General features: G+C 35.6%; 1 protein-coding gene across 1 annotated transcript; it reads left to right on the forward strand.

The window, feature by feature from the left end:
• Positions 1-31388: 31388 nt before the first annotated feature.
• LOC308650594 (cytochrome b5 reductase 4-like) lies at positions 31389-105577 on the forward strand. Its single transcript, XM_081296716.1, has 15 exons — positions 31389-31525; positions 43461-43561; positions 47040-47121; positions 58883-58912; positions 63771-63831; positions 65416-65473; positions 67140-67233; positions 69363-69395; positions 70691-70813; positions 89306-89446; positions 90887-91039; positions 93469-93619; positions 93935-94021; positions 103533-103697; positions 105371-105577. Exons 2-15 carry the CDS (start codon positions 43487-43489, stop codon positions 105507-105509), a joined length of 1392 nt encoding a protein of 463 aa, XP_081152842.1. The 5' UTR covers positions 31389-31525; positions 43461-43486; the 3' UTR covers positions 105510-105577.
• The last annotated feature ends 38602 nt before the right edge of the window (positions 105578-144179 follow it).

Raw genomic sequence — 144179 nt, forward strand, 5'->3', positions numbered from 1 at the left:
AACATTTACAGAGCAGAGCACACAGGTATACAGAAACACATATAGGATGTTTTGCATAAATTAGATTGCTTGCTTTTTCACTTAAAATATCATAGACTTATTTGTCAGTTCATAGCTAATTTTCATTCATTTTTAAAATTATAGTATTCTGAAGCTTGGACAGAGCATAATTTATTTCACCATTTATTTATGTACATCCTGGTACACATACTGTGAATAAAACTTTTGATTATTTCTACTCATCTAATGGAATGTAAAGTCTGGACTTAATTTTTCATTTAGTTTTTTTCTGAGGGAAGGAGCTTCTGTGTTGCAGACTGAGAACACAGTGCTCACTGGAAAACTAGAAGAGCCAAAGGCTTTTAGTAGGCCCCATTCTTTGTACTCAGAAGTGACAGTACAGTTCCTGGAAAAGCTGCAGAATATGTGTGACAGACTTCTCTCATTCCATCCCATTCTAATGTGAGACTAGGTTGCCACCATGCCTGTGTAGAGCAGAGGGCTGAGTCACCATTTTGTAGCTTGTCCTCTGCTGAACTGGTGGCTTACTGAGTGTAGCTATTGAGCAGATTGCCAATGGCCACATCTGCAGGCCAGCATGGGCCTGTTCTCAGTTTAGGAAGCACCAACGTTCAGTGCAGCTAGGCGGCCTCTTGATTTCTGCTTCCAAGAAATAGTTCCAGACAAAACAACAATGACGACAACAACAACAACAACAACAACACCTCAAGGCCAGAGCAGGGAGAAGCTGCCAAGCTCAGCCCCATTTCATCACCTGCTTCATTGTTAGCCTGGCCTCTCAGCAGAAGTGTGACCCGCCTGCCATCCTGCTTTGGATGAGGGAAGGATGCTCTGCTATGCAGACTCATCACCCATTACTCTTGAAGATCCTGGGAGGGGGTTCTACAAAATCCATTCATGCACTCATTCATTAATCATACATTTATTAAATGTCTCCAAAATGTCTATGGTTTCAAACATCTTGCTGGGTAGCAGGGACACACCAATGAAGGAAACATTCATCTTTATCCTTGGGCAGCCTGCTGTCTATTGTAACGAGACAGATGTGAACAAATGATTATAACAACATGATTAGTACCAGGCTGGAAGTGTGCAAGGGGTAGGGGAGGCTCAAAAGAAGATATGAATTATTCCTACTTGGGGAATGAGGAGAGTAGGAAAGGAGGAGTAGGAAAAAAGGAGGGGCTATTGGAGCCAAGTCTGTTGGTCTTTCCAAGCACTGACTTTCTGTATGTTCATTGATGTCCTGTGTGTCCCTTAAGTTATGTTTGACTCCAGAGCCAGGTCCTAATGAGCCATTATCTGCTAGATGAGCATGGCCACACCAGTGTCCAGCTTATATTGAAAGCTTCTTAGACCAGAGAAAATGGGTCCCAGCCTAGAACAGAGCATCTGCATACCAAAGACCCAATCCTCAGAGAGGATGTGGATTTCAACCTAGTGGGGTTTCTTTGGTCTTTTTCTTCATTTGGGTTTCTCCATAAGCAGACACTGAGATAAAGGTAAATCTTTAGTAAAGGCAGAGTGAAAAGCAGATTTGTTGTTGATAATTTTGTGTTACCATTATCTCTGCTACTCCCAGGGCACGATGGAATTTATCAAAGATAACACTTTCCTATTTCACTTCATGAGAATTTAAGTAAGCTGGATCCTCACTGATAATGCTAATTCTATTTTTGAAATTAAACTTCAATCAATAAATTAAATTCAAATAATTAAATCTAATATTATGGAATGGACAAGCCTATAGAGCAGACTCTTGAGTCCATCATTTCTTACAAAATGAGCATTAATGCCCATCACCTGTTTATCTTGGGACAGGCATCTCCAATGGTGAAGTTAATAGTGGGGACAGAGAGACATTTAGGAGCGTCCTAGAGTCCTTAGACCTTTTGGCCCTGAGCTGTGTGTACTTTCTTTGGATACAAATGACTCAGATGTGTGAAATTACACAAAATTCTAATGTTGGGTCATGGTTTTTAAATATAAATTTTACATAAATTGACTAAACATCCAACCCAAGACAGTCCACACATTTATGTTTTGTCATTAATATATTGCTATGAATAGAGATGGGGCCTTTTTATAAAATATCAATTAATTTGGTATATTCTGAAAATTGCTATCTAGTAATCACTTGAACAATAGAGTCTCAAGCCTTTGATTATTTATTGCTACAATCAGCAAGGATGATGTGACGTTATTGCATTTCTCCCCCTAAAATTAGGAATACCAGTTTTTATTATTTTTAGACCATTGTGGGGAATTATTAGCTAAGAGTGGTTACATAATGATTGTGACTCCTTCTTTCTGGCTTGTAGGCCTGAAGATTAGAGCTGGGGTTGGGAGTACAATGGAGTAGAGTGCAACAGAGGGATTTTCAGTGCTGTGCTGGTAAACAGGCTCTTTGAGGAAAAAAAGAAAGAAAAAAAAAGAGACCTAATTAGTAGAATTTATTAATTCTCAGTATAAACACTCCCACTATGTTAAATTTCAATCCACCAAATATTTTAACAACCAGCTATCCAAACTCTTGGAAAGTTAACCATTCATTCTTGAGCTAGAGAGAGTTTGCTACAGTCCCTCACTGCATTTTCATATAGAAATGGTCAAAATTCTCATGCCACCAAGGGGATGTGTGTTAGTGGAAAATTAATCAGTTTAGCATTAAAATCCATCCCTTTTTCCCCTTTTTACCTGCATCATAGGTGACAGCATCTACATTATGAAGTGTATGCAGAAGTATTTTGAGCATTTAAAAGAAAGGACCATTTTTAACCAGAGTAGTCAGCAACTGTCAATATAACAAATACAGAAAATAATCAACTTATAAAGAAAGAAGTCTTATTTGGCTCATAGTTTATAGGTGTCAAACCATGATTTCATCCCCATTGCTTTGAGTCTGCAGTGGCACACATGGGAGAGCAAAACTCCCTTCATGATTGGGAGATGGGGGCAGGGATGAGGAGAGGGCTGGAGTCCTGCTCTTTCCTTCAAGGGCATATAATGGGGAATAAGCTTTTAACACATAGACCTTAGGGGGATATTAAGAGACCAGCATTGCACTAAGCATAGAAAATTTTAGTAATCTCTAACACAAAACCAGATCATGATTAATTTTTTAGACTGATTGGAATCCATGTCCTTATAACTAAAAATTCCCTAGTTCTCATTTAAGTCACATATTTTTGTAAGAATGGGAAAGAACAAAAATTAATGCACATATACCCATCACTCGTTTTCCAAATATATATTTAAAATTAAGTAAACTTGTTACCTTTCTTTTATTTCCTACTCCACCCTAATATTATCCTAACTTAATCTTCATCATTAACAGAGTTATGAGTTTCTTTTATCAAAATAACTTGGCATTAAAGTTATCAGTAAAACACATGACTAACTTCTGTCTTTAAGATTGTAAGATTGTATGGATTTTAGATTACGTGGTGTTTATTGCTGTTCCTGTAAATTCTAAAAGGGTCTGAATTCTGTAGAAGCAAGTTACTAAGTTGCCTTTCTTGTTCAATGAAGAGAAGAAATAATGCTTGGAAGGTTCCATTCATTCTTCTGAGTTGTATTTTCATAAATTTTTTAATTTTAATTTTATAAGTCATAATCTTGAAAAATCTTCCCCCAAGATGAGTTCCTTAGCATCTGTCTAGATATCACCTGATGAGGAACTTGTATCTATGAGCATATATCTATGCATAATGCATATACAAAAATTTATCTTCCAACTAGATTTGACATATGAAAATCTGAGAAGGGTTTTAATTGCTTCAAGTGTTCACTCAAAGAAATTATTTAGCTTCATTACATAAAATGTTGCTATGATTATTATATTGTCCTGAAGTCCTTGTAGATTTTCAAATATAAAAGTAGTGTTGTAAATGTCTTAGAAATAACTATGATTATTACCCATTACCAAAAAGTTCACTTACAAATCTAACCCAGATTCATTAAATGATTGAATCACATCATTATCGTTATTTCTGATCCTATGTCAACACATGTGTGAGGGGTAGTATAGGTGAGAAGATTGACTAACATTGCATAGGACTGGAATCCTATTTTATGAGGAAGTCTGTCCTCAGATAAATAGATGTTTTTTCACACCTAAGGCATTTCACATGAGCCAATATGAAAACTAATTTCCCTCACCTATTTTTTAAACACCTATTCTAGTTTAGATACTAATTTTAAAACTAGAAAATACTTAAATGATATTTTCTATAGAGGAGTTCATGCTGTGGTGTGGCAAGGGAGAAAATCCTAAGTAAGAGATTAGATACATTCACAGTGGTAAGGAAATAGGGAGGGAAGAAAAAGGACTGGGGATGTCCTGAACAAAAGGGATTTTGAGTTGATCATTAGAGCCAGAGTAGGGTTATAGTAAATAATTAGGTGGATAATAATAAGAGCTGGGGAATAACAAAGAGAATTTCAAAATATTTGAAAAATAATGGTTTTTTTTCAATGTGGTTGAAGGAAATAAGAGATTGGGGTGACATAAAAGTAGCCTGGGGCCAGGATGGAAAGATCCTTGGATACCATGTTAGTTTTCTGTTGCTTCTCTAACAAATTACAATAAATGTACTGCCTCAAAATAACACAAATTTATTCTCTTATAATTCTGAGGTCAGGGATGAAAACTAAATTTCTGAGGCTAACATTCAGATGTCAGCAGGGCTGCTTCCTTCTGGAGGCTAGAGGGGAGAATCCTTCCTGTCCTTCCTCTAGAATTTGGAGGCTGCCTGAATCGCATATCTCAAGTTTCCTCATATCACACAACATCTTTCTTCTGCTATCACATCTTCTACTCCTAACTTTTGTCTTTCTGCCTTCTTCTCATAAAAGCTCACGATTGCATTGGGCCCATCCTGATAATCCAGGATAATCTCCCATATCAAGGTCCTTAATCACATCTACAAAGTTCTTTTCACAATGGATGTTAACACAGTCACAGATTCTGGGAATTAGGATTTGGACATCTTTAGTAGGACATTAATTTCACACTTATGGATATCATAAGTGTAAACCTATCTTTAGGACTATTGGGAATTATCTAGGTTTCTAAACTATGCAGTGCCTTCATAAGATTTTCATTTTAGAAGATGACAGTGTTACCTCCTTTGGAAGGAAAGAATCAGGACAAGCCCAGGTGGGAGATGGTGAGGACCTGGATTGCAAGAGAACAACATTATAGGGAAAGAAGGACATCAACAGTCATATAAGAATATGATATTCCTTCATTTTTACTGTAACAGGTGTTTTATTCTTTATTTCTCTTTGAATTTGCTGAATTAGAAGAATAGACCATAATTATTTCCTCTCACTCCATGGGCGGTTTCAAAGACTGAACCCTTTGTGCCTTTGAAGAAAGAGAATTGACTATTCCTTCAGCCTTTCATCTAGGGTCTATATTTAATGAGTCACTGGAGTCTGTTGTGAGATGGCATGGGACATGGAGCACGATGAAGAGGTTGTGGGGTCAGGGAAGACTGAGGAAAGAAAGGGCCTAAGATGGGCAAAACCACATGGACTCCCAGAAGCTGGGGAATTGATCTGGGGTAAGTGACCCAAGTAAGGGAAAAACCCAGTGCCAAGAAAGTGGGACTTGAGTCTTCTTCTGTGATGGCCCAGCTCTCACTGAGTAAGAACCTCTCATGAGACACAGCTGCAATATCTTTGGGCTCACCACATCATTTGCTTTTCCTCCTAGGCACATAGGAGTCCCCAGTCCCAAGGATCTTAGTAGTACAGTGTGACTGGTTCTGGCCATGGTATATGGGGGATATAATGAGGGCCATTTCCAGACCTAGAACATAAGAAATCGTCTATGCCTGATCTTGTGTTCTCTTTCATTGCACCCTGCCCCAGGGATTATAAATGTGAAGATGTTTAGTCTATATCATCTGGTGTTGGAAAGAGCTTTGAGGAGACCTGCTTTGGAAAGCTGCTTGATGAGCATCTGTGTTGGACTTTACCCAAATAAAAAAGAAACCTTTATTATGTTAAGCTGCTGAGTTTGAGGGTCTATTTGTTGATGCAGCGTAGCTTGTCCTGTCATGACTATCACCCAGTAGCCTGTTAAGGCTGTAAACAGTGCTGAGAAGGAGAGATTGTAAGGGAGGGTCCTGCAGGTGTCTGACACTAGCCCTCTTCTTGATGGTACTCTGATGTCTTTTGGGGGGATTCTTGTGAATTGAAATTCTTGGCTCTGATCCCACATTTCCCTGAAGCCCAAGGTTATAGATCTATCTTCTGTGTTACCTGAGTGTACCTTATTGGTGAGTAGGTGATTCTGGGAGGCAGGTTGTTCATAGCCAGTAGGACAAGTCTAGTTTCCCACACTAGGGCACAACTTGATAACATGCTCTTGTAGTGGCTTAGTTTGGGTAAAGAACACCTCCAGATATTGAATCCTGAGAGAGTATAGCAAGGATGAGAGCAATCTATCAAACTTACATAGTGGTGGCCTTAGCAACTACTTTCTAACCAGGCTATGCCTTTGGGGTGACAGTCTTTTTTTTTTTTTTTCACTTCCTGCATCAGTCTGAGTTTTCTTGTTTTTCTCATTTCCTAGCTTAAATTCCAGCCTCTCTGTGAGTCTATAAGGTCCTGATATTATCCTAAAAGGCTCCCTTTTCATTAAAGTAGACATAGTTGTACTCTGATGGACAATTAGAAACAAAGTTGAGGTGGGCCAGGGAACAAGAAATAATATCATCATCCTTTTGAACCAGATTTGAGCTCATTATATGGACCTTTAATAATCTGTGTAAGAACCACTGGATTCAACCGCCACAAGGCATTATGCATATTATGTGTAATGCCTTGTGTGTGTTATGATGCCTTTTTAAGTAGAACTAATTGTGCACAGAAACCAGCTCTGGCACTCTCTGGGTAGAAATAGCATTGATTAAGAAAAAAATCTCTCTACTATCTGCCTCAACAATTTATCAGTAATATTCTGATTAGAATAAGAGAATATACTCTGATTTTTTGCTGCCCTCTAGATTTTCTTTATTTTGCTTCAAATCAATTTAACATTAGTGATATAATTAAGGAGAGATCTAGAATTGTGGATTGAACACATATTTGTCTCATTTCCTTCTTAAATCTTACTCAAGTGCTGATAAAGGAACAAAACAAAAAAGTCTGACATGTGCTCAAGGACAAAGCCAAGAGGAGGGGATGGAGAACCCGTAACTGACTCATCAGTCTGAAGAAAGCTGACACCTAAACCAGCAGTGGGAGAAGGCAACAGCCAGAAACAAGCTGATTCATGCTGCAGAAATGTGGTAAGGCTCAAGAATTAGAGGTACCAGTTACCTTGAAGATGAGAATATGGGAACAGGCTGAAAACAGAATTAGCTGAAAGTCTTCATTTTCAGCAGTTAGACTCCCCTTCCCCAGCACACAAACTAGGAAAATACCCTTCCTCCACCCTGCTGAAGTCTGAAAAGTTCAACTCACTATTCTGGATTTGAGCACCAGAAGCACAGCTGCGGTGTAGGTGAGGTACTGTGCTGAAGTAACAGGAACTCTAAATATACCTATTATAAGGAAACCTCTTACACTCTAGGTGTACTCTGAATAATCAATTGCCATGCAAATTCCAGAATTTTCAACATCTGTTTTGGGTCTTGAATGGTCTCCAAAAGCCCACATGTTGAAGGCTTGGTGCTGGCCCCTGACACCATTGGACAGTGGTGAAATCCTTAGAAGGTGGGGCCTAGTGGGAGGAAGTTAGGTTACTGGGGTGTGTGCCCTTGAAGGGAATATAGGAAATGCCTGACCATGAACCCCAGTGTAGGAAAAGGACCCTGCTCTCCAAGACCAGTCATCCAGATATTGTGCATTCAAGTGAGTGCTTCCTATGCTCCACTCTGGCTATTGATTATATCTAACACAGCAGTTATAGAGCAGAATTCCTAAAATCAAGGTGCTTAGGTTCAGATTTTAACTCTTCCAGTTACCTTACTAAGCAATCTTGGACAAGATACTTAAATTCCCTATGCCTTAGCTTCTTTACCTAAAATAAATATTAATATTCTTCCAAATACTGGGTAGTATAATATGCTTAGACTTTACCTCAATTACTTATAAAAACACTCATCAAGATTGCATTGTTCTCAAAGGCATAATTCTAGGATATTCATTCATAAATATCATGGATTACTTTATTATTCTCCATGGTCACAGAAGTTTGTGATTCAGAAAACACTGATACAAAATAGAATCACTGAATTAAAGAAAATCTAAATACTAAGGTCTAGAATGTCAACTAGTGAATCATTTTTAAAAATCCGTATAGTAATAAAGTTAGTAATATTATATAAACAAATTTACATAAAATTCAAGTATCTCCTTATAACTTTACAGTGAAGGAATTGGGCAGACACTACGTCAAGCAAGTGACTAAGGTTAATAATACATTAATGGGTCAAACCCCATCATGTGACACTATTGGAATGATTGATGGCATTTGAATATTGACTGGAGATTAGATAAATTGTCATCCTATCAAGGTATCAATTTTGTAATTATGCTGTGGTTATGAAAGATACTGTCTTTGATTTTAGGATATATGAACTAACTAGGGGTAAAAAGATCTGCAACTTACTCTCAAATTGTTGAGAAAAAATGTGTATAGATACAACAATAAAGCAAGGAGGGCAAAATGTATAACACTTAGTGACCCTGGGTAAAGGGTATATAGGAATTCTTGTGACCTTTTCATATGTTTGTTTGAAATCGTACAATATTAATAATTAAAAAATATATACAAGGACTAAAAGATTGCCTCTTTGGTAAAATCTTCTCCAGGTGGTATGAGATGATGGAATGATCACAGGAGATCAATTTACTCTGTCATTTCGTATTTCTAAACTTAGAGAAACCTTGCTTTCAAACCTTTCCCAGTGCTTTAAATAAAGGCAAGAAAGGTATTCCAGACTCCCAGATCCTGCTGAATCTGTGTATGAAGGCAGGGAATCAACTACTTTATGAATTATTCTTCTGATTAACATTTTACAGAAAGTTTTGAGTAGTGTCAACTACAGAATAGAATCTGTGAGTTGCTACCCTAATATGCATTCTTTCATTTATCCTTGGTAACATACTACCATTTTTTAGATAGGCATAAAGTTGCTCATAATAAGGGCTATATTTTTCAGTTTCTTTGTAGTTAGGTATGACAACATTGCTAAATTGTACCCAAAAAGAGCAAATGGAAAAGTTTCTAAGACATCTTAAAGACATTAGGCATAGGTCTTCTTACTTTAATTTTTGTGGTTTCTCCTATCATACTGCTACTTGGAGTATTGTTATAATGCCTGGATCTGTAGCAGTTATCTTGAACAGTGAAGGAAAGGTCCATAACCTTGTACGGAAGAACAGAGAAACAGAAGAATCTGATGAAAAAGGGATGTCATACCAACTCTGGAATGTTGAACGTGAATTACATGAGAAAAAATAAACTTCTGTTTTGTTTAAGACACTGCTAATTTGAGTTCTGTTATTTATCACCAAACAAGTAGTATTTAAAGAAAAAACGGTAAGTACTAAAGTCTGACTTAGACTTCCTAAGATTTTTTGAGGGCATTTGTTTCATTCCACGAGGGTAGATCCCATCTTGTATCCCTCCAGAGCCAAGCAGTTTTTCACATAGTTTTAGTTGATGAATATTTTTAGAATTAATGATTGTTTTAATAAAAACAACTTCAAAATGTTGACTACAACAGCTAAAGAAATTTGTCTCAATTTTGCTACTGTTCATTCTGATAAGCAAAGGTCACATTAAATATATTGCCTTCTCTATAGACCTTTTTAACAATCCTTATCTGGTTTGTTAAAATTATAGAAATATATGTTTTATTACATTGTTTGCTTCTATGGTGTCCTTCATTGATGGATCAGAAAGTAAGGTGAATCAGGTATGCAGGCTGAGTTTTGCCAGAACAAAGAACTCTTTATCTCAATGGTTTAGAACAACAAAAGTTGATTTCAAGTCAGTAGAGGCCTGCTTCCAAATCATCTTTATTTAGGCTGCTGACTTCTCCATCCAGACAGGAAGGGAGCACAATATATTGCCAAGCGGTTCTTAAGACTTTCATTCAGGAAAGCAACACATCAGTTCAGCTCATATTTCACTGATGTAACATGGACGCATACCTCACCTGAAGGGGCAAGAAGTACAACCCCACTTTATACACAAGGGAAGCATCTTAGAATCAATGGAGACACCATTAACTACCAGACACAGCATTGCATAATCAATGTTGAGCTCATATCTTCTCACTTTAGCCTTCTGAATCTGCTTTTAGCAATTTCTAAAGATAAAGATTAGTTTGTTTAATAGGATGAGCCAGCTACATTGATTATGAGTATGGAAAGGGAGATATTTCTGAGGAGGTAAGAGAATTGTATATAACTCTCTTAATCTGCCAATATCTACTTTGACTAACTGGTGATAAAAGAAAAACAAGTCAACCTGACTTTTCAAAGTCTTGTCATAATAGTATGACTATGCTATCTTAAATTAGCAATTGGAGGCATGTGCAGGACTCCTCGGGAATCTCCAGAATGCAGGTAAGAAGTCTATGAAATCTTTCCTTTTCTAAACATATCTGTTTGAGAGCAGGTTTTCTCCATGTCCTTCAATTAAGACAATATATTGAAATAGATTGAATACAGAGCAGACATGAGAATCCAGTCATCTTATATTAAGCCAAAAATTAAAAAGATTATCAAAGGAAATTAGTTCTGGAAAATTGTTTACCATTAATATAAACACATATTTCATGCAATGAATAATTGATAACTTTAAAGGAATTAGTAAATATAAAATTTAAGCTTTTCCTGTCTTAATTTTAATATAGTAAACACCAATAGATATAATCAACATAAATATAACATAAACCTTGGGGCTTGGGGTCCTCAGTAATTTTTGTTTTAACTCTGAAATAATATTCTCAATAATTTTGAGAGCTTCAAGGATTCTTAAGACCAAAATATCTGAGAACTACTGTCTTAAATAACACTTTACTTAGGAAATTTCAACTTTTCAAAGGGGAAAACTATTAGGTAACATTGTCTTTTTGAAGATTATCAGGATCAAGGAGATAATGGTAAGAATTTGTATTTATGTAGAAAAGGAACATTGTGTAAACTCATTCCACTGCTAAGAAAGGTCATTTGACCAGTCTATGTTGAAACAACAAGTGTATTGCATTTTTTGATTATATGAAGCCATTTGAGTTAGTCTATTTAATAATACCTGAGTATAACTAGTTAGTGAATGAAAATATATGCAAATAACTAAAACTCATCTAAAATACTAAAATTTAAATTAGCAAATTTGAATTCTGATATAATATGAAGTCTAGATTTGGAGGATTTCCACAGATGGCTATTCCATAGGCTTAACAGCATAAAAATTTCACCAAAATATTTATATCCTTCAGCTAGTTTCAGCATCTTGTGTCTCATCTTGTGTCCTTCTCATGAGCCCCAAATCCTGACATCAAAAGTAGATATGAAATTGGGAGGCAGCACATTAAAGAGTGGAATGTTTCCTTCCATGCTTCCTTTTAGGGAATAAGAAGTACTTTTCCCAGAAGCATGCTACTTGATATCTATACAAAATTGAGATTCTTTAGCAAGAATGAGGGTAGAGGTGGGGAACAGTTATAGGATTGGTAACCAGTGAAATCTTATACAGTCACTACAACTGGATGGATCATTGTTGTAACAAATACTACCATGAGATACTGGGAAAAATTTAGAGAGCTTTTATGAAAATCATACCTCCTGTTTTTAACTGTCAGTTAATCAGTAGTCATTGAGAGCTAATAAATGTCTATTACAAATGTGTAATTTTGTTTTCTAAAATCTTCATGGATAACCCAATTGTCGGTTTGTAATTTTCCATAAATCCTCATTTATATTTCATTCAATAATAACAAAAAGTAGTTCTATTCAATCTCTTAGTACATTTTTGCTTCCTTACTTAAATTATCATGCACTGGTATTGTTAACATATTACAGCATCCCATCTTTTGAACTTGCTACTTGAGTTAAAACTTGTCTCTCCCATTTAAAGTGGGAGTCATTTACACTTAAAGAAAATAAATTTTATCCTATAATTCAACTAATTCTCTAATATAGGTAATAAACAAAAGTCAGAAACAAACACAGAAATATATTATCTTATACAGCCTTCTTTTTCTGGAATAGTCTACACATAAGCTCTCTGGACTCCTACTGCTAATATAAACGAGCCAGAGGAGGGAGATATTTTCTGCTACAATTTAGCTACATCAGCAGTAATAGAAGATTTAGGGATTTAGGAAAGGTCCATGATCCTTTTCCTTCAGACTTTGGCTCAAGTCCCTTTGGAGGCCTTCCCTGATTACCCTGCCTAGAAGAGGCCTCTTCTGATCCCTTTCTATTACATCACTCTCTAACTCTGTCTATAGATCTCTTGCAAATCTATAGTTGTCTCCTTCATGTATTTTTTTAATCTATTCTCTAGGAGAATTTAGGCACTGAGAGAATAGAAAAATATGTTGCTCTTCTTCTCTATTCTATATTGTATACTCAAATATTGTTCAGTGCCTCACTCATAATTCATAACAATTAATATTTGTTAATTGAATATACTTTCTTTTCCCAATCATATCTCATTGAGACATTTTATGTTCTATTATAAAAGCAAAATTTAAATAAAATTTAAAATAAATAAGTCTTGGTGTTTACCATAATTTGGCAAAAGATATTTAATAATACAAGAATATTAAATTTGTATAGTTAATGAATACTTAATAGAAAGTGTCTGATGTAGTAAAACATGATAAAATATAGTTTTATAATGGAAAAGATTGATTGTTTTAAGGTCAGATTTATATACTGTATTCTTATTTTATATACTTTTTTAGGTATGAGGAATTAACTTACTTGATGCTACCTCAGAAATTGAAAAATGTCTAGAAGTGAAGCTATCCTGAACCCACAAAGATTTATTTATCCAAAGCTGAACTTCTGAAAATATTTTGTATCTTCATTAGACTTTGAATTGGAAACACCTCCCATGAACTCTCTCCTTTTATAATATACATTCAATTGCAACTATAATGTGAAACACGAAATATTTCAGACCATTAAATCTTCTACTTTATTGTAATTATTAACCAAGTAAGAAAACCACATGAGGAGCACAATGAAGTGTGGCTGTTTTCAGTGGAGATATTCCCATGTATGAGTGTGATTAGCACAGACTTGCTAAATCTCGCTCTGAGCCATCTGTGAGCACATTCTTGGTTTAAAACAACACACGCCAGCTCTGCTCAGTTCTAAGTCAGTTTTTGCCACAACTGTTAGCTTCATCTTAAACCTGAGAACATTTTCCAATGCTGAAGCTTGGAAATGCCACCTTTGATTAAGAATCTGATTCTTGATCTGAAATAGATTTCTATTAAATCAACTATTTCAAATGAAATTTTATTGGCATAAAATACTGATCACAGAACTTCCAAATCATTTGTAGAGAAAAGATTAGAGGATTTTGGTTTACTAGTGAGTTTTGAACATATTCTTGTATTGAACCATCTAATAATTTAACATAAAATGGTTAGTCCCTTGAGCTCATTTGCTTGCTCTTTAGTTCAACATCAAAGAAGAGTGATGAGAAATGTTCCTTTTATAGCAGCTTCTGTGTGTGGTCCTGGGTTTTGGCAAATCAGCAATAGTGAGGATGTACTAACACAAACCTGATGGTAAATATGCACCATAGCTTGGTGGCTGAGGTCTTTACTGTAAGCCCAATACAATCATTTCTGAAGGACTTCTGATCATGATGAATCAGAGCATTCATCTAGAGTCTCTGAAGACTGCACTGCAGCAAAACTATCTAGAACTGCCCAGAGACCAGCATAAACACAGCATATATTTGAAACAAATTACAAAGTTGTAGAAGGCATTGAAATCATGTTCTCTATTACAGATGTGTTTTTGAAAACCTGCAAAGCACTTAAAATAGGCTCATAGTATTTAGTTTTTCAAGCCCAGCCAAAGAACAAAGAAGAATCAATCAACAATAATCAATGTTACAGTGAAGATTTTTATACTCAACTATACTTTAAATACAATGAAATTCATCCATGTTAACTGTATGAGTTAATGACATTTAGTAAATTTACAGGACAGTGCAACCATCACAGCAATCTATTACCTCCAAAAGGTCCCTCATAAACATTATATTTACAGTTTTACATTCAATTTTTCACAATTTTTCTGTGAAAACATAGTTATGTCATTGAAATAGAATGCCAAAAATGTTAATATATCCGACTCTGTTGGCATTCAGACACAAATGAAAAATTTGTCTGAAAAGGAACAGGTTTTATGTGTACAACTTTTTTTTCCCTTTTAACCAAGGAGTCTAGCTAATTAGTCAGTTATTACAGTCTTCCTTAAATAATATTCATGAAATCATGAAAAGGCGATGTGTATGAACTTTGCTCTTGTTACAAGCAAAACTGCTATCATCAAGAGGCACACAGAGGCAACAGCAGCTGTGAGTCATAATATTCCCTATATTCCTTCACACTTCTGTTTTTCACCTCAGTTTCTAAGTAGGGAATAAGTCATACCCTAGCTGAGGTCATCCTGCTTATCAGAAAATGTTGGGCAACAAGAGGTCACATTCAAAATGTGAGCCTATTTCAAGCTCCAATTTTTCTTTTTGTTATTGTTTTCTTCATAATATGCATGCTCATATCTAGTTCTTAAAACGTGCTCTTGATTTCTTCCTTGCTTCCTTCTCAAGGACCATCACATAGCCCTAACACTTTTCCTCTAGGTTATATTTCCTTTTAATGATCTTATGGCCTTGCAAAGTTCTAAGATTAAAAAAATTAAAAAGAAAGAAAAGCATGTTAGACACATATGCGCCTTGTATACAGTGAATTTATAATGCTCTTTATTAGTAAAACATAAAGTTTAATGGCTTAAAGGTCTGTTAGAATATAGCTCCATGAAATTATGGGATTATGTCTGTGTTGTTCACTGATATACCCCAAGCTCCTAGAACAAGATCTGGCACATAGTAGGTGTTCATGAAATATTTGTTGAGTAAGTGAAGTTTTTTATATTCCAATCCTAATGGATTATGTAGGTTGGTCTAACTAGCTGGTACATTATGAAATTATTTTGATTTGTTATATAAAACACCTTCTTTAAATGCACTAGTAGAATTCAGTATAAAATTCTGAATAAATCTAAGCTGTAACATGTTAAAGACTTTATATTCTTGTACTTCATCAAGCTTGCTGAAGAATTATGTGTATAAATAATAATACAAAATAATACCTGTAAAGTTCTAAAATAATAACCTGTAAAGTTCCTGAAAATTACATTGTTTGCTCCTGTCTTCTGGCACTTCTTTTATTTAATTAAAAAATTAACTAATTGGGGGAGTACAAGGAACTTACAGTCACTTTGCCACTGATAATCTCCCCAGTCATTTTTCAAACTTTTTATTTTGAGACAGAGTCGGCTAAGTTGTTGAATCTGGCCTCCAACTTGTGATCCTCTTGCCTTAGCCTCCCAAGTTTCGAGAATTATAGATGTGCACTACTGCACCTGGCTGGCACTTCTTAAAATTAATATTTCCCTTCATGATTTAGCTAAGAGGTCCCACCTTGATATAAAAAAGATAAAATACACAAAAAATATTCCACAAACAAAAAGAAAAATAGCATTTTGATCCTGACCTCATTGGAAATTAAATTCAAAATCTGCAATAAATAGGTGGCAGCAGGTAAATGGATGGCATTGGAGAAGACAATACTAAGTGAAGTTAGCCAATCCCCAAAACAAATGCCAAATGTTTTCTCTGATATAAGGAGGCTGATTCATAGTGGGGTAGGGAGGGGGAGCATGGGAGGAATAGAGGAACTCTAGATAAGGAAGAGGGGTAGAAGGGAGAGGGAGAGGGCAGTGGGTTAGCAATGATGGTGGAATGTGATGGACCTCATTATCCAAAGTACATGTATGAAGACACAAATTGGTGTTAACATACTTTATACACAACCAGAGATATGAAAAATCATGCTGTATATGTGCAATAAGAATTGTAATGCATTCTACTGTCATTTATTTTTTTAAAAAAATCAATTAAAAACTTTTAAAAAATTAAATCAATTTATGAACGGAAGGTTTGAGGTTTCTAGCTCTAATTATCCATATTTCTACTGCTTTTTATCATTAATTTGATCAAGAATGAATCTTGTTTTGCTTTAATTAATTGGTTCTTTCATTTTTTCTTCCAGTAATGTTCTCTTTTTTCACAATTTTGGAAACAATGTTGCTATTTCAGATTTATGTGTCATCAATTATACCAAAACTCTCCTTCCTCATGCCAGATCTGGTCACATTGATTACATTTATTTCTTGTATGTTTGCAGTCCTGCATTACTAGCATCACCAATTCAGGCACTCCAATCTCATGGTGTTATGGAGCCTGGGCCTTCTGAGAAACTGAGGCTGCGTTATTGCAATCAAGTCAGAAAGGTTTCATACATGTTGCTCAGTGTAACAGGAATGAGTTTATTGGAAGAATAGGAAAAGGGAAAGGGGACACTCTTAAAGGAAAGAGTGGGTCCTCTCAGAGAGGAAAGGGACAATGTGCCTCTCCTGCACTCCAGTTTTATTGGGAATCCCAGAGAAGTTTCCAGAGAGTTCTGCCCAAGTCCACCTCCTGACTTTTAACTGACAGCCAGGTGACATCAGACTTTCAAGTCCCCATTCTAGATCATCTTGGCCCATTCTGACCATTCTAATTGGATCCTTTACCATACATTCTTACAGATTTTATGGTTAGGAGGAACCATAAAATCTGTAACCATCCTCATCTCCCCAGGATCTGGTCACAAAAGTCTCCTCCTTTAGGGTAACTTAGGTTCCTCTTACCAACATTATTTTGGGCCTGCATTAGTCCTGCAGTGAACTGCAATTTGCTGAGGAATGTGACATATCCTGTCCATTGAAGCCAGGCAGGTCTGCAAGTAAATTTTTCTTGGAAAAGAAAGCATGTGGGGGTCAGCACAAAGGGCACATTTAATAGAATTATTTTCTTAACGTCACGTTCCCATCATTCACCTGTCTGTTCCCTAACAATGGGAATTCTCTGTGGGGTTAAGGATTTCAGTTCTTCCTTTCTCCTTGGGGACCATGAGCCATCACCCAATCCTCTGTCTCCAGAGGCCTCTCCTCTCCTGACTTCTCTCTTTAACTTATAAACATACTTTTACCTCTTCTACCCTAAAAATAAGTCCTTCTAATGACCCAGAGTCCACTTCTCTCCCTTTCTCTTTTTCCTTCTCAAGGTGGTAAGCACTAGTGGAACTTAGTATAAAATTATAAAATAATGAGTGGTCATATAAATATGTTCTACCTTTAATTATATTATGCTTCTGTATTTCTTTATATTTATGGGCTTATAATTCTTTATAACTCCAACTCATTATTTTTATTACTTCATGTCAAACTTCTGTTCCCATACACTCAAGTGATGTTTTTCTAAAGTCACTCAAGACCCTTTAATTGCCAAATCCAATTAACACTTGCCCTTATCTTATTTGGCCTCTTGGTAGCACTTACTGCCTTGAACCTCTTCTTGTTGAAATTCTTTCACCCCATGTTTTCACCACACCTGCTCTACAGATTCACCTACTACCTATCACTATTCGTTTTCAGTGAGTTGGTTTTTTTTTTTTTTTTTGCATATTCTTTCACCTTACAATCAAATGTTGATCTCCAGAGATCTGTCCTGGGTCCTTTCCTCAAACTACAAAATTCCCTCAGGAAAATGGATTGATTCCTATTGTTTTAATTACTATTTTCTTGCCTATGACTTCCATGTTTAAATATTTAGTCCTAAATTTTCTACTGAGCTCCAGATCTCATATCTCTGGATTTTTCCTGTGATGTCTTCTCCATGTATGTGTTACTAAGTCTAATCAAACCTATTAGATCTCTTCTGGGTTCTTTTTTGGGGGTAATTGTATTTTATATGCTGGAAGGAAAGTAAATTGAATATTTAGCAGTCAGCAAGGCAGACTTGGTACTCTTATATGCTGTTTATTTCTGGTTTTTCTTTTTGGGGGAATAGAGTGGAAATACACTTCCCTGGTCCTTGGAAATTAGGTGTGTCACATGACTTATTTTGGCCAATGAAATTTATTTGAGGTGATATTGTCACTTTAGGCAGAAACCTTTGAAAACTGGCACATAATTTTATTGCCTTGTCCCTGTAAACTGGTGATATTTTAGAGAAAAGAGGATCCATCAGCTTGCATTCTAGTGAAGATGATTTATAGCCGATCTCCCACAGACTTACAATGGACATATATAGCACGAGTGAGAAATAAGTCTTCGCTATTTTAAGCTGGTGAGATTTTGGACTTCCTTCTTACTGCTGCATCACCCAGCCTGTCCTGACTGATTGAAGATCCAAAATCAAGTTTGGTATTTTTTCCTCCTGTGGACCATGAAAAGAATAAAACAAAATAAACGAATAAAGGTATACTCTTTCTCCTATATTCCCTTTCTTCTTTGTCTTTGTATGAGCCATCTTCATCCACATGCTTACCCAGTCTAGAAACATGGAAGCATATTTAGACTCTATTCTCAAGTCTACCAGCATTTAGTTCTGTGAATTCCATTTCCTAAATATCCTTCAAGTCTATCCTTTCACCTGCACTCTTAGTATATATCTTCTTCTGTATTGTCTACACAATTACAGCAATCTTTTAAATGGTCTCCTTTTCTCCAGTGTCAGCCTTCTCAATCTCCCTCTTGCCAGAGGGTACCAAATTATTTTGCTGTTGTTGGTACTGGGGGATGAACCCAGGGGCACTTTACCACTGAGTTATATCTCCAGTCCTTTTTGTTTTTTATTTTGAGACATAATCTCACTAAATTCCTGAGCGTCTTGCTAAGGCTGTCCTTGAATTTGCAATCCTCCTGCATCAGCCTCCAGAGAAGTTGGCCTTGCAGATATGCACCACTGTGTCTAGCTGCCAAAGTTATTTTTATAAAATGCAATGTTATCATTCCACTTAAAATTCCTTCTTAAAATCTTCCATAAGCACTTAAAATAAAGTCAAAACATCTTAGCATGGCATGTTAGGCTTTGAGAAGTCCAAGGGTTTTACATCTCTTCAGCCACTTCTCTGCTTCTGAAATAACTCATTCCTTCTCCTCCCTCCTCTGAACCAACATACACAGACAATAATATCCTTTGATTGATCCTCTAGAAATATCAATTGAAGTTTCATTTACTCTAAGAAGTTTTTCCTAAACAGACTTTTTAAAGTCCCTCCCTTTTGTCACTTCTCTGCCTAAAATATATTTTTGCTTTTGGATGTGTCCTTTTTAGAAATCTACTTATGTGGCCATTGTAATGGCCATAGATTATGACTACAATCTTCTTGACAATAAGGATTATACTTTATTCACCATTATATATGACGAATGTATTACTTAACATCTTGTAGACACATCAGAGATGTTTATGAAACTGAAATAATGAGCCATTTCATCAGATAGCCCAACATCTCTAAAGAGCTTATATTTCAGACAGCTTTCACATCACTATGACAAAAATGCCTGACAAGGACAATATAGAGAAAGAAAGTTTATTTGAGACTCACAGTTTCAGGAATTTCAGTCCATAGATGGCCAACTCCATTGCCCTGGGCTCAAGGAGAAGCAGCATACCATGGGTGATGGAATGGGGAGGGGGAGAGTGCTGCTCCCCTCTGGGAAGCAAGGAAGGAGAGGGTATGTGTGACAGGGAAGATGCACCCTTCCAAGGCATGCCCCTAGTGACCACCTTCACCAGCCATGCCTCATCTGCCTACATTTACTACCCAGTTAGTCCATTCAAACAAGGATGGACTGAATAGACTACATCTCTCACCTTCTAGTAATATTATTTCTGAATATTACTGCGTTAGCAGTAGCTTTGAGATCCACCTCATATCCAAATCATAATAGCTTATAATCTGTTCAGGATTCACTATGCATCAGGCATGCAACTAGCATTCATTAAGCTTTATTTTATCTAACAATAATTCTAGGTTATTGAGACATGCACTGGGTATCTCTCCTCATTAATTTCATTATCTGAAGGAAACCATTTCTCATTCTCCCAGCAGGTAGATCATTATAGGCCTTTAGGTGCTAATTAAATGGATTATTTTCTTAAAAAGTAATTGAATGAATAGTGGAGACAACACAGCTTGCATTCAAGGTTTTACCTACAACTTTTTTAAAAAATCAGCTTCATTATTTAAAATATTTTGAAAAAAATTATCACATTTATATATCATTTTCCATTTGAAGAATCGCCAAGTTTAATGGACCTCAATAGATAAGTGAAACAGGGCAGAAAGAACCACTACCTTGTTTCATATGGTAATTTAAGATTTCATTATTATTTCACACATATTCCCACCTTCACAAAAGAATTCTCCAGTTATCAATGAGTAACAACATGCCAAGTAATGATCAAAATGTAGAGATGAACCTCAAGACTAATTGCAAGGGGATATTGACCCTCGCTTAAGATTGTGCCTGCCTGTGGCCCAGCCAATGTTGAGGAAGGCGGGTGTATTCTCTAGTGTTGGGCCACCGGGATCTTGCCAGAGCCCGGCTGCTGAGAAGCTGGGAGTGGGGTGGGGGGATCACATTTCCTGCAAGCTTGAGAGACTCTGTGGCGTGCCCATTTCCATTTTTGAGATGGAGGTGGGTGGTAACTGCGAATCATCTCCTTTCGTCCCCAGATACCCAATGGTCCAGGAATGATTCAGGCCTCAGGAAAGTTTTTCCAGTACACACACCCAGTCAGGTAAGTGACAGGCCCTACTGAAGATTTCCTGCTTTTCCATCCCCAAGAAGAGGCTGGAGGCTTCATGCAGCTCCACTCACTAGGCAGCTGATCCTGTAGTTTTTCTTTCTTGGAAAATCTATCTCTAAGGTTACTCTGTTCATCCCACTCGCAGAGGTGGGTTACTCATCTAACTGAAAAATGTAGGAGCGCTCGCCCCCACCTGAAAGAACAGTTAAATCCGTGCATACTCAGTAAATGCTTAAGGAATATGTTAGAAAAAGACAACATGTATTGTATAGGAAAAGTAGAATGGTGACATCTTGTGCCTAAAAATGGTTTTCGCTTTTGTTTTGTTTGTAATCCCAAAGGGTTGGAATGAAATTGACTTCATACCAGACAGAAGTGAGTGGTAGGTTATTCTCTTGCAAACCAGAAGCAAGAATGGAGTTAATGATTGCAATTTCACAGAAAACCAAGCTTGACACTTGAGAGAAAATGAAAATGTAACAAAAAATCCTAAAGATTACTAAGGGTGATCCTAAAAGAGCTTAAAAGTTATTTAACATAACAAGGAGAAACTATTTACTATTTCTTGCCCCTGGAAGTGGGCCTTTTTGTAAGATTCTTTGTAGCTCTTCTTCAGACTAAAGGTTAATAATTATGCCATTTTCCTGAGTCTGAGAGCTGTTAAAAGAAGAGCTGTATGATGTTTGTAAAGGATGTATGTGTTTATAGATAGCACATAATAATTAATACATGCTGATTAATTTTCTACCATGTGCTAGCAGTTGTTGAAGAACATAGGAAAAAATGACAGCACCTTGTAAACGTCCTAATGGAGTTTATTTTGGTCAGTTTTACAGGTGCGAAGAGGGCATGAAGTGCCTAAGTGAGGCTCAGGGAGGTGTGCATCACAGGTTGTGACTGCCTGAAGTCTTGAAGAAGTTAACCAGATGGATGGGGAGGTGGGGGCAGAATGGAATTTGGGTGTGTGAAGCTGTGGTCATTCCAGCAGGGTAGCCAGAGGCCAGAGCTTGTACACCTTGATACAGAGCTTTGTTAAGATCTCATAGGTTTACTCTATAGATGAATTTGCGTATTACTCAAGGGATTTAACCATAGAGTGGTGTGGTCAGATTTATGCTTCCAAAAAAAAAAATCACTAAGGAAATTATATATAATTTAGAATACCAAAAGTAATTGGAAGCTATTGAAATTGTTCAGGTAAGAAATGATGATAAGCTTTTCTAAGACATTGGAAGTGAGGATGGGTCTGGGTGAATTTGGAAAATACTTAGGTGACAAAGTTTGGCTTTAAGATATATTGGATATGATAGGTGAAGCAGTGGTAAAAAGCCAAAATTCCTCCCAAGTTTCTGATGACAAGGTGAGTCTTGCACTAAGAAAAAAAAAAAGAAAGAAAGAAAGAAGAAAGAAATTAGTGCTTAGAACAGATTTGGAGTGCAAGGTAATGCATCCAACTTTCCGTTTGTCATATTTAAATGCTTATGGGGCAATAAAATAGAGATATCAGGTAGAGAGCTACATATATGTTAAAATCTTAAGTACAAGCTTGGGAGTCTATGGTAAATCGAGGGTTGGGGAACTCATGACAGTGAGTACTCAGCTCATCCTGGGTAATCGAGAGGTAGGAACTGATCATTCTCAATGAAGCTTTGGGGGAAGGCCTGTATCTCACCAGTATATAGAGAAAGAGAAGTCCACAAAGGAGTCAGAAGAATCAGAAGAGGGAGTAATTCAATAAAATATGGAGTCTCTGGAAGAAAAATAGTCCACAGTGGGAAATTCTGGACAGAGTATGATGATAACAACTAACCAGCATTTGTTGGGTTTGGCAAATCCAATTAAATATTAGAAAGTAAACTGTTAACTTCATAAGCAATTACTTTCTTTTCTGAACTACTATTACAATTTAATTGTGCTTCTCTTAAGTTTATTTTATTTTTAGTAATTTATATCTTGAGTACTATTTATGTTTTCACTCAATTGCAAATTCCTGAGAGTAGGGGTCATGATTTATTCATCTTTGATATATGAATTATGTTGGCATTTTAAGGAATCACCCCAATATTTATTGAATGAATAACCCATAGTTACATATTTGAGCATCAAAATTATAAACTTTAAAAATGTTTTGCTAGAAACATATATAAACATCATTGTCTTTTTTCCCACAATTTAAAATTGAGAATACTGAATATAATATAATTCTTTGTTTTTTAGAATCACTCAGTTATACACAGGGCTATTCATCGTAAACTAAAATAACTGTGCTCTAGTCAGTAATTCAGCCTTATCTCTTCTCCTTTTATGCTTGGATAAAACACAATAGAAAGCCAAGTGGCAATATTAACACTTGCCAGATATTAAAAATTCTGAGATAATCGTGCTTACAGGCAAATTATTTGTTTGAAACCTATATAATTTCTCAATATCTCAGTATAGTGTTCCAAATTGATTGGGAAATGAGAAGAAATGGTTTCAAGACCGTGCCAAAGGTAGCCTTTCTATGTCTCAAGTTGTGAATGCATAGACCAACTTTTAAAAATATTGGTTTTGGTACTTTCTAAATGTGTATTGGCTACATCTATTACTAATAGTTAAACTGTGAGTTTTAAACAATGCAGTAGGTGATGGACACCTTGCTTAGGGTGCATAATATTTGCATTTTTATAACGTTGATTATCACTGGAATTGGTATTGTAGTGGTAGAATTCATTGTTTCCCCTAAGGAATGTAGAAACTAGGAAGTAAGCTAAATATTGATTTTATGCTTATGCAGGGTTTACATAAATTTGTTTGATCTAATTTATACTTTGGATAGATATTTAAAATAAATAGCCATTAATTATTGGCAAATAGACTCTATGAAAACTGTGATAGTAGCATTTTAAAACTATCTTAAGGCTGTACCTAAATGCATACATCTACTGCAAAGGGTATAGCGCTCTTGAAATCTGGTGTTTTCATAAGTATGAGGATTCTGAATGTGCACAAAATAAAGCATACCATGTTGTCTGCTTCTTTCAGGCTATTTTGGCCAAAATCAAAGTGTTATGATTACTTATATCAAGAAGCAGAAGCTCTTCTGAAAATTTTTCCAATACAAGCCACAATTTCATTTTATGAAGATTCCGATAGTGAAGATGAAATTGAGCAGCTGACCTGTGAAAATTAATCTAATTAGTTACTTCTGATGATATTCAAAGCTCATGGGCTTTGGTGTATAAATGTATCATAATCTTTTAAACTAATTTATTTGTATATAATTTATTAATAAAAGGAAATATTATATAAATAGTATGGTAGTATTGACTTTTTTTATCCCTTCATTAGAATTAAATGTTGAAATTTAAAATAAATGCCATTTACAAATGTCTTGATTATATTATAACTATTTGTGGCTTACAGAGATACTTTCGGTCTTTTCATTAAATTACACATTTACCTGTATATATAATTTTGCAAAGAATGACAATATTTAATCTCTGAATACTAGATGTTGTAACATCTAGTATTTTGTACTGACCTCACTGGGATGTTGTAATTACAGATAACATTCTTTTATTAGATAATGAAGAATATCACTTTATTACCAAGCACACATTTATTATTATGTGTCTGCTAGCAGATAGTGAAAAATACTTTAAAATCATTATTCTATAATTGGAAAGTAAGTCAGTAGTAGGGCTCTGAAACTTTTAGGAATTATAAAGAAATAATGATAATAATTCTCGTCTGCTCTTCTTAAATCTAGTAGTAAAATAGTGTGGGGTATCCAATATTTATTGTACTACATTTCATGTAAATCACTCCCATTTAAACATTAAGGGGAGTGATTTACATGAAACCTAAAAGAGTGGAGACTAAAGAACAGAATGGAAAAATATTGATCCTTTTTTGTCCAAAGGGAAGCTATTTGGTAGAAACATTATTCATATTATCAATTTTCTTAATGAGAGAGAAAACAGGAGAAATTTGCCGGATTAAGGTAATATAGTAATCTGTGATCAAGAAGTCCTTTTTAGTTCATACCCAATCTCACAATAAACAATGTAATTACAAGTAAACATATCTCTGTAATATTCCAGGATGATAGCAGGTAAAGGCGAAGATCAGAGGTAGTTGTGAGATTCTCCTTACTGTACAGCCTGGTGTTTCACAGGAGAGAATTTCAAAGAAATCAGACTGCTGTAATAGTGTTATTTTAGTCCATATTTCAGGTAGTACAATCGTACCGCTTATCAACGAACAGAGAGTGATGTTCTGGGTTAACAAGACTCTACAAGAATATATTCTCCGATTCCATCAGCACCAGGGCTGAGGAACAGCTTCACTCTCTGGTCTTTCCGCGAAATAGCTGTCACCTCCATCCAGTGCTGAAGTTTAGTCGGCCGGACCCACTGAGCATGCGTACTTTCCCCCTGTTGCCGCCCCGCCGGCGCTCGCTCCATTGGCTCCGCCCTCCGCTAACGTTCTGCGTCACGGCGTGCTTCACCCCTGGAGACCCCGGAAGTGGGTCGGGGGCTCGGCCTCTGCCGGCCGCTGAGCCGGAGCGGGAGAATCTGGTCTGAGAGGGGTCCAGCCGAATGAGCGACTCCGGGCAGAGCCCGGGCCAGGGATCCAGGATGCTAAACGTACCCTCTCAGTCTTTCCCGGCCCCCAGCTCTCAGCAGCGCGTCGCCCCAGGGAGGCGTAGCAAGGTAAGCCAGTGACACTTGGTGGCGCCCAGAGCTCGCCTCCCGCCTGCGTTTCGCTCTTCATCTTCAGTATGGTCTGTTTTGCCCTCACCGCCTGTCCGCCTCTGGAGCCTTCGTTCCCTTCAGCCCTTGCTGGTCTTCAGTCCTGGAACTCTCCTTCCCTTCCTCTCACCTGCTAGCCCCTCTTTCCCGCAGTCAGTCCCCTTCCTTTAGGTCCTTTCCCCCGGAATTTCAGCTCTCTGGGACAGGACCGCTCACCATGCTTGCCTTATTTTGGGTACTTAATATTGTCTTCCCTCCCTTCAACCTGTCCTCTCTGGTCTCTTCTTCATTGTCTGAAGGAGTTGTGAGTGTTGTGGCTTCTCTTGCAGAAGGGAAGGACTAAACAGTGGCGACTAGAGACAGTCTGCAGCGGTGGGGATTTTTGGAGCTAGGGAATATTTGAGAAGCTAAGACAAATGTCCACAAACCTCCATTCAGGTTTATGGACACTTCTCTCCGATCATACTTCCTTTCTCTCAGGTATCTGATTGTTTCAACATGACTTTTGTACTGATATCACTTGCTGACTTCGGAGCTAATGTAACTAATGCTAGAGTATTTGTTAAGCATAGTTACGTTTAGCAACAGGTGGGATGCAAATACATTTTATATTTGCAAAATATAGTAAAAAGTGTGACCCTTGTTCACTTAAACCTGAATGCTGCTTGCTTCTCTTATTTGCTAATGCTTTGTTCTGTAGCCACTTCCTCATGTTTTGTTTTTGAGAATTCCAACTATTTAGGCTACTCCTTTTTCTTGTCATTTCTGGACTCTTGGGTCTTAGCATCATTTAGGACTTTCTCCGACTTTCCTTATTTTTCTCTAGTTAGACCAGAAATTCTGATTTTAGACTAAAACATGGGTTCAGGAATCTGTATTTTTCACGTGCTTCTCAGAGGTCTGTATCCTCAATTATAATACCAATACTGAGATTTATTAAATGCTTCATGGCCATATATGTTTTGAGTGTTTTTCCTGTATTACCTTGTTTAATCTTCATAATGACCCTTGAAATGGAAGATTTCAGTATTTCCATTTCACAGAAAGGAAACTGGTTAAGAAATGTTGCCTTGGAGCATATAGTCTTGTGATGTGATTCTGTCTGTGATATTTCATTTATTGCTCTGTACGTCTATTTACAGCCACCCAATCATGTGTCCTTTCCTCCCTTGACCTCTTTCTCTCCTTAAACTAAATACTCACTGGATTATAGTGTAGCCTTTCCAGAATTAGATTATGAGTTGTGGCCCCTCTCCACTAAAATCTCCATCGTTGTTCTCAACATCCATCTAAAGGAAAAGCTTAGAGGCAAAGACAAAAAGTTACACAGATGGTGATGGCAAATGTGAGTCTTTGAATCCATAAAGAAAACAAATAATATTATTGTACAATTAAAAAGAAATTAAGATTCTTTCTTTTCTTTTTTTTTTTTTTTTTTTGTGTGTGTGTGAAACAAGATAATCTTGACCATATTGGAAACTGACTTTGGATGAGACAAATACAGATTGAAGAAAATGAAACCTAGTTGGTGACATTGTATATCATAATTGTTAAAAGCATAGACTTTGAAGTGAGAAAGACACGGATTCTTTTCCCAAATCCATCATTTAAACTCTGAATTTGTTTCCTTGGGTATAACTGAAAATAACCAATTTTATCGGATTATTCATAGGATTAAGTAAGATAATGTTTTTTCTTAGCACAGCTTTGGTAAGCACTCAGTAAAGGATGTTTACCCTAGGGTTTTATTCAAACCTCACAGATTTGAATTTGACATAGAGAATGCATTCAATATGTGATGGCTATTATTATTTCTACTAATAACTCATAAACCAGTATTTATATACTACTTAGTAGAGGTGTGATCTCTAATTTCAAGTAGTCTCATAGGTAGCAAAGATTAATAAACAGTCATATAAAATACCATAAATACTACAGTAGTGTGTTATGACCAAAAAGTAGTCTGAATCAGAGAAGCCTTCCAGAGGCTTCTGGGGGGTGGGGCAAATCTAGGAAGAAAAAGCAACACTTGAGAGCAAGTACTTGATAGTAATCAAGGAATTAATTCCCATTTGGCTAAAGCATATAATGGAAAGAAATGAAAGTTTAATCATGGATCTTTTGAAACAAATTATGACCATATTATGAAGGATCTGGTAAAGCACTAGGGAATTTGGAGACATTATTATAAGGTAACATGAGGAGCCGCTGAAGGAGGGAGGGTACATAATTTGACTTGCATTTCTAGAAATTAACTACCCTGGGGATTATGGAATGGAGGTTTGGAGGTTTGGGATAGGAAAAAATAATTTCAAATGAATAAATTATAAGATTGGGATCAAGAAACTTGGAGAGTTTCACTGACAGAATGGGACAATATAGATTTAAAATTTTGGGTGAAATGTGAAATTGGAAATGTACCACAGATCTATTAATTTGTTTATTTTGGGGGTAAATTGATACACGAAATAAGTATGATTCAGTAAAGAGAGGTGTAAAAACTTGAAGGTGCCTGCTTTTGCATTAAACATTTTTTTTGGTACTATATTACATACTAAATATAAATAGTAGCCATGTTACAGAAAAATTTTCACTAGGTTGTCTTAACTGATTGAAATATTAATAACACTTCTGTATATTACTCAATACTCAAACCTGGATAATTGGTAAAGAACAGGGATTGATTTGTTGCAGTTTTGGAGACTGAAAAGTGTAAGGTCAGGGGCCTGCATCTAGAAAGGGCCTTTGGTGGAACATGGTGGAAATCATAGAGATCAAGAGAGCAGCCTTAAGCCATCCTTTTTTTTTTTTTTGATAGAGTTTATTTTGACATATTTATACAAACATGGAGTATGTCTTATTCTAGTTAGGATCCCAGTTTTGTGGATGTAATGATGTGGAGATTCACTGTGATGTATTCATATATGTACATAGGAAAAACATGTTAGATTCATTCCACTGTCTTTCCTTTCCCCACTCCCTTCCCTTCAGAGCCCTTTGTCTAATCCCCTGAACTTCTATTCTTTCCCTCTCCTCCTTGTTGTGTATTATCATCCACATATCAGAGAGAACATTCAACCTTTGATTTTTTGGGATTGACTTATTTCATGTAGCCTGATTGTCTCCAGATCTATACATTTACCAGCAAATGTCATAAAGTCATTCTTTTTTATGGCTGAGTATTATTTCATTGTGTACATATACCACATTTTCTTTATCCATTCATCTGTTGAAGGGCATCTAGTTTGGTTCCATAGTTTAGCTATTGTGAATTGAACTGCTATAAACATTGATGTAACTGTGTCACCATATATTGGTCATTTGTATTTCTTCTGTGAAGTGTCTGTTCAGTTCCTTTTCCCATTTATTGATTGGGTTAATTGTTTTCTTGGTGGTGTTTTTGAGTTCTTTATATATCCTAGAGATTAATGCTCTGAGGTGCAGATGGCAAAGATTTTCTCCCATTCTGTAGGCTCTCTGTTTATTCTATTGATTGTTTCCTTTACTGTGAAGAAGGTTTTTAGTTTGATACTATCCCATTTATTGATTCTTGATTTTACTTCTTGCGCTTTGAGAGTCTTGTTGAGCCTGTTCATTCCTAAGCCAACATGATCGAGTGTTGGGCCTACATTTGCTTCTAGTAGACACAGAGTTTCTCTTCTAATACCTAGATCCTTGAATTTTGTTCAGAGTAAGAGACAGAAGTTAAGATTTTCTTCTGCTACATATGGATTTCCAATTTTCCCAGCACATTTGTTGAAGAGGCTATCTTTTCTCCAATATATGTTTATGACACCTTTGTCTAGTATAACTATATTTATGTGGGTTTGTTTCTGTATCTTCTATTTGTTCCATTGGTTTTTGTGTCTGTTTTGCTGCCAGTACCATGCTATTTTTGTTACTATAGCGCTGTCGTATAATTTAAGCTCTGGTATTGTTATGCCTCCTACTTAAGCCCTTTTATAATCAGCATTAATGCATTTATGAGGTGAAGCCCCTATGAACTTTATAAAACCATTCAAAGGCCACAACTTCCTATCCAGTTGCCTTGGGGACTAATTTTACACATGTGCTTTTTGGGGAACACATTCAGACCATAGCAGCTTTTCATCTAAAAGACTTTAAAGTGTAATTTTTAAAACCAAACCAAACCCCAGAACATCCTGTTAGTAAATCCTGTAATCAGGTGTTGGCAGATGTTTTCTTCAAAGGACCTAATGGTAAGTATAGTAGTCTACTCTTATTCATGGTTTTGTGTTCTGTGGTTTCAGTCATTCACAGTCAACTCTAGTCTGAAAATAATTAAATGGAAAATGGCAGAAATAAACAATTCTTAAATTTTAGATTTTATGCTGTTTTTAGTATTATGAGGAAATCTTGTGCAGTCCCTTTCCATCCTGCCTAGCATATGAAACATTCTTTGTCTAGCAAGTCTAAACCATATGGGCAACACACCTGTCAATCATTTAGAAGCCATTTCTTAGTTATCAGAATGACTATTGCATATTGTAATTCTTATCTTCAAGTAACATTATTTTACTTAATACTGACCCCAAAGTGCAAGAGTAGTGATGCTAACAATTTGGGTATGCCAGAGAAACCATAAAGTGCTTCCATTAAGTGAAGAGATTAAAGTTTTTCATCTTAAGGATTGAAAAACAAATTGTATGCTTAGGTTGCTGAGATCTGTAGCAAGAATGAGCTCCTGTCTGTGAAACTGTAAAGAAGGAAAAAGAAATTTATATATAGGAAAAAGCTAGCATATAGCATATATAAGGTTTGCTGCTATCCATGGTTTCAGGTGTTCACTGAGGATCTTGGAACACATCTCCCATGAGTATCAAGAAACTAGAATATTTTAGGCTTTGAGAGCCTCATAAGTTTTCAGTCATTTCACTATCACCACCATGTGTGAAAACTAGTCTTAGCTCAGGGCTATGTAGAAATCTGTCAGGGTTGGCCAGGGGTTGGCCAACCCCTTCTGTACAGTGTGATTATTTTACATTGTTTGATAAACTTTCTCAGTGGATTCTTTGTTTTTTTTTTTTCTTGTTCCTCGGGAACTTTTATTTATTTTTGTATGCACTTTTTTTTTAATTATTTTTTTTATTTTAATTATTTTTTTTATTTTATTTTAATTATTTTTTATTTTATTTTAATTATTTTTTATTTTATTTTAATTATTTTTTATTTTAATTATTTCTCAGTGGATTCTTAAAAAGCATTTTGAATGCAAAGTTATTCCAGTTTTTCTGTTTGTAGTGATAATTCAAAGAAAGTCAGTGATAGTCAATCATTTGTGTATCTTTTCTTTCCTCAAATCTCTGTATATTTAGGGGAAGAAATTTTGGTTGAGAGTGGCTGTTCTAACAGTGACAGAGCCAGGACAAGGACATGTTTCTGACTTTGGATTGAATATTTTTCCTGTTATGTTGTGATACCATTATGATGAAAATTCATAGCCCAGATATTTTACGTAATTTTCTATTTATAATTCTTATGTAGCACAAATAATGATGATGCCTCCTAAAGCTATGAGGATTTGTAGAATTGTTAGATTTTCATTTTTATCTTTTTTTAAATGAGAATAAAAGTAATGCAGTATTCTGAAGACAAGTCTCAGGACAAAGGGAAAGCAATTAACTTGAAGATTCCAAATTTAATTCAACTTTTTTCCTTTTCTAGGTACCTTTAAAGCAAGGCAGAAGTCTTATGGATTGGATTCGACTGTCCAAAAGTGGAAAGGACCTAACAGGATGAAAAGGCAGGTTAATTGACGTAACTGAAGAAGAACTTAAGAAACACAACAAAAAAGAAGATTGTTGGATATGCATAAGAGGTAGGTGGTAGTTATTAAATAACTTAAAAAATGTGCTGGATTTTCCTTTTGTTATAACATATCATACATAGTCTTATTATTTGGTGATCAGATTCAGAATTAGAAAACAAAAATATGCCCATACTGGGCAATAAATAATATTGTTCTGGCCTTGGACAGTGTTCTTTCTTTATGTAACTGTTTACATTTTGATGCAGAAAGTTTCTGAAATGAAACTCCCCCCCCCACATCCCCATGTTGTGTTCCCTTTGAAAGGAAACAAGTGTTGGCCAGGCAGTTTAATGCCAAAGGTAAAATTATTCAGTAGCACACAGTTTATACAGTCTCAGAGACTCTAAAGGAAATCAGAAGGCCTACATTAAAGCCAAATATTTAGTTCTCATTTACAGCAAATTTTATTACTTATGTATGTGGCAATATTAGTTTCCTGTTTTTTCTAGCTCATAGTAACTTAGAAGCTCCAAAATAGTTGAAGAAATGAGCTGAGAGGTGTAGCTGATGAAAACAGAACTCATGGTAACCAACAATCTGGCGTCTTGGAGAGACAAAAGTATAGTAATAGATACAGTGAACCTGTACATCCAGTCTCCACAGTGATGTTCTTGAGACAATCAGACATACTAAACATCTACTGTTTTATTCAGATTTTTCGCTGTTGTGACTAAAGGATTGGACCAGAATAATTTTAGGAGAGGAAAAGTTTATTTGAGGGCTCATGGTTTCAGAGGTCCTAGTCCATAGAAGGCTGGCTCCATTCCTAGGAATTTGAGGTAAGGCTGAGCATCACAGTGGAAGAGTGTGGCAGAGGGAAGCAGCTTACATCATGATCCACTGAGTGATGTGGACCATGAGTGGTAACTGAAGGCTGGTAGGGTATGGCTGGAGGAGGTGAGAATTAGGGAGTGGCTTTGGGGTATGTTACCCCAAAGGGTCTCTTAACCCAGTCATTTCCCCTCTGAACCTTCTTGCATTGTCTTATGTGAACTTTAGGGGGACACTTTACGTCCAAACCATAACACTACTAATACCCTCTGTTTAAAGGGGAAGGATTACCAGTAATTTCTAATGTAATCCCAAATGAAGGTAAAAGAAAATATGTGACTAAATGTAATTGTCCTTTTCTTCATACCTGTTATAATTTTTTAAAATTGTGGGGGTTCTGTTGAGCAAGTTGCCTTTTTCATGAATTCCCTTACCATTTACCATAGGTTTTTATTTTCACCTTTTTTTTCATTCTGTGAAAATGAAGTATGTTATCACTTATCCATTTAACTCTATGGCTTCCAAAACTTCATTGCTGTCATTTCATTTTCTGACTTCTGTGTCTCTGCGGATTTACATCTTATTTATCCCTAACATTTATTTTAGAAAGTTTTCAGGAGTATGGAAAATAAATGAATGCTTTTAAATCCAGAAGTCCTAAGATACTCTACCACCCAGTAACTTTCACAAATCTACCTTTTAGTTATTTTTCTTTAAAATTACTTTAAATTCTTGAGAAATCCATTTATTTTTCATTAGTTTCTTTTCCATATGTTTCCATTGAAATTGGCAAAAGTTATACTGTTTTTCTAAAATAACATGCAGAGTTATATTTAGTGATAGCTGATTAGCTTCTATTGGACCAGCACTCCAGCAACCTCAGGACAAAATATAAGAAGAAAAATTTATCTAAAGACCTGGTGAGCAACCGAAAGTGGACAGAAACTAGAGGACAAGGACCATTTGTATTTAGTAGAAGGGAATGTCCCTGGGTAAGTTTCCTGTTTCTTATGGCATTTAATTAGAGGTTAAGTCTGAGTGTTAATGCCATGAAATGTGGATAAAACTCAGATGGAGACTGGCACCCCTACTGGCTTAAAGAACTAGAAGACAGAGATTGGGGTATTTGCAATAAGTAGAAAGTGAAGGAGAAAATTCAAAGAAAGAAGGATCCAGAGAAGAATATAAACTATTTCTTGCATATATGACAAACTATAAGTATCCCCAAAGCTAAAACATTGAAGAAAGCTTTAAATTTTCAATTTCCCAAATGGGAAAGAGTTTGAGTTTGGATCTAGTCAATTGCCTACTAAAACAGAATTTTTTGGAGGAATATAACAGAATCTAGAGTTTCTACTATCTTATCCAAAGTTACTAAACACACTGAAGAGAAAAGGCATACTGGAGATGATACAGGTGTTTGAACTAAATTCACAAGAATTTTAATGTACATATTATAAGTATACAAAGAAGTAAAAGAATGTATGTATAAAATGAATAAATAGGATATCTCAGAGAAATAGCAATTATAAAAAATGAACATCTAGAACCAAAAATTAGCATATATGAATTTTTTTTAAAAAATTTGATATTTGGTTTTATAGTAGTTTGGAGGTGATATAAGGAAGATTTAGTGAACTTTCAGATAGATAAGTAGGATTATCCAATCTGAAGAACAGAGAGGAACACAATTAGACAGTCTCAGAGACTTATCAGAGAAGATAAAAATGTCTAATATATATATTCCAGGAGGAGGAAAAGAATGAGAAAAATATTTGAAGAATAGAGCCAAATATTTCACAAATTTGAAGAAATCCTTAAAATTGTGAATTTAGAAGCTTAGCAAATCCAAACATGGTCAAAAGAAAGCAAACCACATCTAGGCACATCCATTTGCTGAAAGTCAAAGAGAAAATCTTGAAAGTAGTCAGAGAAAACATACCAAGAAACAATAAAATGACTGCTGAGGAAAAATATGGTACCATGAACTCTGAATTTTATATTCACAAAGATACAGGATTCTTTTTGAGGCTAAGTTGAAATAAGAAGTTTTTAAACTGAGAATTTATTACCAGCTAACTTGCACTATAAGAAATGCTTTCAGTTTGAAAGATAGTGATTTCTGATGACAGCTCAAGAAGTCAGGAAATGGTATTTGTTATGGTTTGGATGTGAGATGTCCCCCAAAAGCTCACATGTGAAACAGTACAAGAAAGTTCAGAGGAGAAAGGATCAGGTTTTAAAAGTCTTAACCCAATCAGTGATTTAATCCCATGATAGTGATTAATGAGTGGTAACTGAAGTGGTATGGTGTGGCTGGAGGAGGTAGGAATTGAGGCATGGCTTTGGGTATGTATTTGTATCTGGCCAGTGGAGTCTCTCTCTGCTTTCTGATCATCATATGAGCTGGTTTCCTTTGCCACACTCTTCTGCCATGTTGTTAACGTGTGTTTTACCTCAAGCCCTGAGGAATGGAGCCAGCTACCTATGAATTGAGACCTCTGAAACCATGAGCCCTCAAATAAACTCTTCCTTCTCAACAGTTGTGCTTGGTGGGGTCATTTCATCTCAGCAGTGAAAAAGTTGACTAAAACAGTGTTTGCATAAGAGAAAAGATTACATTTTACTTTCTTCACTATTAAAGAATATATGACTGTTTAAAGCAAAAGTTATAACATTGTATTGTGGACTTACATAAGAAGCAGAAGTCACCAGGACAGGGAAGATATTTCCCAAAGAAATTTAAGAGAGAAAAAATATAATAAAGTTAGTTTAGTGATAAATTTTTAGTATAATTTTTTGATACCTGTGTAAAAGTGAATTCTGTAAATAATGATATGGGTGGGTTTATGGGAAGAAAGAATTTTGGGGCTCTGGTTTGTCTTTAGAACTCTGCAAGGGGTCTGCAAGGGGCATTGTTGGCTAGTTCCTGAGTGGTAATGATTCATGTCTGGGGAAGGTGGGCAAAGCGTATTTTTTCCATATTGCAGAATAAAGCCCTGCTTCCTGATGTCAAAAAAAAAAAAAAAAAAAAAAGAATAGGCGATAGGGCTGAGGTTGTGGCTCAGTGGTATAGCACTTGCCTAGCACGTGTGAGGCACTGGGTTCAATCTTCAGCACACATAAAATAAATAAGTAAATAAATAAAGGCATTGTATTCATCTACAACTAAAAAAAAAGAATAGGGGATAGAGAGCAGTAAACATGAATTTACACATGAAGAGGTATAATATTAATTCATAAGTAAGCAAGTAAAAGTTCTGGATATATGCTGTAATTTTTAAAAAAGTTATTAAAAATAATGCAAAGAGATAAGGCTAAATTAAATTCTGTAGAAAATTGGTTAACTTAAAATAAGGAAGGGAGAGGAACAGAGACAGAAAATTTAGGGACTGTGGAATTAATAAAAAGGTAGATTCAAATTCATCTATAATAGTTAATCTACATGTAAATGGACCAAGTGCTCTAATTAAAAGGTAGAGATTGTCTATGTTGTGTGTGTGTCTGTTCATGTTATCGGGACCTGTCTGCATAATGTCTATAAGAGATATACTTTAGGGCTGAGGATGTGACTCAAGTGGTAGCGCGCTTGCCTAACATGCATGAGGCACAGGGTTCGATTCTCAGCACCACATAAAAATAAAATAAAGATGTTGTGTCCACCTAAAACTAAAAAAAAAAAAAAAAAAAAAAAAATTAAAAAAAGAGGTATACTTTAGAGATACAGATAACTTACAGATTAAGTTGAAAGTTACAGATAAGTTGAAACAAAATGTGTAGAAAAATGTATATTATCTAGACAGGAAGTAAAAGTTTGATTTAATCTGACTGGTTGGATTATATTAATATCAGATAAAAAGTATTACCAAGGACAAGAATTTTAACAAATATGGAAATTTTGTAATGATGAAAAGAGTTCTTAGTGTTTTTATGTGTCAACAGAGCTTCAAAATATATAAAGCAAACATTAGCAGAATTGAGGGAGAGAATTAAAAATCTTCAGTTATAGTTGTAGATTTTTCTGAGCAATTGTTGTAATTAGATAAATATCAGTAGACACAGTGAAAATAATGTGCAGTTTCTTTACTGAACACAAGATGGCAAAGTAGTCACAGTAGTTACAAAAAAATCAAGCTGTACATTTGAATACAGTGAAATATACCATGATTTTACCTTATGAACATATCTTCTCCCTCCTCATTTATTTTGAAGTCAACAACATGAACAGTGGTGAATAATTTAAATAAATAGGAGTAATACAATATGGTGACATAATACTTGGTACATACATGACAGGCTTAAGATAAATTTTGTTGATGGGATATAATATGGGACTTTAGAGTTAAATATTTGAATTTTAAAACTAAAAATTATTTTTTAATCTGATTACAAAATTACTAATTTTGCTTATAGCAGTGATCCTCAAACTTTTTGGTCTTATGATTCCTTTATTATGTAAGAAATTATCATGGACCCCCAAAGGACTTTGTATGATGATCTTGATTGATATTTGCCTCTTAGAAATTAAAATTAAGAAACCTAAAGAATATTTTAATATTAATTTAAAAATAAAATAAAATTATTATGGTTTGGATCTTGAAAAACTCTTGTTTTAAAAGTATAGTCCCCAATACAGCGAGGTTCAAAGGTGGGGCTTTTAGGAAGTGATTACATTGAGAGCTATAACCTCATCAGTGGATTAATCCGTTTGATAGACTAATAATTTGAATAATAGTTAACTGCTGTACTGGGTGGTAACTATAGGCAGTAGGGCATGAAGTAAGTCCGTGGAGCTGTGGCCTGGACCACATCTGTCCCTGGCCCCCTTCCCTCTCTTTCTGTTTCCCAGGTGCCATGAACTGAACACCTTTCTTCTACCATGCCCTTCCACCAAGATGTTCTACCTCACTTTAGGCCCACCAATAGAGTTGGCCATCCATGGATTGAGTCTCTGAAACCATGAGTCCCAAATAAACTTTTCCTCCTCTAAGTTGTTCTTGTCAGGTATTATGGTAACAGCAACAAAAAACTGACTTAACACATAAACTCACTATATGTTATCTTTTATAGTACTTATGTTTATGAAAAATAGCTACTTTTTAAATAAGAAAAACAGAATAGTGGTATTATTTTACATTTTGGTAAATATCCATGATGTGTGGCAGTAGATGATAAGTATATTATCATGTTACCTTCTGCATCCAGTCTTATATCACATGTTTTGTAGTCTCTAGAAAACCCTACATTTGTGGAAGAATGTGAATTTAAAAAGGCATAACATTTTAGTCTCACTGTGAAAATTTTTTTGCCTTGGACCACCAAAAGTGTCTTGAGCTCCCTCAGGAGTCTCTGTACTAACTTGTGAGACTCTCTGACTTACAAAAAAGAACAAAGAAGAAATGAAAAATTATTAATGGGTGTGTGGTCTGAACCATGGTGATGTAGTTAATTGTGGTAGCTTCCTCTGGGAGAATGATTAGTAGGTATAAAATGTTTCAGAGTCTTCCATTGGACTGTCTTTAAGCACTGTCTTACAGAGCTAAGTGTGAGATGAGGTTGAAGTATCCTGTAGTCCAGTTCTGACTTTAATCATCTGAGATAGGTGATATGATTTGGGTTCTCAGTGGGAAAAGGCTTTTTCTCTCTATGGGGAGTTGAAGTAGTGACCAAAAAAGAGCTCTCTGAAATTAGTACCTTCATACATTGCTGGTGAAAATGGAAAAATAGTCTGGCTATTTCTCAAAAGGTTAAATATAGAATACTGTGTCAGTCAGCTTTTTATCACTGTGGCAAAATACCTGAGATGAACAACTTATAAGGAAGTAAGCTCATAATTTCAGAGCTTTCAACTCATGATCAGTTGGCTGTATTGCTTTTGAGTCTGTGGCAAGGAAGTATATCATAATGGGACCATGTGGCAGAGGGAACTGCTCTACTCATAATAGCCACATGCAGAAAAACAAGAAAGGGTCACAGTATCCACTTCAAGGCCACAACTTTAATAACTTAACTTCTTTCCACTAGGACTCACTTACTGAAGGTTCCACTATCTGCCAGTAGCACCATGGGCTGGGAACCAACCCTTCTACACATGGACCTTTGGGGGATATTCTAGATGCAAATTGTAACACTATCTGACCCACCAAGTTTACCCCTAGGATTATACGTCAAAGAAAATGAACATGAAAACATAAATGTCTACACAAAAACTATCTGTAGAAACAACCATGTTCATCCACTGATGAATGTATAATGATACACAATGTGATATATCCATACTTGGAATATTATCTATTCACAAAAAGGAAAACTACTGATACATGTCGTGGATGAACCTTGAGAACATGCTAAGTGAAAGAAGATAGATCTTAAAAGATCACATATTGTATGATTCCATTTATAGGAAGTGTCTAGGGTATACAAATCTATATAGACAGAAGGTTAGTGGTTACCTAGGGCTAGGAGAATGGGAGGAAGTCTTCATGAAGAATGTTTATATATTGGTTAAATTGTAATACCAATCATGTGCTCGTTTTCCCCTTTATAAAGACTTATTGTTCTTCACAGTATAAAGAGAATTTCTCCCTTTAAAAGAACTAATGAGTTCCCTATTTTTGTTTATCTTAATATTTGTTAAGATCAGATAATCATGATTACTAGTCTCTTCACATTGGCTGCTAGTCTACATTGTATTAAAAGCTCATTCACAGCAACACTGTTAGGCAACTGGTATATTTTCCTCTACACATCTTGCTGTGGGTTTTAAAAGTTTTCACACAGAAATTGACACATACTTATTGATAAGTATTTTATTGTAAGATACCTGCAGTCTTTATCAGAGATAATTGGGAGCTTAAATTAAAAGCAAATAAATACTAAAACTTTACCTAAAAAAATTTAGACAGTGTTTGTCAAGTTGGAAAGAGTACTTTCTGTGTAGAATGGAAATATCGGTTTCTAATGTTTATTTTTAGTTATCATAAAAGTGATATTGATGTTTGTATTCATAATAGCTACCATTCTGACTGGAGTGAGATGAAATCTTAGAGCAGTTTTGATTTCCATTTCTCTGATTGCTAGTGATGATGAACATTTTTTCATATATTGATTGATTGTATGTCATCGTCTGAGAAGTGTCAAAAGGTACACTCATACATTGCTGGTGGGACTGCAAATTGGTGAAGCCAATATGGAAAGTAGTATGGAGATTTCTTGGAAAACTGGGAATGGATCCACCATTTGACCCAGCTATCCCTCTCCTCGGTCTATACCCAAAGGACTTAAAAACAGCATACTATAGGGACACAGCCACATCCATGTTTATAGCAGCACAATTCACAATAGCTAAACTGTGGAAACAACCTGCATACCCTTCAATCCATGAATGGATTAAAAAAATGTGGTGTATATACACAATGGAATTTTACTCAGCAATAAATGAGAATAAAATCATGGCATTTACAGGTAAAGGGATAGAGTTGGAGAAGATAATGCTAAGTGAAGTTAGCCAATCCCCCCAAAACAAATGCTGAATATTTTCTCTGATATAAGGAGTGTGATTCATAGTGGGGTAGGGACAGGGAGCATGGGAGGAATAGACAAACTCTAGATAGGACAGAGGGGTGTGAGGGGAAGGGAGGAGGTGGGGATTAGCAATGATGGTGGAATGTGATGGACATTATTATCCAAAGTACATGTATGAAGACGTGAATTGCTGTGAAGATACCTTGTATACAACCAGAGATATGAAAAGTTGTGCTCTATGTGTGTAATAAGAAAAAAAATAATTAAAAAATGATATTGATCCTTGAACTGAGCTTTTAGAAGGGTAGTGAACTCCCAGACACTGGAATTACTCAAATAGACACTGGATGATCCTCTATCTATATGTGGGGTAGAGGTGAATCTTGGGCTGGATGAGAGAGCAAACTAAAAATTGCCTATAAAGATCTTCCAGTGTTCAGACACCATTTTGTGATTGACTTGAAGTAAGAGTTTCTGATAAGACAAACTATCAAGTGATCATTTTAAATGGGAAATTTTTATTCTAAGAACTTATCTGAGAGCTCAGCGTTCTAGACTCACAACACAGAAGACATAATTTACTGTGAAATGTGCTAAGAACAGGTAACACCAATGCATTACCTAAAGAAACTCAGGTTAGCTGTTGTCTTGCATATGTACTTTTAATTGTGCTACACCTCTGCTAGAATGAATTAGATAATTGTATACCCTGAATTCCTAGGGCATTTGAAAATGGTGTATTTAAACATTGGAATATATCTTCCTAATACAGCTGTTGTATTTAATTTAATACATTGCTTTTCTTAGTAGTACTCAAATTAGTCCTTTTCTTGTGTGTACTCTTGGTTAGAGTTTCAAACACACACACACACACACACACACACACACACACACACACAATAGAGTATGAGCATAAAGGAGGGGATGGATTGATGGATAGAGATAGATATTTTCCTCTGCCACTGAAGGTCACCCATGTAAATGATAGTACCAGTTGGATTGTGATCAGAAGATCTTGGTCAAAGCCCAGTTTTGCACTATCCAGGGTTAGTGTTTCATAAATCAGTTTCTGCCTATTTTTTTCTTATTCTATCATTAGAATTTACATTTTTGCAGAAAAATTAGAGCCTAGCATCAATTTGAGTGTATGCTTCTTGGTCCACAAATATTATTCATTTCTATTTAATGGTAATTGGCTGCTGAAATCTGCCACATCTGGGCAATAAGAGATGTAGGAAGAAATTTAAGAATTGTGTCACTGCAAACTTAAGAAATTATTTTCTAAAGATTAGGTGCTAAGGGGGCTGGGGATGTGGCTCAAGCGGTAGCGCGCTCGCCTGGCATGCGTGCGGCCCGGGTTCGATCCCCAGCACCACATACCAACAAAGATGTTGTGTCCGCCGAGAACTAAAAAATAAATATTAAAAAAATTCTCTCTCTCTCTCTCTCTCTCTCTCTCTCTCTCTCCTCTCTCACTCTCTCTTTAAAAAAAAAATTAAAAAAAAAAGATTAGGTGCTAATAGGTAAGAGGCTAGAACATTGTACTCCAGAGATTTATTTGATAAAAGCTATATATGAACAAAGAGCATAATAAGGCATGATGGGAAAAAGCATAAAATTTTTGTGATTTTTTTTTTATTCCACATTTAAGGGTCCAACTTTTTAATTGTTAGGAAATGGTTTTGTAAAGGAAAAAAAGGAAGGAGACAAAAGAGGAAGGGAAGAGTCTGAGTATCAGAGGAAATGGACCAGTTCCCTTTTGGAGCTTGGTTTAAGAGTCATAATGAGCAGATTACTAATACTACTAAGTGTGTTTGGATCTAATATATCTTGAACTGAAATACTGTCTAATAGACTTAATTACTAAGGTGAAGGATTTTGTAAGCATTCCTAATTTTGTCTGTCTGAAAAGGATGGGATGTTTTTTCAGGTCCACAGGTCCTGGTCTCTCAGAAAAAAAAGGCAGGATTATGAGGGGCATCAATCTAAGGGGCGATAAGGCAGCAGAGAACATATGTGGGATATTTTAGGCTTTACAGGCTGACACAACTATTAAAGCTACCTGAAAAACTGGTTGTGAAACATGACATTTGTCACAGATGATCATGTGTTGTAAAGATCTTGTTCCTGAGAAATTTTAGAGCTCTGGTCAAGACTAGATTGCAGAGAAAGTTTGAAACTTATTTGGGATGCATCCTCTGTTTTAAGAAGCCCACTGGGAATAATTTTAATCTTAATCATTACCATCACATTTGTGTTCTTTGGATTTTGGAGCATTAAACAATACAAACACGTTTGATGGAGAAGGAGAAATGTAGTTTGACTCAACTAGTTTTTTTAAACTTCTTTGGAGGACTTCTGAAAGAGATTCTTTTAATTCATTTCCTTTTGTGCTTGCCTTTAGGCAGTTTTATAAAGAACCCTGGACTAATTGGTTATTTTCAAAAATTGAACTGGTGGAAAAGCTTCAGTACTTTTCTCGGGACTGAAATTAGCTTCTTCTTTCCTTTCAGGATAATTATATCACTGGAACATTTAAGTTATTTGAGGTTTTTTAAATTCATGGAGGTCATCATATGAAAAGAGGCTAATCTTGGATTTAAAAAAACAGTTTTTATTACACTTTCAAGGTGTCTTTAGGGCTGAGTTTATGTGCTTTTTACTTATGTACTGTTTATACTTAAAAAGCAGCTCACTTCTTTCAGAAGGTTATTCATTGAGATAGCTGCTTTATTTGTTCCCTGTTTCTCACAGATAAAAATGTAATTGAATAGATGAACAGATTATATAAATATTTAGGAAAAAGCTAAAGATTAAAATATAAACTATACATCTTTGTTCCTGGACAATTGAAAAGAAGAGTTGGACTTACTTTTCACAGACCGAAGTGGTCACCTGTGTTGAATCAGGTCAGGCATATGGATGAGATCTTGATTCCTCTTTATCTACCAGATCCTTCTACCAAGACAATATAGGATGATAGAATGGAATATTATTGCTGTGTAAACTCTCTGGGCATGTTTTACTTTCAAAAATTATGTACACATAAAGAATTTCATCATTTTGTGTTGGGAGGCAATGCTCTATGAGTATTTGCATTTTTGTGTATCTTATAAGCAGATATTGACTGTTTTTTTGTTCTGGACTATCTTTTTAGGTATGTTTGCATAGTGAACAAACTTGGGTGATAAAGTATCTCCTTCTAGAACAAAGAGCAGGTTTGCTTATGGTTCTATATAATATAGATAATATCTCCCTTTAGAATAAGGACAGGTGTGCTTACTGTCCTTTATAAAAGATTCAAGTTTCCTAAGCTCAAGGAGCCTCTCCTGAAGGAACAGATCTTACTGGGCCATTTTCATAGCTTCATAGGAATTGAGATTCAGGGAACCTGTACAAATATTAATATTGCATTTATTGATGTGAGTGCTAAACATGTTTCCAACCTTCAAGTCTGCCAGGGCCCATGAAACTGGCAGGTAAACTTATTGGCTTGCAAGTATAGTGAAATTTCAGACCCTTTACAGTTCTGAATTAATAATTTGTTAAATAAAATGTATTGGGAAAGATTTATTGGAACTTACATGTATTGACTTTACAATATTTAAGAAGTTTATTGAGGATATTATTTCTCTTTGCTTTGATATAGGGTTTGTTTATAATGTCAGCTCATATATGGAGTTTCATCGTGTTGGAGAAGATGAACTGATGAGAGCAGCAGGATCAGATGGTACTGACCTTTTTGATCAGGTAAGATACTGAAAGTAATTGAAGTAATACAATGGAAGAGTGCTCATAGATTTAGCACTGTGACATTTTTAGGAAGAAAAAAATAGTTGCGTAAATTTCAGATATGTTGACTTGAATCTTGAAATATAGGCAGATGTTCACAGTAGCAGCTGTCCATTTAATTTGTTTTTGTATTAAAACTTTTGAGGTGGTTTCAGATCCTTGGCTTACTTGCTGCTTCCCCCTTGGCAAGTATTTACCACATCTTGATTATTTTTATAATAATGGTAATTGATTTACAGAAAGCAGTAAAGATTGGAAAAAGGAACATTGAAACCTGCTGCTAACTTGCTGAGTCTCTCACTTTAAGCAAGTCACTTAGCTTCTCTATTCTTAGTCTTTCCTCATTTAGGGATTGTATATACATTCTGCCTGCTCACTGTACTGAATCTGCATATCACATAGAAAGATAGATGAGGCTGATAAAATGAATAGAAAAGTTATTTTTTTCTGAGTGATAGCAAAGATTGTCTATGGGTATCTCAGAAGATACTTAGTTACTTTCTGCCTTATATTTAGGTAAATGTAAGCTCTTGTACATTAAAAAAGTTACCCAGAATATTTTAATTATTCTCAACTGTTATTCTAGCGATCTTTAGAAGGATAGAAATTTGCCTTTGTTTCACATATGTTTTTGTTTGTATTTTAATGATAATTAGCCATGTTATAGTACTGGGATTTTATCATTCAAGAGACCTGAATTAGATTGGGTTATTTTGTATTGTTTTTTATCAAATATAATTTGGTTTCTGTTCTTCCTATTTTTTTAATTTATGTTAATATTTGTTTTTTTGACTAGGTTATGGTAAATATAATTTGTTTAATATTTAAAAGTACTAGTATACATCTACTTAAGTGACAGAATCTCATTTGCTGTTAATGTTCTACCTGGGTTGGAGAAAAGTCATGTTTGCATATTGGTTGTAATAGCATTTTCATTGGGAGACTTATTGCTGTTTTAAAGGAAGTTCCCATTGTCATTTGATATTTGTTATTATCCAGCAATGCAAACCAAATAAAAAGGATTAGGAATATTTGCCTTAAAACTTGTCTGTCACATTTTTCTCCTGTATCCGCCTTGATGCTGGATGTACTGTTTCACAATAATAATTTTCAGTGAAATCTAGTCTTACTTCGTGTTACGAGTTTATATGGGCCTTATTTAAGGAAAGCTTTTTTGGAAGAAGTTATAAGAACTACTATATCATTAAGTCTGGCTGCTAAACCAATGCTGTAGTTACCAAATTGCTACATTCCCCTTGTCTTTAATTAGACCAGTGAAATTTATTTATGACTTTTCACTCACCATGAAAGTAAACAACTTTGTATATTAGAAATTGTGATGAAGCTTTTTGGATCTTTCAATATAAAACTTTTCTTGTGCCAAATATTTGAGTCATACAAAGACTATTAAATAATCTCTTTATTTTCATAATTGTCTCCAGTTTTGATCCCACTCCTGACCTCTTCTCTTGCATTTCCAAATGCCTCATGAGCAATTTGATAACCTGTTGATATTTTGACTCAGTGTGCTCTCAAATGCTATAAACTTTTCTTCTTTCCTATTTTCCCCTCTTTTGTATTTATAACAGGGACTTGAAGGCACTGAATAATCTTTGCCTTCTCTCATTCTGCCTCAGTATTCAGTCACTGTCCAAATCCAATGATGACTTTAAATCTTATACGTTTTTCTCCCTTCCCATTGCCTTGTTTCATCATCACCTTCTTTAGCCCTACTATTTTAATACTGCTCAGTATCTTCAGTACCAGTTTAGATAACTTGACAGATAGATTAGTTTTCTTTTTCTTTTTAAATACTGTTTTAGTTGTCAGTGGACCTTTATTTTATTTATATGTAGTGCTAAGTATTGAACCTAGTACCTCACACGTGCTAGCCAAGTGCTCTACCACTGAGCTACAACCCTAGTCCCTAGATTGGTTTTATTAAAGACCATTGTCTTAGCACCTTGCTCTTCAACTTTTCAGTGGGTCACTACTGACAGTGGAATAAATTTAGTTATTTACCTGGTATTTGACACCCTAAGGAAAATATATCAGGGTAAATAAATATAATAAAATAAATATAACAAAAAATAAAATATATTAGGGTAAATCAGTTTGCTCTGCTTTGAGCAAACTGAAGTCCCTGCTGTTTTTCACCAATTCTATGCCTTTGCCTCTCTGATTATCTTTTTTTTTTTATGTATTTACTTAAGTTCTACCCCAACCATTTCCTTCAAAGATAGTTTTTTATACATTAGTGGATGCTCCATAAATATTTGACAAATTTAACTTCAATTTATATTAATAAATGAGTGCCCATTATAAGATATTTATATTTGTAAACTAATTTTCTGTTTTAGTGTTACATATTTACTCAGGGTGATAAAGATTCTAATATCAACATTTTTGACCTGATTATTTTAATGTTTATATAGTATTTTACTGGGTAATATATTATGATTTTCCTTTACTGATCTTTTTACAATTGAATATTGAGATTGTTCCAGCATTTCATTTATTTAAATAATGCTGTGATTGAGTGTCGTGGTATTTGCATCTTTGTGTAAATGCAAATATTTTTTTCAAGTAAATTCCTAAATATATGAGTGAAAGACCTATTTATTTTAAGGCTTTTAATGCATATTGAGAAGGTGCCAACCAAAAAGATTATTGAAATCTAATTCCCACCAATGTTGTCTGGCAGCAAATATTGTCAGTTGTTTTCCTTGAAGTACCTCCTGCTTTGCTCGTTTTCAGAAAAGTGTCTGCTAAATACCCAAATCTGAATAACCAGTTTGCTTATAAGTTCATGTATAAATGATTTTTCATGAGAAAAGCCCTATTCAGTTTGCAGATTGAGCAATTTCTTATGTGTTTTTCCTTAAGATGATCATCATACTTTATAGTAGAAGTATGTGTTGAGACCTTCCTATTTTGCCACACAGAATCTAAAAATATCCACACTAAACCGTCCAGGTTTAATAAAATTAATAATTTTTATATTTTGTATAGGATAGTCTTAAATATCATCCTCCCCCAAGTCTGTGGTGGCAAAGAATATAAAGATTACTAGAACATTTAGGAGCCATTGCCTTGATTAGTAGGATGCCAGCAGTTTTGCCCACTGTTGCTTACAGCATCATTGCTGATGTCAAAACAGTGAAAAAGGTGAGTGACATCTCACTGTTCTCATGAAACTAATTTAGACTTTGTGTATACCTAAAGAGGTGTTAAAAACTTCCAGAAGTCTGTAGAGCATACTTTGAGGACACTCTTTTAAATTGTCTTTGTCTATTCTGCTTTCCTATCACTCCTTGTTGGCTAAGTGAAACTGCCCCAGAGCAGTCTCAGAAGGTTGTTTTTTGTTCATAATTAAATAAGAGCATCCTGTGAGTCAGACTTATGTTGCATTTCTGCCATTTATCTCCCATGCCAGGTTCACCGTTGGGTCAATTATGAATCCATGCTGAAAGAATGCCTGGTTGGCAGAATGGCAGTTAAACCTGCCATCCCAAAAGGTAAGTAAGTGGTGCTAGTGTTAAACTGGCATTATTGATGTGTGATATATAAGTAGTATTTTTCCCCTTGGAGTTCAATAAATAGACTTAAATAAATCACTGTATTTTCCTCATTTTCATTATCTTTCTGCTCTAGCTACACCAAAGGTTTAATTTTAGTTCTTCTTGAGAATTATGTGGTGACTTTGTTTTAAAATTTTAACACTTTTTTTTTGAGAATTCATAGTGTGAGGAGTAAGCATTACAAAAGTAAGAAAACTTTATTTACTCTTTGTTTAGTTTTAATTAGTCTCTTAGCCTGTTGTTACATGGGCAGATTGGCAACAATACTTAGTTAGGGTTGATTTTTAGACTTAAATTGTTTGATTGGGATATATTCACATGATTAAAAAATCTGAAAATATGAAAAGTTATACAGTAAGATTTTCCCTCCTTCTTTGTGTCCACTTTACCTGATTGTTCACATTCCTTAGACCCTTAATATAGAATACCCCATTCTTCTATTAAACTTCTTTCAAAGTATAATCATTTTCTTCCCCTTACCTCTGAGTTGAGGCTCCATAATCTAAGTAGTCATGTCTTACTTCCTGACCTTCTTTCAGAAGAGCACACTTTGAGAATTTTAGACATGGAATTGAAGTATAAGAAATAGCTTGTATAATCGCTTTCTATGAAGGAATGTTAGTCATTTCTTTTGAGTAACTCCTAATCTTGACACTCAAATTAGGAATAAATTGGTACAACTAGAGTCTTCTGCTACTTATTTCAGTGAGTTTATAATTGAAGGATTGATTGCCAGAGGCTTCTCAATAGAATGAAACTAGCATAAGTATATCTAGATTTGAATCATAGCACCATGACATATTAGTTGTGCAATCTTGAAGCCAATTTCTACTTCTAATTTGTACAATGATTCATAATATTAGGAATTCACGTGAATAAATTCCCTTGCACAATGAGTGGAATAGAAGATAAGTAAGGATTATTTTCCTTCCTATCACTGCAAAACAAATAAGCAATATGTATATATAACAAAGTAAATAAGTTTGAGCTTCATGTTTGAAAATTCTTCTAAACCCACTTACTTTTGTAAACCAATCCCTTTTGCATCTACATTGGCTCCTATGTTCACTAATTAAGTGCCAGCAGGAGAGATGATCCTACCCAAAATTTCTTAACAACTAACTTTACCAAATCCTCAATGTTATGTACCTTCATAATCTAGTAGTAAAGATCATGTGTTCTTCTATGATGCCATTCAGGGTGATTAGAAAGTATGATCACGCTCCTTGGGTATGACTGTAGTTTGGATCTGGAATATTTCCCAAAGACTCATGCATTAAAGGACTGGTTGCCAATGCAGGTGAAGATTTTTGAAAGTGATTAGATCTTGAGGACTCTGACCTCTCCAAAGGATTAGTCTATTGTTGGATTAATTGCTCAGTAAACTATTGGGAGGTTGAGGAAACTGTAGGAAGTAAAACCAACTGGAGAAAGTGGGTTATTGGGGGTGTGCTCTTGGGGACTATATCTTGTTGCTGGGTGCCCCCCCCTCTTTTTCATGGTCTCAATTAGGTGAGCATCTCTACTCAGCCATGATCTGCCTCATTAAAGGTCCAAAGTGGTGTCGCCAAGTGTCCATGGACTGAAAACCATGAGCCATGGTCCAAAATAAATCTTTTCTTCTTTAAGTTGTTTAATCAGGTACTTTGTCACAGGATAGAAAGCTAACTAACATAGGTGTCTACTCTGTAGAAGAAATTTAATTAGTAAAATAACTTTTCTAATTTTTTTCTATCTCTCTGGAAATGATAGAAATCTATCTTCAGCATGCTTGATCAAATACAACAAACATAATTTTAAATTACAGGTTACTCTGGGTGTTGAAAAAGAGAAAGATTTTTGCAGTATTCACCCAGCAAGGAGTCCAGAAACTGTTAAACTCAGATTTGCCTCTTGCATCAGTTGGTAGCAGGAGGACTTATAGAAAGAGAGGGAAGCAGCTTCTTGTATATTGGATGTTGAGGAAGAGGAGTTTTAGGTTTGTCTTATGCAGAAAATTTCCTCATAAGGAAATTCCCAGATTGAAAAAAAAAAGTCAGGGAGAATAGCAATCAAGAATGATAACCCTCCACTTTCGCAAGCCATTATATAGATACTAGGAACTTAGAGCCACACATTTCCATAGTCACACAGGAATGGAAGACATTTTTGAGTTCATAATAGGCAGGAAGATCCCTGAGATGTTGGAGTGTCTTTTCTGTCTTAATCTTGTTTACAAGGTGATGGAGAAGAGGAAAGAGAAATTTCTGAGAATTTAATACCAAGCAAGGGCTTGCTCTCTGCACACAGAAGCCATTACTGAAACTCTGGGCGTTGAAAAAAAGAAAGATTTTTGCAGTATTCACCCAGCAAGGAGGCCAGGAACTGTTAAGCTCAGATTTGCCTCTTGTATCTCTTGGTAGCAGGTGAATTTATAGAAAGAGAGGGAAGCAGCTTTTTGTCTGTTGAATGGTGAGAAAGAGGAGTTTTAGATTTGCCTAATGCAGGCATAGATGGTCATCATGCCTCTTCACAGATTGCATATTTCTTTTACTGGGGAAGTTATCATGTTTTGCATGGAGGCTTTTGATCTTATAATGTCAAAAGGTCATTGACTGGAGGAACTGTCTTTTTCTGTTGATGTTCTTTCTTTCTTTTTTGTCACAGTTATGAAAAGCTGACTAATCCAATAGCTTAAGCATTTTGTTATTTATGAAATTTAGGTTCAGGTTTAGCTGATTTCAGTCCTACCCACCTGTGAGTTTAAATGTACTACGTATGAGTTTGGAATAAGCATTTGGGATTCAAATATCACACCCATGTGGTCTCAGAAACTCCAAACCAAGAAGTAAAATGGTCTCTTGTTATTGGTTTATAGGCTTCCTGGCAAATATATGCATAAATTTTTAATGAAGTAACACATTTCATCCTGAATCCCTAAAACCCCATAGATACAGATCAGATAGTTATTAGTGCTCAATAAAAAATTTGAGAACACATCCTCGCCAACATTTATTGTTGTTTGTCTTTATAATAGCTGCCATTCTGACAGGACTGAGATGAAATCTTAGAGTAGTTTTGATTTCCATTTCTCTAAAGGTACACTCATACATTGCTGGTGGGACTACAAATTGGTGCATCCAGTATGGAAAGCAATATGGAGAGTCCTTGGAAAAATGGGAATGGAACTAGCATTTGACCCAGCTATCCCTCTCCTCGGTCTATACCCAAAGGACTTAAAAACAGCATACTACAGGGACACAGCCACATCCATGTTTATAGCAGCACAATTCACAATAGCTAAACTGTGGAAACCAACCTAGATGCCCTTCAGTAGATGAATGGATAAAAAATGTGGCATATATACACAATGGAATATTCCTCAGCAATAAATGAGAATAAAATCATAGCATTTGCAGGTAAATGGATGAGTTGGAGAAGATAATGCTAAGTGAAGTTAGCAAATCCCCCCAAAACAAATGCTGAATGTTTTCTCTGATAAAACAAGTGTGATTCATAGTGGGGTAGGGACGGGGAGCATGGGAGGAATAGACAAACTCTAGATAGGACAGAGGGGTGTGAGGGGAAGGGAGGAGGCAGGGGTTAGCAATGATGGTGGAATGTGATGGACATTATTATCCAAAGTACATGTATAAAGACATGAATTGGTGGGAATATACCTTATATACAACCAGAGATATGAAAAATTGTACTCAATATGTGTAATATGAATTGTAAAGCATTCCACTGTCATTTATTTTAAAAAAATTGGGAACACGTGAGGAAACAAATCAGAAACAAATTGCAGAATTTCACCCCTAGAATTTTATCTAGAATGAAGATAGTTATGTTTTAAATATTTGGGAAAATAAGAATGAACTGGTAATATGAGTGGAAAATAGCCACATAGAATTGAAAAAGAACTGTCTAGAACATCTAGAAATGAAAAATGAAACTGGTGAAAGTAAAAAGTATATAGCATGAATAGTCAAATAAATCAAAAATAGTAGAAGAGTTAGTTCAGTAAACAGCAGGATTGAAAAGCAGAACCTGTACAGAATGTGGCACAGAGACAAGAAAATATGCAAGAAACCTGAACACCAGAATAATAAAATCTAACACTTATAATCAAATTTCCAGAGTGAAGTAGTAGGAATAAGGAAGAGGCAACATATGAAGGGTCAGTGGCTTTGAATTTTCCAGAATTGATAAAAGTATAAATCTAAGTTTAGCTAGTTCAGCAAATCTGAAACAAGGTAAATGAAAGAGAAGCAACATATAGACTCTTTGTAGTGAAACTATAGAATATCAAAGATAATGAGAAAATAGGTAGTCAGAGATAGGTAACCATTAGTTAGAACATTGACAACTAGTTTTATTTACTAGCTACTGTAGCCAGTTTACTAAAACAATGGTAGGCGCCAGTGGAATTGTATGTTGAAAATATTGAGGTAAAAATAACTGACAACCTAAAATCATTCAGTAACAACGATGAAACAAAGTTACATAATATCAGCAAAAAATCCAGAAGACAAAATATTAAAAAATTTTTAGAAACCACAAAAATCCAACAAACTATTTTTCCTTGTCAATAAAATGGGGTTTAAGAATAAATATCCTGGGCTGGGGATATAGTTGAGAGGTAGAATACTTGCCTAACATGAGCAAGGCCCTGAGTTTAATCCCCAGTATGGCAAAAAGAAAAAAAAAAAAGCAAACTTCCTAATGTTATTGTAAGGATTGAATAATGTTTGCTACATAAGAAGCAACAGATGATGGAGGAAATTGAAGTGGTTATTGCATTGTGGCTATCTTTGCCCCTCTGTTCCTTTGATTCTTGTATACATCTCTACAGTTATTGGATATATACTAGCATGCAGTGATCTATTTTACCATGAAAGATGCTTATATTTCTGTGAAAATTGAAAGATTATTCTTATTATTAACAGGACCTGTAAGAGTGGAGTTGTGAATCAGTCTGTGCTTCACCATAAAATCTTTTGAGATCATGAAGATTTGCTAGGGTGAGGCCAGTAGTGGATGGTGAGATGAGAAAACTTGAAAGGCATTAGGAAGCAAAGATAAGAATTTTACAAACCAGAAGAGCATTGGTTGTAAGTAAAGGGACTTCTGTAACAGTGGAGACTTAAGATCCACCCACAGAAAGATTGCAAATTAGACCAAACAGCAGTGGATTAGGGAAAAGTATTAGGTAAGGTGGCCTGAACTCCAGGCTGACCAGAACAGGGAGACATTATGAAAGGGACAAAGCAACTAAGGAGGAAGATTGAATGTGTCAGAAATAAGAAAGCTGTTTTAACAACCCCTTATATGCCTTTCATCATAGGCAACGATGAATCATCAGTCTCTGCTGGCCTGAGACTCACCAATAGAGACTATTCGATGGTATAACTGTAATTGTCCAAACTAGGACAGTTTTAAAGATGAAAACAGGCTCTATTAGTAATTATGCTGGCAATAGAGAATAATCTGTGACAAACCAGGGTATGTGTTTCTCTTACAATTAGAACTCCAAGTGATGGTGAAAGGAGACTGTTGCTGAAATGGAACTTGGTGGGTGAGGTGGTAGATATACTGAAGAGGAATTTTATACATGGGCTTCTTTCAGAATGACAGCCTAAAATTTTTAGATGAGGTGAGCTGTCAGACCCCATTGTAGGGATCCAGAACTGGCATTTTGGGGATCACCAAATTAGGCAGTTCTAAGTTTAGTTCTAAGTTTATTTGGTGGTTTCTGTTGTGGCTTTGGAGTAATGCCTGTGATTCAAGGAATAAAACTGGACAGTGAGTAGACTCAGAATATACAACATAATGTTATTACTAAGCAAAGAATCAGCTTTGCTTATTATAATCCTTTGTTTAAAAGTATTATGATTTATAAAAGGCTCTGGGAAGTATTAATAATAACGAATAAAGAAGAAACTTTGCTTGAAAAGGTAAGCTTCCATTTTGGTAATTTCTATGGTGGAACACTTCATTCTCTGATAAAGATGAAAAATGAGTTCCTATTCTGCCCTTATTCTTTGGCTGTCATTATTGTAGCTACTAACCACATGTGGCTATTGAGCAATAGAAATGTGCCTAGTACAAATTCAGATATAATGTAAATTTAAAATAAAATATCTCTGGATTTAAAGATAGTTTGGAAAAAATAGAATGTAAAATAATTTATAATCTTTACATTGTTTACATGTTGAAATGATAATATTGTGGAAATATTGTCAAAACCTATTACTAAATTTAACTTGTTTCTCTTTTACTTCATTAAATTGTTATTAGATTTAAAATTATACATTTGGCTTGTCTTATATTTCTTTTGGACAGCACTGTTCTAACACATAAGTATACTTTAAAAAATGTAATATAATATTTTAAAAAATAATTATATTTTCCAGTGGCATCATGTAGTCTCAGAAATGTTTCTTCTTAATTTCTCTTTGCTTTATTGTAGTTTCTATTTGCTTTATGTTTTTAGGTTTCATGGTCATTCCCTAGCATTTAATGACTGTAAACAATTTAGAACTGTAGATTAGTAGAATAGTTGAAGATGGAAGGATTTAGAGCTTTTATTACACTTCCAGTTGAAAAGCAAAGACACTGAGGCTTATATGTGTACATACTTTACCAAAACTTGAGTTCCTCTTTTATCATTCCTTCCTTCCCCACTCCCCCCTCCCCTTCCTTCCTTCCTTTCTTATACTGGGAATTAAACCCAGAGTTATTTAATTGGAGAAGCCTAATGTTTGAAGAAATCATAGGCACCTTTTTGCTTTAATAATGTTAACCACTTTTAAATAATTTATTTTCCTTTGTTCTTAACCACTAGTATATCAACTAGGGTTGATTTTCTTCCTAATGGAACATTTAGGAATGTTTGGAGACATTTTGATTATAGCAACTAAACTAAATACTACTAGCATTCTGTGGATAGAAAGAAGTCAGGGATGCTACTAAATACTCTACAATGCAAGACAGAATTTTACAACAAAGAATTATCTAGCCCCCAATGTTAGTAGAGCTGAAATGGAGAAAGCATCTTGCATGTAGTAGTTCTTTATTTTAAAAAAAATATTAGTGGCACATGCATTCTAAGCTGGTTTGAAGACAGTGGATAGCTCTCTGGTTCATCCCATGCAAGTCAAACCCTGGCATCTGTAGAGTCAGAGATATAGATAGACATTGCACCAGTAAGGTGATGAGTCATTAATTTCCAGGTGTCCTGTTCTGTCACAGCACTGTTAACATGCACAAGAAAAGTGGTAAATGGGCCAACTGCCAGCTTGCAGTTCAACTTCTTGTAAAACCAGAATTCTTTTTATAAGGAGCCTAAGTTTCCTCATTGGTAAAATGGTATAATTCAGGTAGACAAAGCACAAGCTTCAAGGCTAACAGGTAGGGGAGAAGTAAGACTAGTGGAGAGCAGGGACAGGTGGTCATAATGAAGTGGTCATAGTGAAAGGTTTTACTAAATGAGCAGATTTGCTGTTTCAGTCTGGCTGACTTAATTTGTTCATGCTGCCATAGGGCCTATTATCTTGGTGATTTCTGCCAGAAAGATTAAAGGGAAATGTAATTGGTTAGGAGGCAGATGCAAACCCAAACAGGAAGTGTGTCTTCTGGTGTTGGTGTGCCTGACTGACATTTTGTGTCAGCATTTGTTTTGTTTTCAGATGTCTTAGTTACCTTTTTGTTGCTATGACAAAATACATAAGATGATTAACTTAAAAGGAGGAAAGATTTATTTTGGGTTATGATTTCAAATGTTCAGTCCATGATCACCTGGCTCCATTGCATTGGGCCTCAGGAAAGGCACAATATTATAGCAGCAGGAACATATGAAAGAGAAAGCTACTCACCTCATGATGTCCAGGAAGCAGAGAGACAGAGGAAAGGGCTAGGGACAAGATACAGATTTCGAGGACATGCCAAAAGTGACTCACTTCTGCTTCCTGAAGTTTCTACCACCTCCTGATAGTGCCACCAGCCAGGGACCAAGCCTTTAAATACGAACCTTTGGGGGACATTCCAGATCCAAACCATAACATCATGCAAAAATGATTTTTAAATGTGTATATTGATGTGTAGGTGATTCCACACGAGGAAGAAATTGTTAGACACTCAGAGGATAGGACAGGAATGGAAAATAACTGACAAATTGGAGAATTGAATGAAAATTGATGAGGTTAGCTGACTGAGGAAGAAAATATAAACTTCTGGAAGTGTGGTATATAGTATGATAATTAAATGAACAGTGGAGGAAAAACTGTAGAATATGTAAGTATCTGATACTTTAAAATCTTTTAATCCTGGGATTTTTTTCAGAATATATGTTTAAACCTTTTTTTCCCCCCAGTGCTGACAGTTGAACCCAGATTCTTACACATGCTAAGTCAGTTCTCTGCCACTGACTGAGCTACATACCCAGCTTTTTATTTTTAACTATTAAGTCTTCATTTTAATTCTGTTAGTAAACTGCCTCTAGGAGAATGTGTAATCCCAAGCCTTTGAAATTAAAAGAGATATATAGAATATAAAGGAGATTCAGAAGGTATTTACCAAGATGAACACAGGAAACATAGGTTAACGATAGCTTAAAAGCATAGAATTTATAAGATTTTAGTAATGAATATGTAATTCAAAGCAAAATCAAGAATTATCATTGTGTTTCTTTAAGACAAGTTTTGTTTAGAGATATGGAAGATGAGAAAACAATGGTTATTAAACACACTGTAGAGAACCAGTGAATCTTCTGGCAAGAGTAAATAGTCAAGGGCTGGAATTGTGCTTAGTGGTAGAGCACTTGCCTAGCATGTGTGAGGCACTGGGTCAGATTCTCAGCACCACATAAAAGTAAATGAATGGAAAAAGGTCCACCAACAACTGAAAAAAAAAAGTCTATTAAAAAAAAAGAGTAAATAGTCAAGGGAATCTAGAATGGTAAAGTTTGAACGTTGTGAATAAGATCCATGGTGTTAAGACTGATCTCATATCTGATAGTTACATAATACCAACCTTTTGGAATAAGAAAAGGACATGAGAAATGTAATTACAAGATGAATAAAAAGCATTCAAATATAAATTTTCAGAATTTTTCTTTATAGAATGCTTTTCTTTGGGGCTGTCTGACAAATGCCTATATTTTCAAAACAATAAAATACTACTTCCTCAGTGTAGTCCTTTAAATTTTCCAAGTATAATTTATTCTATGATTCTACAATGTCTCCTACTTACCTTTTTAATAAATCTTTTCACATAATATTAAAAAGAACAAACATTTTTATTTTTTAATAAGTAATAAATTCTTATGATTCAAAAAGTTCCTTGTTATAACTGTCTCCCATCAGACCTTTCCCATCCCATGCACACATGAAAGTAACAATGTTATTATAGTTTTATTGTAAATCTTTCAAATTATCTTTATGTATAAATAATCTGAATATATTTTCCATGTTAAGATGATTATCAATAGATATTTATTAAAAGAATGAGTGTGCTGGTAAAACAGTCTTTCTTTACCCTAGGAGCTCCACTCAGTAATGGTGAACCAGGTTTGGGTCACAGTTAAAAATGCTCATCTAGTCCCCTTACTAATGAAGAGTAGATTGCTGACAGATGACAAGTCAGGCCTTCTTAATGACTCTGACCTCTTCAGGAGTAGAGGCTCTTTTCAGAGTAATTAACCAACATTATGAGAAGATATAAATTTGATTATTCATGGGGCCAACCAAATGATAGGATTAACTATCAAGAGAGAGTATCAAAGTTCTATTCAAGGGAGAAAATATCTCCTGTGACTAAAATTATTGAGATATAAGTATGCTTTAGAGTAAAAAGTGGTCTATATTTCCATGATTTAGTTTTTTAAAAACAGTTTTAAAAGTAATATTATCTGGGCTGGGGTTGTGGCTCAGGCAGTAGCTCGCTCGCCTGGCATGCGTGAGGCCCGGGTTCGATCCTCAGCACCACATACCAACAAAGATATTGTGTCCGCTGAGAACTAAGAAATAAATATTAAAAATTCTCCCCCCCCCTCTCTCTCTCTCCTCTCTCACTCTCCTCTCTCACTCTCTCTTAAAAAAAAAGTATATTATCTGGTTCTTCTTATATTGGAGTAAAAAATACTTAGGAAAACATGGACTAATCTTGCAAAATTTAGAAAGTTCTGAAGATTCAACTCATTTAAGGCAAGAAGTGGTCACATGAAATAATTTTTTTTTCCTAGGAAAAAATTATCAGGACAATTTTTCAAAATCTTGTGTAACTCTTAGTTTAAAAACAAATTGTTTTTCATGATAAATAAGATCAAACTTTTTTCTGTGCTGTACACTGAAGATAGATTTATTTGCTTATGTGTTGTGAATTTACTGTTTACTATAAGATTAAGAATCACAGATGCATTAACAGTGATAGATAAAACTGGAGTAAAGTAAGTGATCAGGGGGAGACATCTGTGTTCCTTGCAGATTATAAGATTAGATTTTTATCTGAGGGTTGACAAAGAAAGCTCAATTTGAGGAATAATTTAAGTATATTTTAAGTCTCATGTCTTTTTGAAATATATTAAACAACAGCATGTCAAAAATAGGGCCAATTTTCAAGGGAGACAAATTCCATCTTTGATTTGTAGTTGAAAGTGGTGGATTTCATTCAGGCCCTTACCCTCTAATTTTTATCCTTGAAGGAGGGGATTTTTTCATTATTATATGTTATTGAGATCACTTTCTGTCATAAAGTGATTTTAGTAAGATGGGGAGAATGGAAAGGAATATGATCTGGCCTCCTTAGACATGCTTATTGTGTGACGGATAAATCAAATAGAAATAATTGTGGAATTTCTGATGATTAGAAATTAGAAGACAAAAAAATTGGAAGCTTTGACTTAAGGACATTGTTTTATTTTTCTTAAAACAAGGTAATGTCAATTTAACAAGTGATGTGACCTTAATGATAATACACTTATAGTTTTTAAGATACAGCTTTGTGAAATTGGCTGCCATCCTTAAAAAAAAAAAAAAAAAAGAGAGAAAAAACAAACCTGTTAAATTTTTAGGGGGTTTTAACACTAATAATTACATTCAAAATGCATGTGAAAGTCTTAATGTATTTTCATTATTTCAGCTACTTTAATCTTATAATAATGATTTTTAAGTGTTGATAATACTAAAAGAGAAAAACTATAAAGTGTATTTCTTTCGGTTGTTGACATGTGTGTTTTATGGACTATAGTTTCATAAATCTGTTTATACTAATTTAGAATATGATATCCTAGACTAAACCTGGGTTTTATTTGCTTTCTAGAGGAATTAACTTCCTCAGCCATTTAGTATAACCCAGTGATAGAGCAATTGCCTAGAGTTTCCAAAGCCTTCCATTTGATTTCCAGCATAAAGTAGGGTAAGAAAGAAAGTGATTAACTAAGGTATTAGAAAAAAGTGACCAAAGAAGTAGAAAAGGCCCAGTGAAATGAGAGACAAACATTGGGAGAAATTGCCTGGCTGTTTTTATAGATGAAACTCACTTAGTTTAAACAAAGGCCATCTATTTATTAGACTCATTTCTGTCCTCAGGACTTACCAAAAAAAAAAAAAAAAAGACTTTTAAGAAGGAAGGGCTGTGAGGATTAAATCAAATATTCTAATGTTGTCTTTGACATGATAGTATTCTTAACTGACTTTTCCTCCCCCAAATCGCCCTATAGACTATCGTGAGGAAAAGAGAGTCTTAAATGGTAAGTCACACAGATTTATAATAAAAATATATCATACTCATATGCTTATGTCCAATTTGACATAATATTTGGGCCCCTTATTCCAACCATTTTTCATTTTCACAGTAGTGTTTTCTGTGACTTCCCTGAACACATATTCATTTGCCCAAAGCTTGAATACTTGTGGTGATTAAAATAGTGCTGAATGATACAATGCCCTCAGGCATTTGAACTCACCTTCATTGTTTATACACAGATGTTGAATAGCTTATTAATCTACCAGTCTGTGCTAGCTTCTTCAGCCATTTAGTATGACTCTTAATTTTGACTGACATTGCCCCTATCCTCCCCAAAATTTGCTGTGTTGGTGAATACTGATTCATGAAATGCATGGGGTTACTCTGATTGAATTATGTAATTGTACATTTGGAGAGACATATTTTTCTCTCTGATTGCAAAAGAAAGTTATAGAAATGCAGCCAATAAACCAGATTGGATGAGTTACCTTTTTCTTTTTGATTAGAGAAAATAGTCTGTATTTTACATGAATTTATGCAATTTTTGATACCTGAAGCTGTCGTCTGATGGTATTATACTGTATTAAATTAAGGATTTAGTTTTCGTCTGATGATGGACTCCTTTGTGGTACTACAAAAGTAACAAACTTGGAATGGAACCACCTTTTGACCCAGTTATCCTACTCCTTGGTCTATATCCAAAGGATTTAAAATCAGCATACTATAGTAATGCATCCACATCAATGTTGATAGCAGCTCAATTTACAATAGCTAAACTGTGGAAGCAATCTAGGTGCCCTTCAATAAATGAATGGATGAAGAAACTGTGGTATATATATACAATAGAATATTACTCAGCATTAAAAGAGAATAAAATTATGGTATTTTCAGGTAAATGGGTGGAGTAGGAGAATGTCATGCTAAGCGAAGCAAGCCAGTCCTCAAAAAACCAAAAGCTGAATGTTCTCTCTGATAAGTGGATGCTGCTCCATAATGTGGGGGACATGGGAAAAATGTAGGAACTTTGATGGGGCAAAGGGGAGGAAAAGATGGGGAGGGGAAATAGGGGTTGGAAAGATAGAGGAATGAGATGGACATCATTACCCTAGGTACATGTATGACTGCGCATATGGTGCGATGCTACATTGTGTACAACCATAGAAATGTAAAGTTGTGCTGCAGTTGTGTACATTGAGTCACAATGCATTCTGCTATCATACATATCTAATTAAAATTTAAAAAAGAATGAGTGAACCCCATTGAAATATATTAAAAAATTACTAACACTGGGCATTTTCTTTCCCACCACATGTGCCTGTTACCTTCCTTTGGATGTACTGTATTTAACTAATAGACCAGTTAGAGTTAGGCTTCAAAATGGAAAATAGTGTCTTTTCAGTTCCTTAGCCTATTTATTCATTGGGCTAATTGGTTTTTTTGGTGTTAAGTTTTTTGAGTTCTTTATATATCCTGGAGATTAATGCTCTATCTGATATACAGGTGGTAAAAATTTTTCTGAAGGCTCTCTCTTCATGTTCTTTATTGTTTTCTTTGCTGTGAAGAAGCTTTTTAGTTTGATTCCATCCCATTTATTGATTCTTGATTTTAATTCTTGTGCTATAGGAGTCTTCTTAAGGAATTTGGGGCCTAAACTAACATGATGGAGATTTGGGCCTACTTTTTCTTCTATTAGGCCCAGGGTCTCTGTTCTAGTGCCTAAGTCCTTGATTCACTTTGAGTTGAGTTTTATGCAGGGTGAGAGATAGGGGTTTAATTTAATTTTGCTACATATGGATTTCCAGTTTTCCTATTACCATTTGTTGAGGAGACTATCTTTTCTCTAATGTATGTTCTTGGTGCCTTTGAAGAAATACAGTCGGTCAACAAATATATGAAAAATGTTCAACATCTCCAGCAATTAGAGAAATGTAAATTAAACTACATTAAGATTTCATCTCACTCCAGTCAGAGTGGCAATTATCAAGAATACAAGCAGCAATAAATGTTGTGGGGGAAAAGGTACACTTATACAATGCTGGTGGGACTGCAAATTGGTGTAACCATTCTGGAAAGCTATATGAAGATTCCTTAGAAAACTTGAATGGAACAACCATTTGACCCAGTTATCCCATTCCTTGACATATACCCAAAGGACTTAAAATCAGTATACTACACTGATACTGCTACATCAGTGTTTATGACAGCTCAGTTCAATAGCTAAACTATGGAACCAATCTAGGTGCCCTTCAATAGATGAATGAATGAATGGATAAAGAATCTGTGGTATATATAAACAATGATATATTACTCAGCGTTAAAGAAGAATGGAATTATGGCATTTGCTGGTAAATGGGTGGAGCTAGAGAATATAATGCTAAGCAAAACAGGCCAATCCCAAAGAACCAAAGGCCAAATGTTTTCTCTGATACACGGATGCTAATTCACAATGGCGGGGGTAGCTAGGGAGGTAAATAGAGGTACTTTGGATTAGAAATAGGGAGGGGAGGTCTGTAAGTAGGAAGGAGAGTAGAAAGAATCCAACATTATTAACCATTATGCAAAAATGGTTACACGACTGGTGTAATTCTATATCATGTATAATCAGAAGAATGAGAAATTATACTCCATTTATGTATGATGTGTCAAAATGCATTCTACTTTCATGTCTAACTAATTAGAACAAATATAAAAAAAGGAAAATAACACTCCAGAAGTGATCTGGCTAGCATCATTACCACTTGTAACTTGTATCCTATAGTATTAGAATACTTATCTATAAATTTATTAGCTGCCTCACACTTTGACTCATTTAAATCTATTTGATAAGTCTGTGTGTTTTTTGAATATGATTTGCATGCCTTCTGTGTCATTATTTCAACAGTTACTTAAAATACTGAGTGGGATAGACTACTTTTATATTCCACAAGAGACCTAATACTTCAAATCGCTGTTAATCATTACCAACATTTTAGGGAAGGAGAATGTTTGTTCAGTCCACCTTATTTTACTTACTTATTTTCTTCCACTTCACATTTACCCCATATTCTTTCAACTTATCCAGAGAGATATTGTAGGATTGATTAGTTTGTTTTTGGTTTTCTTTTTTCAAATGTTGTAATCAAGACACATTTCTGTGGCATATGACATTACTCTGTGTAATGTCATACTTTTTATGGTACTGTATAGTTTTTTTAAAAATTGTTCTTTTAAATATACATTTATGTATTTTAATATATATCTTAATATATATTTAGTTGTCAATGGACATTTTATTTTTTTTATATGTGGTGCTGAGAATTGAACTCAGTGCTTCACACATGCCAGGCAAGTTCTCTACCATGAAGCCACAACCCTAGCCCTAATTTGTTCTTTTTAATATACATAACAATAGAGTATATTTTGACATATTTATACAGACATGGAGTATATCTTATTCTAACTGCGATCACAGTCTTGTGATTGTACATAATGTGAAGGTTCATTGTGGTTTATTTATATATGTACATAAGAAAGTTGTGTCACATGCATTCCACTGTCTTTCCTATTCCTATCCTTCTCCTTTCCCTTCATTCCCCTTTGTCTGTTCCACTAAACTTCTGCCCACCCCTACCTGCTTGTTTTGTGTTAGGATCCACATATCAGAGAACATTCAACTTTTGGTTTTTGGGGATTGGGCTTATTTCACTGTGTAGTTATTTTAAAGAAATCTGGAAATTGTCTCATGAGTTTTGGGGAAGAGGAAACAGTGGTTTATAAGATCACAGTGCTTACACTGTGCTAAAATTCAGATTTTCTCATCCTAATCAAGTCATATAAGATGAAAATTGATTTATAATTTATGAATTCTGTTGATGGCTTTTTCCTCACATAAATTTATATCTTACAACACTTCTTAAATGATTTAGTAAGATTATCTTTTCTTGCACTTGCCATTTTAGAAAAAAGAATAATGCTTGCCCTGCCTTTTATTACACCTATAGTTTTGTGGTAAACAGCATCAGAGTACCTTTAAAGTACCATGCTGAAGTAGACCCACAAGAATGAGTAAAGACTTAATTAGAATAAGATATTTTCCATGCTTATATAAATATATCAAAATAGATTCCATGTTATTCTGTTTTAAATATTAATAATAAAAACCAGCTTTCCAACTCCAAAAAAGAAAAACGATTAAAAAAAAAGAAGAAGGAGTAAAATAGAAAAGAATTCCATGTTAGTGAGATAGCAGAGCAACTGGAACTCTCAATGTGTCAAAAATTGTAAATTTAGTACAACCACTTTGAAAAGTTGCTTAGCAGTAGCTACTAGAGTTAAACATACATAAACCTCAGATACTCACCAGAAATGTACAGCACCATGCATAATAGCCCCGATATGGAAATAATTCGAACATCCATCAATGGAATAAATTGTTATATATTCATGCAATGTAGTACTGTTCAGTAACAAAAAGAAAACAAACTACTGGTGTATTCAGTAGCATGGATCATCCTTGCTTGTTTGCTCAAAGAACTATAATGTCCTTAATGTAAGACAAAAAAGCCAGGCCAAAAGAGAGTGCATTTTATGACTTCTTTGTGTGCCTTTTAGTTGAAAATGGCATCTTAATACACTAATAGTGTTGTCAAACACAGGCAAAAACTAATCAGTGGTGTTAGAAGTCATAATAGTGACTATCCTTTGGGGAGAGGCAGCTATTAGAAAGAGGATTGAAGAGGGTGCTGGCTATAAAGGTATGTTTTAGTGTATGAAAATTCATTTTATATCCTTTTATATATTTATGGAATATCAATAAGAAGTTAACTGAAAAAAATTTAATGTTGTTAAGATGAATTGTTGCTATTTTGTTTTTCTTTGTGAAGGCCTGCTTCCCAAGAGCCAAATGACAGACATATCTACCAAAGAAGGTCCTAGTTCCCCAAGGTATACATGCTTGTTTTACATTATTAAAGCTAAATCTGTTCTATGCAAAAATGCATACATCATAAAAAGAAAGTAGTTCTGGGTTTGATATATTATTTACTATTAATCATTCTTTTTTGACTCATGAATTATAGTGCCTCATTTATCACGCATTGTTGGAGAATGAGCATTTCTCTAAATGTGAGTTCTAAATATAACTGAAGTTTGATCCATCTTAAATATCAACACTTAAAATGTTTTAAAAATATTTTTCTGAAGGGGAGGGGGGATAGTAGGGGATAGGAAAGGTAGCAAAATACAACAGTCATTAATATGGTATTATGCAAAAATGTGGATGTGTAACCGATGTGATTCTGCAACTTGTATTTGGGGTAAAAAAATGGGAGTTCATAACCTACTTGAATCAAATGTATGGAAGATGATATGTCATGAGTTTTGTAATGTTTTGAACAACCAATAAAAAAAAGTATCTACTATGGAAAAAAATATTTTTCTGATTATAAAAATGTACATGCATAGTATAAAATGTGAAAATATAAAAATACAAAGAAATACAAAAGTAAGTGATGAAATCAGTTGTAAGCACCCAAACTTACATACTCTTAACACTTGACTTATTCCTTCCAGTTTGGTTTATATAATACCTATTTCATATAACTCTGTTTTTGTAATATTGGTATTATAGTATATTTTGTGAGCGATTTCTGAGGTCTTTAACTATTCTGTGAAAGTATTTTTTGTTTGCTTTTCATGATATAACCATACCATAATTCAGCAATTCAGTATTTTGGTAAATATAGTTTGTTTTTATCAATTATTAATGGAAATGTTTCAAAATGTATTAGACACTAGTTGTCTTAAACATTTAACACCAAATTAAGCAATATATGCACACTTTTGTTGATGACATTTCAAATGCCCACAGGACCCGGTGTGTTCTCTGAAGTTCTTTTTCTTCCTGCCTTTCTCCCCACGGCTTTCTATATTATTCTTACAGAGGCATTCTGCTATTCTTTTAAGTTATTTTATGACAGTTTTAAGTTAAGGGACTGAGGGTGCCTGCTCTAGATTCATGTATTGTTGCCTGTGTGTAGGTAATAATTGCAGAAACCGTATTGATTTCATCAATAGCTGCAGCAAAACAGAAGACTTAATTTTATCTGAAGTTTTATTATAGACCTATTAAACAACCTGGATGAGTTAATTTCTATAGTAGCAATGTACTTATGACAAGGAGTGAAAGTAACAGCATGTAGATTTCTTCATGCTTGTTAAAAAGCATGTATTATTCTGTTATTACTCTGATAAAAGATTTTAGCAGGAAGATGTGTAACCTTTTCATAACTGTCTTATCTTGGTTATTTTGTTTTTATTAAAATACATGGAAGTTTAGATACTTTAAATTTAGAAATAATTGTCAGCTATGTAATGAATACTGTAACATGTTAATACCACTGTTAATTTTAGAAAAATATTAACTTAACGAATTATATTTCTCACTATAAATTTTAAACATTTAATGATTTAATGTTAATGTACATCATTATTAATATGAATATTCATTATTTTCTTAATGTTTTACAGCTATGACTGGTTCCAAACAGACTCTCTCGTCACCATTGTCATATATACTAAACAAAAGGTAAACATGTTTTTAAAAATCAGGGGAAAAGGGGCTGGATTTTGGTTCAGTGGCAGAGTATTTGCCTAGCACATGTGAGACACTGGGTTAGATCCTTAGCACCATGTAAAAATAAATAAATAAAGTTATTTTGTCCAATAAAATATTGGAAAAAATATTTTTAAAAAATCAGGGAAAAAATAAATACTCATGATAGTCATGTGCCAGGTCCTTTTCTAAGCACTTTTCTTATATTATTTACTTCCCACAACTCTGTGAGGTAGATACTGCTATTATTCCTATTTTACAAACAAAGAAAAGAAAAAGATAATAATTTACCCAAAGCTACACAGTAGATGGCAGATCTAGAGTTTGGAACCCAGGCAGTGTGGCTCCTGCCTGGCATGTATGTTCTTACTAGCCATGCTGTAGCCTCTTAAAAATCTAGACTGGGAAGTATTTTATATGCTTTTTTGTGATTTTTTTAAGGCATAGATGACAAATGTGAATATTAGTTAAATTCACTAACAAGAATGAATTTCCTAAACATACATTGGGATTAGTAAGATTTAGTGCTGTGGTTTTAGTTTAAACCACTAATTTTATTGAGATGCCCATTTGAACTAAAGTTAGGGAGATAATTGATTCACCAAGTCTTTGTTTAACACTTCTTTTGTATGAGGCATTGCCTTAGATGTCAGGGATCTAATAATAGGCCAGATGCATAGAGACCTAGCTTTTACAGGGCTTACAATCCAGTTGGAAAATTGGATAAAAAAACAAACATCTTAGAATTTCTAAACATATCCTCTAACAACATCCAGGTTCCCAAATTTCACATTTATCTTTAAAACATGAGTTTTGACACATAGGAATTTTAGAGAATTCACTCTACTTCTGTGATAGCAGAATCACATCTGAACCAGTGGATCTTCTGACTCCTGCAGTATGGTTTAACCATTCTGCAGGAGTAACCAGCCTGGGCTTGATAGAGCCAGGAGGGCCAGAAACACAGCTTGCCCTGCCTCCTTCTTCTTCTTGCTGTAGCCTCCTATCATAGTCTAAAACCAGGAGGGCAGTGTCCACTCCTTCTATTCATAGCAATGGGACATAGAGGGTGGAAGGTTAAGGGAAAGGGGAAGGTTTCTTCATGCAATAATGAGATCACTGTGACAGGTACCAAAATACTTTGCATCAAGGCTGTGTAAAAATTAAAAACCTCTAAGAATTTGCTAATGAACTCATTTTTTTTTTTGGATGAGCTGAGGTTGGGAGATTATGTATTTTGCCCAGCATCATAAAATAGTGGAAAAATTAAAATGAACACATATCTTGTTTTCTGATCTGATTCTAATCTTTTGACACATTGTTTGTTTATCAAATATTTATTGAATATCTACTAGATGTCTCACAGTACTCTAAAGATAGTCTCTTAATTTTATAGTTTAGAGACTTCTGATTAAGATACATATTAAACAGAGAAAAATATATAATTTAAATTGTGATAATGTACTTTGAAAGAAAAGAATTGGGTTGTATAAGAGAAAAAAACCTAGGAGTAGCAGTTAGTGTGGGGATCTGTAAAGTAGCACCAGGAGAGCTTTCATTGATAACATTAAAAATAGAATTGTAGAAGTTTGGCAGGAAAGTAACTATTTAATCTTTCTATTTATGTTTTCTGTTAAAGGATATCCATTTAGACTCAATAATAATTGATCATCAGAACGATTCCTTTAGAGCAGAAACAATTATTAAGGATTATTCATATCTTATACATATTGGTGAGTACCATATTTTTATCAATGAAAACAGCTCCTTCCATTATGGCAATGACTTGGACTATCATCTAGGTAACTAATATTTTATCTGCTTTTGTTACTTTGGTTTGTCATTTTTGATAGATTTGATTCCCCCCCCCCCCTTTTTTTGGTACCAGAGATTAAACCCAAGGGTGCCCAATCACTGAGCCACATCCCCAGACTTTTAAAATTTTTAAATTTTGAGACAAGGTCTCACTTTGTTGCTCAGGGCCTCAGTAAGTTACTGAGGTTGCTTTAAACTTGAGATCCTTCTGCCTCAGCCTCTGAAAGTGCTGGAATTACAGGCATGAGCCACTGCTTCTGGCCTATTATTTCTTTATGCTAATAAAAGTGCTAACAAATAGCAGTATGATCTCACCTTTCCAAGTTTAAATAATTAGATGTGACCAGAATCAATATTTGTTGGCTTAGCTTTGATGAATCTCTTGTTCTTGGCACCTACAAGTAAGTTTCTAGAATCCTGCTTGTCACATGCTCCTACTGAACATTTGTCAGTAGGTGGCCCATTCCTTGCCAACTGTTCCATGAGAATTCAGAGGCTGCAACATAATGGCCCAGACTATAAGTTTGCATTACATCCTTCAGCCGCCTGTATCTTCATGGTCAAAGACCAACCATACAATTCTAATTGACATTTATGGGAGAGTTTTAATCACAGTACAAAAGTTTATATTAGTTGTTATCACTGTCATGATTTCTCCTTAAAACTCCTGTGTTAGCATCTGTTATTTTTCAAACACTTTGTAATTAATTTTATTCACACTGTAGCTAACAGTACATCTAGCTGTTTCATCCCTGGAGCAGCCCCAAAAGCACTGGCAGGGAGTTCCAGCAAAGGAGTGAAGGGAGTTGTGCCCCCCACCCTCTGGCCCCACCAAACTGTCTCAAGATGGTGCTGATTGGAGTTCCAAAGAAGCAATCACTAATTGCTATCCAAGCAATGTTTGGAGGTCCATCTAAACATTTATTAGGGGAACTTATGTACAGAGAGGGGCTGTAGCATATAATTGAGGCTAACAGAAAGAAAGGGATGTTTTGTCTAGATATCTTCAGTGAGGGGATTGGGTTATGGAGTTTATAAAAGCTCTTGAGGAATTTGGCTCAGGGTTTGGGCTACTTTCTTTCAGTGTTTTGGACAATAGACTTTTTCAGTGCCTGGGAATATTAATGGCCCCTTCATAGGTTCTAGCCTCCAGAGGAAAACATGTAGCTGGCTGGGTCCCACAGCAGTCAAGGCACTTTGTATTTCTAAGTCAGGACAGTTAAGGTAGGGGAAACTGAAGGCTCTTACACCAGCACATACATAAAAATTTTTTTTTCATTAAAAATTGTGCAATTCTTGGTGGGAGCACTGGCACTCATATACAATCCTAGTGACTCAGGAAAGTGAGGCAGGAGAATTATAAGTTTGAGGCCAACCTGAGCAAGTTAGAGAAACTGTCTCAGAAAGGACTGCAATATAGCTCAGTGATAGAGAACCCTTGGGTTTAATCACCAGTACCACAAAAATAAATAAATAGGTGGAACAGGTAGAAATAAAGAAAAAAATAAACTAACTAACTTTTGATTGCCAGCACTGCATTGGAAAGAGTGCAAGTATACAATTTTTTTAGTTTAATTTTAGATAGCCATATTAACACAGTGAAATTTAGAGCAGATATTTGTAAAAATATTTCTTGTATCTCGTCCTTCCAGAATATAAATCCCATAAAGGTAAAGATTTTCCTATTTTATTATTGTATTCACAACACTTGGGAAGTGCCTGGTACACACAGATCCTCAAGAAAAAAAATTTTTTGGTAACTGAATGGATAGTCAGCTTTATAGAAAGCACCAGGAAAAGACAAACCAAGCTAGACTCAGGCCTGCCCTGGGATGAGTCAGGTGCTGCCTTCCTAGTCTACTCCCTACTGGCTCTGTTGGATTGTCAGTACATACTATGATTGTGTATTATATCTTTCATTTAGTTCTTCAGAATGTTTTTCTAGTTTTGAAGGATTTGAAGTAGTAACATAAAATGATTTTATATAGTATTCATAAACTGTATGAATTGACTTTGGATTTTAACTAATATACTTTTATTATCCCAGGGCTAAGCCATGAGGTTCAGGAAGATTTTTCTGGTAAGTTACCAAAAAAATATGTATGTAAGAGAGAGAAGAAAAAAAGAACTCTGCATTTGTCTTAGTTTGCTTGTATATATTTTCATTTTACAAAATAAAGGTGTGATGTTTTCTATATAAACATATGCCAGTTTTAAAATATACTCCTGGTTTCTCCACAACCCTGTTTCCATTGTCCTTATTCATTTCAACTCTTTTTTTTTCTCCTTAATTAAAAAAAAATTCCTGTCTCCTTTCTATTCTTCATCTCTGCTGTACTACTGATATGCCACTCATAAAAACATTACTAGGCCAGACAAATTTTTCTTAGATGTATATAGTTAAATGGATAATGTTGATAAAACATACTAAATTACTAATATTGTTGCATTTAAATGTGCAGTGTGGATTACACAGCTTTTTAACAGAAGAATAGTAGTTTCTGGTTTCCAGGTACACATAGTACATTATACTGGTTCAGTGTCTCCCTTTTCCATATAACATAGTAAACTCTATAAAGATCTTATTCTTATTTTGGTTAAGCTTCAAATTAGTAATCATTTAATTGAATCCATTTTTCTAATCTGCTTTAGGACGTTGTTAAATTGTTGCTGGATTCCAAGTTTACAATTAGCAGAGGCATTGCTTTTAAAGAAACATTAAATATGTTTAATGTCTTTAAAAGCATGTTCATCTCATCAAGTTTAAATCAATGTATATAGAAGTCTGTTTTTATTATTATTATACCTATATTCTAAACTGTTAAAATCATTCAAAAAGAAAAAAATATAATCTAAAAGGTTCTTAATTGTCAAGGATTCACATGTATTTTATTAAATTCATCCCATATTTACTGGGAAGATACTCTCCTAAAGCTATTTTTGTTTTTAGGCTTAACCTTCTACTGAATTTACTCACAAGAATTCCTCAGGTTCCAACTAAGAAATGTTAAAAGGAATAAGTTAAATTCATTTTTGTTGATCCATTCAGTAGTAACATAAATGTGTTATCCCTATTAAAAAAAAAATCTAAATTTAAACTGTGTATTGATTAGCTGCCATGACTTTTTAGCTTGTATGAAAACTGTCAATACCTACATTATTAAAAGGCAATCTGAATTTTTAAAATAAAGTAAGCTGAATGTAACATATAATGGATAAACAATTGTTTATAAATGAGCAAAATTTTATTTTTTTTCACCATTGATCAGTGGTGTCCTTATATAAGATCAGAACATTTTGACTATTTGAGAAAGATTGGTTTTAATTAAAATCTTTTTAGTATCAATAATCAAGTGGAATTTATGTTCTTTTCAGTTCGAGTGGTTGAGAATGTGGGAAAAATAGAAATTGTCTTAAAAAAGACAGAGAATATATCTTGGAAATGTCTTGGCTGTCCACTGGAGAAGCATAATTCACTTATTCCAAAGAAAGATACAGGTATGCTGTGCAATTATTTTTATTAACGTTACATTCATGAAATTGTTGTTAGTTGCAGAATTGTATCAGAGTTTGGAAGGCTGCTTTGGGATGAGCTAAAGAAGTCCTTCTATCTCTAGGAAGTGTGAAAGAGACATTTTATCTGTTAAAACCTTTTTTTTTTTTAATTTTCAGAAAGGTCAAATTTCATACTCTACTACATAATGTTTAGTTAGGTCTAACAGAATCATTAGGTGATGATGGTATGTTGAATGAAGATGTCCATTTTTTATTTAGACTTTCAAGCATTCGTTTCTTCAGGGTTTTGTTAAAAATAAAAGATGCCAACTATATATACAGTTTTTTTTTTTAATTGTATTGGAGATTGAACCCAGAGACATTTTACCACTGAGTTATATCCCCAGCCCATTTGATTTTTTTATTTTGAGACGAGGTCTTGCTGAGTTGTGTAGGGCCTTGTTTAGTTGCAGAGGCTAATCTTTTTTTTTTTTTTTTTAATTATTTTATTGTTGGTTGTTCAAAACATTACATAGTTCTTATTATACCATATTTCACAGATTGATTCAAGTGGGTTATGAACTCCCATTTTTACCCTGTATACAGATTGCTGTGTCACATCAGTTACATTTCCATTGATTTACAAATTGCCTTTCTAGTGACTGATGTATTCTGCTGTCTATCCCATTCTCCACTGTCCCCTCACCCCTCCCCTCCCCTCACCTCCCCTACTCTCTCTCCATTGAACTTGCAATCCTCCTATCTCCTGCATCATGGGATTATAGAGAGTGTATTGCCACACCTGGCTATATTTTTCTGCTCAAGCAAAAGTCAGTTTTCAGTTTACTCTGAAAGAGTGATGCCGTTCATTTCCTTTCTTTTTAAAAGCTTTTTATCTCAGTTTAATATAAAAATATGAGTGCATAATAATTTAATAATATATTGATAGAATAATATTAAATGATAATTTAATAATAATACACATGTGTGCATATATTTTTTTCTTTTGAAGTTGGTAGTGTTTGCTGCTTGTTCCAAGTGTTTTGGAATTTCACAATAATATGCCATAATGTGGATCTATTTTTAACCTTTGTGCTGGGTGTTCATCCTTTGTGCCAATCTTTTCATTAAGGAAAGAGTATGACCTTTAGTTCTAGAATATATCATTAATCTTTTTTCTTCCCTTTTTCTGATTTGCTTTCTAGATATGTTCTTGTATTGAACCTCCTTAACCAGTCTTCTAATTATTTTTTTCTCTCTTAATTTCAATTTTGTCCTTTTATTCTACTTTTTGGGGAGATTTCTTCACCTTTAAACGGTATTCTAGCTTTTTAAGTTACTCTGTTTTAACTTCTAAGAACTCTATTTCTTTTTTAGATAACTGAAACTTTTAATACCACTCTATTAGAAATAATTATATCTGCCATTAATCAACTAGGATATAATTAACACTTATAGACTTTTATAACAAGAGAAGAATATGCATGCTTCTTTTTAAAAAAAATTAATTTATTCTAATTAGGTATATATGACAATAGAATGCATTTTGATTCATTGTATACAATTGCAGCACAACTTTTAATTTCTCTGGGTGTACACAGTGCAGCAATTGTACCATATGTGCAGTCATACATGTACCTAAAGTAATGATGTCTATCTCATTCCACCATCTTTCCTGCCCCCGTACCCCCTCCCCTCCCCTCTTTGTATTTCTGTTGCTTTGTTTTAGCATCCTGTTCTTATTAGCTTCTCTTAATCTTTTTAAGAATTAGTATTTTAGAGGTTTTATCCCCCCCCACCCCCGTGCAACCTCTGTGTTCTGCAATTTTATTTGCCGTTTTGTGTCTTTTTTGGTCCCTTTATATTAAATGCTATCTTTGAATGTTTACTAATCCTTAACTATCGCTAAAATTTCATGTTTTAGTTTGGGAAGCTGTGTAGTAAATATGGCTTGTTGGCAGTAATATTTACTATACAGTTGGATCTTTTCTTTGGAAAAAGTTGATGCCAGCATTTTGTCTGTCTCTAGAGTAAACAGTCTCTACTCTTGCATCCAGCCTTGGGTAAAGAAAGCTGATATCTGTAAAAATCACTTAATTTCTTTTCTTCTGTCTCCCTCCCTCCCTCCCTTCTTTACTTCTTTCCCTTTTTTTTCTTAGAAGATTATATTTATTTGCTAAGGGTACCATAACAATCTACAAAAAACTGAGTGTCTTATCAACAGAAATTTATTTTCTCACAGTTCTGCAAGCTGAAAGTTCAACGTCAACAAGTTGCAGGATTGGCCTCTTCAGAGGCCTCTCTCTTTGGCTTTTGTAGATGGCCATCTTCTCCCTTTGTATTTATTGGTCTTCACTCTGTGTGTGCTTATGTCCTAATTTCCTCTTCTTAAAAAGACACCAGTCAGGGGCTGGGGTTATGGCTCAGTGTCAGAGCACTTGCCTCACACATGTGAGGCCCTGGCTTCCATCCTGAGCACCACATAAAAATAGGTAAACAAAAATAAAGATAATGTGTCCCTGTATAACTAAAAATAAATAAATAAATAAATAAATAAATAAATAAATAAATAAATAAAGGACACCAGTCATATTGAATTTGGGTCAGCCTTATGATCTCACTTTAATGACCTTTTAAAAGATTCTGTCTCCAAATAATAATCACATCGAAGTAATAGGTATTATGACTTTGATTTATGAATTGGGCAGGGCATGGGGCGGGCGTGATATTGGCAAAGATCAGTCTATAACAATTACTCAATCCAGAGGCCCTGTGTTTTACCTTTTCTGGTGAGTAAACTTCTCATATTTTGCCAGGATGGAAGAGTTTCAGTTATATGGTTCTGTTAAGTAGGGGAGGACTTCAGAGCAGTGGGGGAGCATCCCTGTTTCCTTCATCCACAAAGTGGTTTCAGCTCCACGTTGGTTCTGTTTCTCGACATAGTTGTTCTTGCCAATTTCTAAGTCTTAAAGGAATTTTGTATTACAATGGGTTAGTTTTTGGCTTTTTATACTTCTCATTTAGGATTCAGCTTTTTTTGGGTCCGCTGAGTTAATTACCAATCATCTCTTTGCCTTGTCAGCTCCTGAATTTGTTATATTTTCTTCTTTTATTTGTATTCTCTTATGCCTTAAAAAACAACCAAACCACATGTACACAACCTTTTTGTTGTTATTGGACGGGTTCAGAAGGAACTAACTGCATGTACTCAGTTTACCATCTTTAAAATACTTAAAATTATTATAAATATTTTGAATTATTATATAAGCTAGAGTTAACCTAATTGTTTTTCCTACTCTCACCACGCAACACAGAACATTTCTATCACTACAATGTATAAGGGTTTCTCTCCACCAACAGCCAATTCTCTGCTGACATTAACTGGTTATCTTATAATATAACTCAATTTTGATACTAACTGGAGTTAAGGCATACCCATCATGTTAAGGTCTTAGTCCCACCCTTACTCTGATCTCAGTTACAAGCCTGTGCTTTTGACTAACTGCCTTTATCAGGGTTCTTTTACCCCTTCCTTGGGTTCAAAAAATTGCTAGATACCTTATAGAACTGAAGGAAATACTTATTTATGTTTATCTTTTTATCAAAAAGGATATTGCAGCACCAAAATAGACATGTAGGCCAGTGGTACAGAATAGAAGACACAGAGACAAACCCACATAAATACGGTTATCTTATACTAGACAGAGGCACCAAAAACACATATTGGAGAAAAGATAGTGTCTTCGACAAATGGTTCTGGGAAAACAGGAAATTTGTATGCAGCAAAATGAAACTAAACCCCTATCTCTCACCATGAACAAAAATCAACTCAAAGTGGATCAAGGACCCTACACCTAACAGAAGAAAAACTAGGCCAAAATCTTCATCATGTCAGATTAGGCCCTGACTCCCTTAATAAGACTCCTAAAGTACAAGAAATAAAATTATGAATCAACAAATGGGATACATTCAAACTAAAAAGCTGCTTCTCAGCAAAAGAAACAATCAAGTGAACAGAGAGCCCACATTTTGGGAGAAAATTTTTGCTACACACACATCAGATAGAGCACTAATATCCAAAATATATGAAGAACTCAAAAAACTTAATACCAAAAAACAAACAATCCAATCAATAAATGGGCTAAGGAGCTGAACAGACACTTTTTAGAAGAAGATATACAATCAGTCGACAAATATATGAAAAAATGTTCAACATCTCTAGTAATTTAGAGAAGTACAAACTAAAACTACCCCAAGATTTCATTTTACGGCAGTCAGAATGGCAGTTATCAAGAATACAAACAACAGTAAATGTTGGCCAGGATGTGGGGGAAAAGGCATACTCGTACATTGCTGGTGGAACTGAAAATTGGTGTAGCGAATCTGGAAAGCAGTATGGAGATTCCTTAGAAAACTTGGAATGGAGCCACCATTTGACCCAGGTATCCCACTCCTTGGTCTATACTCAAAGGACTTAAAAACAGCATACTGTAGTGACACAGCCATCAGTGTTCAAAGCAGCACAATTCACAATAGCCAAACTGTGGAACCAACCTAGATACCCTTCAATAGATGAATGGAAAAAAATTGTGGTATGTATACACAATAGAATATTATTCAACAATAAAAGAGAATAAAGTTATGGCATTTGCAGGTAAATGGATGGAGTTAGAGAATATCATGCTAAGTGAAGTAAGCCAATCCCAAGAAACCAAAGGCTGAATGTTTTGTCTGATAAGTGGATACTAATCCATAAAGGGGGTGGGGCATGGGATGAGTGGAAGAACTTTGGATGGGGCAAAGGGAAGTGGGGATGGGACATGGGGGTAGGAAAGATGGTGGAATGAGATGGACATCATTACCCTAGGTGCATGTATGATTGTACAAATGATGTAACCCTACTTTGGGTACAACCAAAGAAGTCAAAAATTGTGCTCCATTTGTGTACAATGAATGGAAGAGCATTCTGCTGTCATATATAACTTAGTAGAACAAATAAATTAATTAAAAAATAAAAAAGGATATTGCAAAGAATATAGATAATTTATCTATAATTTGTTAAATGAAAGAGAGGCAGATGAGCAAAGTTTGTGAGAATGGGAGTGGACTTTCCATTCCCTCTAAGAATGCACCACCGTATTTTCAGCCATCTAGAAACTCTCCAAACTACCTTTTTGTGTTTCTTTGGAGGATTCATTCCACAGGCATGATTAATTCCATCATTGGCATTATTGATCAATTCAGCCTTCAGCCTTTCTGTAGATTGGGGGGCTAGAGCTGGAAGTTCCAATTTTCTAATCGCATGGTTGGTTTCCCTGGCAACTAGCCCTCATCCTAAGGCAATCCAGGAATCTACTAAGAGTCATTTCCTTAAAACAAAAGATACTCTTATCACCCAGGAAATCCCAGGAACTTAGAACATCCATTTCAGGCATACCCATAAGTCAGGAAATTGCAAAGATTTTAGTAATTCTGTCAGGAAGTGGGATCAATATGGGAAATTATTTTTTTCCTGTAGATTAGAGAACATATACAAACCTGAGATTGAATAATACTTTTATAAAGAAACAAGCCAACAGGACAGGTTATATAATACAGACTGAACATAATTTGAACTAGCCTCAAGCAAGTTTGATATTGAATGACTACCTAAAGGAGGCAAATTTCAAGTGTTTTAAAAGTGAGTTCCATGGCTTTGAAGAAAATGAAAAATTATGAAGGACTTTTCAGGTCTGGCAACATATCATTACTGGACACATTGTGCCAGGTATTGTGCAGATTGTAGAGAAAAATGTAAATAAGGGGATGAAAAATTTAAATAGATTAATTTTACTAGGGCAGGACGTCTGAATTTTGTAGAATTAGAGTGGAAGAGGGGACAATAGAGGATGATAGCATGATCTAGAAGAGCATAGGAAGGGGACAGTGAAAATGAAGAGATGCTGTTAGAATGAAATCCCATGCCCTGAAATTATCTGTTATATAGTAATTGAAAAATCCTAGCAAACCAGATAAAAACCAAGTCCCCAAAAATAAGTAAGACTGAAAACCAACACTGACCTACGTTTGGAAATAGAATGGCTGTTAACTCAGGTATTCTCTGTGATTTCCTGAGGCTATCCATGAATTCTTCAATTGATGCTGAAAATTCTTTAGTACTGAACTACCATTAAAAAAAAAAAAAAAAAAAAAAAACAACCATCAAGCAAGGAAGCTGTGCCTTTCTTGTGTGACATTGGAACCACGGAAGTATTTTTTAGTGAGGCCATTTTTTTGCTTTTGAAAATGACTTTGATTGTAGGTGATAGTTCTTTTTGAAATAACAAAGGTAATTTCTTTTTTCTCCTTTCCCTTCCTTAAGTTATGAAAAAAGTTAGAGATTATTTTATTCACTAACAAAGCTGAATATTTACATCATTATAATACTAGAATTAACTTGCTATTGGAACCTCAAACATTCGTAGCCTATGATGTGGTTCTTAGGTTTTTAATGTGTATAACTAAAATGATTGACTTTAAAAGATTAATATGCTCACTTCATCTTATTGAAGTTTCTAAAGCTTAAAGAGTTGAAGTTGGAAAAGAAGCATAAGTTGAAAACATTTAATAAAATGTCTTCTCGTAATAATTGTAGAATTTATTTTCATTAAAGATTCAAATATAGCAAAGAAACATCAGAGAAGAAAAACTACTATTTCATTTTTTTACCTTTAATCCGAATGTAATAGGTATAATTTAAATTGTACTAATGGAATCAGACTTCCATTTATAATGCTTTCATTTATTTTTCCTTAACAGAGATAAAGATTATGAGTGAGCAGGTGTGTGTGTGTGTGTGTGTGTGTGTGTGTGTGTGTGTGAGAAAGAGAGAGAGAGAGAGAGAGCGCGCGCGCACGAGCTAAAGAACCTGTAAAAGGTCAGAAATTAGTAAAAATTGGGTTGCTATTTTTATTTCCAGTGTAAAATTTTAATTGCTATTGCTTTTAACATGGATATCAAAGGTACTTTTAAAGATTCAAACAGCACAGTAAATTAGCCTTAAAAATTACTTTTTAAGATTGTGTCATAATTTTGATATGGCAACACACATGTATATATCTTAGGTTATATGTATACACACACACATATAAAATCTGTAACTATCTTTTGTTGTTTTTTGTTTGTTGGGTTTCATTTTTATGGTGCTGAGGATTGAGCCAGGGACACTACATCCCAGCACTCCCTTTTCAAATTGTTTTTGATACAGGATCTCACTTAAGTTTTTAGACCAGCCTTGAACTTGAGATCCTGCTGCCTTAGCCTCCCAAATTGCTGGGATTGCAAGAATGTGTCACTGTTCCTGGCTATAACTGTCATAAATTCAAGTTGAACCATCTAAAATTGCTGATATTTAACAATTTTTTTCCCTAGAAAAATGGCAGTTTCATGTTGTTTAACCTGTACTATCAGGAATTCTTTGCTGCTGACATCACACACACATGCAAACACACAGTGGAGTACTGTCTGTACTGTTAAGTGTGTATCCTTTACACACTACAAGCAGTCATTAACTCACACTTTCTGTAGGGCATGTATTTTTACAAGTAAGCTGCTTGTCCTGGCAATAAACAGATGTTCCTGCACATATACAAAGAACCATTCTCCTATCTCCCTAGATCCAGCCCATACCTGTGCATCCATGTCTCTTTGCTACCCTGGGTAGTCATTAATAATTATTAGAAATTAATAAATATTGTGAGTAACAGATAAAAATTTCATTGTGCTTTGTTCTATCCTTAAATTGTATGTTTTGCCCAGTTGTCATAAAGTTGTTGCTTCACAATAACTGTAAGATATTTTGGCATCTTGCTAGCATATTTTCATTTCTATTACAATGGCCTGAATAAGAAATCTGAAGAAACACAGAGTAAATGAGGGCAGTATGTAATTGAGTAATAAGTTCTGTACTGCATTAAAACATGAAATAGGAGAAGTTTAAAAACTTAGAATTCAAATGATTAAAACACTTCAGTATATAATTTGGCAGAATTATTAGTTATGGAACATGAGAGAAATAGGCTTAGAAATGATGGAATTTAGTGACAGTCTTGCCAAATGGTTTTGTTGTCCAAGGGCTCTGCTGAATCCATTCTTTGAGAAAGAGCTTTCTTTCTTTCAATTTAAAGATAATGTTTAACTGTACAAAATTCTTTTTTTTTTTAAAGATTCAGCTAACATTTCACTTGCATCAGTAAAACATCTACATTTTAGGAGTATTTTTAACAATACTAGCCAAAACAAAAAGGAATCAATGTTTTATTGTGAATTTAATTCTACTACTTAAAAATTATGTGTAAATTCTTAATCTCTGAGCATTCTGCTTTATCGTGTTTTACTCCAGTATTTAAATAGACATGCCTTTAATATTTATCAACCCTTGTATTTAAAGATAGGTTGTGAAGATACACACAAACGCAAACATATGGTTTGGGTGAGGATAATAAAACTATATTACTGGAAATTAAGTAAAAGCCCTATCAAAATTAGTGAACACACTGAATAATTAAACAAAATGCATGTTATCTAATACTTTAAAAAAATATATAGTACCTCAAACTGATTTTCTTCAGTGTGGGAAGATATCCTATTGACTTCATCAATTTGAGTTATTTTATCAGTATTCAAAATGTTAATAAACATTTGTAACATTCTTAAATATAGTTTGTTCTTAGATGTTCTGAACATTTTCCCTGCCATCAAATTCACTACTCATTAAATCCTTGTCTTAGAACAAACAGTTAGCAAAGAGAAATTGGTCTGACTTCTGGCCTGATTGTGGCAACTTCTAAACAGAATGTCTTTTGTATTGTACTGAATGGTGGTAGGTTGTGTTTTGTTCCATGTGGACATATTTAGGTATTTATATATGTGCATTTTAATTGCTGCTGATATTGTGGTTGTTCCTTTTCCATAGACTGCATTTTTACTGTGTAGTTCCATAAATTGAATGGCTACAATGGTTTAGGAAGTTTTTATAGGGGAAAAAAATGAGAAAAAAAAATGGACTGTGAATTAGGAGATAAATAAATGATATTTAGGTAACAAAGTTATAATGCTTTGAAAAAGATATAATTGGTTAGAACAACAAAAAATGGGAATAGTAAAAAAGAGACATAGCTGTGAAGAATCTTGACCTGATGAATTGGTTCCTTAATTTGGACATTAAATAGTCAGTACTGGGGAGGTTAAAGGTTGGAAGAATAATCTGCAAATATTTATGCTTGTACTAACATGGTTTCCATAAACAAGAAGACCCTAAAGAATGATATTTTCTGGTTCTCCAACATTTTAAACAAAGACTATGTAGTTGAAGCACAAAGCCCTAATAACTTCTTAGTTCATCTCATATCTTCTCCAGCTGCCCTGAGATCTTGGACAAGCTTTTTAACATTAAAAAAAAAAAAAAAAAAAATATATATATATATATATATATATATATATATATATAGAGAGAGAGAGAGAGAGAGAGAGAGAGAGAGAGAGAGAGAGAACCTCAAACTGCTTTTCTTCAGTGTGGGAAAAGAAGAATAACTAAATGCTTTAAAAGTTCACTAAGCTCAAGGAAACCTTGACTTAAGGCAGTGTGGACCTAGTCCACTGTTGTTTCTGTTCTTTCTCCCATTGAAGACTTTGCCCATGTTTTCTATTTTGGTCTTGTGAAATCCTGTTTTTGCGAAGTGAAGCTATAGGTTTTTTTTCAACATTAAGAGAAAAGTGTGCCCAATTATCATATTATCCTCAGTATGTCAGTGTTTCCCTGAGTTTTCTAATTTTTTTCCTTAATACAATATGTATTTTATTAAAAGAAATTTAGTAAATTTCTTTTTACATACTTACTGTATATTTACTGCAGCAAATTCTTTCTTTCAAATGCTAGAGTAGAAATTATCAAGTCAAAAAGATGAATAGTTTCATCCAGCAATAGAATTGTCAGGAAGACATGTATTAGATTTGATTAGGGAAAAGCACTGTGGCCCTCAGATGTGGACAAAGGATGCATCTGCCCTCGGGTTCCACACTTGGAGCATACCATGTAACTGTTCTTCAGCCCCTTCCCACAGGGTGAGGAGTACACAAGTCTAAGACATGGCCACCTCTTTCCTTTAGCACCATGTTCTCATTATCTGAAACTTCGAAATTCCTTGCTCAAATGGCCCCAAATATAGTTCTGTCCAAGGGGTACCCAGGGCTATTTATGAGGAGAGCTAGTAGATGAGCTTGGACCTGTTGGCTCATGTGTCCTCCCCTTTAGAAGGACCCACTCAGGGAGAAAAAAAGAAGAGAAGGAGGCAGGCAGTAGAGGTCCAGGTCTTCTTCTGCCTTCTCACTGTGTGATGCCCTGAATAGTTTTAATGAACCCTGAATTTGAGCCCAGCCTAGGACATTATGAGGGTACATATTTTAAGATACAACATAGCCAATACTGTATTTGACAGTTATTTGTCTGATTTATAATTGTTAACTATTTAGTCATACAGCATGAAAGTCTTCGATTGTAGTTTCTCCTTAGATCCCAGAAAAGGTCTGGAGAAAGGGATAGGGAGATCATTTGAACCTTCATTTCTGGTTTGGCCTTTTAGGATATCTGCAAGGTAGTGTGCTACCCTGAAGATATCTGATACAAGCCTGGCACCAGAGTGAAGTGACTGGAAATGATGCCCCCTGTGTTTCGGTGTGCAACAGTGCACTCGAAACCTAAGTACTTACTGAGCTACCATAGCAACAAGTGGAAAGATTGGATGACTGGGGTGTTTGGAAGCTATAGAGAAAGGGGAGTTTGATTCAGCTGTGGCCAGAATTATTTCTTAGGACTATTTTTGTTTCCCACTAACCACTGATAGCTGTTGGACCTTAACCTCCTAAGATTTGGAGTAAATCTTACTGTACCTATTTAAATTTTTGGGGATGTGGGGTAGGGTGGAAGAATGTGAGAATAGAATAAGGAATGTATTATCAAGATTGATTCTTTCACATCTTCATAATATTATTTTATGAGAGAGGAAATGAGATTATCAGTCTATTTTGGTATATTACTTATGTCCAAAAGAGAATTTAAAAGTGAAAATATTAATGCTTTGAGAACTACTTCTGTGATAAAATTCCTCTAATATAAATGATATTCTTTTGATGAGTATATGAATGATTTTTATGAGTTTAGGATATTAATTTCAAATATTCCTTTTATGGAAATCAATGTATATTGGTATTACAAACCTCCCATGTTCAGGTTTGTGCTTCAATTAATTTTTCAGACAACAAAACTTATAACCCTTAAACATAAAAGTCCTTTTAGTTATTTTGGCAGTTAAAATGTCCTCTATAATTTATATACATATATATTAAAATACTCAAACTGAAATACAAGAATATAATTTTCCTACCTTTATCAAAGAGATATTTCTAAATTTGCTTATTAGTGTTAATGCTATTAAATACTTGTGTTTCAAAGTTTTCCATTGTGTAAAGGATTTTAGAATAAAATGTGTTCATTATCAAATATTTTTGACAAATGCAGTTAATATACATGTAAATCTAAAACCTAAATGATGAAATTATTTAAAAAGTAAATTTAAGATGAATAAGGTTTTCTATTGATGTTTTTTAATAAATGACAACAGAATGCATTATGATTTATATTATACCTATAGAGCACAGTTTTTCATATCTCTCTATATAAAGTATGTTCACACCAATTCATGTTTTCATACATGTACTTTGGATAATAATGATCATCATATTCCACTATCATTGATAACCCCTGCTCCTCCCTTCCCCTCCCACCCCTCTGTCCTATCTAGAGTTCATCTATTCCTCCCATGTTCCCCCTCCCTACCCCATTATGAATCAGCTTCCTTATATCAGAGAAAACATTCGGCATTTGTTTTTATGGGATTAGCTAACTTCACTTAGCATTATCTTTTCCAATTCCATCCATTTACCTGCAAATGCCATGATTTTATTCTCTTTTATTGCTGAATAATATTCCATTGTGTATATATGCCACATTTTTTAATCCATTCATCTATTGAAGGGCATCTAGGTTGGTTCCACAATTTAGCTATTGTGAATTGTTCTACTATAAACATGGATGTGGTTGTGTCCCTGTAGTATACTGGTTTTTAAGTCCTTTGGGTATAGACGGAAGAGAGAGATAGCTGGGTCAAATGGTGATTCCATTTCCAGATTTCCAAGGAATCTGCATACTGCTTGCCATATTGGCTGCACCAATTTGTAGTCCCACCAGCAGTGTATAAGTGTACCTTTTCCGCCACATCCTTGCCAACACTTACTGTTGTTTGTCTTCATAATAGCTGCCATTCTGACAGGAGTGAGATGAAAAACCCATCTTAGTTTTGATTTGCATTTCTCTAATTGCTGGCAATGATGAACATTTTTTCATATATTTGTTGGATTGTATACCCTCTTCTGAGAAGTGTCTGTTCAGGTCCTTGGCCCATTTATTGATTGGGTTATTTGGGTTTTCTGGTGTTTAGCTTTTTGAGTTCATATATCCTAGAGTTTAGTGCTCTATCTGATATGTGAGGGGTAAAGATTTGCTCCCAGGATGTAGGCTCTCTGTTCACCTCACAGATTGTTTCTTTTGCCAAGAATAAACTTTTTAGTTTGAATCCATCCCATTTTTTGATTCTTAATTTTAATTCTTATGCGATAGGGATCTTATTAAGAAAGTTGGGGCCTAATTTGACAGGAAGAAGATTAGGGCCTACTTTTTCTTCTATTAGATGTAGGGTTTCTGGTTTAATTCCTAGGTCCTTGATCCATTTTGAGTTGAGTTTTGTGCATGTTGAGAGATAGGGGTTTAATTTCATTTTGTTGCATATGGATTTCTAGTTTTCCCAGCACCATTTGTTGAAGAGGCTATCTTTTCTCCATTGTATGTTTTTGATGCCTTTGTCTAATATAAGATAATTGTAATTTTCTGGGTTAGTCTCTGTGTCCTCTATTCTGTACTATTTGTCTATCAGTCTGTTTTGGAGCCAATACCATGCTGGTTTTGTACTATTGCTCTGTAGTATACTTTAGCGATACCATCTGCTTTACTCTTCCTGCTAAGGATTGCATTAGCTATTCTGGGTCTCTTATTTTTCCAGATGAATTTCATGATTGCATTTTCTATTTCCATGAGGAATGTCATTGGGATTTTGATCAGAATTGCATTAAATCTGTATAGTGCTTTTGGTAGTATGATCATTTTGATAATATTAATTCTGCCTATCCAAGAACAAGGTAGATATTTCCGTCTTCTAATGTCTTCTTTGATTTCTTTCTTTAGGGTTCTGTATTTTTCATTGTATAGATCTTTTACCTCTTTTGTTAAGTTGATTCCCAAGTGTTTTTTTTTTTTGAGACTATTGTAAATGGGATAGTTTTCCTCATTTCCATTTCATAGGATTTATCACTGATATACAGAAATGCCTTTGATTTATGGGTGTTGATTTTATATTCTGCTACTTTGCTGAATTCAAGTACTAGTTCTAGAAGTTTTCTGGTGGAGCTTTTTGGGTATTCTAGGTATAGAATCATATCGTCAGTAAATAGTGCTAGTTTAAGCTCTTCTTTTCTATTCGTATCCCTTTAATTTCTTTCATCTGTCTAATTGTTCTGGCCAGTGTTTCAAGAACTATTAAATTGAAGTGGTGAAAGAAGGCATCTCTATCTTGTTCCAATTTTTAGAGGGAATGCCTTCAATTTTTCTCCATTTAGAATGATGTTAGCCTGGGGTGTAGTGTAGATAGCCTTTATGATGTTGAAATATGTTTTTCTGTTATCCCTGGTTTTTCTAGTGTTTTGAACATGAAGGAGTGCTGTATTTTGTCAGATGGTTTTCCTGCGTCTATTGAGATGATCATATGATTCTTATCTTTGAGTCTATTGATTTCCATATGTTGAACCAACTTTGCATCCGTAGCATGAATCCCACTTGATCATGGTGCACTATCTTTTTGACATGTTTTTGTATTCAATTTGTCAGAATTTTATTGAGAATTTTTTGCATCTATGTTCCTTAGAGATATTGATCTGAAGTTTCTTTCTTTGGTGTGTCTTTGCCTGATTTTGGAATCAGGGTGATAGTGACCTCAAAGAATGAGTTTGGAAATGCTTCCTCCTTTTCTATTTCCTGAAGTAAATTGAAGACTATTGGTATTAGTTCTTCTTTAAAGGTCTTGTAGAATTCAGTTGTATATCCATTCGGTCCTGGGCTTTTCTTGGTTGGTTGGCTTCTGATGGCATCTTCTATTTCATCACTTGATATTGGTCTGTTTAAATTGTGTATATCATCCTGATTCAATTTGGGCAAATCATATGACTTCAGAAATTTGTCAATGCCTTCAATATCTTCTATGTTTTTGGAGTATAAGTTTTCAAAATAATTTCTAATTATCTTCTGTATTTCTGTATAGTCTGTTCAGTATGCTGGTATTTTGAGTTTTCTCTCTCCTTCTCTTTATTAGTTTAGCTAAAGGTCTGTCAATTTTAGTTATTTTTTCAAAGAACCAACTTTTTGTTTTGTCAATTTTTTCAATTGTTTTATTTTGTTTCAATTTCATCTCTAATTTTAATTATTTCTTGCCTTCTACTATTTTCAGTGTCGATTTCTTCTTCTTTTTCTAGGGCTTTCAAATGTAATGTTAGTCATTTATTTGTTGACTTTTTCTTCTTTTAAGGAATGAACTCCATGCAATGAACTTTCCTCTTAGTACTGTTTTCATAGTGTCCCAGAGATTTTGATATGTTGTGTCTATGTTCTCATTAACCTCTAAGAATTTGTTAATCTTCTCCTTGATGTCTTCTGTAACCCATTGTTCATTCAGTAGCCTATTTTTTAATCTCCAGGTGTTAGAGTAATTTTTATTTTTTATTTTGTCATTGATTTCCAATTTCATTCCATTATGATCTGATAAAATGCAGGGTAGTACCTCTACTTTTGTGTATTTTCTAAAGTTGCTTTGTGGCATATTATATGATCTATTTTAGAGAGGATCCATGTGCTGCTGAGAAAAAAGTGTATCTGCTTGATGCAGGATGAAATATTCTATATATGTCAGTTAAGTCGAAGTTATTAATTGTACTATTGAAAACTATAGTTTCTTTATTCAACTTTTGTTTGGAAGATCTATCCAGTAGTGAGAGAGTTGTGTTAAAATCACCCAAGATGTTTGTGTTGTGGTCAATTTGACTGTTGAACTTGAGAAGAATTTGTTTGATGAACATATGTGCTCCATTGCTTGGGGCATATATTTTTATGATTGTTATGTCTTGTTGGTATATGGATCCCTTGAGCAGTATGTAATGTCCATATTTATCCCTTTTGATTAACTTTGGCTTGAAGTCTACATTATTTCATACAAGGATGGAAACCCCTGCTTGCTTCCTCAGTCCACATGAGTGCTATGATTTTTCCTAGCCTTTCACCTTCAATCTGTGTATGTCTTTTCCTATCAGATGAGTCTCCTGGAGGAAGCATATTGTTGGGTCTTTTTTTAATCCCATCTGCTACCTATGTCTTTTGATTAGTGAGTTTAAGCCATTAACATTCAGGGTTATTATTGAGACATGGTTTGTATTCTCAGCCATACTTGTTTATTTTTGTTATTTAACTTGACTTGATTTTCTTCTTTTGATAATTTTTTTCCTGTAGAGTACTACCTCCCTGAGCTGATTTTCATTTTTGTTTTTCGTTTCCTCTTCATAGAATATTTTTCCAAGGATGTTCTGTAGTGCCGGTTTTCTAGCTATAAATTATTTTCACTTTTGTTTATCATGGAAGGTTTTTATTTCATTACCCAATCTAAAGCTTAATTTTGCTGGATACAGGATTCTTGGTTGGCATCCATTTTCTTTCACAGCTTGATACATGTTGTTCCAGGATCTTCTAGCTTTCACAGGCTGTGTTGAAAAATCTCCTGTTATCCTAATTGATTTTCCCCTATACGTAATATGATTCCTTTCTCTCGTGGCTTTTAAAATTCTCTCCTTATTCTGTGTATTGGGCATTTTTATTATATTGTGCCTTGATGTGGATTTGTTGTGATTTTGTACATTTGACAAAAAGGCTTCTTGGATTTGGATTTACAATTCATTTGCATGTTTGGAATGTTTTCTGATATTATTTCATTGAATAGATTATTCATTCTTTTGGTTTGGATCTCTATGGCTTCTTCTATTCCAATAACTCTTAAATTTGGTCTTTTTATTTTATCCCATATTTCTTGAATGTTCTGCTCATGATTTCTTACCATTATCACTGTGTGGTCTACTTTCTTTTCAAGATTATATATTTTGTCTTCATTGTTTGATGTCCTATCTTCCAAGTGGCCTTCTCTGTTGGTGATGCTTTCATTTGAGCTTTTACTTTGGCTTATTATTTCTTTCATTTCAAGAATTTCTGCTTAATTTTTTTTAGAACCTCTATCTCTCTTTTGAGGTGATCTTTTGCTTCTTGTATTTATATAGGTACTTGTCAAAATGATCTTTCACTGCCTTTATTTGCTCTCTTATATCTTCCTTGAGTTCACAGAATATTTAATCATGTACATCCTGAACTCCTCTGTAATTTCTTCTGCTGTGGCTGCCAAGGATTCTAATAATGTGGTGTCTTGATTGGTTTGGGGCACTTTCTTCCCTTGTCTTTTTATGTTGCTCCTGTGTCTTCTCTTCTAGCTCTGTGAGTCTGGGGTGTTATTGGTTTTACCCTATAGGTTTCTGGTGCTCTTGTAGGGTTCCAAAACTTCTCCTTTGTGGTGAAGGACAATGTTAACAGATCCCAATATTAACAGTATACCACCTATGAACAATTTGTTGTTATTCAGACATTTAGAGTTTGGACTCCATGTACAGAATGTTGGATTCGATTATTATCTATAATATAATCAGTATTTTTGTTAAAGGGTTTACAGTTGCTGATGGTGGGCAGTGAACTGGGGGTGGAAAATAGGACGATATGCTGAAGAGGTGTCATGGGAGGATATATATATATATATATATATATATATATATATATATATATATATATATATATATACACACACACACACACATACATACATACACACTCTAGATATATATATCTTAGGAAGTGTGAAAGAAATCTAATGAAGAGTAGCAAGAGAATAAACAGGAAGTAATTTAGGGTAGACAAGTACATGGGAAGACAATAGAGTGCATAAAACAAACACACATAAGTATTTAGAAAAATAAAGGATGTTAAAATAGTAAAAATTGAAGGGGGAAAGAAAAATGAAAAAAGAAAAAAAGGGTATATACAACACCTCTATATTATATTACTCAAATAATTCGGTCCTCAAAATCCTATTTCATGCAAAGTTCTTGGTTTCACATATGTTGGGGATGTGAGAGTGGGAGGATAGAGAGGTAGAAGAAAAAGAAAAAAAATACTCGGAGGAAGAAACCAGAATTGTTGCTAGTTTTAGAGATCCCTATTGTTCCTGCTTCTCTTCTCATCCAATAGGTGGGTTATCTGTTGTAAGCTGGTGTCTGCCTTCAGGGTTATGGAGGTAACCAGGCTGGGAAGGCTGGTCCTTGTGCAGGGTGCCTAAAAGCAGGGAGTTGCACCTGCCAGTCCCTACAGAGAGACTGCACCTCACAGGTCTCTTTTTGGAATGGCTGGTATGAATTGTGTGCCCATTATTATGTCCCTATCTTTCCTGGAAAATTCCCAGTTCCTGGTCTCTCTGTTAGCCTCTAAACTTTAGCCCCATCTCCCTCTCCCTTAGGAGTTCCCGATTGAGGGACCTCTCACACTGGGTCTCCCTTGGGTGGTGCCCTGGTCACACTGCACAAGTGTCCAACTGAGAGTTGTTTTGTGTTGGGCAGCTACTATGTTGAGTTACTGCCGCTAGGGAGAGAGGGAGTTGGAAACTAGGTAACTGGCCAGCTGGAGATCCAATCTGGGAGTTGTCCCCACCAAATATGACAAGGAGGTTGAGCAAAGATGGAGGCATTCTTCTTCCAGTGCTGGGGTGTCTAGTCGGGTGGGGGAGGCTTGGAGATGGCGTTGTGCTGTGGGTAGGTAGCAGCTGAGTGTCCTGCGTGGGAGCGGAGCAAAGTCTGGGAGTTCTGCAGAGGTGCTGATAGGTGATTCTGCTAAGGCGCTTGCAAGCCCTGTGCTCGAACTTTGGGAGTCCTGCACGAATGCTAACACCTGTAGCCCTGCGTGGGGTCATAGCGCTGGTGATTTCTGCTGGAGAGAAGCTGTGTAGCATCCTCTAAAACCTAAATAAGGTTTTAGAATGTAGATCTCTCAGAAAATAAAATGAAAAAAAAAGTCCTTATAATACCAGTAAATTTTTAAATGTATAGGGATATTAGTTTGAATTAAAGCTTTCTAGAGAGCAAAACTGAGTATGTGCTTTGACTTAGCAGTCTAGTATTATAATTTACGTATCCGTAAGAGAAAAATGCATTGCTTTCTAGGTTTGTACTACAGAAAATGCCAGTTAATTTCCAAGGAAGACGTTACTCATGATACAAAACTTTTCTGTTTGATGCTTCCACCAAGCACTCATCTTCAGATGCCAATTGGGCAACATGTTTACCTCAAGCTAACTATTACAGGTAAGACAAATGGAGGCTTTGGGGAAACACTTTCTTCTTTTGTAAGCAGGTCAAAATGATACTAATCTATTTAGGAAGCAGTCATTTAAGTTATTGATAAATGTTTCTGGGTAGCTAGATTTCATGTTAGCCTGAAACTAGGTTTTTGGATACAGTGTTTTCTATGTATTGGAATTAGAGTGTTCCACATCATCATATGGAACAAAGAAATTGCTCCTAGTCAGAGAGATGGTTTCATCAGCATTGTCATTTATTACTAACCAAACTCTAGAAGAAAGGTGAAGGGGTACAGACTGGTTGGTCCTCCAAAAAGATTACTTCTAGAAATTCACTAGCATCTCATAGTAGGAGCTAATTATGTGTATATCACTTATGAAGTTGAATTTATAATATTCAAAACAAGTGAATGACTATAAATGATTTCCTTATGTGCACCACCAGTATAAGAAGCTCTAAAAATGTATTCCTTGCTGTGCAAATTCTTTTTCCCTCACTTTCATCCTAAAATTATCTCACTTGTTTTAGATACCCTTATTGGTATTCAGTGTTTTATTGGCCTTTTGAAGCTTCAAAAGGTAAAATACTAATGTCATGTAGTGTTTCCAGCAGTCAGTCTAACAGACTATCAAATAGGATTTGGTAGATATGGAATATTATGATGGCATAAGTTTTCCTCTACATCATCACTAATCTCAGGTTACCATTCAAAAACTGGTATCTTCCTCAGGGTAGTTATTGCTAATGCATTTTAATTTGCATATAAATTAATTTTGTATATGTCAAGGAGCCATGTAGTAAATTTTGGTCATGATTCTTCTTTTTAGAATTTGGTTAGCATGAATTCTAATTTTCCTTTTTTTAAAAAAAACTATATTTTTAGAAATAGTTGGATTAACTATTCTTTTTATTGGATTAACATTGGATTAATATTCTTTTTATTCACTTACCAAAGTAATATATAATGTTAAATTGTTTTAATCAATTTAAAATATATAAAATAAAAAGTGAAATCTTCTCTTTCTCTCCCCGAATAGTTTGTCACTACTAACTATTGTTAAATATTTATGTATAATTGAAGTTATTATGTAAATACTTTTCATATATATCCATGGAAAATATTAAGACCATTTTTATTGTGACCCATTACATGCTGACAGAATAGATGATTGTCTAAATTTGTTAGCATATATCCTTATTAGTTTAGACCACATTTAATAAAAGCAGATTGTCTATATTATAGGTAAATAGTGATTTGTTAAAAATATTTCAGTATTTATAGGTTTCAGGTATATATAAGTATACTGCATATATGTAGAGCATATAATTAGAATTAACTGCCCATTAATTTTAAATATATACTGATAGCATTGTAAAATTTGTATGCTTCATCCTCTTTAAGAGCTTTTTCGATTTTAATTTCTGTGCTTATTTTTTTTCTAGGTACAGAAATAGTAAAGCCATATACTCCTGTGTTTGATTCCTTACTTTCAGAGTTCAAAGAACCAGTTCTTCCCAATAATAAATACATCTACTTTTTGATTAAAATCTATCCTGCTGGACTCTTTACACTAGAACTTGATCATCTTCAGATTGGTTAGTAATTTTTCATTTTTGCACAAACTTCATTTGCGCTCTAGATTATATCAAATACCCTGTAGTTATCTCCATGTCCATTAAATGTCTTAAACTCAACATGCCTACAACCACAGTCATTTTCTCTTCATTCTGTATTCCACATTCCCTACCTTTATTATTTTCAGCATCACTGTTCACACTTGACCCAGTCTGGTGACTTGAGTCATCCTTGAGTTTTCCCATTTTCTCTCTCTCTGACCAGTCAGCCACTAGGTTCTATTGAGGCTACCTCCCAGTGAATTTTTAATCTTTCCTCCATATCACTTTGCCACCCTCTAAATGCAAGCCTTCATCCCTTCTTCTTGACCTCTAACTGGTCTCTCACACTTGACTCTTAACTGGTCTTTCTCTTCTGTTTATTAAATTCTCCAATTCTTTCTCCATGTTTCCCTGAGAACAGATTTAACCATGTTGTTCTGGGATCTCAGTGGATCCCTGTTACCTGCGTTGGTTATATCTTCTGCATGACCTATACAGCCTTTGATGATGTGTCAAATTTCATCTCTTGCTTTACAGAAAATACTTGTTCCTCTTGAAGTGCCACTTGAAGTTCCACAGGTTTGTCAGTCTCATTCACAAATACATGCAGGGGCCTCAACTAGGATGCTCATCAACCAAACCACCCACCTACCCTCCCTCTCCTTCTCCTCCTTCTCCTTCTCCTTCTCCTTCTCCTTCTCCTGAGATCTCCTTCTCCTTCTCCTTCTCCTTCCCTCCTTCCTCCCTTCCTCCCTCCCTTCCTTCCTTCCTTTCTTCGTTCTTTTCCCAGCGGCTCTTTACCACTGAGCTATATCCCAAGCTCTTTTATTTGATTTTTATTTTGAAATAAGGTCTTACTAAGTTGCTAGGGTCTCACTAAGTTGTTTGACTAGCCTTGAACTTGTGATCCTTCTGCCTCAGCTCCTAAGTCACTGGGATTAGGCATATACCATCATGTCCAGCTTGGAGAGTTAGTCTAGAACATGGAAAAGGAAAGCCCAGAGAATAAGAGGAAGTATTATACCAGTTTCAGCCAGGGAATCTTGACCTAACACGGATACTTGTGTTGCTTAGAGATTATATATTTGCCTGATAGTGATAATTCACCACGTGTCATTTTGGCCTAGATGAACTACTACATAACATTATTCACATCTTTTTTTAATCCCTCATTCATCAAACATATGATTAATTTAATCTTCAGATGCTCTTATGCTGCTAACAAGATACTCTGCATGATATATATAAATGTTCAGGTCACTGGATACCTATACTATGGCTAGGATACTAGATACCAGCTGTAAATTAGTTGCCATTTTGGTATATGTACTTTCTTGTGATGTTGATTAGCATCAGCTACTGCCTGAATCTGATTGATTTTGTGATATTAGAAAGATTGGAATATGGATAAATGTTATCAAGTTAATATCATCCTTTGAGGCTTCTTTAGTAAATAATCATCTGTCTTTTTACTAAAGACATTCTGAACTTATGGTCCCTTTCAAACTGTAACAAGGAGTTCCTGTTACTTTGAAACTTAATTCAAATTACTAATCATTACAAGTTCCTTACTATCCTGCAAGGGGAAAAATGGAACCATCCAAGCATTTTAAAATAAATTCGAATGTTTTTCATTTTCAAATAAGGGACATCTTTATTTTTCATTTTTGTTACTTTGAAAATTACCAAATATAGTCCTGATGGCAGTTTTCTTACATGAGTGGAACATGGTGGTCCTACTAACTGTGCTGTAGAAATTGGGCACTGATTTCTCAACTGTGTTGTTTCCCAGATTGGGAGGTAGCCTGCTGCAAGTATATCTGATTACTTTTCTGTGTTGCTTTGTTTTCATAGAAATTAAACTCTTCTTATTTTAATCAGTAGATCTTTTTAATATATGATGGAGGAGAAATTAACACAATTACTAACATTAGATTTTAGAAAACATTTCTATTTCAATTTTCTTTGCTACTAATCATATCTCTGTGGTTAATAATCAGTATATAAATGACAAATATCTGTGTTCTACCTTGTGTTGTACAAGACAGATGTATGTAGATTCTGCTTTTGAGGTGCTTATAATTTAGTTATCAATTCTTTCTTGACATTTGTGGATAAGGACTTTGCAATAAGTTTTAAATTTTGGACTTCAGATTGGGAAATGACCGTGGGAAATAAAACCTTGTCATTAGTTTTACTCTAATGATATAATCCACACATACTTGGAGGCCTAATTCACTCTAAAAACCCTCATCTACCTTGAACACTGATACGTAGTCTGCAGAGTAAGTAACGATACTGTTACTCATGAATGTTCCAAATTCAGCTACTTAGCCTTCTCAGTTCCCCTGTTGGATTTTTTTGTTTTGTTTTGTTTTTGTGATTTATTTTTATATTTCATTATTTAGGAGATTTTGTACCAGTAAGCAATCCTGAGGGAAATTTTAAAATATCCAAACTCCAAGAAGTAGAAGATCTTTTTTTATTGGCAGCTGGAACAGGCTTCACACCAATGGTTAAAATACTGAAATATGCTTTGATTAATGTACCCAGTCTCAGGTATGTAATTTTACCTCTATCTACTATTGTTTGTGAGGCTATTTTATTATTATAAGGTATTCTAAATTGATTATTCACTGGACCTTAATAATCTTGTTCTCATTCCTTCATTTATCGTTTCTTACTTAGACTCTTCTAATCCTATTTTTCTAATCCTATTTTCTTAATTTGATTCTTTTATCTCATTTTAGTTTTTGATATTTTTGGTTAGCTAATTGGTACAAAAAAGCTTGCACCCTAGTTCAATTAGACTTTCCCCTTGTGCATATTTTAAGTTTAATTAGTTGCATTTAATGAGTTTTTTTTTCTTTTAAGGAAAGTGAAATTGATGTTCTTCAATAAGACAGAGGATGATATAATTTGGAGAAGCCAATTGGAGAAATTAGCATTTGAAGATAAAAGGTATTATACTGATTGAAACTCTACTAATACCATATAGTACATGTAGGCCTTATGTCCTTTGACTGAAAATTTGAATTGACCAGAAAACTTCTTCAAAGAAAAAGTAAACTAATTAATAAATCTATAAATATAAATAATGGTAATTCTCCCTACTTACCCCCAAAGAAATACTGTCTGATAAGATCCAAATTAAGGGCTAAGAGGTGTAGCTCAGTAGTAGAGTGTTTGCTTAGCATGTGCAAGGCCATGGATTCAAATCCCAGCACCAAAAAATTAAAATATATAGTGGGGTGTGTGTGTGTGTGTGTGTGTGTGTGTATGTGTGTGTGTTCTCGGCAAGATATATACATATCTATCTCTTGAGTTGGGTTTAGTGAAAAATATTCCTGTGTAGTAGTTAATTTGTTAATTCAGTATATTCTTGTATAATGTATAATGATATTTTATATATATATATATATATACATATATATATATATATATATATATTATAATGTAGAATTAGTGTGTGTGTGTGTGTGTGTGTATACGTACTAGGGATTAAACCCAGGGACACTTAACCACCGAGCCACATCCCTAGACCTTATATTTTTATTTTGAGACAAGATCTCACTAAATTGTTTAGGCCTCACTAGTTTGCTGAGGCTGGCTTTGAACTTGCAATTCTCCTACCTTAGCCTCCCCAGAAACTGAGATTATAGGCATGGTCCAATTGATAAAATAAATTTTATGAGAATGGATTAAGCAAAAGGAAACATGTTATAATATTTCTTAGAGCCTTTAACATGCTAATATCCATTGTGACTTTCAAAGAGTGGGATTTCTTATGCAGGATTTAGCATTTTGTCTTCATTGTTGTTTGTTTGCATTAATTCTTATTAATAGACCGGTCACTGGTATCCTCAGTATACACCTTAGGAAATGCTGGTATACTCAATAGGAAACAATTGATGTCAAGGTGAATCCAAAGACAGAAAGGAGAGCAAAGTGAAAAGTTATTTCATTGAAAAAAAGCTTAGCATAGTCAACTGAATATAAGAAGACAATTTTTTTTTTCGCTACCAGGAATTGAACCCAGGAGTGCTTAACCACAGAGCAACATCCCCATCCCTTTTTTTTAAAAAAAAAATATTTTTAGTTGTAGATGGACACAATTCTTTCCTTCCTTCCTTCCTTCCTTCCTTCCTTCCTTCCTTCCTTCCTTCCTTCCTTCCTTCCTTCCTTTGCTGAGGATTGAACCCACTGCCTCACACGTGCAAGGCAAGCGCCCTACCACTGAGCTACAGCCCCAGCTCCCCCAGCCCTTTTTAAATTTTTTGTTTTTGAGGCAGGGTCTTTCCAAGTTTGCTTAGGGCCTCACTAAATTTTGGAGGTTGACTTTGAATTCCTGATCCTGCTGCCTCAGCTTCCTGAGCTGCTAGGATTATTAGGCATGCACTACTGCGCCTGGAAAAGAAGATAGTTTAAATGAGGCCATATAGCACATCTTCCCTCAAAAGATGTGAGAAAGGAGATTCAGAACAAAATTTTTTTTAATATTCAATCCATATTTTTATTGTGGTTACAGATTATTAGATGTCAATGTTTGTACACAAAGTCTTTTATTTAATTAAATTTAGATCTTTACATTTAGATCACAGAAGGCGCTGATTCTAAGTTTTCACATCTGATAGACAAAAACTTATCACCTGGCTTTCTTTTTCTTCCATGTGGACATTGCTGAGTGTTTGATTTTCCAATATTTCAGAACAAATTTTTTACCAGAATAGTGCATAGGACAAACTATCAAACTGTCTGAAGCATTTCTGTAATCATTTAGAGCTATTGCTGGGCTGGGGATGTGGCTCAAGCGGTAGCGTGCTTGCCTGGCATGCACGCTGCACTGGGTTTGATCTTCAGCACCACATAAAAATAAAATAAAGATGTTATGTCCACCAAAAAACTAAAAAATAAATATTAAAAAATTCTCTCTCCCTTTCTCTCAAAAAAGAGCTATTTCTGAGAATTTCAGCACTTAATAAGTTGCACAAAATATCTAAAGTAAATATTTATGTTTATTTATGAAAACTTGGTCTGAGATAGGTAAAATTCTACACCTTTTAAAAGTTAGAGTAAAATCCCTTAGATTCAATATCTGTTCCCAGGGGCTCTAGGTTCTTCTGAATATCCATAATAAGGCAATACTGTGGTGTTTTCTTGCTTTTCTCTGTTATCTCCCATCATCATCTTTTAGGTGACATTTAATAGCTGACTGAACTTACTTATCCTTGGATAGTTATTGTTCTTTAGAGTGTCAATATAAAAGTATTTATTGTATTTAGGTAATTATGACAATTTAGAGAATGATTTAAAGAAATACAAATTTTGGCTTTTCGTGCTTCTTTTATACTTGGAAGTGTTTATCAAGAAGCTTAGGGATATAAATTTAGTTTTTCATTCTACTCGACTTAAACTTTTTGCTTAAGACTTCAGAAATTGCTTAGTTCTATGGGTCTGTCTCTTTACCTTCAGAATAAAATAATAGCATTTTTTCCTGTTCACTTCTATTGTGAGTTTTGGAGAAGATAACTTAAATGCTTTGGAAACTATGAAGTCCTTCCATATATATATTATGAAGGTTTCTATAAGCATGTGTGTAGTTTCTTAGGGGTTAGAAGTCCTATTTACCCAAACATTTAAAAGAATTTAAACAGGTAGGCTTTTAGCTAGTTTTTTTTTTAAGAGAGAGAGAGAATTTTTTAATATTTATTTTTTTAGTTTTCGGCGGACACAACATCTTTGTTTGTATGTGGTGCTGAGGATCGAACCCGGGCCGCATGCATGCCAGGTGAGCGCGCTACCGCTTGAGCCACATCCCCAGCCCCAAGTTTTTTTTTTAAAAAAAAGACATTTTAGGTGGTTTTTTGATAGAAGTATTCTTTGAGATAGATCCCTTAAAGAAAAAAAATTTAAATTTCTAAAGAAAATTTTTTATTATTTTAATGAACATTGTACTTTTAGTCTATTAATAGGAGTTAAACTTGATCTACAAATTAACTCGTAAAAAAATGAACATGTAGACAGTCTTTCAACATGAAGTGTCTTTTAACAAAGTCACCTGTGTTTTGTTTTGTTTTGGTCTACATAATTTGGTTTGGTGGAATTACATGGGCTGTAGTATTATGGATGAGGAAAGGCCCCAACCCCCCCCCCCCCGCCTTTTTTTTTTTTTTTTTACTATGGATGCCTGGCTCTAACAGCACTCACCAGATGAGTGATACTTCTTCAGCCTGCTGAGAGAAGTGATAGTGTTCAGACTTCTAACCTGTCTTTATCCTCTTTATTCTCCTTCTCTTTCTCCTCTTGCTCACTCACATGTGCGCACTTTCTCTCTCTCTCTCTCTCTCTCTCTCTCTCTCTCTCTCTCTCTCTCCTCCATGACTTCTTTCTGGAGTCTCAGTCTTCCTAACTGGAGGCACTTGGTTGGAAACTGATTCATGACCATGGACTCTTGGTGTCTTTTGACTTACATCATGTCAAGCCCTTACTGGAAAACAAAAAGGCCTTGCCTGTGTAGATGGCTTGGAAACATTTATAAAGAATTTTACTATAATCTGGGGTTTTATGTAGAAATCCTAGCCTGAAAGACTTATTGATGGATTTTGTTAGTACTGTTCAGTCAAAAACATAATTGCATGTCCTATACGTAAAAGGAAAGTAAAAGTTCAGATTCAATATCAGGTAGTTTTAATTATAGTCACATTTATATTTTAGTTAGCATTTAAGATATTAATTTTTAAATATATTTTGAATCACCCTTTCCCACATCTTGACTCCCTTGTGTCACTTGTAGTTTTTGATAATAAAGTTTCTGATGACAAATGTGTTTACCTGAATACATTTGCCTGATTCAATTATTAAATAATGTAATAATTTTGAAAATGCTCTGAAATTCTGTAGTTAAAAAAAATTAAATACTGTCTAGAATTAGGTTTCATCTTTCTACCAAGTCCTTTGTGGAACAAGGAAGGATAGGAGGGGTAGTAACAGAGATTGGTATATGATCAAATATTTTCATTTTTTTTCTGGTCCCCAGAGTTTATCCAGATAATATTATTAACAAATAAAATTCTTTGAAATATCATAATGAAATGGAAACTTGTTAACCTTGTGACCTTGGGCAAGTTACTCTTTTTGACTGGGCCTCAGTTTTTTGATCTGTAGAACAGACACATTAATACTCATATCATAGGGCATCTGGATTCATGTGTTAGCATATGTAGATGCCTAGTCCATAATTAGCATGTTTGTAACAGTTGCATTTATTCATTCCTGAAATATGTGTGAACATCTACAGTGTGCCTCTCTATACACAGGGGCACAATAGTAGTAAGATATTGTGTTGCCTGTTTTCTCATGCGGAGCACAAAGACTGTCTCTTCATTTTCCCTTATGCTCCATTCAATAAAATTGAGGGAAAAAAAGGAAATTCAGAGTCATTTTTAGAATGTTTCTATTTCAATGCAATTTTCATGGCACTAAGTATGAAATCTAAAAAGAAAAAAAAAAAGTCAGCTTACCTGAATTTTATCCAGGTATGTTATTATACTTAACTGTTAACACCAGAAGTTGGGATTCAAAGTCTAGCAAAATCTTACACATTTATATTTTTTAAGAAAAAATAGTAGGCAGATATGTGCAGTAGTAGATCTAGTTAATTACTATGTGAAAATGAAATGAAATTAAGTTTCATTTCATTTTCACATAGTATTAAATTTCATTTATTTTTTAAGATAATAGTCACAGTGACTATTATAATATTTATTTTTTAAGATAATAGTCACAGTGACTATTATAATAATTGTATTTTCTACTTAGTGTATTCTGTATATAAAATATTTTCTGTTTCAGTGATTCTCAACGTAGAGCAACCCCAACATGCCTCAGGACATTTATGTTCAGGGATGTTTTGATTGTCACAATTGGAGGGGAAGGTGATACTGACATCTAGTTGGAAGAGGCCAGAAATACTGTGAACTTCCTACAATGCACAGAAAGCCCCCCAAAACAGAATATGGAACTCAAAATGCCAGTAGTGCTGGTTGGGAAACCCTGCAATATATGCAATATAACATGATTTTTAACAATGGCATTATATTCAATCATGTGAACATATAATTTAACTAATCCCCTACTATTTGATATAGTGACTAAAAGTTATTCTGTACTTCCTCTAACTATTCAGAATAAAAATTTCATCAAAATAATCAATAGATCAAAGTGTTCTAAGGCTGTTGATACATTTTAACAAATAGTCTCTGGAGAATGAAGTATTTAACCCAGATTATTGTGTACAATACACTTAATAGTGGTTTTTTGTTGTTGTTGTTTAAGAGTGGATAGAGGGCTGGGGATGTGGCTCAAGTGGTAACACGCTCGCCTGGCATGCACAGGGCGCTGGGTTCGGTCCTCAGCACCAAATAAAAATAAAATAAAGATGTTGTGTCCACCAAAAACTGAAAAATAAATATTAAAAATTTCTCTCTCTCTTCTTTCTCTCCTCTCTCTCTCTTTAAAAAAAAAAAAAGAGTGGATAGAGAGATCAGTGATTGAGTAATAGGGGAAGGGGAAAGAGAAAGGAAGGAATTCCAAGCAGCAAGGAAATAAATCACAAAGGACCAAGGTTCATTTACCCAGTTATATCCACCAAGAGAAGATTGTGTACTTTAACTTAGATTTCTATGCTATTTGCAAAATGTGTTTGACATAGGAAAATATACAAAATAAGACTACTCTAAAGTGCATCAGTAGCTGTGGATTCTGTGCACTGAGAGGAGAAAGAGTAATCACACTTTTGTGAGAATAAGGATATCAGTGCTTCATGCAAGAACTGACTTTGAGCTGGGCTTTGGAAAACAAAATAGAATTTTTGTGAACAGGAAAGGAAATGTTGGTAGTGGCAATAAAGACCTAAGGGCCAGAATGCTCTGATGTTTTAGTGACAGACCATAGTCCAGTTTTGTTCCTAGTATTTTCTTTAGCTAGAAAAACAGGAAAAGATGGAGCCTTAAGTATTCTGAAATGGTAGTCTGTTGGTAATGAGGAACCATTGAAGCTTTTAAAGCAAAGTTGCAAATTTGAATCTGGGTTTTTAGCATTACTAATATGGCAATGGTGTGTCAGATTAAGGCTAAGAGTTGTGTTTTAGACAAGAGATGTAGGACCTGATTTGGAGTTGTGGCAGTTAAAGTGAAAAAGTAGGAGACATGCAAGAAATAGAAGGAGGGGATAGGTTCTGGAAGCTAATTGGCTGGAGGAGGATATTTGTTGGATATTTAGGCTCTGCTCTTGATTTACAATGAATGAGTACATTTCAAGTCTTTTTTTCTCAGGTAACCATCAGTCTAATTTAAAATAAAAATTTCTAGCAGGCTTATTTGCTTTCATTGACATTTTAGACCTCATAGGCATTCATCAGAACAAGCCTGTTCTTTCTATCTCTATCTCCCTCTCTCCCTCTATGATGTTTTGCATTTTATGGGTAATCTGAATTTATTTCAAGAGTCCTGGTCCTCTCTGGCTCTTTTGAAATCATAGGGCATACAGGGAGTTTCAGGATGTTTACTCATTCATGCATCTAGCAACTCAGTATTGTAATTGTTTAAGATCGCAGGTTGGCCCTCATTCAGAAAAATCCAGGACAGAGGATTCCACAGGCACAATCTGTATCTTGATATGTTATAAGAAATCTTTTATTAAAAAAATCTTGATCTTAACTTAGAATTGTTTCTGCTCCAATTTGAGCACTGTTACTTTCCTGTGACGGTTAAGCAGGATAGTAGCCTCCAATAATCCTTAAATCTTACCATGCTGTCTGTTCACTTTTTCCATTATGTGCGTAAAATGGGACCACTGTGTGAATAAATACAATATACACAAGAAGTTTATTTTATTTATGTGTTTATATAAATATCTGTTATTTATCACCATCTAGTTCATGTCTTTAGAAAATATGCCTCTAATTAGACTTTTTTTTGCAAGCATCTTAATAAAGGAAAATTATGAATAGCTACTTATTACAGATTACAGGGACTTTGGCATTCGTTTATATATTTTAGCAATTTTATTCCAATGATAGGTTCATTGGAAATGGAGCCAAAGGAGAACATCTGTTACTTTTTGATCTTTTAATTAAACAGGGTACTTTCCATTTTTTACTCAAATGTCTAGAATTGGAAGACAGTAGTTCTTCAGTTGCTATTGGGTCCCCTTTGATAATCTGTTGAAATATTATGAACCTTCTTCCCAGAAAAATGCACTTATTAAATATCATACACATTTACATATATAATTTCATAGATGACAGCACATGGCGTTGTTTTTCCAAGCACAGATTTCATTTTTAGAGAGTATTTTATAAATCAATTCCTTCATTCACTTGATGAATATTTTCTGTGCACTTATATTGAGCTAGACCTGTGTGTAGTATTGAACAAGGCAGACAGTGACTCTGCTCTTATGGAGCAGTAAGCAAATATACTTTCTGAAATTATGTAACATTATCTTTTTTTAAGTTCCAAGAAGGAAAATATAGGCTAGTGAAAGAAATTATAGGTTAAGTATCAAATATTCAAAATGCTTGGACCAGATTGTGGAGATTTTCAGATTTGGGAATATTTGCATAGACTTACTGGTTGAGCACCTCTAATCTGAAATTTGAAATACTCCAAAATATGAAACTTTTGAGAGGATCATGTTGGGGCTCAAAAAGTTTTGGACTTTGAAACATTTGGGGTTTTAGGTATTCAGATTGGAGATGTCCATCCTATGTTTGATGAGGCTGTTTTGTGCAAGGTGGATTCAAATCTCTGCTAATACTAAATGAGGAACCTTGAAGGTAAGAACTAAAATATAATTCTGTAGGTGTTTAGAGTATTAAAAATCGGGGTGAGGTTGGCGTAATGGCTCAGTGGTAGAGCACTTGTCTTGCATGTGTGAGGCACTGGGTTTACTTCTCAGCACCACATATAAATAAATGAATAAAATAAAGATCCATCAACAACTAAAAAAATTTTTTTAAAAAAGCATAGATTGTTAGGATCGTAAGAGATTATGTAGTTTCCCATCTCACTGCACAGATGGGTCCATAAAACCAAGAGTCTGGGATCTGTACACAGAGCTGTACTATTTCACTATCCCCCTGCTGGCACTCTTGTTTGGTCTGCTGCTTAGGCCAGGATGATCACTTCCTGGAAACCCTAACCCAGTTGAGGCACAGTGATGTGAAGGCAGTGATGCCAGCCATGTTTTTTTCTCTTCTCATATTTGGTTTCCTTGTTCCCTCATATGAAGCTATTCACTTCAACTTTTTCTTAATTGTATATTAACATAGAACCAATTTCAACTATTCTTCAGAAGTATCTCAGTTACTAACTGGAATATGTAGAAATGCATTTTATTTGATGCTATTGAAAATAGAAGAATTAACTGTGATTACTAAAATAGAGATATCAGAATGGGTACAATATAAAATTTTGAATTTACTATAGCTTTTAACAACATCAGTTTACTTAAAGCTTAGGTAAGATATGGTCAGAAATTATATTTTGAGACTTGGTTTGATGTTCTTTCCCATTTTAATTCTATACCCTTTCTTTTGCTTTCATCTGTTCCATTACATAGCATTTAAGTGCTCCTATTTTTTGGCCAGTAAGGATATAGTGATCGACAAAGCAAGCACAGATCCTGCTCTTCTGTAGTTAATGACACAACAGAGAAGGTAGACATGGAAATAGTGATCTTGTTAAGTAACCTCATACTTAAACCTGAAGTAAGGGCTGTGAAAAAAAGAAAAACATTTTCATACATTTTCACAGCCTGTATAATACAGGACCGTAGACTGGTGGGGCCACAGCACTTCCCTATGGGCATGATACCTGAGCTAAGAACAGACAGAAGACAGAACAAGCCATATGATGGCAGTGAGAATGGAGAAAAGTAGGTAGAGGGTTAGGAGCGAGGACTTGATGAAGAAATTGGGTGTAGAGGCTGAGGTAAAGAGTGGTTCCCAGAATAAAACCCAGGTTTTTAGCTTGTGTAACCATGTGAACTGATGCCATTCACAGAATTATATCAGGTGTGCAGCAGGGAGATGGACTTTGAGACAGCAACAGTAAAAGTCAAATGGGATTCTTAGTCTAGAAATCATCCAAGAGATATGAGCCAGAGATTAAAATACACATCACTGGAAATTGTTCTATATTGTGATTTTTGCAAGCATATTATTAACAGAGGTATGAGGATCTCTGAGATCCCTTGGAGTTCTGTTTCTAATGATTTTTTTTAAAATGCCAAATTACTTTCTTTATCTTTAGGAAAATCTAATCCTAAAGATTAAATTAAAAGTTAATTTACCTATGTAACATTCTTGATACATTCAGTTTTTCTTTTGAGGAGGTGTTTTATTGAACTTAAAACATGCTAATAATATGTTTAAAATAATGGACTTTTAAAAATTCTTTATTTCCCCTAGATTTGATGTTGAATATGTTCTCTCAGCCCCTACTTCTGAGTGGAAGGGCAAACGGGGACACATTTCACCAGCTCTTCTTTCTGAATTTTTGAATAGAAGTTCAGAAAAATCCAAAGTCCTTCTTTGCATCTGTGGACCAACACCATTTACAGAACAAGGAATAAAGTGAGTAGCAGTGTGGTGGGAAAACCCAGAAATGAAAATCTTGCCTGAAAAGCAGTCATTCAGCTAGTCTTTCAGTTCCTCCTGCTCATATGAATCTACACTTTAATAACCTGTTTTTATGACTTAGAAAAACAACGAAGTTTTCAGTCTTCCCATGAGTGAAGAGTTGGAGGCCAGGATCATGTGTAGTGTTAGATATGAACACAGAAGTAAGACACAGCTGCCACCTGGTGTTCTCTGCCAGTGGCTGACAGTATGCCTCTACTTCCACCAAAGCTTTGTAATATAAATAGTAATTATTAAGCAGTTTGTCTCATTGAGGCTTTCAGTCTTCATTCTCTACAACTGGGTAAAAGCTAGTAAATAACAAAAAGAGTGATTGAAAACCAGGCAATTAGACCCAAAGAAATTAGAACATATAAAAGTCAAGACTAGTAGTTGAATCACAGATAATGAATACTCAATGGGGTGCCATCTTATTTAAAATTCACCTTGATATGATTTATTTCTAAAATGGCACTATAAAATATTTGGTTGAATGCAGCCACCGTTGGGTTTCTAGATGATTTTAAAATATGACTGCCATAAATGTCCTGCTTTTTCTTTTCAGTACATGACTAAACCTGACATTTTCTAGATAATTTTTTTATCTTGTGGTTTTATTTTTATTTTAATTATAAAAAATTGATCCTTGTCAATAAAGGTGTATATATAGTAGGAAAAAAGGCTAGAACTACATTGTTTTACTTTATTGACACTATTATTTTAGAAGTATCTCTATGAGCACAGATTGCAGTATAATGATACTTTTAAATGATTGGAATCATAAACCCTTCAGCATTGAAAGACTGGCTGAGAAGGAATCTCTTTTATAGCCATCCTGGTAGAGCTACATTGTCTCCCTCCATGAATGATGAGCTTTTTGAATGCTGGGACCATGTCTTCTTCATTTTGGTTCCTGACAACATATAGAAAACAATTCCTTGCATACCAGAGCCTCAGTGTATATGCATTAAATAGAGGGTAGTCATGACCTTAGTATTTTTGCATTTTAAAAATGTACTGTCATCTGTATAGTTCTCTTTTCTGAGTTTTGCTTCACAGCTAATCTTTCAGTACTATACTCCTGGTGTTCCCAGAAAGCCCAGGAGTGTCATTAATCATGACAAATGAATGCCTGATATTACTTACCCTTGACCATGCTGCATAGATTTGCCTTTTGAGATATAGCTTGATTCAAATCTGTACTTGCAATTCATAACATCTAAACTTGTGACTCTTAGTTAATGACTCATTTCTTTGATTTCCTTGTCCTCACCATCTTAATGCATGTAATGTGTCCTTTTTTTTTTCATTGATAATGACATGAGTCTTTTATAATATCATGGTTTTTGTTCTGTAACACAAGTTTCTTTAAAATACTCTTCCTAGGACCTTCCAAAATTAATCTCATTTCTGCCACATAGGTTATAAGTAGTTGACTTTCCATATCCTTGAGTTCCACATCCTTAGATTCCAACAATCATAGATCAAAAAATATTTGAAAAACATTGTATCTGTACTGGACAACTATTTATATAACAGTTGTAGTATAGTAGATATTACAAGTAATTTAGAGATTATTTAAAGTGTATGTGAGGATGTACTACATCAGATGCAATTTTTTTTTTTAGAGAGGACTTGAGCATCCATAAATTTTGGCATCCACATGATTCCCAGTACCAGTCTCCTCCTGTACCAAGGGACAACTGTATAAAGATCCCAAACATATCCTGCATATTTGGTGAACATTTGTTAATTTTTATGATATGATAACAGAGAAAAACTTAAAATCCTATTTTTGTAAAAAATACACAAAAACAGCTCATAACTACTTGGCCAATAATGACCTTTTGATCCACTAACTACCACTTTATCACAGATACAAATAAAACAGTCATGACTTTGAAAGCCCACACTGTCTGGTGGTAGAAACAAATGCATATACTAATAACTAAAATATGACACAGAATATCACAAGTACTCTTACTAGAGATAAAACGAAGTATGGAAATTCAGAGAGAGAAGGTACTTTTACCTGGCGGGGTGGGGGGGGGGGGGAGCGTGTATTAGGGAGACAGGCACAGCATGATTAGAAAAGACGTGTGCTTTGAATGACTAAGATGTTGCCAATCAAAAGAAATATAGGATAGTATTACAAGCAGAGAAAGGAGGAGGGTAGATGCTTTAAGGGTACAGTTTTGGCTAGAGTGAAGTCCCTTTAGGTTGGAGGGGACAGGATGCATGGCTCAAAAGGTAGGATGGCTCAGATAGAGGGAGGATTGGCTGCTGTTTCAGGACTTCCGTCCTGTACTGGCCCTTCATGTGAATATGTGTGCTCTGGAAGCTGCCAGTGAGGTTTTAATTCTAGCCCTACCACTTATAGTCATCTTGCAGTCATTTACTGGGTGTCCTCAGGTCAGCTACTTACCCTTTCTAAGCTTTAGTGCACTTGCCTATAAACAGGAATGAATAATGATACTTAATGTGAAGTGCTTAGCATAGTAACTGTATATAATATTGTAAGTGTTAAATAAATGACTGTTATTTTCAGCGGCATTTGAACAGCTATTTCTAAGTCTCCATTTTTACTGTTTTCCAAGTTGAATTATATTTTAGCAGTATGCTGCCTTTTCCTGTTCAATGAGGTAGAATGAAAATAGAATGCCAGGGAAATCAACTTTGAAAACTGATGAATAAAGGGAAAAACCAAGTGTTTATTCTGCTTTTCCTACATGAGCCACTAGCAGCATGGCCACTAGCATTATTTGGGTTGCCAACACAACCCAGCTGCATGAGGGTGATTTTTTGGTTGTTGCTTCCACAGGGCTGCTGTGAGCACAAGCACAGGATCACTTCATCATGCCTTTCTATCTGTGCTCCCAGATCTAAATGTCAGGGTGCTACTATAGCCAGCCCACACATTTATCTGGTGAAATACAAATTACTTTATTACAATTCTTAATGCCTCCTACTTATAGGTAGGGAATCCTGTGCTTGGAATATGGATGGATATCTCCTAAGATTATGAATTGAAGGCTTGGACCCCAGGGTGGCACTAATGGGAAGTAATGGAACTTTGGAGAGGTGGAGCCTAATAAGAGGTCCTTAGGTCACTGGAGATGTGCTCTTGAAGGAAACTGTGAAACCTTAAGCTCTTACTCTGTGCTACCTGGCTTGTGCTGTAGGTAATTTGCTCTACCATGCTGTCCTGTACAATGTGCTGTCCTTGCCAGAGCAAAGGAGCGGCCCAGTCTTGGACTGGAAGCTCCAGAACTGTGCACCAAAATAAATCTTACTTTTTATAAATTGTTCACCTCAGATATTTCATTATGGTAATGCAAAACTGGCTAATATAGGATATTATATTAATGATCTTGAAATTTTGTGCATGGCTATGTTATAGTATTCATAGATTTTATTTTAAGATTTATTTGTGGGATAAGTTTTTTTGTTATTAAATGTGGGGTTGTTTCTGATGATGAGCTCCCCACGTTTAGGTAAGTAGGGAAGATCAAGGCTGCTCAGATTGGTCAGGCCCCATTGCATAAGTGGAGCATTTTACCAGTAGAGTTTGCATAATAGCTTATACTTATCTAGTCCTTAATTAACATGCTAGGAACTCTCCCTGATTCTAAATGCTTTACGTAAATTGACTTCTTTAATCCTTACAAGAGCTTCAGGAGGACAGTAGGAGTTATCACTTTTCCCATCTCATAAATGAGGAAATAGGGACCTGGAGGCAAAGCAATTTACCCAATGTCACACAGCAAGTGTCATAGCTGAGATTCAAACTAAGGAAGTGGAGAGATAAAGTCTGTTCTCTAATTCATTGATTTTAATTGCTTTTTTAAAAATGAAGCACAAAGGAAGAAAAATCAAGTGTGTTGGTAGAAAACACACAGTGGTATCAGTTTTTTTTTTTTTAGAGAGAGAGAGAGAGAGAGAGAGAGAGAGAGAGAATGAATCTTTTTTGTGGATGGACACAACACAATGCCTTTATTTTTCTTTTTTATGTGGTGCTGAGAATTGAACCGGAGTCTCGCCTGTGCTAAGCGAGCACTCTACTACTGAGCCACAATCCCAGCCCCAGTGGTGTCAGTTTTAAAGGATATTGGTAAATTGGTACCTTGTAGAGGCTAGGTGAGCTGAGTGGGAAAGTGAACATGAAAGTGCATTCTAACTTCCCAATGGGGCATAATAAATTTTTGTTAATTTAGTGTTCTAGAGTTTGGGGCCAAAATGACCTTAGAGTAGACATTTGTGGTGGAGAATCACTTGAATGGCTTCTTAGTGATGCTATAGCCAATAGGCCTCCTTTTCCATAGGGGCAGGTATCATGCATTCACCTAAGACCTCTTCTAAACAGAACTTGGTAATGACTAGATATTGATCACTATATATAGAAGGCCAAAGCCTTTAGTAGGAGAAAGAAGAATCACAGCCCTTATTCTCTGTGACACTATGTGGATAACACTAGCATGATGGACTGGGGAGCCTAACATGTTGGCAGGAGATGATACTATATATGAAGGGGTCTTGCAAGAGAGAGTCTGGGCTGATGATTTCCCACATCTACAGGACCTTATGGGGAATAGAGAACAAAATTAGGGATGTGTCTCAAAGAAAGTAAAACAGTTATTTAGGCACCTATACAACAAAGGAGACTGTATCATCTGCTTTGTAAAATAGCACACCCAGACAGGAGAACTTAACAAGAAATCTATGATGGGAGGTGCCTAATTTTCCCAGTCAGAATTGATTGTTAATTAGACTACACCTGGTTCAATTTCCAACCAGATACTTTCTGACCAGTCATAGGTAAAGGAACAGAACAGAAAATTTTATATAAGTCAACAAAATCCATATTATATAATGAACTGTAAATATTTGTGTAAAGAGGTAACTACAAAGATTTACTTCAAGCTCTCCTGAACAAGGAGTTGATGGAACTGTTATTTAGGAATACCTCCAGAAATTGTCTTTGTCCTAGTCTTATTTGGAGTCCTCTTTGGCTTTTCCTTTGATCTTCTGCACTTCCCTTCACAAGTCTGGGTCCCATGCCAACCTTGTCTGAGTGACTGTTTCTCTTCTGGCTTCTGTCCCAATTGTATCTCTACAGCATTAGCTATTACATAGAGGATGAACTCAAAGAGGCATTCATCCTTCATTTTCCTTTGGTCTTCCATGCAGTCCTTGATGTCTTGATAAGCTTTAGTTGGGGTGTGATTCGGAGCAAATGCAAGATTTTGACATTTGGCCATGTCTTTGGGATTCTACTTCTCAGCCTCAGAAAAATGCAAATGATATGAGTGAGCATTCTCAATTGTTCTGGGGATGGTGTATGGGCAAACATTCTAGATGCAAAAGAAAGACATTAATTTATTACATACAATAAATCCTTTTTTTTGATAGGTCTTCACTTTTACATGCACGATACCTCTTTATTCTCACAAAATATTGCAAGGGAGAAAAATGTTAACTCTCCCTTTTTAAAAAGAGGAAACCAGATTTCCCTGGTTAGGCAGCTAGAAGTTATTTTTTTACACCTTAATTTCCTTACATGATTCGTCAGCATATCCTGTCAACTTCACCTCTGCAGTGTTTCTCAGTTTTATTGTTCCTCTCTGCAACTGCCCTGGAGTGACACCTCATTAACTCTCACTTGGAGACCTTAGCATCTGCCTGACTGCCATCTCAGCTCCTGTCTCTCTGTTTTCCTATTAATTCTGCCCTATGTCCAGAGCTACTTTTCTCAAATACAAAACTCATCATGTCATTTTCCTGCCTTAAGCCTTACTTTCCACTCCAGCCCCTTTTGACGGTAGAATACAATTTGGAAACTTAGCATGTGCTTCTGCACCTTCACCAGTCAGGTAACCTGCCATTCTAGTCTTTTTTTTTTTTTTCACATCATGTCTTTGGGCATCTTACACCACAGCTAAACCACACTTCCTACTGCTTCTAGAACAAATCTTATAATTTCCAGCCTCTGTAGTCTCCTGCAGTTCTCTTGCCTGCTAGATCTTGTCTCTACTTTCTTATCATTTTTGCCAATCTACCCAGTACTTTAGAATTTGTGCTCTCTAACTGAACCAGGTAACCAATCCTCTGCCCTCACAACTTCTTAATATTTATACTTTTAATGACATTTTTCATACCTTTCATTAAGGTGCTTTCCTATTACTTCATTAGAACATTAATAGACTCCTACTCTTCAAAGTGGCAAATAATGTCCTCTACCTTCAAACATTCTATAGCACCTAAGTCAGTTCTCTGCATACATTAGGTACCAACAGAAGTAGATTGAGCATGTAGCATATTAATTTGAAATGAATATACATTTAGAAATGTTTAGGAAAAAACATTTGAGTATTCATACCTCTGTTCTGTGGTTTTCAGTTTGGGGTTCCTATGAGTCTGTGAAGATGGCAAATACAGTCTTTGAATCATTTGCAGTATTATAATAAGCCCAATGGAAACTGTACCTTTGCCTGTAATGAGGTTTGAAGACTAACTACAACTTTATTTTTGTTTATAATTATATTATCTCTGCAACAATAGCTTTAATCTCTTAGCATAGGATTGTTTGGTATCAAGAAACAGAATATATTACTCATTGAGTTTAAGGAACAGAAGAAATCTAATATGATGCCATAGCAGTATCTTGTACAAGCCTAAAGTAGGTAAGATGGTTTGGTCTTACAAAGGACTGAAATCAGTGAAAAGGAACTCATCCAGACCAAATGCAGCTCCCATGAGGGATCTCTCCCTGGGGCCTCTGTGTCCTTCTTCTACTTCTGTCTTTCTCGGTTTCATCCACCTTTCTGGATACTGGGCTCTGCTAGCGCATGGCTGTCATCATATCTATAGATTATTTAAAAATACCTCAGTGAAGACATATATGTGTATGTATGCATATAGGGGTGTGTGTGTGTGTGTGTGTGTGTGTGTGTGTGTGTGTCTGTGTGTGTGTATACACACATATATACATTAGTTAAGATTTAAAGTTCCCACTCAGAACTTCTCCAGAATGGTAGTTGGCAATATATATTGGTTTGTTAGCATCTGAAATAACTTAGCTAGAAATTCACACTCCGAGGACAGTTACTGTAACTTTCAACCATATTTATCTCAGATGGGTTCTAGACACTTTTAAAATTAGCAATGGCTTTTTGTTGGTGAAATATGTTATGTTCAAGATATGAGCCTGGTTAGAAATATGGTACTCACAACTCTTCTGTCACAGAGCAGGTGTAAGATTACATTTTTGCAGCAGTATTTTTTTTTTGTCATAGGACTTAGTTTGGTTCTATTTATGGATTCTGTCATCAGTTGCAATGAGAAGTTTAGTTGCATCCTGATGCTAAAATATTGTTGCCTCTGCCTTCAGTGAAATGAAATGTTAGTTGTAAATACTCAACTTATTTTGGGTCTGTTTGCAATAAGGATGTACCAGGGTTACTACAAAACTGGTCACATCTCAGTCTTTAGATCTATGTAAGAATACAGGCCTCTCTCCTTTACACAGATGGCCTTTATTTCTCAGCTCTGACAAATAAACTTGTGTGTCTGCCTGGTCTCCGTCTTCCATGTCTCACTTACCGCCTGGTTCCTCGCTGTCCCTTCACCATCCAGCAGTGCAGACGCGCCCTTCCCAGGTGCCCAGGGAACTCCTCCGCACAGCATCTGTCAGGACAGAAGCCTCAGGAGCCCTGACTGCAGTGGCCCAGCTGCCTGAGCCACACCCACCACAGCAAGGGAGCAACTCAGACCAGAGTACTAGGAAATGGCCATCTCCCAAACCAGCCAGAGAACCAAGACCCCTCAGGGCACACCTGGACAGAGCTTTGAAACACCTCTGTAAAAGCCCTCTGCTCCCGTGACAGGCAGAGTCACAGCCTCGGGGACAGGGGTCCCCTGGGTTCTTCTTTGCTAACCAACAGGAACACTTTTTTTCCTTTTTTCAGAACTGCGTCCTGGTTGTGGCGTTGGTTCAGGGACAGAGCCCGAGCTTCCAGGGACATCAGACGTGCTCAAAAGTGGGCGGGCGAGGCGGCCTTCACCCCTGGCCGGCAGAGGGCTGCTGGGGAACTGGCCAGCCCCCGTGCCTCAAGGGCCGCTGCTGCTTCCGCACAGACGCCCTTGGCCCTGGTTGGAGGACTCGGTGGTGAGATCTACCCCACTGTCTGGTTTTAAAATCCAGAGGCAAAGGTCCTAAATAAAAAGGCTACATTGGATCCAGTTAAGGCCTGTACTGTGTTCTGAAAACGAGCACCCGACTTTGTATTCTCAAACTGGCCCCTGAGCAGCCGACTGTCAATGAAGTGATCCAAAGGGAAATGTGAAGCTCTTGGGAAACCAAGGAAAAGGGAAACAAAACCCATGGAATGCAGTTCTAAGAAGGAAGTTTCTAGAAACAAACACCTGGATCAAAAAGAAGATCTCAAGCTACCGAACCTCGTACCTGAAGGAACTGGAAAGACCAGGAGGAGCCACCCTCAGAGGCAGCAGAAGGAAGGGAAAGATGAAGACCAGGGCAGAAACCGGCCAGAGACCGTCAGAGACCAGTGGACCCAGGAGCTGCTTCTTAAGGAGGTAAAGTAGACCACAGCCCGACTAGGAGAGGACAGGGGATTCAATAGGCAGAGCCGGGACCAAGGAGGACACGGCAGGGGTCCCTGTCAGGCACACCGGCCTCCCATTGGAGTCAGCTGGAGCGGGAAGCTCCTGGGAACCCAAGTGCAAAGGAAGGGCCCTTCCTGGTGTGTTCAGCAGCACAGGCGGCGGCTGTCCCCAGTGAGCCACTGGGAGCTGCCCACCAGCCAGGGAAGAGGCTTTTTCTCCCTGCAAAAAAATGACGGCTCCCTGAGGAGGTGGACCTGCTGCTGCCGCTGTGGGATGATGTCTGTGTTGAAACCTTCCGTTGTACCATCATCACGGGTCGATCAGACCTACAGGGCTGGCGGGGGGCAGTGTCTTCTACAGAGGCCCAGGAAAGGGGGAGCACGGTGACAGTGCCCTCCAGGTGTGCCACGCCACGCCCACACCAAGACGCAGGTGAGGAAAGGTGGCAAAAGGCCCAGGCCTCAGCTAGACCACCCGAGGCCCTGGGATGGGTCCTGCCCACTGGCCGCCAGCCCAGGTGAGGCTGTGACACGAGGACCTGAGGCCGGCCTGCCCCACATACCCCTCTGTGGGGCTGACAGGTCAACATGTCCACCCTCCAGCGGTGACTGCTGAGCCCCGGCCAGGGCAGGCAGCCCGCCACCAGGACCAAGCAGAGCTTGTGGAGGCAGACGTCACCACCTTGGTGGCCCACAAACCCTGGCACCACCAGTGGGGAAAAGGAGAGCCACTTAGACAAACAGTGGGCCAACGGGGTCCCCTCTAAAGAAATCCAGGCAAAGACCACTTTAAACCTCACACCCATCCAGGGCCTGAGGTTCCCAGCAGGTCAGGGCCGGGCCAGAGGCTGCCTGGCTGCTCTGCTCTGAGGGAGAAGAGTGCCCCAGACCCTTTTCACCTTGGGCACCAGGCCCACACAGCTGTGTCCCTGGGCGGCAGGTGGTCCAGGCCAACCAGAAGTAAAAATGGGAAGAAACCTGGGTGCAGAGGTGCACCTCTGTGATCCCAGCAGCTTGGGACTCTGAGGCAGGAGGACCCTGAGTTCAAAGCCAGACTCAGCAACCTAGTGAGGCCTTAAGGAATTTAGCAAGCCCCCCCCCAAAAAAAAGGAAAACATAAATAAATAAATAAGGGCCTGGGATGTAGCTCAGTGGTAAACAATGTCCCCTGGGTTCAACCCCCTGTTGGACAAACAAAATAAAACAATACAAAAACAGAAAAGAAATGAACCATGAGAAATTTCACTTGTAAAGACTTTCTAATCAAGACTCAAAATCCAGACATAAAAATTGGTGAATGTGATGATATTAAAATAAAAATAAAGCCTTTTGAATGCTCAAAAAAAAAAAAAAAAAAGAATACAGGCCCCTAGATTCCAGATGATCAGAACCTCTTGGTCCTATATTTCCTGTTTCTCTGGAAAGAGCATTGATTGGCTCAGCTTGGATAAGGTGCTCTGGCAGTGGCCCAACCAGTTTCTAGGTTGTGTAGTAGTCAGCAGTGCCAAGCAATGCCTGCAGGCAGGAGATGTTGGTGAGCACCCTCTGAAAATGGATTCAAATGGGTGCTGAGTAAAGAGTAAATTTCATAGGTGTTGTTGGGAGTTGCTCTGGCTCCAAAGACTAACTTCCCCATCCTCCAAGAAGAGCCGTCCAATGGTGAGCCCTGCTGGCTCACATCATCCTTACCCACCAATCAGACTAGCTCTGCTGGCTCTATGATCCTTACCCACCAATCAGAAAGCACCCCATGCCAACTGTCAAACTGTTCAACCATTAAACTGTCATAACTGTCAAATCACCCCCAGCTCTATAAGATATGCAGAGCTGTTCCTCAGTAAAGGAGCATTTTCTCCGATGATGAGCCTTGTTCCTTTTTTCAGGTATATTGGCAAAGTAAGGACCTTGAGACCTCATTTTGATCTGACCCAAAGTTATATGTGTCTTTATGTAAAAAAGAGTATAAAATTCTTAAAAACTCAGCAATTTTTTATGTAGGTTAAATCTTATAGACAATAAGGTTAATTGGTAAATAAGGGTCCTTGACATGCCATTACTTTTGATTTAATGGTTTTATTAGTGGAGGGACTTTTAATTTGGAGGGGGGCTGATCTTTGGAAGAAGGCAGGAAAATGGACCACTTGTTCATGGGATGAGGAGGACAAGGATTAGAAGAGAGTGTACGACTTAGCTGACAAACTGAGACTATTTTCATATTTATATCACAAGCTAGCTCTGCCTGCTTACAATGCAAACAACAAACAATACCCAATTAAAATTATTCTTCCTCCATGGAATGTGATTATGACAAGGCCATGGAGCAGAACAAGTGTTTGTTGTGCAAAATTTGTTTTGACTAGACCAACAAGGCTGGTTCTATGGGCCATCTGCTGGGGTGTATATAGTTTGCTCTCAGAATCCTTGTTTAACCTGCATCTATAAAAATGGTGTTGCTAAGTAAATTAATAAGGTAAACAAGGGAAATGTTGTGCTGACTTAGAGTGAAGGCCTTGGGCTGAGGCATTTGCATTGGAACAAAGGATGTACTAATTTCAAGTGTGCTATCAGTTCAAGTGCTTCAGCTCCTCTTCCGGTGACAGCAGTTTCACTCATTTTTCCTGGGATGTTTTGAAACTCAGTTTTCTTTCAGAAATGTGCCTTTAGTGACAATGACCTTTTTTCCCCCTCCACAGTTATGATGAATTCAAGAGCTTTTACTCAAACACCTTGAATCCAAATGTCAGCAAGTTTCAGGGAATCAATAGGGTAACCAATAGGGAAACGGGAGGAAAAGGAGTGGGCAAGGGTAGGGAGGATGGGATGAGAAAGGAACTTGGCAAAGGGAGCTCTAAGTGGTCAATACAGAGAGGTGTGTGTGTGAGGGGGTCTCCTACAGAACGAAAGTGGCATAAAGAAAAGCAAGGAAGAAGGAAGTGGGGTGATGCTGAGAAGGAAGAGGAAGACAGGGCAGACCTAGAAGAAGGACAGTAGCATGCAGGACATGTGAAATTTGTTGAAAAATGATTGACTTGTATTATTAATCAGTTGGAGGTGAAGTCAAAATAGAATTGACAGTGAACTCGGAAGGAAGAAAAATCTTTTAGAATCGGCTCCCTCTCCTTTTCTACTGTAAGAATGTAGGAAGCATCAGAATGGTATTGACAGATAGGTGATCTGCATAATACTGCTCTTTGCTCTGTCTTTCCCAGCTAATTGGGTTGGTTATCTCTACTTAGACCAAAGACCAAGCACTTTCTGCTTAGCCAGGTTCGCTGGGAGCAAGGTGATGAGTATTGGTTGATTTGGGATGTCAAGAAAATGATATGACCTTGGGCAAAGCGTATAGGTTTAGGAGTAAATTCTTCCTCCTAATGTCATTCCTTTATTTCCCTTGTTTCTTTTCTCTCTGTGTGTCTGCATCTCTGTCTCTGTCTTTCTGTCTCTGTGTGAATGTCTCATATACATTCACACGTGGGATACAGAGGGTTGCATTGGAAGAGAGGGATGTGCTTGGTAGGAGTAGGGAAGAACGAACCCATAGTTCTACAACTTGTATATGTTATTAAAAAAAATCTCTCTTAGGCTGGAACAAGAACACAGCATATTCACTAGTCTTTGCCATATTTGTGCATTTCTTGATGGTTGTAACTTAAATACAAATGTTATTTTCCTTTTAAAGTAACCATAATTAGAGAGTCAAAGGCCAGTTTATATATATATATATATATATATATATATATATATATATATATATATATATATATATATATAATGGACACAATACCTTTATTTTGTTTATTTTTAGGTGGTGCTGAGGATCAAACCCAGTGCCTCACATGTGCAAGGCAAGTGCTCTACAGCTGAGCCACATCCCCAACCCTTCAAAGGCAGTTTCTATGCTATTTCTTCCCACTTTCCCCAGCCTGCCTTCAAATTTGAGGACTAGGCAGAGGGCAAATTCTCTTTGCCAACTGAGATTAATTTGCTGGTCGTGAGCTTTCCAGGGAAATAGTGCACTCAAAAAGGCCATTTTAAAGCAGGAAATTAATGACAATCTCTCCTATTTTCTTGGCAACTTTGAAAAACTCAACTGTTTGGCAGATTGGGGATGTATTAATGACTCCCTTAAAATTTCTTATATATCCTGCACTCATCATGTTATACCTGGACTCTGGCATCCATTATGGTAATGGTGCTTATTTTCTCACCACACTTTCTTGTCAAAGATTTTCCCTGAAGCTGATTTCATTATAATTTAAAAAATTCCATCTGTGTGTCTAAGAGTTTCTCTTCTCTTTTGAACTGATTTGTATCTGATTTCTTTCATGCCATTCTATTGAACCCCAGGTGCTGAAAGTAGCCACTGCACAGGTTCGGTTCAAAATCTGCCCCCCACCCCACATTATTGCTTTGCAACTATTGGTAGAATTTGTCACTATTAACCTTGGGCTTTTGTTAACAGTGATTAAACTCCTTTATTGGTTTATCCAGCATGACACCAGCATAATTTAAAGCACATCCTTATCCACGTACTTCTCATTGCTCTAACCCCTGTATCTGCAGCACAGCCATCTCATAGCACCTTAGAGATGTCCTTGGGTCCTTTGTGTTTGCACCTGTGTGTTTTTCTGCCTGTGGTATTCTTTTTTTTTTTTTTTTTTTTTTAAAGAGAGAGTGAGAGAGGAGAGAGAGTGAGAGAGAGAGAGAATTTTTTTTTAATATTTATTTTTTAGTTCTCGGCCGACACAACATCTTTGTTGGTATGTGGTGCTGAGGATCGAACCCGGGCCGCACGCATGCCAGGCGAGCGCGCTACCGCTTGAGCCACATCCCCAGCCCCCCTGTGGTATTCTTTATTTGTGTAATACATGCATCCCAGTGACCTGTGTGCTATTTTGTTGGTCTTAGCCAATGCTCACAATGGCTCCAGATGTATTGTTTAATTGCTTTTTCAGCTATTAACATTTTTGGTAGCAATATCTTGGCAATGAAATGTAAGAAAAACTTGGCAGTTTTCTAGGTGACTATTTTATTCTGGTTTTCTTTGATTATGTCCTCTGAAAATTTCTCTTGCCTGCAGTCTTTTTTTTTTTTTTTTAATAACTTTGCTTCCTTCTAATAATCGCAACCATTCTCAAATTCTTTATTCTTCTAATTTTCCCACAAATTCCCAATGCATATAAATTGTAAGGAGATTTTAAACAATAAAAAGCACACACATTAGCTTTTGTTTTGTGTTTCCGCATTCTTTTCACTATTTGATATTAGTAATTAGATATTGTAGCCCAATAACTTACAGACAGACTGATTCCTTCTCTGTTTTTTTTCCTAGCTTTATTGAGATACAATGGATAAATAACAGCCTACTTCTTTTTATGATTTCAACAAAGCAAAGTGAGTGCCATTGATATTTGTGGATGGATGACAATCCAGAGGCTATAATGTAGAAGTTGCATCATTATTCATTCACTCATCAATTTTTTTGGAATGTCTTTTATGTCCCTAGCATTTGTTGTAGATAATAAAAGCCACAGCATTTACAAAAAGGCTTCCCTGGTGATACAACTGCATTGCAGGAAGGCGAAGAGAGCTAACTAGCTGGGGACCTTCACACCCAGTTTGTTAACATGAAAAAACTACCGGCATGTTTTGGTATCTGAGCATAGCTAAGACCACCTGCAAAATTTCTCTGTGGTCAGAAAAGAGTCTTTGTGACTTGGGGGAAGTTGATAGATCAAGATGCCCAGAAGGGAAGGCAAAAGGGACTTTGCTGTCATGCTACCATCCTCCAAAAGATTTCTTTAAAAACATTTAATGGCAATATTGCAAAAATAGTCATAGTATTTGAACAGTAAGATACTTAGGAACTATAAAGAGGTTATGATATTTGTAAAGGGGAGTAGGACATGAAATCTCAATTGGTTGAGATCTTCACCTTTTGGAAGACACAGTCTGAGGTTCTGTTGGTTAAGGAGGGGATGGTTTCTCATCATATTATGCTATGTGCTAGGATATGATGGTAAGCAGAATGCTTTGCCCTCATGAGCTTTACCTCACTTATAAAATGTAAAATGATAAAACAAAATCCATCACTGTTGAATCTTTGAGAATAATAAATTAAATTTTAGAGGCTATTAAATGGCTTCTTGCCAAATCCAGGGATTTTTACTTAGGGATTTTTACTTAGCTATCTTTCTTCTTCTTGAATACTTCTTGTGGTTCTTTTGCCTTACTCTTCTTCCTGCATTTGTTTCCTGATCCCGATTATTTTCCCAGTCACTGAATGTAAACCCTGTTTCAAGGTTTTTGTACTAGCTCCTCAGCCTTTCTTTTAAAAATTTAATCTTGACTCCCCATCAATCACTAAATATTCTGGAGATAATTTACAAACAACAGCAAAACACTATTCTCTTTTCTTTAATTGTTGGAGTTGTTATAGGCGATTACCCTTATAGTTGGCTGTCTTGCAGATTTTCCCACCCCAGACAAAAAGGCAAGCATTTGTCAAGAAAGCCTTCAGAGAAAAACGTACTTGATACTTTATTCTCCTGTTCAAGAATCTTAGTTCTCTCTCACAACTTGAACTTCTGGTTCAATTTCTCCTTGAATCTGCCTCTTTCCTCCAATCTCTATCCTACTACATTCCCTTTGCTATACCATACACACCCTGCACGACTTGGCATGTGCCATGCAGCTCTGAATCTCTTGTATGAAAAATCTTCCTTGTTCACCATATTTATGTAGGTTAACGAAGAAGACATCATGCCCTAACTCTTCCATGATGTTCCCCAGATTACTCTAGCCTCCCCCCCAACACTTTTCAGTGGAAACTCTGGAGGCTTCTCTATTTCAGAGAATAAAAACATAAAGTAATGGATTAAAGGTCTTATACTGGTACAAAAATTGTGCCCTGGTTTTGAAATAGGCTACATGGTTTATTTTCCTCCTTATTTTGAGTCTTTTAGAGTAATTCAATAGTTGATGTTAGTTGACTCATCTTCTCTGTGTTATTACTTGTATTCTATTTGGAAGCTTCCAGTCAATTCTGCTGAATTATAACTCTAGTAGATATATGGTTTATATGATCTTGAACCACTTGGGCAGGACTAGCTTTTAATTTCCATGACCCAGTGTAGAATGAAAATGCAAGGCTGCTTGTTTGAAAATTATTTAAAAATTTGAGATATCAGGCTGGTGTTGTGGTTCAGTGGTAGAGCACATGCCTAACATGTGTGAGGCAGTGGGTTTGATCCTCAGCACCACATAAAAATAAATAAATAAAATAAAGGTATTATGTCCATATACAACAAAAATAAATTTCAAAAAAATTTGAGATATCAACAGCAGAGCACTAAACCAAATTCAATGCTCTCCCAGATATAGGCCCTGGTGAGGCTACACAGGTTATACACACTTGAGATTGGCTCTTCCATAGGCATGAGGATATTTGAATAGTAGTTCCTTTATCGGTAGTATTAATTTTTCCTCATGGTTAAAGGATCCAAATAAATGCATACTTGAAGTATAACTATTTTATTGTGTTTCTAAAATAATAACTTTGAGCTGTTGAACAACCTCATGATATGAATGCTTAGTTGCTTAATTATCATTCTTTTTTTTCCACTTAGAAAAACTTCATTCTTTTTCTCTCTCACCTCCAGCTTTATTGAGATATGATTGGCAAATAAAAATTGTATTTATTTATGGATCATAACATTATATTTTGATAGACATGTGTTGTGAAATGATTACTGCAACAAGCTAATTACATATCCATCACTGCCCAATTATTGTTTTTGTTTTTTTGAGGTGAGAACATTTAAAATCTATTCTCTATTTCAGGAATACAACATAATATTGTTAACTGTAGTCACCAATCATATTAGATCCCCAGAACTTAGTCATTCTGTTTAACTGAAACTTTGTACCTTATTACCAACATCTTCTGATATGAACACTTAAAACTCCATAGGTGATTGTGAGAAATCCTAAAGTCTTAGGGGCACAGATCAATGGATAAAAGATTTGAAATTCCAATAGCATGTTCAGCCTTTCATACAATAAGGCAAAATAAATATTTCTGGGGGGGGTAACAACTTGATTGCCTTCCTTGGCTTATTCTAGGGGCAGTGCCAACCTTGGAGATCTGTGAGCATAAGACTCTGATCTGAGAGAGAGATGAAGAATGGGCTGAGCCTGAAAAGCCTTGGCGGGCCTATTGTAGGCTTTTTGGATCCAAATTCCATATCAGAGTGTCCAGACAGTAGCACATGGAGTCAAAGGAGATTGTTCTCCAGATTTAGGGATTACTGATGCTTTCTCTTTACTTGGGACCAGTAACTCCTTTCTTTTTGCCCATCTCTCCCTTTTGGAATGGCGATATCTATTTTGTGCCTGTCCAACCATTGTATTTTGAAAGTAGGTAACCTAAATTTCTTGGTCTCACAACTGGAGAAGAATTTGCCTCAGGAGAAATCATGTCTTGAGTGTTACCTATATTTAATAATTTAGATGTGACCCTAGACTTTGGAATTTTGCATTGGTATTAGAATGAGTTAAGACTCTGATGCTATTGGAATGGAATGAATGTAGTTTGAAGGTGAGAAGGACAAGATTTTGTGGGGCAGAGGAAGAATATTATGGTTTGAATGTGTTCCCCAGAGTTCATATATGGGAAACTTAAACCCGGTACAGCAGTACTGAAAGATAGGACTTCTGAGGGGCTCTGCCCTTGTGTGTAGATTAATGATGTCATTGTGGGACTGGGTTAGTAATCAGGAGAGTGGGTTTCTTATAAAGAAAGTGTTCAGCCCCTTCTCTCTCTTCCTTTTAATAAGATTGAACCCAGCGCCTCACACATGCCAGGTGAGGGTACTACTGCTGAGCCACAACCCCAGCCCTCTCTATTCCTTTTACATGCATTGTTTTGCCCTATTGCCTTCTGGCATAAGAGGATGTAGTAAGAAGGCCCTCCTCAGATGTAGACCCCTTGATTTTGGACTTCCTGCCTGGTCTCAGGTATTCTGTCACACCTGCACAAAGTGAACCATGCTGGTTCAAGGTTCTGGGTCTTTGCTAGTTCTGGGCCCTGTACTGTTGTCAGCTTAGCTTGCTGTTGCAAATATGCCTACCTGAGTCTGAGTCCCTGAGATGACGATGTGCTCTTGTCTGAACATGGTCCAGACTATTGTCCATTCCTTCTTAAAGTACTTACTATTATTTTTAAGATTCCTGACAACTCATTGGCCCAGGAATTGGGGCATCTTTTCTGCCTTCCCATCTACTGGCCTAGTGGTAGGAAGTTATCCTTAAGTTTATGTTCTCTACCCTTTCTCTCCCAGAGGCCACATGTCTCAGAAATCCAGCACAGAACTAGTGATAACCCTGTGGAAAGTGTCAACAATCACAGAACTAGTGATAACCCTGTGGAAAGTATTAACAAAAGAGGAACTTGCAGGGGCTTAAGGAGCAGGTTTAGACATCTTTGTCTTTGGACTTTTTCTACATAGGAAATTTAGGAGAGTCATTGGCCAATTAACTCTGCAGGGGAGTTGTCAGACTAACCTCAAAGATAGTTCTGAAGGCATTGGAACAATGCTTATCTTATTTCCAGGAGTATTCACAGGAGTATTCAGATCCTCTATGGGTGATTGCTCCTCTGAAATTCATGGTTGTTGACTGTTGCCAATTATACTGAATGCCCCTTATCATAGACAGAGAAGGAAATAATTGTATCCCCTAGGGAGGGATCTATGATTCAGTTTCTTAGGTCTGATGCTGGAGAACTTACAGCATCCACCAAAACTTTTTGAGGAAAGGTCATAATCATTGGAATATTTTTTACTATAGTTGACCTATTTCCAGAATATACTTGAGAAAATTGATTTTCCTCTGTTTAAGGAATAGATTACAATTTTCTTCATGTTTTGATATAGTCAGCTTTCTTTCAATTATATAAATTCATCCTCATTTAAAACCTTCCCTAGTACAATGAAAGTTTCATGAAGGAATGAATTATATTTTTATATAATCTCACCATTGAATCTCTATCTATCAGAGTCCCTGATAAAAAGATATTCAGTAAACATTCAATGAATGAATAAATTAGTGAATCATGACAACTCAGCAGATTTTTAATTCATACATGAGAATGGCAGGAAGGACAGGCCTACATACTGTAGGGAAGGAGAAAGCTCTTTGTAAATAGCTCAGTTTAATGAAAAGAAACATTAAGATATATTTTTCGTTAGTCCATTTTCTGTTGTTAATAACAAATACCACAGAGTGGAAAAATTTTAATGAAAAGAGTTCTATTTTGGCTGATGTGCTGGGGGTTCATGACCAAGGGGCTCATCAGATAATGACTTTCTTGCTGGTAAAGTCCCAAGGAGGGGCAGGCCATCAGAAGGCAAGAGACAGGGAGCACCTGTGTGGGTATATGTCCCTTCTGATCCCCTTTTCTCTTCTTATATAGTCACCAGGATTCAATCATGGACTTTACCCTAATTACCTTGTATAATCTTAGCACCTCCTAGAGCCTGACCTCCACAGACCAGGGTTGGATTAAGTTTCCACCCTCTTAATATCTCACAATGGGGATTAAATTTCAACACATGAAGCCTTGGGGGATGCACTCAAGGTATCTAAACTAGAGCACACTTTGATACTGATGTGGACCAGGGTCTTAAAGGAGAAGGGATTTTCGAGAATGGTAAAATGTGGTCCTCAGAGTATGCTCTGTGTAGCCTCTTCAGGCTGAGCTCTGGGGTCCAATTAAACTTGAGAGAAAGCTAAAGGAACCATAAATAAAATATCAGCTGCATCAACACCAGTAGCTTTTACAGTGACAGGGAATAGCACTGATGTCTCTGCAGGGATGCAGGTGGCACCCCTGTGACACAGCACTGTTAGCAGGTTAATATAGTCTGCTCGAAAGATAGGTGGCACCTCAGGGTGTTACAGTAGTGACACTGCCTCAGGTAAGCAAAGCAACATAGCTGCCTTCAATAACATGACTGGGACAAGAGGAGGTGGGGAATGCCATGGACAATGGAGTTGATGCCCCACCCTTTGCCATGAAATACGCACATGACAACACTGGAGATACTCAGCAATGTTTGTAGAGTATCTGAGGGGGAATAAGTGCCTGAAGATCAGCCTTGAAGGGAGAGAGGGAAATTGTGATTAGCTTTTAGTGTAATTATTCCCCTTCTTGCCTATTAGGATGTCCTGGAAAACTTAAATTGATAAAAAGAAGTGGATGAGGGCTGGAGTTTCTCCACTGGAGTTTTAACTCTGAGGGTTTACATCTCAGGGGTCCACAATGCCTTGAGATCAGGAAACCTAATTTGGTCCCTCGATCAAGAAAAATATAACCTTTCATTGAAAAGGAAATCTATCACAATTAGGTAAAGAAGTCTGTCTGCAAACCTCCCTTGTTTACCTAGGAAAAAAAACTGAACAGTTTTTTGGTCATATGCAAAACATACAAAATGTATACACATAGGGCAAATGTATAACATTGGGACTCCAGAATCTAGCAGAAAACCATTTATTCTAAATAACCTTTCCACAGTCTTAATTTCCCAATCTCTTTTCTGCTTGAATTCATTTGTATTGTTCATTTGGGTTCTAATACATAGAGGCTCTGCACTCCCCCACAATTGAGAATCTCATTCAGTTGATGTCCCCCTCATCTGTACACTACCCACTTTTTCCCTGAATGTAATTCCCTTACAAGTTTTCATTTTATAGTCCCAGTGTTTAGCTCCATGCACATCCAATCTCCTTGTCATCAACCTCTGTGTATTTTCAGCTTGCAAAGCTAGTGGGCTCCTCCTAGCTACCCTTTTCCTCAGGTATTAGTTGAGAGAGTCAAAATCTACACCCCCCACCCCAAGAAATTGGTCAAGTGCTCTGTATTCACCAGGCTTGTCAAGCCCTGTCAGAGCAGCAAATCAGAAACTGCAGACGCGTCCAACTTTAAGTTACAAAAGGCATATAGCTGCACATTCCCTGATCCTGTCAGCTCTAAATCTTTCTGGAAATAAACAACAAAAAAAAAGACTTTTATTTTGAAATTTGGCAGGGCAAGGAAGTAAACACGTTGGTGCTCTTCTGAAATTCCCTCCTTTGTGGCTCAAGGGGGTTAACATGCTCTGCCTACAAAGACCTAAATTTCAAAGAATAAATTAGTTTCTATTCAAGGTTTTCCTCTATGATTTTTCCATCAGACAATGAGGCCAATGACTCAAGGGGATCAGTGTTATTAATTATTAATTGTTTGTTATAATGAAATTCTAGATCACTGGGTAAAAGTGATGGTTTCTCCCATAATCCCAACATCCCATCCCTCAGTACTAACCATTTTAGCTTGTTTGACAGCATTCAGAATTCGAATGCTGTGGTGGGAGGTTCAGAAAGCTCAAAGAGGGAATGAAAGCTTTTTGTTGTGTTAGTCATCCCCTAAGGTCCCAGGAATAGGCTACCCCTTTCCTATAACTTCTTTTCATATGATACTTCTTAGTTTTTTACCTGTTAAAAATTAAACAGGTTCAGAGCTAGGTATGGTGGCACATGCCTGTCATTCCAGCTGCTTGGGAGGTTAATGCAGGAGAATTGCAAGGTCAAGGCCAGCCGGACTCAAAATTAAAAAGCAAAAAATTAAAAAAAGGCCTGAGATATAGCTCAGTGGCAGAGTGTGCCTGGATTCAATCCTCAGTATCACAAAGGAAAAAAATAAACAAAAGAGGTGTGTGTGTGGGGGGGGGGGTAAGGATCTGGAAAAAGAGGTGAGTTGTTAGTCTCCTGAGAAGGGATGGGAAGGGATGAGTCCAAACATTCCTAGAACTGTGTTTTTCCTTCTAGTCATGTATTCTTCCAGCCATGTGTACCAGTTAGTAAAGTTAGCTGCTGAGCACATTACTTTCAAATGTGTAAAGCTCAACAAAAGTTTATTTCACAGTCCCAAGTGGCTTGTCGTAACCTTCAGGTTGTGCTGTTAACCCATTATTTCTGATTGTCCTATATATAGGGCCCCTACAAAAAATTATACAATTTTATAGGACACCTGTATAATTGCTCAATTTAAGTTTTTATAGGTATCCTATAGAATTTTATATATCCATATATCTTATATATGCAGTGCGATGGGACATATTGGGCTAAGCTGTAGCTTGAGGACCCAGGCACATTTTAGAGAGGGGACCCATGTAAATGTAGATTGAAAAGCTCTCCAGATGATCCTGATGTTCAACCTTAGTGGCCTATCCGAAAAAAAAAAAAATTACATGTCCAGGGAAGAGCATTATATGGGAGAGATCTTGTTCTGAGTTTGAATTCTTGCAATAATAGTTATTCTAATTTACTTCTTCAATGTGGACTCCATAAGCAGAATACAAAGTACTTTCTTGTCTTCAAATATGCTAATCACCCACCACCAACATTACATATACATCAGGATTCCAAACAGCTTCTCAGATCTTCACAGCAACTTTTTCTAAGGATGGTGCTGGTTTTATAATTTATCTTCTTGCCAGAGAAGCAGGGATGATTTAGATTTAAATGTTCCATAATTGATCACAGTTTTAGTATTCTGCTTCACCTTTGTAGGAATGGTTATACTTTTTATAGCTTTTTCTGACTTATCACTGACATTTGATTTCACAAAAAATTGTTCATGGATTGGATTATATGCTCTTTACATGTATCAAAAGATTTTTCAGATTCTTTCAGAAAGTTTTTATTGCAAAAATAGTTACAGAGTCAAATCAGGCAGAAATAACCTCTATGAGGAAAAATTCTTACTTTAAATGTAGCATAGCAGGGCTTTTCCTTGCCTTATTATTTTAAACTTGTTTCTGAATAATTTTAGATAAAATGTGCATAAGAATTTCTTCAAATAGGATTTCCTGTGCTGATGACATGGGCTGTCTTCCACACTTAGCAGCAATCTCAAGAAGTAACTTAAGTTTTCTGAAAGAATACTAAATATTAAGTATTTCAAATGAAATTCATATTTTTCTTTGATGTACATTACACTTTACATTTTTACAGTTTTATGCAACAGGTATTTTATTTGATTAACTGGGGTCTGTTTGTGATTAATATTTTATCAAACTCTGAGATTCAACACTGTTCAAAACCATTTTGTGTCTGTTAAAGTTCCATAATTGTAAAGGTAGTAACTTCAGTTTTCAAAAATCTTTTAGGCCACTGCCATTCCATCCATATCTTATGGAGTAATATTCAGTTAAGGATAGTTTGAGACATTTGACCTGCTTTAGAGCTTGAAAAAAATCTTGCTACCCACTTGTGTATACTCCTGTTCAGATCTACAATTGGTCAAGACAATATATCAGACCCAGCAATGGCCCTTGTAAAGTAGCATCCTTGTTATATACATTACAGCTTTCCAAACTAAGGGATTTTCTTTGAATCAACATCATAGAATACTGACATTTCTAGAAGCATCAGTTTTAATGGGTCAATTCATCTAATATCAACTCTTTTCAAAAGCTGGTTGGGATAATTGATCTTTGAGAGGGTTAGGATGGGGTAAGTTAGGCAGTCTTCCTATAAGCTTCTTAGAACTTTATTTAATAACCAAATCATTAGAATGTTACATACCTACATCATATCATCATGCTTTGCCTTTCATTTGAATTTCTTTAAAAAACCATAACTGTTCATCCTCAGCCTTCACAACTGCCTAATATAAGGAATACCATATGTGCAAGTTCTTTTCAGTAGTTTCATTAAGTAGCTTTTGAAAACATGTGCATTACTCTGTAAGACGTGGCTGCTATCAAATTTAGTTTTATGAAATTTTCTAGGAATATTGAGTATTGGATATTTCTTGAGGATTTCCTTAGGTAAAGCCTTCATAATTATATTATTTCCCTCTTTTTGCATTTCCCCATTTTTGATTTTCCTTTTTTTTTTTGCTACTATGTTATTTGTTGATGAATTCAAATACCAAATTTGGTATTTTGTTTGTTTGTTTTTAGGTTATTTATTACTCATTAATTCAGCAAGCACTTTTTGAAGATCTACTGTGTTCCTGGCACAATGTTAGGCTTAGAGATTTGGTGGTTAGAGAACTGAACAAAAAGGTATTCTTTGTGTCTTAAATATGTAAAGTTTGCAATATTTTATTGTGAGCTGTCCCAAAATATTTTGGAAAGATTTAAATATAAATCTGGAGTCATCTTTACCTGCTATTTTGATGCCTCCGGCTCTGCCCTTTCCTGCAAAATAATTCTCCATTTGTATCTCAGAGTCCACAATGGTTGCTTCTGGCATGTTCTCTCAGGTGCTTGTGTCACATGTTAGTCTTTCTTCTCTGGCTTTCTTTGAAGATTGGTCTTCAGAGCTCTTGCAGTGTCTCACTGCTGCTGCTCTTCCTTCCTCTGCTCCTCTTTGTTCCTGTCTGCACTTCTTTCCAAACTATTCTGCACCATGACCACCTTTGGCCAACATGGGTGGGATTGCGTTCCCTTTCTTCCCAGCCCCTACTTCATTCTATCATAAATCTCGAAAGGACGGTGTACCCAATGTTGTATAGAGACTTCTCTACGTGAGCTACCTCTTCCATTTTCATTTGTAGCTTACTCTTTGGGACTCAAGTCCTTGCTTCTGGCCATGCACATCCCCTACATCCTAGGTTGGTATTTTATGTAGATGCACTCACTGTACACTGTTCACTAAATTTGTTGAATGAGTATAAGCTGATATGGGTTTTTAGAACTTTTCCTTTGCTGTTGCCAAAAGTCTTTCTATTAGCCTTATTCTCATTGGTCAGCACTTCAAATGGTTAGTATGGCGACATTTTCCATCACAGTCACTGAAGCTATAGAGGAAAATTATAGTTAATGGCGTAGTAACTCACAGAAAAGAGCTCATGATTATCTTTCCAAAGCCCTTATTCATTTTCTTTTGGTGGATCAGGAAGGCAACTCTTGATTATTATTGATGAATTTTTGCTGAATATATGCTGTACTTTCTGGTAATTATCATGAGAGCACAAGAAAAGGTAGTTAATATGCTCTGTTTCTAATACATGGTCAATAAAACAATTAAATTACTTTCAAGTGAATTGAGAAGACTTGTCATGTTAGCATTTTGGTTCAGGGAATTTAGCATTACCTCAGGGAAGAGAGAAAAAAAATCGACTAATATAAGCAATGAAGGAAAGAAACTTGTTTTATAGAAAGAGATAGAAGTGTTTTAAACCATCTTTTAGTTATCTCTTTGGTTATTCACTTGGTACTTTTTGACCTGCTGTAATCATTGTGCTGAATTATTTATTAGTTTAATGTCAGAAGTGCACCTAGACTTTGAATTTTGTAGCCAGATCAGGATTCTATGCTGATGATGAGGAGAGGAATATGTTCAGAAGTGGATTTGACTTAGACATGTGAGAAATCACCATGAAATATGCTTAAGAAATAATTTAGTATAGCATGTAGTTATTCTTTACAAGATTCTTAAGAACAGCTTATTTTTGGAAATACCAAAGGGACCTTTATCAGTCAGGATTAGTATGGTCACTTTCAGTATCAGATGGGATTTTTAAAATAGAAACTAAATGTTCATAATAGTTGGGGGGATGAGAAGTGAAGCTCCATCTGCAAGGGAGAATCAGAGGAGACCAACCAATCTGCCTGATGTCCCAGAGTAAGTGGACAAGTTGGAATCTGCAGATAAATCTGCAAAGATAAGCACATCCAGCTGCTGAAGTGGGACAGTGAAGGGGCATCTCAGATAGTGGGCCATAGGAAGTGGCTGTCTGTACAATGACACCTCATGCAGTCAAACATTAGGTAGCCAGAACCCAAAATTGAGAAAACAAGCTGGATGTAGAGTGGTAAGGAGTTGAGGCACAGGAGACACTTCTATGTCTGTTCTTGACAGTATCTTACCACAGAGATTTCTGAAAATAATAATAGCTCCTTTTCACATCTGCCTTTTAATGTGCAAATTCCTTTTTGACCAACTCTAACTCAGAAGTATAGACAGACGAAAACACTGGGAAATGTGATACCACCTTAACCAAGTAGATCTATCAGGATCCAGCAAATTATTTCAATTTTTAAAGATAACCTCAGCTCTGTCCAGAGGATGGAGCACAGTGGAAAGAGTTTCGGTATTCATTTTGACTATATTATAAGATCCACAAAGGCATGACCACATACACTTATTTTATACTGGTGACCCCTAATGAATAGCTGTCTCCATGCCTGGCTCAGAGTAGTTTCATAAATACACATTAAATGAAAATAATTGATGACTCTCATTCTGAAGCCCCGAGTTCAGTTGTATTTCTACCACTTGTCAATTATCTGTTTCTTGGCTTTTAGCTTCATATTTGCCCTTCTTTATTCTCCTCTGTATTACATATGGCTGGAAATGTGAAAAACCATGTTTCCCAGAGACCACTGACAGCCAGTGAGAGAATTCACATAAGATCATGAAGTAGGTGCTAGAAAAAGGCTATATTTGTTCTGCGTTTGTCTTCAGCAGCTATAGGAGAAGTGGCAAGTGGCTTTGGGATCCAGCAGGGAAAGAAACTAGAAGTATGAGAAGCTTTAGAAGACCTGCTGGCTTCTCATTTCCAGAAGGAGGCACATAAGTCTCCATATTTCTGATCAGTGGTACAGTGCTTGTTGTTTCTATGTAAATCTATTTTCTATTCTTCCACCTATGGGGGATGGTAGTGGCTCCCTGCCATTACTGATCATCTTCTCCTTCTATCTCCCTAGCTCTTCTAATTCTATAGCAACTGATTCTTTGTATTAACCTTTGCCCTTGCAAAGGTTCAATGCAATAATATTTGTAAAGTTACCCCGAATACTATAAACTACTTGTGCATGTACCAGTTATTATTTGATAACGTTTTTTTCTAGAGGGAGAGTAGTAAAATGTTTGAATACATGGACTCAGTTACTTCAACTATTGATCAGCTAAGAGAGGTTGGATAAATAGCACACTCCAAGTTTCCTTACATGTAAACAGGGCAATAATAGCATTCATTTCATGAGATGGTGGTATTAAATGAGCTGTGACATGTAAAGTGAGTTAATGTCCATCATATTTTAAGTGCCCCATATTGCCATTATTATTATTATACACATGGGCAGAGATAGTTGGTAGTATACTATGGGGAAAATTGTAAGATAGACACAAGGCAGAGCTATCAGCAATATGAACAAATGATAAAATGGGTTAACATAAAAATAATTCACTTTTGTCATCTAATAGACAAAACAGAAATGAGTAAACTTGTGTGGTTTTGAGAAAAGGAAAAGGGCAAAACATTTCTTCAAAGCCTGGAGTAGCAAAACATTGATTTGTGTTTACCTTAAAAAATGTAATTTATTCATCATTAAAACTAGAATAAATATTCACTGTAGATAGACTAAAAAATACTGAAGCATGAAAAAAAATACCTGTTTAGTCAGCTTTTCTGCCACTGTGACCAAAAGACCTGATAAGAATAATTTTAGAAGAGGAAAAGTTTATTTGGCAACCATGGTCTCAGTCTATACATGGCTGACTCCATTCCTCAGGGCCAAAGTTGAGGCAGAACATCATGGTGGAAGAGCGTGGTAAAGGAAAGTGGCTCAGGATATTGCATCAGGAAGAAAAGCAAATGAGTGAGCGCGAGAGATCATGCTCCCCTCACCATAAACCTGATATAAATCCCAAAGGCATACCCTCTCCACATCCTCCAGCTACATTCTACTTGCAAGAGTTACCACCTAGTTAATGCATGTCAGAGGATTAATGCACTGATTATGTTAACTCTCATAATCTGATCTTTTCTTCTCTAATTTATCTCACAAATAAATATTTGGGGCACACCTAAAATCTAAACCATACCAATAACCTAACTCTAGTGCCTGGATATGATTAATTTAATGTCTTCTTATTAATCATCATATTCTAGACTCTGTTTAGTATACATGCTGTTATAGTTATCTAAGTGTCTCTCAAAAGTTCATGTGTGAGACAATGCAAGAAAGTTTGGAGATAAAATGATTGGGTTATGAGAGCCTTAAACCTGATCAGTGCATCATTTTACTTGACTGAATTAACTGAGTGGTAACTGGGTGGATAGAGTATGGTTGAAGAAGGTGGATTGTTGGGGGCATGCTTTTAGGGTATATATTTTATCTCTGGTGAGCTGAGCTTAGTCTCTTTCTGCTTCTGATTGCCAGATCCTGACTTGCTTTCCTCTGCTACCCCTTTTACCTTGAAATTATGCCTCACCTTGGGCCCAGAGTAATGGAGCTGGCTGTCTGTGGACTGAGAGATCTGAAATGGTGAGCCCCAAAGAAACTTTTCCTCTCTAAAATTTTTCTTGTCAGGTCTTTTGGTCATCACAGTGAAAAAACTGACTCAAGCACACACATATGCACACAAGTTAAATACATAAATATTTCTAGCAAATCTTGTTTTGAGTAGCATGCAAGATGTTTATTTATTAATTTTTTCTAACATGAGAAGAATTAAGTGCCCACTGAGGACACAGCTCTGGGCCTCACCTATTATTCTTGTGTCAGATTAGAGCCCATACTTTTAACCCCTTCATTTAACTAGACTTGAAAAAAGTTTAACATCTGTGTTGACATTGGGACTGTTGATGCTGCATGGCTTCTCAATCAGAGATAGGTGGCTGTCTACTGAAGATTCCTACTGCAGGGTTAGCTAGAAGCTGTGGCACAGGCCAGGACAACATTTCTAAGCCTCTTTGATTAAAGGTAGAACCCACTGTATAACTGGGTCTTACTAATAAAAGGAAAGTGGAAATGATGTGTGTTGCTTTTGTTTCAGTGTAAATGAGAAGTGAGTTTGCATTCTTTATCTTTTCTGTCTGGTTCCTAGGGGATTGTGAAACTATAAGATACAAAGTACCTGAATCATCATGTGAAGGACAGCTTTTCGCAGACCAATAACACATGCATTAGACTTGTATGAGTGAGAAATACATTTCTATTGGGTGAATCCACTGAAACTAGCTTTAGAGTAACTTGGTACTAAGCACTCAAGATAGAGTTGAAGAAGGCATGATTCACATCATATTCATGCCCACAATGCCTGGTTCACTCTTTATCCTTTTCCTTCTCCTCCATCTCCCTTTGAAAAGTTCATCTTTATCTTTCACAGTTCTTAATGCATACTTTTGCACATAGCCAGCACTTAATTAATATTAGTTAAAATTAGGCATAATTTTGGTCTTAATATAAATCCTTAAAATGGGGTTAGATTTTTTAAGGCAGCTTATGGAATAGGCTGTAATATTCTTACAATGACGTGTAGACTGAGTAGAGAAAACTTTTGTTATAACTTAAAAAAATAATAAAGTAAGTTCAAATGTGAGATTTATTCTCTATTTCTAGAGGCACTTGAAAATAGAAAATTGAGAAAGGTGACATTTTTGTTGGCGGCAGAGCAGTCTTAAAATTGAGATTGATTTCTCTTCATTATCTGTCTTACTGACCCCTTTCTTTTTTGCATTTCTCCAAACTTTTTATGCTCTTTCAAATAGGAGAATACCAATAAGCTGTCTCCAATTAACCCAAGTGCATTTGACAGCCATCTTCCTGAGGGCTTGCTCCTTTGTTTGATAGGTAAACTATAGCAGTGAATATTTTTTTCTTGGGGGACGTCAGTGTCTTGCCTGGCCTCTGTGGAGGCATTTTTCACCTGATGGGCTTGCTGGCATCTCTCACATCACTCCAAGGAGGCACCTTCTCTATGAATATGCAAGTACTACACTTCTAGACATGAAAGGTCCTGTCTAACCTAATCATACCTCAAACTTCAGAGTGGTGCTTTGGTCAGAATTAATCCCAATTTTGAAACTGACCCTTAACAACAGGAGAAATTGTGCATTCTGTTTTGTTTCCCTTCAATAATATTCAACAGCTTTTAAAAAGCTCTAATATTTCATATTTAATTCAGTAATGACTTCAAATAATATGTGTTTTTTTTCTTTCTGCAAAAATTCTAAATAGTTACTGGACTTGACCAATGGCATGGAGGGTTGCTAGAAAGCACAATTCATTTCTGTAACTTCATACAATGTTTTCATAAGTGATCATCATCTACACAGCCCATTAAAAAGTAAGATCTTAGAGAATCTCAGAACTTTGCCTATCCAGTAACATTCTAGAGAATCAAAAGAGCTTGGAAATTATGATTGGTAATTATGTTTTCAGTAAAAATTGCAATTTTCCTTTGTGTATCTTCACTTGTCTAATGGTTTAGCTAAGGTGAGGAAAAGTTCAAGACATCATACCAGGTGTACAGTTAAATGCCTAAGCCAGAAAGACAAACTTTGGTTCCTGTGTGTGTGGAATTATGAGCAAGTATACTGAGCCAGAAAGACAGTATTTCATCTAATGGCTTTCGCATCTAATGGCTTTAGAATATTTGACCTTCTTTAGCATGACAGCATGTGTGTATTTGTCTTATAGGATGTGAATCATGCCTTCTTCAATTCTGTCTAGAGTGCTTAGTACCAAACTTAGAAAATAGTAGCAGGATTTCAAATGTCTGTTATATAAAGAACTTAGATTCAAAATCCTGAGTTTAAAGTCTTGTTGTCCTTATCACCTGTATACAGTCTTTCACTTTAGCAGTGTATATGGAGTATGGTATGCTGTGTCAGATATTGTGCAAAATGCTGGGAATAGTGGGATGAATAAGTAGTTGTTACTGGGGCTCACTCAGCATCTCAATTGAGGGGCAAGTTCAGTGCCAAGTGATAAATCTGGTGGAAGAGAGAACACAAAAGGGGAACCTGTCTTTGAACAAGGTGAGAAGGAATAGTCAGAGTTTTGTTTTAAAGAGTTTTTGAACTTAGTCTGGAAAAGCGAGTAGGACATTGCAAAATGGGCAGAAGTTGGACTAAGGAAAGGTATTTCATAGGATGAAATTACCTGTGCAAAAGAATGGAATGCGGAATATGGATGAAATGGGTGTGATGTGGTCAAGAGTATGTATTGAGGCACAGCAAGAAGTTCCTTGGGAAACTGATGGGTCACATCACGAAGTGCCTTTTGTGTCATCAAACATACTGAACTTTATCCTGAAAATGAAAGGTCAAAGAATTTAAAATGTGGGAAGTGACATGGAATTTATAATTTACTTAACTTGGTAAGAATTTTTTTTAAAACCATAAGATGTAGAAAGCATCGGTTATCTCTGAAGGTTACTGTGGAAATTTGAGGGATACTAAACTTAAAAGTTTCTAATAATGTGAAAAAAATATTAACTACTTACATTTGCTAACAGTTCACATTAGTTACTCACTCGTTTAAATACTCTGTGAATGAAGTAAAATTTTCTGAATTTTATTGGTTCAATTTTTTAAAGAGACAATGAAATGTCATGTATAATTCTTTTCCTTCTCTTGTTTTCCATCCTTCAGTAATATAATAAAAATAGATTATTTTGATGTTTTGGTATTGGGAATTGAACCCATGGTGCTTTACTACTGAGTTACATCCCTGTCCATATTATTTATTTATTTATTTTGAGAGAGGGTCTTGCTAAATTGTTGAGCTTGGCCTCAAACTTGTGATCCTCCTATCTCAGCCTCCTGAGCTGGGCTTAGAGGTGTGTGCCACCATGTTATCCTTATTTTTCATTATCTGTTGAAGTTTTTTCTGTGATTTCAAGATAATAGAATTAACAATTACTTTCTTTGGCACTTTTCTGCAGTCAAAAGCAGATATCCACTATGCATTGAAAATTTTCACCTAGGCTTTGAAATAGAAGCAGTTTAATGGAGGTTACAAATTAGCATATAAGAGTACAAAATAAACTTTTGATGAAAAGAAATGGAATACACATGAAAGATTAGTAAAGGACTGGCCTCATTGCTTCATCTACAGACCCTATTGAATAGGAGTATTCTCTGAGCGATGACTAATCATGCAGACCATTTGTTTTAGCAATGCCCCAGGGAAACAAAAAGTAAAGCAACAAAGCCTTTTGAAGTTTGGACCATCTGATGGAAACCACTAGTCTCTTTGTGACACAGAGCCTTGGTGCAAATATATGTCCAACAAAATTTCAATACCTTACTGAAAGACAATTTTCAACAAAAATATAAATTTACTTACTTTATTAAGAGGCAAGTTTTAGAAGGTTCACAAGCAAAAGGATGCTTGCTGTTTAGGTGTTCGACATGTAGTTAGGTGAATTTCTTCCCCACCTTGAGTATTCTATATGGACAATCAAGTTTTATTCTGTGTTAACAACACTCCTAAAAATCCAGCACACTTTTCTGAAACCTTAATACTCACTCTCTTTTTAAAAGATACTGTAAGCATATTTTAATATTAGCCCCAGATGAGCAATTCAAACCAGTGAATCTATAAAAAAAAAACAGAACTTTTATTCTGGGTATTCATATCTTTGCATTGCTTCTTTGGGATAGGTAATCACAAGTTAAATATAATAATAAATATCATTCTGAAACATGGAGGACAGAATCACATGCATTCAAGAAAGCCTAAATCTATGCAAGATGATTCAATGGATTTTAGAGCAAAAAATGGAAATTTCCTCATAGAGTGTATAGCAATTTATAGGAAAGTGAAGTCAGATTTTATTAAGTTAAAAGGGCTAATTTAAATACATTCATTAATCTATTCAAGCACCACTGATTTTTGAGTGTCTGCTATGTGTATTGGCTGCTATTTAGACTATGAAAAATAAAAATGACAGACACATAGATCAATGGAACACAATAGAGAGCTTAGAGGTAAACCCATACATCTATAGCCAAGTGATTTTGACAAAGTGCTGAGAACATGCATTGGAAAAAGATAGATGGTGCTGGGAAATTTGGATTTTCATATGCAGAAGAATGAAATTAGACCCTTATCTCTTTGACATGTAAGACATTAATGTAAAATGAGTAAAAGATCCTGAAACTACTAGAAGAAATCAGGGAAAATTCTTCAAGACATTGGAATGGGCAAGGATTTTTTTGGAGAAGATTCTAAAAGCACAGGAAACAAATGTAAAAAAAATGCAAATGGAATTTCATCAAACTAACAGCTTCTATAAAGGAAAGGAAACAATCAAAAGAGTGTGTAGACAACATTGCAGAATGGGAGAAAACACTTGAAAACTGTGCAGCTGAACAACTCAAGAGCAATGATGAAATAATCCAATAAAAAAAGACAGCAGACCTGAATAGAATTTCACAAAAAAGACATAAAAGTGGCCAACAGGTATATAAAAGAATGCTAAACATTGCTAATCATAGGAAAATGTAATTAAAACCACAGTGATTTATCACCTCATTCCAGGAAGAAAAGCTTTTATTAAAAAGACAAAAGATGGGGCTAGGGTTGTGTCTCAGTGGTGAAGCGTTTGCCTAACATGTGTGAGGTACTGGGTTCAATTCTCAGCACTGCAAAACAAAGGTCCATTGGCTAAAAAATAAAACATTTAAAAAAAGACAAAAGATAACAAATGCTAGATACGATGTGGAGAAAAACAAACTCCTCTTGCACATTCTTAGGAATATAAATTAGTTGCAGCCACTATGGAAAACAGTATGAAGCTTCCTCAAAAAGTTAAAAATAGGACCACCATAAGATCCAGAAAAGGAAGTGAAATTAGTATATGGAAGAGACGTGCACATTCATGTTCAATGCAGTACTATATACAATATCCAGGAACCTAAGTGTCCATCAGCTGATGGACAGATAAAGAACATGTGGTCCATATGAACACAATAGAATACTATTTAGAATTGGAAAGGATGAGATCCTGTCATGGCAACAAGCATAGAACTGAAGTATATTGTGTTAAATGAGATAAGCTATACACAGAAAGACAAGTACTCATGTGGAATCTAGAGAAGTTGATCTAATATAAGATGGGAGTAGAATAGTGTTTATTAGAGACTAGGGAAAGTGGGGGAGGGAGGGTTGAGGTTGCTTAACAAAAGTTCTGGTGTATTTAAAAAATATTTATTTTTTAGTTGTAGTTAGACACATATGTTTATTTTATTTACTTATATGTGGTGGTGAGGTTCGAACCCAGGGCCTCACATGTGCTAGGTGAGCACTCTACTGCTGAGCAACAACCCCAGCCCAGTTCTGGTGTATTATTGCACAGCAGAGTGACTATATGATTATAAGAACAATAATGTTTTGTTAAAACTAGAAGAATTTTAAAAGTCTACAAGGTAAAAAATAAGTATTTGCGAATATACATATGTTTTACCTTGATTTGAACTTAATAATTTAAAAAGAACATAAAATAAAGATAAGGTTAATGGCAAAAAATGAAGATGATATTTTATCTTAGAAACTTCTAGTTCATTTTTAGTTTTGCAGGTTTAGATAAGAAGAGGATCTGTTAAAGAAATATGATAAGACATAAAAACTATTTTCCAGCTAAGTAATTCTGGAAATGTGAAATTTACTTGGGGAAGAGATGACATAAAATCAAATATAAATAAGAATTTTTATCAGTGAGATGCAAAGAGCATGATCAATATCAGACGGTACATATCTCTTCGTCTATGCATAAGATACTATAAAAATAAAGCACCAAAAAAGACAGTATAGTTACTTTTTTTTTGTAGAAAGCTAAATCACCAGTTGTTCTGATTATTCTTGTTAAATTTTCTGATCGTGTAGGAAGCTGACCCACTCCTGGTTAAAGAAAAATGGCTAGAAAATGTGAATTCTTCCCATTATATATGGGAAGTGTGTGTTGGCAGATCAAGGACTAACATTTTGCTTGGGGCTCAGAATTTAACAGCTACTTTGGCTTCATGTAGACAAATAAAAACTATTGCAAAATAGGAAGATAAGAGGTTGATTTTTAAACAAGTTGAAAATACAGACTCTTGCCTAGACAGAGGACAGAAGCAGTTTTTCTAATTTACATGAAAATATAAAGTTTCTGATTGGTCTCATCAGTTAGAGTTCAAATCACTTCTGCAAAGTGATAAATTATGGTCAGAAGGAGTATAAAGGCAGTCTGAAATGTTTTTACATCTGCATAAAGTTCTATAAAAACTTCAAAATGTAACTTTTGGATGTATGGATGATTCAGCATGACATCTGAAAAGATGGCGATAAAACAGACAAACGTATTACTTATTTTCTGCATTTTCTGAGGTTATTGGCTTGAATTATCTGGGCTGTGAAGAGTGATTAACCAAATATGCTTATGTCTTAGTGCAAGTGTAGCCCATGGGGCATAGCTGGGCAGAAGTACCACTGACTTTGCAATATTCTATAACTGGGGCTCCTTTTCTGAGTTCTGTGTGCAGAGTCATCAATAATTTTAGTTTTCTATCTGTGGCTATATTTGCAGGGAGTTTTAAACAGGGAGGTTTGTAGGGATGATAGAAAAGCTTAGTGGGGAATGCCTAAATATTCACTATAGGATGAGAACAATGTTTATATAGTTGATTGAAGCATCACTTTTCCATGGCAATATAATTCCAAATCCTCTTTCCTAAGGAAACCAGCCTAACAAAAAATAAGACTAAACCCTAGAAACAGTTTTAGCTATTTTATTCAAGTTGGTTTCTTATATTGCCAAGAAAATCTGAAATTTTCCTACATATGCTATTATTCCCTTTCTTTACATCAGAGACTGTATTAGTTGGCTAGGGCAACCATAACAAAGTGCCATAGACTGAGTGCTTGAAGAACAAGGATTTTATTTTCTTAGTTCTGAAGGTAGAAGTTTAAGGTCAAGGTGTTGTCAGGGATGGTTTCTTCTGAGGCCTCCTTCCTTGACTTGCATATGACTGTCTTCTATGGTTTTTATTTTCATGTCTAGTAACTAATTTCTCCTTTTATTAGGACAAGAATCATATTAGGTTAGTACCCACTCCAGTGAACTCATTTAACTTCAATTACCTCTTCTAAGACCTTATCTCCAGGTGCAGTCACATTCTGATTTTGGGGGTTAGAATTTCAATAAATGGACTTTGGGTATACACAATTCATCTATAACAGAGACCTTTCTTAGAGGTAGAAGAAAATGATCAATCTTTTCATATGTAATTGCTTATAGTTTATTTTAAATACTTTGTTTTTATATGTGGTACTTGTAAGAAATCATTTAAAAAAAATCTGCTATTTAAGTACTAATAGCCTTTACTCTTCCTTGTTTGCTAGAAGAGTATTTTTCAAACTTTTTTTTATCATGAATAAACTAAGAAAACAGAGTTTACACTATTATCTACTTATACAAAGGTATGTATATATATTATTAAAATAAAAGTAATCCATAGTCTTTTCATCATGATGATGTACAATATAGTCAATTTTTAGAAATTCTAGTCTCATCTATTTTCTGAAAAAACATGGTTTGGTTTGACAAATTGATTTCATCCCTCACTTGAGGTGCTTAGAAACTCTCTTTGCCTACTCTCTGACTGCCCTTTGCTTTTGTGCTCTCTGACCTCATGCCTGTCATAATGAAAAGAGTCTCATGGGTTTATCCCTTGGGATAGACAGATGGCTTCCAGAGTCAGGTCTGGGTTGAAATATTTTTGTGTTGATTAAACCACAGAGATGATAACACTTGTGAGTCTGCCATGTATCTTTCCTGGGCAGTGCTATAGTATTCTCAGCAGCTCAGTTTACTTTGAACCCTTTCACCACATCTATTATCATATGGGTTCCATGTGGACTCTATGACCATTTTTCATTTTCTGACAGAACCTGCTATGTTCATGTTGATTCAGGGATGTGCATGTGGTGGGTTGGGCTGCTAATGTGCTCCACATTCCATTCTGACTTTTAAACCTTAAGCCATGATAGATGACACCAGGGAGAATTTACCTCTTGAAATTAGCATAGTCTAAGGCTTACTTTTAGGATTCCCTATCCAGTTCCCAGTGACCATTGGATCCATAGTGATGGCTCCTCATATCTAGTATTAGACATTAAGATCATATATAACTAATTAGAACAAATAAAAAAAAATTTAAAAAGTTCCTGCTTCTCTCTTCCTTTCCCCATCTCCATCAGCCACAGGGAGGGTATCTGACTCAAGGTGGGATTTGCATGAACATCTAGAATCATGGCTGAGAAAGAACAAAGAGAAACTGGAAAGACAGTAAAGATTAGGCCATTGTTGCTGGAGCATGGAAGGTAAGGGGTGCAAGTGACAGATGAAGCTTATCAACCTTTGTTAAGGATTTTGTTCATAGATTTAAGGGTTTTGTTCATAGATTTAAGGGAATGAAGCTAAAAAGGGTATGTGTGGAATCACCAGATTGGCATGCTGAAAAGGTAAGTTGGGCTGCAGTATGTTGTAGTTTTCCTTATAGAAGGTGATTTCAGTAGTCCAGACAACCAATGATGACAGAATTTGGAAGGTACTGATAGAGAAATTAACATACTGATACATTTTTAAAAAATCAACATTGTTGTTATTGTTATAAATTTCCCTGAGTTGCTTGAGAAATTGCTATTTTCTTGGAATTTTTTTTTTATTCTTAGGGAGGGGAAAGTCTCCAAATATAAAACAATGTCTAGCTATAACCCAGTAAATATGAATAGGACAAGTAAAATAGATATTAACTTCATGATATAGGAGCTGAGCTTCATTTTGCTATAAAGATGATTAGTTAATGTATTTATATTTTATTTTATTTTTTTAGAGAGAGAGAGAGGAGAGAGAGAGAGAGAGAGAGAGAGAGAGAGAGAGAGAGAGAGAATTTTTAATATTTATTTTTTAGTATCGAACCCGGGCCACACGCATGCCAGGCGAGCGCGCTACCACTTGAGCCACATCCCCAGCCCGTATTTATATTTTAAAGACTAAATATCGAATCAGACAGCTATGCACCAGGGACCAACTAAAATTTTTGCATGAGACCTTGGGGTGGGGAAGAACACAAACTTTTCGAGGTCCTATTTTCTAATTGGTAGCACACAAATATAGCTATCTTTCAGGATTGTTATATAGATTAAGAAATAATAGACTATTATTAACTCTTTGGCAGTGAATTTGGAAATATGGGTCACATATTTGGGGAACACATTAGTGCTATAACATTTGGTCTAATTAAGAGCATTAATAATCATGTTAAAAATTTTCAAAAGGAGTGATGATAATAATATATATACAACCTTTCCCCCCTAATCCAATGTTACATAGCTCATAGAGACCTGAATAACTTTTTACTATTGTATGTGCATGAGGATAAAGATATTTATCATGTTGAAGCACAGGAAAAAAATCTCATGAGAGGCTATTTTCTGCAGAGTAATAAAATAGAATAAAGAACTAAAGAGATGGCTCAGTAATTATAATTTTAAAATTGTTAGAAAAAAGAGAAAGAGAATAGCAAGCTATAGAGATAAACTCTAAGATATTAAATATAACAATGTGGCAGTAGAAACCATGAAAAAACTTAAGAACATGGCTTTAATATTCTGTCAGTTAATGTGCAGTTCCTCTATATGTGCAGTACTTTAATTCTATTGTAAGAGGTATTGCTTAATTGTGTGATCTATCAACTAGGGCTAGAAATTTTTTTTTTGAGGCATTCATTTCCTATGGGTTGGTTTTTTGGTAGAGACATTGGTTGTATTCTTTTAACTAAAATTGTTTGTAGCTCTGGGACTTAGAATAGTTATATTTAGATCAATCAATGTTTTTTCTCAAGCATGATGCTGTAATTGCTTTATGGGGAACCAAAGGAAGCCAGATGGAGAGAAGTGGGCAGATGAAGCACATTTTGTGAATGTGGATCAAGGCCCGGTGGGATCAGGAGGACAGGCTGAATTTGAAGCCTGACAACCCAGGCTGTCACCAGAGAGTAATCACTCAGTGTGGATAGTACACTTGTCACCTGTGAGCCAAAAATATATTGTAAGCAGCCAATGGTCTTTAGACAGAAGCTGAAAATTAGGATTTTATTTGGAAGGTTTAAAAAAGCATTGGTTATGACTTTTGGATATTAAAATGGCAAATCAGAGTTCATTATATAACTCCTTTCCCTCACTTCTTAACTTGGCTACTTAAAAATTTTATTTATTTATTCTTTACTTTTTTAAATTTACACATAATATTTATACATATTTATGGGGTACAGTATGATAATTTGATGCATGTATATAATGTGTAATGATCAAATCAGGATGATTAGTATTGCTATTTCCAACATTCATCAGTTCTTTGTGTTGAAATCTTTGGATTCTTCTTGTTATTTTGAAATATATCATAAGTTGCTATAGAGTAGTTACCCTACAGGGTTATTGAACACTAAAATTAACTCCTCCTATCAATTGTATTTTGGTTCAAAACTCTCTCCAATCTCTGCCAGCTTCTTAGTGTCTAGTGACCACTATTCCATTCTCTTATTCTATAAGAACATTTTTTTAAAGCTTTCACATATTTGTGAGAACCTGCAGTATTTTTCTTTCCATAACTGGATTATTTCACTTAACATGAGGTCCCCCAGTTCTATCCATCTGCTGCAAAAGACAGAATTTCATTATTCTTCATAGTTGAATAATATTCCATTATGTATATATACTGCAGTTTCTTTATCCATTCAACCATTAATGGAAACCTTGGTTGATTTCAGATCTTTACTATTAAGAATAATGTTGTAATAAACATGGGAATGCAGATATTTCCTTGATATAGCAACATAATTTTTGATACATATCTAATAGTGGTATTGCTTAATCATAAGTTTTCCATAGCGGCTGTACTCTTTCATATTCTAATGGTGTATAGGAGTTCCTTTCCCCCCACATTCTCACCAGAATTTTAAAGTTTTTTGTCTTTTTGATAATAACCATTGTAATTCTGGCAAAGTGATATCTCATTTTTGTTTATATTTGCATTTCTCTGATAATTAGCAATAATGAGCATTTTTCAAATACCTGTTGGTCACTTGTATGTTTTCTTTTGAGAAATGTCTACTCAGAACATTTATTCTTTTCTTCAATTGAATTTTTTGTTGTTGTTTGAGTTCTGTATATATTCTGAATATTAATTCCTTGTCAGATTAATAGTTGCAAATATTTTCTCCTGTACTGAGGGTCATCTCTTCACTACATTGATTGTCTCCTTTGCTATGCAGAAGCTTCTCACTTAGATGAAATCCCATTATAGTTATATATAGAATTTGGGTTCATTTTGATAAAATTATACATGCATGGATTTGGATATACTCCATTTCAGTTTCCATTCTTCACCTTTCCCTTCCCCTTCTCCCTGCCCCTATTCTCCTTTCTCTACTCTACTGATCTTCCTTTTACTCATTTATTTTTTTACTGGTGCTTTTTATTTATATGTAAAGGTGAAATTACCTGTGATATATTTATATATATATATATATATATATATATATATACACACACATAACATGCTTTTGTTAAATTCATTTCCTCCCCTTTCCCATCCTTTCTACCTTCCTCTGGATCTCCTTCTTTGATTCTACTGATTTTTCCCTATATCTTTGTGATATCCAATCCATTCTGCCCTCTGCCTTCTTTCCCTTATTTTACTCTAGCTTCCACAAATGAGAGAAAACATTTCACCCTTTATTTTATGAATCTGGCTTATTTCACTTAGCATAATGTTTTCCTTTTCCATTTGTTTACCAAAAAATGCATAATTTCATTCTTCTTTATGGCTGAATAAAACTCTATTGTGTATATATACCACATTTCCTTGATGTATTCATCTATTGAGGCATCTATAATTTGGGTATTTTGAATTGCACTGCTATAAACATTGATGTGCTATATCTCTATATTATGTTGACTTAGTTCTTTTGGATAAATAC

This window comes from Spermophilus citellus, assembly GCF_964194105.1.
Source record: "Spermophilus citellus genome assembly, chromosome: 5".
In the NCBI taxonomy this organism is placed as follows: Eukaryota; Metazoa; Chordata; class Mammalia; order Rodentia; family Sciuridae; genus Spermophilus; species Spermophilus citellus.

What these genes read in the sequence shown, in the direction of transcription:
- LOC308650594 (XM_081296716.1), top strand. Translation starts at nt 43,487, where the DNA reads ATGGAGTTTCATCGTGTTGGAGAAGATGAACTGATGAGAGCAGCAGGA. An exon ending in GGAAAAGAGAGTCTTAAATG is followed by an intron (nt 58,913 to 63,770) that starts GTAAGTCACACA and finishes TTCTTTGTGAAG; the next exon opens with GCCTGCTTCCCAAGAGCCAA. An exon ending in TTAGCATTTGAAGATAAAAG is followed by an intron (nt 94,022 to 103,532) that starts GTATTATACTGA and finishes TATTTCCCCTAG; the next exon opens with ATTTGATGTTGAATATGTTC.